Genomic DNA, 103,831 nt, shown 5'->3' on the forward strand with positions numbered 1-103,831 from the left:
CAAAAGATCATTAGATTTAAGTGATCTTGATGGCGGTTGTAAGAAGTGGGAAAGATATAAAGGAACAAGCCCATTAAGTGCTCAGTAAGCCAATAATAAAACATTAAAATCTATCCTAAAATGTAGTGGGAGCCAGTGAAGGCAAACAAATAAGGGGGAAATATCCTTACATCTTCTGTTCATGTAAAAAGATTAGCTGTAGTATTCTGTATCAACTGGCGTGATAGGGGGGCCTGGCTACACTACAATAGTCCACAAGATAAACTTCAAACAATACAAAGAGACAGTTTCTGTTGAATTTAAGCAGCGACAGACAGATAAATGCTTCAGTAGAGGGTGGAAACCAAAAACAAAACTTAAAGGTGAGTGAATATTAGAATGATAAATAAAATATCCAAATGAATGCTATTTCTCTTCTGAATGCACAAAACATTAGATTGAAAGCTTTTCTTTCGTCATTATTAACAAAAAAAAAAGATGTTACTCAAAGTCACAAACCCACAGAATGATGTGGATGCTAACAGCAATGAGACAGATTCAGCAGGGCACAGTTGCCATGGCAATTTGATCAAATTCCAGCTTCTCTCAGTAGTCAAATTATTATTTTTTTGTTTTATGGACCTGAGAAGGGTTACCGAGAGGAGGCACTGTTGTAAGGACTCGGTACACACAAATGGGATGGGTGACATTGGCATTGATTGGCCATCCTTTTAGAATTTTTAAAATAAATCAGCATTACAACAATAACCAGTGCTAGGAACAGGAAATCTTCATCTCAATGTCCATCACCAGCAATTCGATGGTAAAACATATCCAATGGATTTCCAGATTAGACTGACAGTCAAAGACAAATCTAAAAAATATATAATGTTCATCTGATAGCTATGTGGCACTTGATCTGAAGACCATGCTAATTTTAATGGACAATGAAAAAAAAAGTCTTGTAAGTAAATTTTTTGGCTTTAGGACTTCACACAGAGGGCACGAGACAAGGCACCAGAGAGGTGTTTTAAAAAAATGCGTCCATAAAACGCTTTGGGTTATACGGTATTTTACTCATTAAAGGAATGGGGATCTATGAATATGCTAATCTGGCCCCACCCACATCTCCAGCTGACGACACTGCCGACCCTGTCTCCATTACTGAATGCAAATACCAGATATCATGATAATTCAGCCATGCGTGTTTGGATCAGAAGATGATTCTCATGAGGAGGACGCTAAATAATACAAGGCTGCATCTGAAGTTTTCCGAATGATAATGTATTCACATTCATTCAACACCATTCGTCTGAGGTGTTTTTGATGGGATGCTGTAATGTCTCCAAATGCACAGAATCCACTTCTGTTGTAGTTCAAAATCTTTGGGTAAGACATGAATTTTTACAGAATCTGATTTCACAGCCATAACAAAACTTATGTCAACTTCTCCTCCTTGCTTGCTTCTAATTCCATTGGGTCATCACAGTAAATCCTCTGTATAGTCCGATCCAGCAGGTAGATTTGTTTCTCCAGTGTATCATGTGATTTCAGCCTTCTGAAACTGCAGGTGGTGCTGTGCACATTCACTGCATACGTCCACAGCCATCGCATTGATGACTGAACACAATAAAAACCTCCTATGGACGTATTCACAAGGTTAAAAACTTGATTTGAGGTAAAGGGCAAATGTTTTAAGGCCAAACGGTCGTTAAGAAAAGAACATCTTTTTTACTTATTGCAGCACTCCCTTATGGTGTAATATCACATATTTTGTTCATCTGTCTGACTCTTGAGTGCCTGAACGAAGCTGGTTTTTGGAAGATCTAAGTTAAGCTGAAATGTGTCCTTACTCTCTGTCCAATATGGACTGACTGTGACAGAAAAATACTTTCACAACTGAGAAAAACATCCGATAACTTTTGAGGCTTGGCCTAAGGATTTTATGTGCCAATTTTAATGAAGATTTGAAAACATTTGTGGCCTGTCAAAGATCCTCCACGGTTCTTATTGACATCAAATGGTTTTTGAATTCCAGTTGTATCTTACTTTATGCTTACAATTTAAAAGTGACATGCATGAATTAACCCCCAAATCCAACCTATTAGTGGCACATGTGTGCTAGAGGAAGATGAAAAGTATGTTTGTAATTAGTATGCCTGCAGAGGCGGCCATAGTTCTAGAGTTGAAACATTATGGGTGACTACTGTTCTACTTGGCATTAACTTTGTAGTTCAGCTCAGAGCCACAGAATGTCTCGGTGTCACTCAGCTCATCGTTGTGGTGTGACGGACCACAACCTTCCTGGTGTAGTTCACCCCCTCATCAGCCTCATTTCCTGCCCCAGCAGGCAGTGAAAAAACTCCGTTAATGCAGCTGCCGTCTGGTGCCAGGCAGGCAGCACACAGGGAGCAGAGGTGTGAAATTGCTGGACAGGGTTTTAAATTTGTCTCTCCAGCTCTCTTTTCACTCTCTACATAACCACTTTTTGTGTGCAACACCATGAAAGCCTTCAAGAGGAGACTGTGAATGCACATCATGCTTATTTCCGTATGGTTCATCACACCAAGACTACAAAGGCACACAGAGAGACGCTGAAGTCTTGAAAAGAGATCGGGGAGGATGCAGGAAGAGGTCACAACGCCAAGAGTTAAAAATATTTTTGCTTTGGATGTGACTGGATGACTTAATCTATTTGAAGAGTCTATCTACACCTTTGGTGCAGTTTTCCTTTATCATTTTCAGGTCACTTTGTCCTAGACAGTTGAGCGGACCTGCATGAATATTAGAATAAGTGCTCTCCATTTAAGAGTCCTCAAACATATGCCATGCTTTAAACTGTACATGAATAGTTGCATAAATCTTTCAGTGTGCACTCATCTAGGATGAGTTCATCATCCAGGGACCCTCAATCCTTCTAAAGCCATTCATTTTTCATGGAGCCCTTCTGGTGATGGAGCATGTCCACATGTAGGACCAGGAAATTACTGTGAGAATCCCAGACACTTTTTGGCTCAAATACTAAAAAAAATGTTCCATTATCTAATTAGATGTTTCTCTTTGATCTTATCTCTTATTACTGCTCGCCTCCAGAAAAATTGACATAGATTTATTTATCACAGGCTGCCTAAATTCCAATCTGAGTTAAATGTATGACTTTTTGAAAGGCCGGAGTCATGACTCCAAACGGATAATAGCTCTGTATCTGTTAAATGGGTAAACGGTTAACATTTGTTCATTTTAAGCATGATACAGTTGCTTTGTGCAGGTGATGAACAAAGTGAGGATATTTTCAAAATGCTGATAGTCGATGTTAAAAAAACAGAAACAACAAGTTGGTGTTGAATATAATTTGGAGTTTTGCAGAATCACTAAATATTGACTTTCTTCTCTGATGACAGGACTGATCATTTGGTTGTGGTCAGTGTTGTGCTACACTGCAGTGTGCTGTGGCAGCAGACTCAGAGCAGCTGACACCAACAGGATCGACAAGAATCAACATGATTGAGGTTGCATTTGTCCCCATCCTCTGGTGGAAGTGTCACAGAGGAGAGAGCTGCTCAATGGGGTCAACGGATGAACACATGACTTATAGACCAACACCACTGAATTCGGCAAGAACTTCATGGGTTGCCATTAAATTAGAAACTGAACTTCCCCAGAGGTATGAGTCTTCATAAAAGTCTTGTTAAAAAATGTTATTTGAGCCAGTCCAGTCGCATGTTGCTGTGTGCATGCCAATATAATATTCAAAAAGAGACTTGTACTACAGCTTAGGCTACTCCAAATACTGTAAGTTTACTGTTTAGACTGAACAACAACAGTTTCAAATAGAATTCCTGTAGATATTTTGCTAATGATTTCTCAAGTCCTTTGTCTCAGATATTAAAGAGACTAACCACCCTATGGTCGAGACATCTGAGATGTCTCATTAGTCTACGGTCATAAAATGAAAATATTGAACATTAGCCATAGCTAAAGAGAGAACAGTGCATGATGCACATTCCTGAGCCTCTTTCACTGCATAATTTTACAGTTTATACGCAATATTGTGTAATGATAAGCAGTGTCACACCTCACAGCAATGAGGTTCCCTCCCTTCCTTCTGTGAGGTGATGAGCACATGATTAGTGCCTTCAAAACCCTGAAACAGGAGAAATTTTAAACCACAAATGAACAAAAAAAAAAGACTAAAAATTACCATCAGCAAGTGCAAAACAATTCACAAAACTCGGACTAAAATTTGTTTTAATGTTGTCTTGCTGTGCATGGCCTCCACTTTCTGTGCCCACTGCATTATAGGAGAATAACGTCCATCAACAGCACATTCAAAACCTAAGCACTCAATTTGCATATTGTAGAGTAAAACATAAAACTAAGACATAAGAATGCAAAAAATGTACTGCATGTCACTCTTTGTATGAAACTGAATATAGGTTTTCACAATGCATTGAAGCCTCAGTAGGTCGAGGTGTGGCCTCATTGTGGAAGCACTGTATTTTCCCTCACCCACACATCTATATTTGGAGTACGTGTCACACCACCAGGAGCAGTCAGGGAGGAGCGGAGTTAAACTCAGTGAAGGTCTAAGTGAGGGGCTTCTTCTGTTAACTCCTTTCTAATTATTTTCTTCACATATTTTCTTCCCGCCCCCTTTCTGTCTTCTCTTTCCCATCTACTCTTTTAGAAATGTATCCTTCCACGATAACTTTTATATTGGTCGCTGGTCTCAGAAAACGGGTTACATTGGCCCTGAAATAAATAATCCTCTCAAGCCTTGAGGGGACGTGAGCAGATTCCAGGTCTGCTGTCCAAGTGGTGGAATGGAAGGTGACTTCCAATTGCAAAAAATAACCCCTCCAGCAATGAATGTGGCAAGATCCATTGCCCCTGCCTGAGTGTCAGTGGGGGGAGATACTATTGGTTAAACACCCTGCAAAGCACGGCAAGGTGGAACAGTGAAGTTGTAATATCCTGTATATAAGAAGGTCATTCAAATATAATGTCACAAAATCTTGCCACCAGGAGATGGACCCAGAATTGATAATATGAAGAAAGCAGGTACAGTTTCACATGGCTACAGAAGATGAAAATATCCAGTCCATTGACTTCCCCGCCAAAGCTCCAGTGGACTTTCTGATGGGAACTTCTGATGGACTTCAGAAAGACTGCAATAAATCTTGGTTTCACAGTTTGTAGTTATTTCCATCCTTCAAATAAATTGGAAAAAGCGTGTCAATGCACTCCTACCTTTATCACACCTGAAATCTATAAAAGTAAAACCAGGGATTTTCTATGAGGCACCAATAATTAGAGAGTATTTAGGTCCCACCAGTCGAATTTAAACTTCTGACACGACGGGTCTGATGTTCTAGTAGCAGCTGAGGTGCTTGTTGGTGAGCCAAAATCTGAAGGGATTTCTAAAACTTTCAGAGAAAAGGCTGTGATTGAGTCAGGTAAGACATTCTTTTTTTTAAAAAGATGCATTTTAATGAAAAGAGATTAATGTAGAAGAGGGTTAGGTTTTTAAACATCTGCCAGTTTGCAGATGTATGACCACCACAGCAGAATAAGAGTGTTTAATGCAAGAAGAACCCCAAAGTCAAATATATTAACTGTTAGTGTCATGGTGCTGTCTGCAGTCAGAGAGATTCCACCAGTTTGACCTGCATGGGAGACACAAGTAAAACAGCTTTGCTGTCCTAAAAGGACCTCAGAACATACCCAAAGTTTTCCGTAAACAGATAAATCTTTCTAGAATGATGCACTCTGAACAGAGAAATCAAACAGACGAATTAAAGAGTAAAAGAAAGCAGTTGGCATGTCTTCAGACCAGAAGAAGAGTCAGTGGTGGAAATGTTATGGTTTGGGATTGTATTGCTTCCTTGGGGACAGGACATCTTGTATTCGTTGATTGCTCCATGAATCATATCAAAGAGTGCTTGAAGATGTAAGAGCATCTGTCCAAAAGCTGTATTTTAAACTATGCTGTCGTTTTTTGTTTGTTTGTTTTTTTAACAGCCAAATTATGCTCAGCACCTAAAATGAATGTGTCAGAACCAGACAGAGGAGGACCACAAATGCGTCACGTTTAAACAGTTTATTTGAGTTACAGGGGAAAGGGAGTTGGGACCGACTCTGGTATCAAACCCAGGTCGCTGGCTTGGCAGGCTGGTGTGCTATCCACTGTGCTATGGTCCAGGTGCCTGTGTGTGTGTGTGTCCCAGTGGTAGTGGTAGGTGGTGGTAGGTCCGAGCTCACTCGCCACGGGGCTGGGAGTCCAGGGCAGGAGATCAGGGAGGGTTTCAGGCAGAAGGCAGATCGGGTTTTCAAGGACTGGAGATCAGGCAGGGTTACAGAGCAGGTCCGGGTTTGTCAACAGGAGTCAGAGTTCTTTTGCCAGGGAACAGGAATCAGGAGCGTGTACGGAGACGGTCTGACAGGGTGGAACTGAAAACCAGAGCTTTATATACAGGGGTTAACGGCAGATTGAATGCAGGTGTAGCAATTAAGCAGAGCAGAGTGAGAGTAATTGAAAGCACCAGTGCTTGTTACCAGGAGCCAGGAGAGAGACCATGACAGAATGGCTCAAAATAAGGAGCTGGGATGGCTGGTTATCAGAGCCTAAATTGAAGTCTCACTAAAATTAGGGTGGTCAAGACAGATATTATATGTGGAAAAAAACTTCCTGTCTCTGAAGGAATATTCATTATTCCTTCTAAAAAAGAGTTCTCAAAAAAATGTTCTCCATAAATACATTTTTTCAACATGATGGTTGTTGTAATAAATACATGGTATATGAGATGTTTGAACATAGAAACAAGTGCTTAAAAAGTTTCCTCGTCCTCACTTTAAGTGTTGTCCTTGGAATAGTTCCTTAAATCAGACATGTGAACATTAGGTTATTTGAGTAGTAACAAAGGTACCTGCAGTGCATTTGATTTGAGTTTTTCATTCACCACCACTGTGCCAGAAAATCCAAGTTCTCTCATGTAAGACAATCTGGGTGGAGATGAGGAAGGATCAGACACCACAAACATATTAAGAAATTTAAATTTTTTGACGTCGATGGCTACTTTGGACTGGCATAAATTACATTCGTGTGAACATCTGTTCTATGACGTGCAAGAACCAGCCACCAAAGTTCCCCGCACTGCCGTGCGCCTCTCAATTATGCTGGGCTTATTTAAATAAATGTTCAATTTTCAGCTGTAGATCTGTCATAAATATACTCTGATGTTCACAGCTCGTTCCTTTTAACCTACAGAGAAATCTGTAGACTGTAGAAATATATCAACTTTCCCTTTCTAAATGCTCATAATGACACGTACTATTTCCATCCTTCATAATGAGGCTTAAGCCTTAAAATCATGTAGGTTTGCAGCATTTTACTGACCGCACCCTCAGGAATGTCAGTATATACAGATCGGGGTCTGAAACTGTATTGTTATTTACCCTTCTGGTCATTGATTGATTTATAGGGTCTGTTTTGCATCGCGTTTAGTCGGAAACACAAGCGCTTCAGTGTTTTACAAAGACTACATCTCACGGGGGAGAGACAAAAACACCCCTGCCAGCTGACTGGTAGGCTACACGGGACCTTTAATGCAGCTGCAGCTCTTCATTCAGATGCTGTGTGGAGCAGCAAATGACCGGAGGAGGGACGCTTTTCAGGGAAAACCAGACACAGCCCTGTTCTAATCGCGTTTTTCGCCCCCACCAAAAACCCACTTTGATGCATAGTAAGGGGTTTGCCGGCTACCTGTAATATTTAGGTGGGGAAGTGCTTTCCTAGATGCTGACTGGGCGGATTGCGGCAATCAAAGAACCCTAAATGATCGGAGCTCAGCAGCAGCATCTCATTGTATGAAATGCGTCACCGCGCTCCGGTTTACACACATCGGCTCTCCGCTCACGGACTGTTTCCTGCACTGACTGTTTCATCAGGTAAGAATACAGCGTTTTCCCCTTTTCCGTTTTTTTTTAACACCCTGGCATGTGGTTGAGATAATTCAGATATTATGCTCTGCGTGAAGATGACTTTCTCGTGCTGAGACGCTGCTGCGTGCAGGACAGGGTGGCTTATGTTAGGCTGATTCCAGTAGGCCTACTCATTACAATAGGTTATGTATTGTCCCGACTTCTTCTCTATCTTACATTCAAAGCAACATCTGTTTTTCAAAGCGGGACTTATGGGCTATTCTCTTTTACAGTTCTATCAAACATTGTGATTTATAGTCCAATTATTCGCACTTTTCACATTAATTGCCTGATGTTGGACCAATTAATGTAGCGTGGACCGGCTAATGAGTGAGGGCTGTTTTTTTATATCTCATGTGTCTTGTTTTCGGTGCAGGTAACCACATGCGCGGGCCGGTGTCACCGCGCTGAGCCCGGAGAGCACGAAGGGTACAGGGGTCAGACAGACAAGAGTGGTCGGGAAAGGTGGACCGGATGACAGCCAGAACCGCCGAGGCCTTGGGGCTGTCGGTGCCGCCGCACCGCTGTCACGGAGGGTTCCAGGCCAACAACGGCACCTGCGCGGAGCAGCTCAGCCTCTTTCCGCCGTTCTCCTCCACCCTCGCGCTCCTCGTGCTGGTGGCCGTGCTCGTGGGGATCATCCTCGTTTCCGTGGCAACGTTCCACTTCCACAAGAGGAAGCTTCGGAACAGGAAGATCCAGCGCGCGCAAGAGGAATACGAGCGCGACAGTCGCAGCCCCTCGCGCGCCGGGGCGACCGGGGAGCCCGCGCGGCCGTGCGTCATCGTCCGGCCGGTGAGACGCGAGGAGAAGCTCTCGTGCCAGAGCACCGAGAGTGCGGACGTGGAGACGGAGGACAAACAGGCGCCGCACGAGGCGGTTCCTCTGGACTGTTAACTTGGTGCAACTTCAGGGAATGAGACTGTGGAATAAACAGGAACAGCAATAAGGCACAAAGAGCTCCCACACCCAGCCCCGCTGCTTGTAGATGACTTAGAAATCGTAGAAAAAATGCAGAATACTGAGCAGAATAGTAGGTCTAGCGGTAAGTCTAATACTACAGTGACACGCAGGTTAGCTGTGGCCACACACCTTCCTAACAGTATTTAGCCAGACGGTGATTCCTTATGGGACTGTGTAAAGTATTTGCCTGCTTTGACTTTGGACCTCTTCCTCTTCCCCTGCCTTGTTTAAGCCACCGAGATGTTTAACTTGAAATCCTCCCTGGGATGTGACACTTGGTTGTGTTGAATTATTAAGAGCTGGTGACACAACTCGGATCTTAATGGCTCGCTGATCTTCCTTGGCATGTCCTCTGACACACTACTAGTATGTAGTTTGACTATAATGGATGTTGTGGTGCTGTTAGGCAGTGCAAAGCTGCGTATACGCTGTAGAAGCGGCTTATTTGTTTGCGTAGTATTTTTTCCTTCAATTAAGTGACTTAGCATATTTGCATAAAGTACTGTCCTCCAATGTCTGTTAGACATCTGTAGGTAGCTTTAGATAGTTTGACAGGGTGCAAGACCTTTTGGTGTAGTTATGCACACAGACTTTTTTTGTTTGAAGTGTCAGATGGTAAATTTTAGCGATTGTACAGCATTTTCCTTTTTGAGTATTTCTAATGTATTCTCTGACATGTAATAAACTGAGAGTTCTTCCAACAGAGGCTTTCAGTTGAAGCCAGTCCCTTTTTTGATCCTTCACATTGTATCATAGTGGGCCTAATAGAAATACTGTGTCATTTATTACATGAATTCATTGTAAATGTATGGCATTATGCGAGCTGGAATGTTTTGCAGTAACATAATCTTTCTGGAGTTCATATAATCTGCCTTATCAACGGGAAATATGTAATACTGAAACTTTATAAATAAATGCATAATACCTAAATGCTTTGTTAATCTTTTGTTTTGCGTCAGTGTTCTTTCTACTATTCAAGTAAATGTGCGACTACATAGGAGACCGAATTGAAGGGTAAAGATAATCAACATTAACCAAATGTCTTATAGCTGATATTATATAACTGATCTGTAATATGCAAATGTCTGAGTAGATTTCAATTACATCAACCGACCCTCTTGGTGACTAAAAATGACCTTCTCAAGGATAGTTGAACAGTGGATTGTGCACGAGGATCCTCGAACTGTCAACTACATATACTGAAAACTTTGTCTGTTGCATAATCAGGCCAACCGCATACAGAGTCAAAGTCACCTGTACCGGCCCCATCAATCCTTATATGTGATTTACTGGCATGAAGGTTAGATGTCCATCTCCAAAGCTCAACATCTCCCTGTAATGAAGCCACATAATGTCCTATTGGAGTGTCAGACAAAGTGAGTCTGCAAGTGTCAGTATGTTGGCTGACTGCCAGGACATCGTGTTCTTAATTGTCCCCAACAAAAACTGGCCTGAGAATATGAAGCAATCTTTGGCAAACCTCCCACCCAAGGAGATGCACTGACAGAGTGCCCATCTATCTTATTTTATTGGCATAAGTACAACAAAATGAAACCATTTTTCCCTGCAGGGAAACTGGAGGAAAGTCAATGAAAGATGACTAATGCATTCTCTGTTTAAACATATGTTTCTTCAGAGCAATCTGGATTAGAATTACAAGGATCACATATGTTTTCAGCATAATGAATTAGAAAAACAAGACCAATGTTTAATTAGTTAACATGCGTTAATGTAGTAAATGTTGTTACAGTATCATACTTAGAAGTAGTCATAAATCTAGCTGTAATTACGTGGAAACACGCATCTTTATTTGAGCTGCCAGTGAAACACTTCTCTCTAATAAAGCTGGAGTTCAGTGTTATTTATCTATGGCGGGATGTATATCTTGCCAGGAGATGGGATGAGATATTAAAACTGGCTGCCTGTCAGTGGCAAAGAAAGGATATGAGTGACCACAGATGGTTGGAGCTCAATGGTGACTTTATAAATACTGGCAGCTACAGATGACAGAATGGTGAGAAGTCAGTGGCTATGAGAGAGGGACGTTGAATTGTTAGGAAAGGTGGTCATTGTTGCTCCTTGTTTCCACCGATGAAAGGAAGTCCGTGTCCAGGAATGAACAGAGGAATGGTGGGAGATTAGGAATAAATGTGGATAGACATGACGTAGGTCAGATGTCAGTAGTTGGGAATTGATGGACGTAAGTGGCCACAAATTAATGGAGATCATTGGATAGGAACTGATTTAAATCAGTGTCAAGGAATGAATAGTTGTCATAAAACAGTGGCTTGGAATCAATGAACATCAGTAAAGAAGGCTCAGAATGAATGGGGCTCAGTGGTTTGTAATCGATGGAGGTAAACGGTTAAGACTGGATTGCAGCAAGAAACATATTGAGGTCAGTGGCTGGGAATAAATGAAAGTCATAGGCTAGGTATCAATAGAAACCATTTATTAATAATGAAAGGAGGTCAGCATAGTGGATTAATGCTATGATTAGGAGTAAATGGTGACTAGGAATAGATGGAGGCTAAAAGCTGGAAATAAATTCATACAGTGGTCAGGGAGAAATGGAGGTCAATGATTTGTGAATGTTGGAGCTCAATGACTAGGATTAATTCAATAATCAATAAGATTAGATGGTTTTTGGGAATGAATGGTGGTCTATAGTTGGGAATTAATGGAGGTCAATGTTAAGGATAAATTGAGGTCAGAGGTTTGGAATTGATAGAAGTAAGGTACTTTGAGGTATTAACAGAGTTCATTGACTAGAAAGTAATGGAGGTTAGAAATCAGACGTCAGAAATGTTGGCAATCCCTTTCAGCCAGTGTTACAAATACAAAGCTGCTTTAAACAGAGAATAGACTGAGAGAGGGGCGTCTCATTTAAGTTTGCTTTGGGAATAGCCTAGTTATTGTCTATAGCCTAATTTAGCAATAATGAGGGCATTTTACAGGGTTTTCTTTTCCCAGGGGATGTGCTTCTCAGTGCTACAGACTTCCCAAGGTGTATTGATATCAAATGATCAGTCAAGGGCCTCCTAAGCTGTTTATTATAATGTTGAGTGGTTGTGTCATCTTCAGTAACAGACCTACATTTAATGCAACTCCTAATTTGAACTTTTTAAAATTCCCTGCAATGGCAAGCGAAATGCTAAATGATCTTACATTTTCCAGTTTTTCCTTTAAGAACAGAAGTAAAGGAGGCCTATTATCGCCCGTTAAAGCCACTGGCCTGAGCAGGCATCGCCCTCCATTCTGCATCTGCTCTGCTGAAATTTGAAATCTAAAAGAGTGTTTTGCAAAACAGATGCAAAATTAATACACGCTAGTAAATTATAAATACTTAGTAGAAGTAGAGCTTAATAAATCCCAGTTTCCCAAAGTGTCAACATTTCAGCAACTCAAGCCAAGTTGAAAAAAAAAACAAAAGAGGAAATCTATCACTTCCAGACGTTTCTAAACTTGTGAATCGATGAATGAATTGTCTATTCCTATTCGAGGAAGGGATTTGAATGTTTTAGTTAAAGAAAACCCTAACGTTTTGACACAATAACTGTTTCCCAGTCATTGAATGTTTAAAACTGAACTTGCATATACGTGGCATGTGTCACCATCTGTCCTGGAAGCCGTGCAGTGATAAACACATCTCAGTCCATTGCATCATATATTGGGAAAATTTAGTCTGAGCTGTACGGGATGTATCCATGAAAATGAAAACATTCCTCAAGGTTAAGGGATGAATTAGACCAGCATTCAGTTGCATCTTTCTCATTCTGATAACGCTTTGCCCCCGGCTTTGTGACTCACTGAAATTATTCCGCTGGGCTGCATTAGCAGATTGGTTCTGTGCTCCGTATCTCGGCTCGCAGCAATGAAGAGTGTCAGTTCACTGTCAGGAGGAGACAACACCCCTGCTCCCATTCTCACCCCTGCTGTCAGGGTTCAGGGAGAGTGATTTGTCATCACAAGAGCCACTTTGTATGCTTCATTAGTGCAGTTCAAGCTGTGACTGCAAAGGCACAATACCAAAAACTTGTGAAATTACCGTCACTGATCCGTAAACCAAAAAAGAAATAACTAATAAGTGGTGTGTTTTTATGGTGACAGCCAGCTTTATAATAATTATATCTATCATTCACAGCGACCTTTTTTCAATAACCATTACAGTAAACCATTACTGTATCAGCTAATCTAATACATCCCTCATACATAACAGTGACAGGGTCACTAAATGTGTCAAAAATAAAACATTGCTTTGTTTCCTGATTTTTCCTGCCATGGCTCAAGAAATGGAAATGTCACTTGGTCTGCCACTTAATTACAGTAAAGTCTGTTAAGAAGGTATTTTGACACAATCTTAGCTTTTCACCCAAAACATATTCAGGTTATATGTGGGACCCATAATAATGTTGGTCATGTTGAGACATTGAAGAGAGTACACCCCCCAATATAATGCATTTAATGTTCTACTTTATTAACTGAATTTAATTCATTTGTTCCTGAGTTTATTTTTGTAATATTTTATTTAATTCACATTAGCAGCTAGATTTGGTCAGGTACATTTGGGGTGTCTATAAATGACATTTGTACAGGCACTGTGGACAGCACAGGGGTCCAGGAGAAGAGACAGGAAGACCGTGCGTGTCGAGTGAAAAATGTAAACAGTGAGCAGTATGCTAATGTGCTTGTGTGTACGTGAAGAACGAACCCAAGTAAAAGTTTAATTTTGAACTTATGCACGCCTGGCATCCCTTTTTTTGGTGTCCAAGTGTGCAACAAATATTGGAGGCACCGCTGGGATGATTAACGTCGTGCTCAGTGTGACAAACGAGGACGGAATTGCCTAAATTGATGACGACGGGAGCGCGCAGTGTCGGGGCTGCAACACACACGATGGATCTGGAAGAGTTTGCAGAAACGGTATCACAGAGATTGTGGCTTTTGCAACTTGATCAGCTCAAAGAGGTGTGTGTGGAAGTTAAAATCCCGAGTGGAGATGTCACAAGCAGGCGAGCGTTAATCCGACAAATAACAAAATACATTGACGATGTAATTAATGACGAAGAGAAGGATGTTTCAACGGGTTTTCTAAAGAGGATGCTGAAACTTGTTGAACAATTGATTGGAAATCCTGGAAACACAGAATGTGAAGAAAATACAGAGAATACAACAGAGACAACACAGATCAGCCAGGAAACAGAGGAAGAAATGAGCTTAGCAGAAAAATACAGACAGCTTCAGATCAACAGTCAAGCTCTGCAGGATGAAGTTAGGAGGCTGAGTGAAAAAGTGAGCAGTGCATCAGCAAGTAAAGCTTCAGCTCCTCAAAACGTGTTGCCTACTGCTGTGAACAGACTCCCTGAAGTGACAATAAGGAGAGAATTCAAGATTTGTGGTCAGATTGGGGAAAAGGGGCAGAAGGACAGACTGTCATACACGAACCTGATGCATCAGATCGACAGAGGCCTGAGTAAAGGACACAGTGAGGCTGAGGTCATGGAGGCCGTGATCAAGTCAATCAGTCCAGGTTTGAGTATTCGTGATATGCTTGAGATAAAGAGTGGCCTTACCCTTCCCCAGCTGAAAGGCATATTAAAGGGACATTTCAAAGAGGACAGTTCTACAGACTTGTACCACAGACTAATAAACATTACACAAGATAGTCGTGAGTCCCCTCAAAACTTCCTCTTCAGAGCTATTGAGTTGAAGGAAAGGCTGTTACTTGCTTCAAGAGAAGTGGAATCAGATGAACAGTACAGTGCCGAGCTCATCCAGAAGAAATTCCTGAGGTCAGTGAGTACTGGACTGTTAAGTGACCATATCAAGTTTCAGCTAAAGCCTTATCTTGATGATCAGAGGGTGACAGATGAAGTACTCATCGACAGAATGAATGAAGCTGCTAGTGTTGAATTAGAAAGACAGTCCAAGCAACGAAAATACACAAGCAGCAAGGCTCCAAAAGTAACTGAACTACAGACGGAAATGCAATTTAGTCAGCCATCTCAAGGTGCAGCTGAAGACAGAGTTGGGATCCAAGAGCAGTCAGCTGAGGTTGTGAAGCCCAAGAGCCGAAAAACACCGACAGTCACCAACTCAAGAGACTCGGAGCTCTATGAAACAGTCAGACAACTGAGAGAAGAAATGGCTGAAATACGGAAAAGCATGATGACCCGGCAAGTCAGGACAAGCGCTCGGAGAGGATGTAAAGTCTGTCAGGAGCAGGGAACAGGTGACCAGTGTGAACACTGTTTCAAGTGTGGACAATCAGGGCACTTCTCCAGGGGCTGTAGAGGACAAACGAGGCCGGCAGGCAAACCTGATGGCAAGCAAGTGACAATTCAAACAGTCACTCCACCAAAAATGTTGACTCCAAGCCAACCTGAACCAGACAACAAGGTGCACGAGCTTCTGTGTGAGAGAATCAGGCAGCTAGAGGCAGAGTTAGAGAAAAGTGGGAGCGCTGAACAGACTGTGGGTGACACCTACGCCAGCCACCTCTCATTACGTCGCCAAGCCAAGCTGAAAGCCCTCATCGGAAAGAAGTGCATGGTCGATTGTTTCTTTGAGGGAGTACCAACGCGAGCGCTGTGGGATACAGGCTCACAGGTAACAATCATAAATGAAAACTGGAGAAAATCCTGCCTCCCACACATACAGTTACGGAGCATGGATGAACTTCTGAGTGAAGATGAGACTCTTGTTGGCAAAGCAGCAAATCAGACACCAATACCGTTTGCTGGCTGGGTCGAGTTAAAGTTCAAGCTGAGATCAAGTAAGCACCTGCAGCCAGAGCTACTGGTACCTGTGTTAGTCTCTAATGAGCCAGAAGTAGCAGAGCCACCGATCATCGGCTACAATGTGATCGAGCAGCTGGTTATGAATGGAATGGAGCAACATCCAGAAGTTACGCCTGCTGTGGTAGGAGAAGCCTTTTCCATTGACTGTAAAAAAGCAAATGTGTTGGTCCACATCGTGAAGAGCTGTGATCAGGATGACAAGGAGGGTGTGGTGAAGGTTGGAAGAGTGAAGACAGTGATTCCAGCTGGCCAAACTAGGGAAGTTAAGTGTACTGTGAGGACAGGTCCACTCTCCACAAAACAGGATGTCCTCTTTGAACCAGCTGAGATCCCAAAATGGCCAGAGGGCGTGAACATCACAGAAACTGTACTCTGTTTGCAGAAAGGAAACTGGTCTAGGGTGGCTATCCCCGTCACCAACTACAGCAACCACGACATTACTCTGACCCCTCGCACAGTGCTGGGACAGCTACAGCAGGTCAAGGCTATTTACCCAGTGGATGTAAGACCTGTAGCCAGTTCCAGTGAGAGCACAGCCAGTGCTAGTGAAAACAAAGTTAGCATAGACAACACACCTGAAAATCAAAAAGAGGAACATGGACAGTTGGAAACATGCAAACATGACTCGTGGGACCCTCCAGTGTCAGTGGATCACCTCACTCCAGACCAGCAGAAAAAGGTGAAACAGTTGTTACGTGAAGAATGTGCTGCATTTTCAAAAGACGAGAGTGATGTAGGTTGCATTCCATCTCTGCAGTTAAAGATCAGATTGCATGACACAACTCCAGTAAAGCGCACCTACACCTCAGTACCCAAACCGCTTCACAAGGAAGTGAAGGAGTATTTGGAGGACCTACTGAACAGAGGATGGATTCAAAAGTCCAGGTCCCCGTATTCCTCACCAATAGTCTGTGTCCGAAAGAAGGATGGGAGTTTACGTCTGTGCGTGGATTATCGAGAGTTGAACCAGAAATCCATCCCTGACCGTCATCCCATCCCTCGAGTGCAAGATATGCTGAACAGCCTGAGTGGGAGTGCATGGTTCTCGGTGCTGGACCAGGGCAAGGCGTACCATCAGGGTTTCCTCGAGGAGAGCAGCAGACCACTTACCGCCTTCATAACACCGTGGGGCTTATATGAGTGGGTAAGGATCCCCTTTGGCCTGTCCTCAGCTCCAGCAGAGTTTCAGCGCAGTATGGAAGAATGTCTGACAGGTTTAAGAGATGAATCATCGCAGCCATATCTGGATGACAATCTTGTCCACAGCAAGTCTTTTGAGGACCATCTGCGTGATACGAGAGACGTGCTACGCCGTTATCAAGCACATGGAGTAAAGCTGACAGCTAAAAAGTGTGAAGTGTTCAAAGACAAAGTGAAGTTCCTGGGAAAGATTGTGTCCAAGGATGGTTACTCTATGGATCCTGCTGAGTTAGCGCCAGTCCAAGCACTCAAAGACCGAAAACCTGAGACTGTGGGAGACCTGAGAAAGATGCTAGGGTTCCTCTCCTACTACCGCCCTTACATTGCAAACTTCTCACGCATTGCAAAGCCACTGTACAATCTACTGTCTACTGAGAAGACTCCAGGTAGTAAAGTTAAAGGAACAAGTGTAAATAAAAGCAAAGGGAAACGCAAGAAGTCGGACCAGCTACACTCGAGCCAGCCAATCACCTGGATGGAAGAACACCAGAAAGTACTCTGCCAGCTTATAGAGTACCTGCTGAGTCCACCACTTCTAGGTTATCCAGACTTTGAGAAGCCATTTGTGCTGCATTGTGACGCCTCTCAGGAAGGGCTTGGTGCAGTACTGTACCAGAGACAACAAGGCAAGCTGGTTGTTATCGGTTATGGGTCCAGAACACTAACTGCTCCAGAAACCAACTACCACCTCCATTCTGGAAAGTTAGAGTTTCTAGCGATGAAGTGGGCCATCTGTGAAAGATTTAGGGAGTATTTGTATTATGCACCCTCATTCACTGTCTACACCGACAATAACCCTTTAACCTATGTTTTGACCACAGCGAAGCTGAATGCCACAACACACCGCTGGATTGCTGAGCTAGCGGACTTTAACTTTTCAATCAAGTATCGCCCTGGAAAAGAAAATGGTGATGCTGATGGCTTGTCACGTATGCCACTGGATATGGAGCAGTACATCGGCACATGTTCACAGGAGATGGAGCCAGAGGTAATCACAACTGTCACACAGGCACTTCAGCTTGAATCCCATGAACGTCAGCCCTGGATGTGTCCAGCCACCATCAGCACAGCGTGTGATGTTGAACAGGAGAGGATAACATCCCCGGTGGCAGAACTCTCCACAGAGAAGTTAAAGAAAGCACAAGAGGATGACCCAGTCATTGGCAAAGTGCGAGAATATGTCATCACAGGACAGTGGCCTAATCTGAGAGAGAGAGACCGGCGTGATGACACCTCTATTCTGATGAGAGAGAGAAACAAGTTGTATGTCAACGAAGATGGCATCCTGTATCGAAAGTCAGTGGGTCGAGCTCAACTGGTCCTGCCTACAACATTCCATCAACTGATCTATAAAGAGCTACATGAGGAGATGGGACACCTCGGAGTGGAGCGGACACTCAGCTTGATCCGTGACCGATTCTATTGGCCTCACATGCAGAGAGATGTCGACCATTATGTGACCAAGGTGTGCAGCTGTCTGAAACGGAAGCGTCCAAACAAGCCAACTAGAGCCCCGCTGGTGAATGTTGTAACGACATATCCGTTTGAGATGGTCTCAATAGACTACCTGCACTTGGAAAGCTGTAAAGGAGGGTATGAGTACATCCTGGTCGTCGTAGATCACTTCACTCGCTTTGCTCAGGCATACGCGTGCACCAACAAGTCTGCAAAAACGGCTGCTGAAAAGATCTTTGGAGACTTCGTGCTCAAATTTGGATTTCCTGCAAAGTTGCACCATGACCAGGGAAAGGAGTTTGAGAACAAGCTGTTTTCTAAGCTGGAAGAATACTGTGGCATCCAAGGCTCACGCACAACACCTTACCACCCAGCTGGAAACGGTCAAGCTGAGAGATTCAATCGAACACTCCTTTCCATGCTCAGAAACTTGACAGAGGAAGCCAAGTCAGATTGGAAGAGCTCTTTAGCCAAAGTAGTACATGCGTATAACTGTACGCGCAGCGAAGCAACAGGATATGCCCCGTACTATCTTCTCTATGGCAGAAACCCTCGGCTACCAGTGGACATTATGTTTGGCCTGATGCCAAGTGATCAGAGCACCTCACACAGTGAGTATGCCAGTAAGTGGAGAAAGAGGATGCAAGAGGCATACAGGCTGGCATCAAAGACAGCTCAGAAGGAGCAAACCAGAGCGAAGAAGCACTATGACCGTAAAACTTACGGTGTGGAACTACAGCCAGGATGTCGTGTATTAGTGCGGAACTTCAGAGACAGAGGGGGACCTGGGAAGCTCAGATCTTACTGGGAGGAGCAAGTCTATGTTGTAACTGAGAGGAAACATAAAGACAGTCCTGTCTATGCAGTACAACCAGAGAAGGGCCCAGGAAAGACTAGAGTCCTGCACAGGAACCTGTTGCTGCCCTGTGCCTTCCTGCCCGTGGAAGAAGAGGAAGAGCAGAGGAAAAAGGAAAAGAAAAGGAACAAGCCAAACACAGAGAAGAAGAGCAGAAGGCAGCAGGAGCAGAAAGAAAGAGGTCCTGACAGTAGTTCAGAGGATGAGAGTAACTGGAGGTTCATCACCACACCGCCAGCAGAACTATTACACCAGTCCAGGAGTCAGCTGAGAGTGGACGCAGAGGAATTCCAGCCACAAAGAGCTGACACAGAACCAGAGCAGCATGGTGAGGAAGATGAGTGTCCAGACATGGGTGAAGAAAACAGGATGCAACCAGAGATGGAGAATGGAGAAACGGAAGAGGACAGGTCCGAGCAGATGTCATCATCTGATGAAGCAGACGAGAGGGGTCCTGAGCCGCAGGCAGCTCCACCACGAAAATATCCTTTGCGAAAAAGAAATCCACCCAGGACATTCACATACAACACATTAGGTCAACCATCAGTAACACTTAGACATAAGTAAAGGTTGCAGCTAAAAGTAATAGCCATGTTCAGAGTCACATGTTGTGTTTATTATAGTGACAGTTTGAGAAGACAAGAGTTCAAAGTAGCATTTGAAGCTAAAGGATAATGTTAAATTCATGCAGAATAGTACAGTTAGTTAATGAGTAGAGCACCAGAATCCAGACCGCAGACACATAGGAGAAGACTGTGACATATGTGAAGCATACAGTAGTATATGTGGGTCTGTGTAATGGGTTATGGGGTAGAAAAGTGGTTAAAACCTTTCAGTCTGAGATACATTATCTGCTTCAGCGGCAGAGGAGCACGTCGGATATCACCTGGCCAGTGATGTCTGCGGCTGACACGTGGCATGAAGAGGGAGATACATGTCATGTCAAAGACTGTGGTTCTACAGACAGTATCCCAAAAGACTGGCTCCCATATAACCTACCGCTATGACTCAACAGTTTAAGACTTGAGAATTCTGGGAAATTGATAATGTCGGGACGACATTCATTTTGGAGGGGAGAGTGTGGGACCCATAATAATGTTGGTCATGTTGAGACATTGAAGAGAGTACACCCCCCAATATAATGCATTTAATGTTCTACTTTATTAACTGAATTTAATTCATTTGTTCCTGAGTTTATTTTTGTAATATTTTATTTAATTCACATTAGCAGCTAGATTTGGTCAGGTACATTTGGGGTGTCTATAAATGACATTTGTACAGGCACTGTGGACAGCACAGGGGTCCAGGAGAAGAGACAGGAAGACCGTGCGTGTCGAGTGAAAAATGTAAACAGTGAGCAGTATGCTAATGTGCTTGTGTGTACGTGAAGAACGAACCCAAGTAAAAGTTTAATTTTGAACTTATGCACGCCTGGCATCCCTTTTTTTGGTGTCCAAGTGTGCAACAAATAGTTATATAATGAATAAGGATTTAAAGTGGAGTTTCTCAGCTTTAATCTGTGAGTATTCACATTCACATGGGTTTAGAAAATGTAGCCCTTTGATATGTAGAACTTTTTTAAGGTGGCCAAATGTAACAGGACAAATTGTTTATTCTTGTGTATTTTTTTCATTTTTTTAAATCTAGAACTTTGTGCAGGCAGTGACTGTATGAATGGATACCACAGACATCACCAAAGAAAGTATTTCCTCCTTTTTTATGCTCTGTCAGTATTTTAATGCAGCTTCTGTCAGCAGGTGGTTCTTCATTGGTCTTTTTGCTCTCAGTTTTGTCTCCAGCAAGTGAAATGCTGTCATGGTTATGAGTTTTGGTTTGTTCACTTCCAGTTTCATTTTGACATATACTGTCTTTGGTCAGCTTTTGCCTCTAGCCTTTATTTGGAATCAACTCCAGATCCTATAAGTGGTCAGCTGATGAGGAAAAAGCAAAGGAATAGTCCTACCTGTGCAGAAAACAGCTCTTGAATTAATTGTTGAATTGCAGCTGAATATCTGTAGAAAGGGGCTCTACATGTTAAAAGAGACGTGTTTTCTATATCTTTCTTTCACTTTGAATGTGAATATCTAGAATCGGGAGAATGCACTTGTGGTCCATTTTTTCATATCAATCAAACTTATATAAACTTTAAATAAGATGTGAGAGATAGCAAAACCATCTTCACTGCCTCTGATGTAAAGAACTGCTGGTTTCCTTGCAGCTGCCACAGAGGACAGATAAGACAAAGACAGCAGGAAAGCTTCATATTGCTTATTTACGCACAGACAATCTGAGGCTTTATTTCTATTCATGTTGGTTCATGTTTTTATTCAGAGCAGCTCCTACCAAAGCACTTATCTGCTGCCGGAAACAAGGATGAAGAGAGCAGCCACTCTCAGCGTACTTGAGTCCTTAAGCATGTTACAGAGAACTTAACAGACAGCACAGTGAGTACAGGACCAAACAACAAGCACAAGCTTTCTTGAATATAAGCTGGCTCCTGCTTGACACCCTCCACTGGCAGCGCCTGCAGTGCAGAGGGGCTTTAAAATGAGATTACTGATGGATGGGGCAGCTGCCTGCTAACAGATTTATAGTTGCATGGCTTCATGTCCTGTATAGTAATCCATTTGGGGGACACTGCATCATTTTTCTGACAGCAGAATTAGGGTTCTGTGTGATTGCTTACCTTTACAGCACAAAAGCTTGCAACATCCAATCCTGCTCTAAGGCCAGTGACATTTCTCCTGGTAAGAAAGTTATGTAATGTGGTTACAGTTCATTTAGTCTGCACATGTGGAACAGACAGGTGACTGAAAAACTCCATTCCACAGGGGAAAGGAAACCTTTGTAACAATCCTGTTTCATTATCATTTAAAGAGGAAGTCTAGGTATATTTTGCATTTTTTATAAAAATACTAAAACCCACAATGAATTGATGCGACAGCTGAAATCACACAACTCAAACCATGGGTTAGACAAAAGCAGAAAACAAGAGCAAACACTGGTGTGGTTTTTCCCAGATGGAAATCACTGACAAAAGCCGAAGAGCAAAAGAGTTGCAGAGAAGTCATTCAGCTTTACCAACATATATGCAGTTGATAGATAGTGGGTGGCTAATCAGATACATTTGACATGTTATGTTGGCCTCGCCTACAGGAAACAACGGTAGTGTCTCTAAAGTGTTGACTGTACATGCTGTTTTTGCCATGAATTTCCATTTCTGTTGGATCCTGCTCCAAATCAGCAATAAAGTGTAACAAATAGCCTCTTTGCTCACTGTCTCACTTTCACTGCCATTTTTATTATTCATACTCTTTGTCTGTGGTTCATGTGTAAATCTGGATTACCCTGAACATAGAGAAGGTTCAGTTCTGGTGGGTCAGGGTAGAAAAAAAATACTGAATTAGCATAAATAAAGTCCACAGCACAGAGGAAAAACATGTTTAGAGCTGTCCTTTCTGCTTCCAGGTCTGAGAGTTCCGTTCATTCATTTGCTTCCCTTAGCCCCCTCTAAGGGAAGCAAATGAATGATTAGGTAAACATGAGCAGCATGAGACATAAGGCCGAAGAAGTGATGCAGCGCTCAAGATGCTGTTTATCACACATGACAGCTGATTTTTGTCACAAAGCAATGCACAGCAAAAACAGTGTATTGTTAATATTTTAGAGACCCCTAAAAAAAAGTCATTGTTATTCGAGGACTTCATGTGTTATTCAAACTGCTTGATGGCAATGGGGTCAATGGCTGTCTGCTGTCTGCTGCTCAGTATACACATACCATGTTTCAATGAAAATACCCCAAACATCCATATGAATTACATTATGTACAGTGTAAAAAATCTTTTTCCAAAATCATTTTTTCCCCTCCAAGCCTACTCTCGAACTCAGGACTTTTAGATAGCTTATGTTTTTGAAAGTAACAGAAACGCCAAAGACCCAATACATGAGCATAAAGCACTGAATGTTGCAGCAGAGCTGCAGAAGCTCATTTAAAAACAAAAAGAACCAAAATCTAAAGTGAAAGCTTTTCTTTTGTTTTCTAAAGATGCCCATGAAGGCTCTGTGCTAAAAGGGCATTTTTACTATGATATGAGCCCAATAAACATGTTAAATTTAAGTGCTTTTGAGACCACCTTATTTTGGAAACTCAGATATGCTAACCCTTTCATGTGCAAAAAAATATTTTAAGAGCATAAATGTTGGATTTTGGGCATAGCAATTCCCTGAAGATTTTTATTGATTTGATTTTCAGCTTTGTTGCTGTTGTTTTTTTCTGCCAACAAAAACCAAACAGACCACGCTGTCTTGACGGAATAAAATTCTTTGTTAATATGCAAGTGAAATATGTCCAACATTTGTTTGGAAGGGCTCAAGTGGGGACTCACAAGATCATCGTTTGATTTGCTAATACCTCTGTCCAGCTTACAAAGGAAATTAAAAAAAAATCCTCAAAGAATGAAAATACGGTACTTTTAAGAGCTGGTTGTGATGCATTACATGTCCCCGTGACACAGCTAACACAGTGCTTCCCACACACTTTACCACATCTGCATTGCTTTAGTCATCATTCCACTGAGTTTACTGTACATACAGCAGGTTTTCCTTTATTCTGCTCGATCCTTTTTATGCTTCCATTGTGTGTCTTAGTGACATGTCAAGGTTAGTTTTGTTCCTACCACATTTTTCTTTGGAATTATGTTTCTGGACCTCCTACCATTGCAGCACCTTTTTTGTGTGTGTGTGTCTGTGTGTGTGTGTGTATGTAATTTTCTTGTAACACCTGCCTCCTGAGTTTGAGTCTGTGTTTAGTTCCTCCCCCTCGCCCACACAGTGACATCAGTAGAAGAAATGGAGAATAACGGGGAGTTCAACTGAAAACATACCTAATGTAAATGAAGTTTCAAGAAATGTGTCTAAAAAACAAATGATAATTAGTTCAACAGATCATTCTGTCGCCTCCAGATTGAAAAAAGGTGCACAGTCTTTACACTCGAGTGAATCCTTTTGCATTAATTTGCAATCTTCTAACAAAAATAATGAAACCTAAATGAGGTTCCCAAAATGTTATGACTAAATTTTAGGTCCCCCCTTGAGGAAGGTAACCAGGTAACCAGTACCAATGAGTTTTAAGTTTAGCCCACAGTGGAGTTTGTAGATTTCAGCAGTTTTTTAATATTTCAGCACAATTCCATTAATCATCCATTTTCTGTACCCGCTTAATCCAACTCAGGGTCGCGAGTTGGGGCTGGAGCCTATCCCAGCTGTCACTGGGTGAGAGGCAGGGTACACGCTGAAGTGGGGCTGCCAGTCCATCACAGTGCCACATTGAGACAAACAACTCACACTCACTCCTGGGGACAATTTAGTGTCACGAGTTAACCTAACATGCACGTTTTTCGGGTAATGGGAGGAAGCCGGAGTACCCGGAGAGAACCCACGCATACACAGGGAGAACCTGCAGACTCCACACAGGAAGGCCCCAGCCGGGATTCAAACCAGGAAGCCTCTTGCTGTGAGGTGACGGTGATAACTACACCACCGTGCAGCACGTCAGTACAATTACACCGTATATATCACTGTATGCCAGTGGGGGAAAACATATAGAAATAGAATCAGGACATGAAGCTCAGAGTAAAACCCTGACAGATTTTTTCAACAGGTGTTTCTGGTCTTTGGCATTTACTCATCGAGACTCCCTGAACCTTTTCACATTAAGCCTCGTTAATGTTTGTAAGTTCTTTGCAGTTTTTCATTGAGAAATATTCTATCTATAACTCCCTGATGATTCTCTGAGTTCGGCACATAGTGCTGAACCACAACCCATTCATGCTTGAAAAGACCAAGACTTTGGTGGACGCTCCTTTTATACCCAATCCTGACACCAATTAATCTGCTGATATCAGAATCTTAAAACTTAAATTTCAAGAGTTCAACTGTTTTAAATACTATGAAGCCGGTCTGTGAACACAATGAATTTCTAGCCCTTTAACTAGTCAGTTACATAAATCTTCATAACTAGATTGTAAGTGACACAGGACTAGCGAGAAAAGAAAAAAATCCTGCAGCTGAAAGGGATATGGATTTGGGAGTACTTCGACAAGGCCGAGGACACATTAGCATTCACACTGCTCTATGAATGTGACCAAATTTGCCCCGACCACTTGTACATGTGGTCTAAGTGAGAATGTTCTTTATTCATGCTGCACTGAAAAGCTGAGAGAAACTTTGTGAAGTGTGGGCAGAGCTGATGGATTTTCAGGCAGAGAAATTCATTTATTGTTGAAGACATTTTTCTAATCAACAGCAGTCACATAGAAAAATAATCTCTCAATTCACTTCCCACACAACAAAGCTTTTCAATATGTATGTGTATCTCGTACTGAAGCCAATGTCAGGCCTGAACTGGCAAACAAGACGGTAGAAAAATTAACAGACAAAAACAGCCTTTTTAAAAAGGACATTCCAAAAGCTTCTTTGTGTCCATTTAAATAGCAGAGTCCTCTTTACATTTGCCCTTCTCCTCCCTTCTTCTTCTTCTGCTTGGGTTTCTTCTTCTTCTTCTTGGCCGGCTTGCTGTCAGACTGTGTTTTGCTCTTCTTGGCTGGGTTGGGCTGTGATGCTGATGTGCCGTTAGCTGGTCTCTTCTGTTTAGCCTTCTTGTCTTGTTTCTTTTTTCCTTGTCCTTTCTCTGCCCCCGGTTGGTTTGCGGAGCTCGACTGGTCTGCCGCTGGCTCCAGAACAGGTATATTGCGTTTTTTACGCTTTTTTGTTTCTGGCAGAAAGCCTTTCTTCTTCTTGGTTGCTGGCTCTTGGCCGGTCTCCTCGTCAGGCTTTGTCTTAGCAACTTTGGGCTTCCTGGTCATGTGAACATGAACACACAAAAGGTCAATGCGAATGCTTTAAAAACACACATGATTAAAAGAAAACATCTTATGGCTGAGGCTAGTATCAGTGATGCAAAAAGAGAAGATTTATTCTATTAATCAGCTAATACATTCCTGGTCGGGTTTCTTCAAGAACATCATGTTAATAAAGAAAAGTTTATGTCGACACCGCAGTAACTCACTAGCCTGGGTGCCAGCCGAACTTAGCCCCGCCCATAAAAGTTTTGGTCGGGAAGTTCGGTCTGGCTCTGCTCAGTTGGGAAATCTCTATGCTCGACATGGAAACAGTCGACCCAATCAGATTGCCAGGGCGGGCTTTATACGATGATGGACAGATGATCAACAGGGACATTATCGACTACGTCACTAAAGAGCGCTTGGTTTGACTTCGTTTGAAACAAACATGGCTGCCGCTGGAGAGCTAGGGTGTGTAGATTCTAGGGGTGGAACGGTACAAAAAACTCACGGTTCGGTACGTACCTCGGTACGGACCCTACGGTTCGGTACATTTTCGGTACAGTGCCGAAGGAGGCGTGTAGCGAGGTTCGAGCACATGTAATAGATATCTGAATCCTGCCTCTTCTACAGTGGAATATGGGCGCATAGCAGATAAGATGTAAATTCCAATTGCTTCGGTAATTTTTTTTGCTCTGCATGTATTCTATCCAGGGGTTGTTGTAATACATTTGGGAGACGTAATTGGTCGGGTCTTTTCATGTTTCTATAGAACGCATCTTGACGGAGGTGTTTGGTGGTCGGTAGCTCCGCCTCTTGTCATGCTATCACGGCTGAAATGTTTCCTCATAGACACAGACACAACCGGCACGTGTTTAATAAGTTAAACTTACACTGGTCTCCTTTCTCTACAGCGCTCTGCTCTCCTTTCTTCCTTCGTGAAACGAAGAAGTATCGCCTGCGCTTGATCCTGACTCTCTGTGAGCTCTTCCAGCCTCCATGTTAGACGCCTGATGTGATTGTCCATGATTAATATCACCATCATGCAGACTATGAACACGGTGGCCTCCCCGCTCTCCATATTAGCTTCTTGGTGGTGTTTTTTCTACTTTTACCGGTTTTGTTTTGTTTTTGAATGTGGCGCTAAACGGCTAACGGCTAACACGTCACTGAAGCAGACGGTTGCGCGCGCCGCATCAGTCCCTATCAGGTCCCGACTCATGTGCGAATGCAGACTGAAACAGCTCCGCTGGGGAAGGACAGTTATCAGAACGAAATTCGAGTAGGACAGTTCTGATAACTGCGTTCTTATAACTACTCTGTCCGAAAGCGTATATCTCTACGGACCAATCAGAGCTTGCATGTGGCAGTGTTTAAATGGGTCCTGAAGGAAACTCTTGCAAAATAACAGTTCCGCGTTCAGAAAACTTCCGTACCGTGTGTATTCTGCGTGGAAATGCGCGTACCGAACCGTGACCCCCGTACCGTGACGGTTCGGTACGAATACATATACCGTGCCAGCCCTAGTAGATTCTGCCATCGAGTCTGTTCTACAGGATCTCCACATTGCATTCATTTTGAAAGACGAACAGAGGAACGCGATAAAGGCTTTTATCGATAGAAAAGATGTTTTTGCCATCCTTCCTACAACAAGTGTGTGTCGCTTAATCTACGTCACATACTACGTTGCTCTGATTGGTTGTAGGTCTATCCAATTGAGCAAAGAGGCATTTTTTCTCCTGGTTCGGTTGAAACACGCCCCATACTCAAATCTCTATTGAGCGGTATCAGACTCACATTCTGACTAGAATCGTGAGTATGACGTAGTCAGGCTAGTAACTCACATCACTCCGAAGTGTTTCATGACAGCCCAGTAGGTGTCCTCCAGTTGGCCGGTCTTCTTGAAAGTGACGATGCTGGTCAGGGACTGCAGGACGTTGTGGATGCGCTCCAGGTCCACAGACAGCTTCTGCACAGGCAGCAGAGGGAGAAACTGAGCCTGGACTGTTCTCTCTTACGTTTTCATCCCCGCACTTTGAGCCCACATACCTGCTTGCGAACGTGTTTGACCAGGAACTGACAGAGCTCCAGGATTTTCACCAACTTCTCTTTCACCAACTTGTTCTCAGCTTGATCGATCCTTTGGAGACTCTGAAAGAAGACGACGGTGACGTTATATTGTCAGCTGTTCCTCTGATACGTAAAATGTCAGAAATCCGAGGCCAGTTGAGCTCTGCTTTGTTCTGTTTTTGTCAGCGAAGGCATTTTGAAATACTGTTTCCAAGAGAAAAATCACAGAAATTAAAAATAAAGAAAGAGTTAAAAAAACAAAACAGGAATTGTGTTATACTGTAGTTTAGTTTTGTTGCTTTTTCATTTCAGTTTGGGGAGGAAAAAGACAAGAAGAGGAGCTGTTCGGAGAGGATGTGCAGAAACATCTAATTAGGCCCGTCTTCGCCCTCGGCTCTCTGGAGGACACACAGAGGACAGCGAGTGGAGCGGTCGCTCTAATCATCATTTATCACAGCACCATGTAATCTCATAAACTTTCTAGATTAATATAATTAAAATGCAAACAGGCTTAAAGCGTGCTCATGTGTGAACGTCTCTGCTTACACTGAAGTGAACCTACAGCCTCATGCACACAGAGAAATATGGCTTTCCATTAGTTCCACCATGAGAGGTTTGCAGAATTCAAACTGGGGAAATGAGAGCTGGAGCGTACAGTGTGTATGGGGGCTGGAAGTGGAGGAAGTGGAAGTGGATAACCTGAAAAAAGTATGTGACTTAAGATTTTCTTTACACTTGTACCAAATGTTAAATGGAAGCAGCGCAGTTTCACTATCATGTAATCGTCTCCTGCGCTTCTGTACACGTTTAAAAACAGCCAGAGTGACTGTACACCAGTTGTGTTAACACGCCGTTTAGTTGCGCACCTTTTTTCAGAATAATCAGATGTGAAAGTAATAGCATCTCTCGACTCCTTGTTCACTTACCGTTGCCAGCTGCCCTGAAACCTTCTCACAGAGCTCCGTCCACTGAGCACCACTCAGAAGCTGCTGGACCTCTCTGCTCTGCATCGCCCGCAACACCAACACACACGCCTGACCCTAAACACACACAAAATAACGAGAGCTTCAACACAGTGACTTCAGTTTCATTTAACTGGAACCAGAGACCAACATAAACAGATTCCACGCAGCACTTTAACCAAAAGTAAGGCAACCGGGTGCGGCGGGATGCAAGCTGTAGTTCCAGATGTTAGCTGTGTGACTAACTCTTTCAAGGAGAAGACTGGTGATCTTGTAGGATACAAACTGACCCTCCCTAAGCCCTGACCACTAAAACATGTGGACTGTATCTAAAAGTCAAATCTGTGTAAGGAAACCAACAACTTTCATTTTTACAAATTCTGCAGTTTGTTAACCCATTTAGGCCTAAAACGCCTGGAAAAGAATGCCTGTAAAACCTACGGGCGATTTCAGAAAGACCCTAAAACCTGAAGTTTTTCTGGAAATTCAGCAATTGTGTCAACGCCTACTAAATGATTGATTTCTCAGCCTCTGTAGCAGATAGAAACAAAATTCAAAAAGTATTTGAGAGCTTACACCTGTGGCTTTCTTTGGAAATGGAGTTTATTTACATACACCTTCACGAAAATAAAAAATGTAAAAAGTAAAGTGCAGGAACAGCACTATTTTCAATTAAAAAAACAGTAATAAAATAAAATAAAAAGTCAAGTGCAGGAACAGCGCTATTTTCAATTAGAAAACAGTACTGTAATAAAATAAATTAAAATTTAATTTTATATTTAAATTATTTATTTATCTATTTATTTTATCGCCAGTAATCTCTTCGTACTGGCAGCACAAGGAGCCCATACACATTCCAATAAACGTTTTCATCTCCGGCACAGTTACGTGGGACCCCCTTGCCATCTTTGCTCGAGCTGGAGTCTGATGTACCTGGTCACTGTATCTATTCGTCTCGGAAACGAGATGCGCCCAAAGCTCCTCAGTAAAAATATCATTAAATGCCTGCAACGGTGTGGCATCTGCAGGTAAACCGACTTTCCCCCCTGGTGTGCGGTTGAACTCTCTCCCTCGATTACGGTGGTAATTGTCAGTCTTCCACTCACATTCAAACCCTTCAAAATCATCATCAAACATATGTGCTAGCCATAAATCTCCATCAGTTGGGTCAGCACTTTCTTCAGCATCATCAAAGCCAAGAAACTCCTCACAATCGCTCCTGTCTGAAATGTCTTCCCACTGAAAGTCCTCCATGCTTGGTTCGATGAAACTTAACTTTTTTTTTTTTTCCCTCGATGTAACTTAACTTCAAAACAATGACACGAGGAACATGACGACACTCTCACGTGTCTATTATAATGCATTTCATTGGCGCAGAGGTCAATAATTGGTGCAAAACAACCGTATACATGAAAAAAGACGTGTACGCTTTCCCGACCTTAAAGGTAGAATAACGCAACAGCGCCCCCGGCTTTAAAGGTAGAAATGCGGCAATGCTTTCCCGGCCTCAATGGGTTAAAGGACATTCAACCAAAAACTTAATCTGCCGTCTTCGTATTTTCAAGCCTCTGTATTGCTTTTAATCCCCGTTCAATAAAGCGCAGTTAAATGGTTGTTTGGTTTTTTTTGGTTAAATGTATGTTGAACACTGATTCAGCTCCAAGAAGAAGAACAGGAAGTGTTTAAAAGCTCAATATTACCACGACGTTCATGACACTGTGACTAACTGAAAAAAAAAAAAAAAAAGAACACAGCTGTTTTGGGAAATTACAGAGATTTATCAAAATTTGTAACAAGCATTTGTGAGCCTTTTTTTTTTAGAGATAAGCATCCCTAAAAGGATATGAAAGTCAGAGAGCCCCCCCCAAAAAATTACTTTCTTATCTTTCATGGGATTTGTTGACAATGCAATAAACAAATAACATTATTATCAGAGTAAAAAGCCAAATGGCACAATAACTCAAGAGCTTTAAAATCCAATTTTATGAACTTATGTACTTCCAGCAGAGACCAATGCGTTGTAACCAAATTGGTTTCATGAATCTACCCCTGAGAAATTGTGCCGTTCAGATTGAATACAACCTTATGGAGCCTGTAAGCTGTATTCATCTTGAATCAGTTAAGAGATAATATCAGATTTAAGTTTTATTTCCTCCTTTTTTTCTTTTTTTTCCGCTCATGTTTTCCACATTGGCTGCAGTAAAAGAAAAGAAAAAAGGTTTTCACCTGCTGATGTTCTCGGACCCCAGATGTTATGTGCTGCACAGCTGTATCCAGAAGGTTCACACAAAAAACCTGGACAAAAATCACACAAGTGTTATTTACTGTTTCAGCAGGACTTGAACCTCAGTCTGCAGTTTGAGACGTGTGGTTGGACTCACGGGGAATCTGGTGAACAAGTCGGTGAACATCTGCGTGGTCAGAGGGCTCTTCCTCCTGCTCATGAAGGACTTCAGAGCGTCTCTGAAGATGCTGGATACCCGATCCACATCCACATTCCCCATGAACTTCAGCTGCACAAAAAATTTAAACTTCAGACAGACATCACATTAGGAAACGCACAGGTGTAAATGATAGAGTCATAGCTAAACTCCATTTAGCTATGTCAAGTGTTCAAAGTTTTGGAATTGCTCGTGCTGGTTCATGGTCACAAAAAAGAGCTTCTCAATCCAAATTATTGAAGATAGATTTCCCATTTTCTGGTTGTCAACAGGTTTTTTTTTTCTCCTTAACAGTATATAAGTCGTAGAGACCTGCAGATCTGCTACATTGGGCTCAGAAAGATACTTCAAAACCTGGATAAATAGGATCTGTCAGCTTTGACTGATACTGAACAAAAGGAATTAAAGAAACTAGGCCAATATTTTAGCACTACGCAGACGTAGCTTTCTTTGTCTTTTTTGATGAATTCAATAGAAAAAAAAAAGTTTTAAAAAGAAGTAATGAAATCATCTGACAACAGCTTCCTCCTGCAGCACTGAAGTAACTGTGGAAATGAGTACAAATCTGTTGAAATGTAGCATGTTACCTACAATACTGCAGTGTATGTAATTGCTGCAATATGTAAAAAAAAGTGAGTAAAGGCTGGCTGCAGGGATGCAGCAGAGCAGAACCCGGCTGCAGAACCCGGCTGCAGCAGAGCAGAACCCGGCTGCAGAACCCGGCTGCAGCAGAGCAGAACCCGGCTGCAGAACCCGGCTGCAGAACCCGGCTGCAGCAGAGCAGAACCCGGCTGCAGAACCCGGCTGCAGCTGAGCAGAACCCGGCTGCAGCTGAGCAGAACCCGGCTGCAGAACCCGGCTGCAGCAGAGCAGAACCCGGCTGCAGAACCCGGCTGCAGCTGAGCAGAACCCGGCTGCAGCAGAGCAGAACCCGGCTGCAGAACCCGGCTGCAGCAGAGCAGAACCCGGCTGCAGCTGAGCAGAACCCGGCTGCAGCAGAGCAGAACCCGGCTGCAGAACCCGGCTGCAGCAGAGCAGAACCCGGCTGCAGCTGAGCAGAACCCGGCTGCAGAACCCGGCTGCAGCTGAGCAGAACCCGGCTGCAGAACCCGGCTGCAGCAGAGCAGAACCCGGCTGCAGCTGAGCAGAACCCGGCTGCAGAACCCGGCTGCAGCAGAGTAGAACCCGGCTGCAGAACCCGGCTGCAGAACCCGGCTGCAGCTGAGCAGAACCCGGCTGCAGAACCCGGCTGCAGCTGAGCAGAACCCGGCTGCAGCAGAGCAGAACCCGGCTGCAGCTGAGCAGAACCCGGCTGCAGCAGAGCAGAACCCGGCTGCAGAACCCGGCTGCAGCTGAGCAGAACCCGGCTGCAGCAGAGCAGAACCCGGCTGCAGAACCCGGCTGCAGCTGAGCAGAACCCGGCTGCAGAACCCGGCTGCAGAACCCGGCTGCAGCTGAGCAGAACCCGGCTGCAGCAGAGCAGAACCCGGCTGCAGCTGAGCAGAACCCGGCTGCAGAACCCGGCTGCAGAACCCGGCTGCAGCTGAGCAGAACCCGGCTGCAGCAGAGCAGAACCCGGCTGCAGCAGAGCAGAACCCGGCTGCAGAACCCGGCTGCAGCAGAGCAGAACCCGGCTGCAGCTGAGCAGAACCCGGCTGCAGAACCCGGCTGCAGCAGAGCAGAACCCGGCTGCAGAACCCGGCTGCAGCTGAGCAGAACCCGGCTGCAGAACCCGGCTGCAGAACCCGGCTGCAGCAGAGCAGAACCCGGCTGCAGAATCCGGCTGCAGCAGAGCAGAACCCGGCTGCAGCTGAGCAGAACCCGGCTGCAGCTGAGCAGAACCCGGCTGCAGCAGAGCAGAACCCGGCTGCAGAACCCGGCTGCAGCTGAGCAGAACCCGGCTGCAGCAGAGCAGAACCCGGCTGCAGAACCCGGCTGCAGCTGAGCAGAACCCGGCTGCAGCTGAGCAGAACCCGGCTGCAGCTGAGCAGAACCCGGCTGCAGAACCCGGCTGCAGAACCCGGCTGCAGCAGAGCAGAACCCGGCTGCAGCAGAGCAGAACCCGGCTGCAGAACCCGGCTGCAGAACCCGGCTGCAGCTGAGCAGAACCCGGCTGCAGCAGAGCAGAACCCGGCTGCAGAACCCGGCTGCAGCTGAGCAGAACCCGGCTGCAGCTGAGCAGAACCCGGCTGCAGAACCCGGCTGCAGAACCCGGCTGCAGCTGAGCAGAACCCGGCTGCAGCAGAGCAGAACCCGGCTGCAGAACCCGGCTGCAGCAGAGCAGAACCCGGCTGCAGCTGAGCAGAACCCGGCTGCAGAACCCGGCTGCAGCAGAGCAGAACCCGGCTGCAGAACCCGGCTGCAGCAGAGCAGAACCCGGCTGCAGAACCCGGCTGCAGCTGAGCAGAACCCGGCTGCAGAACCCGGCTGCAGAACCCGGCTGCAGCAGAGCAGAACCCGGCTGCAGCTGAGCAGAACCGGGCTGCAGAACCCGGCTGCAGCAGAGCAGAACCCGGCTGCAGCAGAGCAGAACCCGGCTGCAGAATCCGGCTGCAGCAGAGCAGAACCCGGCTGCAGCTGAGCAGAACCCGGCTGCAGCAGAGCAGAACCCGGCTGCAGAACCCGGCTGCAGCTGAGCAGAACCCGGCTGCAGCAGAGCAGAACCCGGCTGCAGAACCCGGCTGCAGCTGAGCAGAACCCGGCTGCAGCTGAGCAGAACCCGGCTGCAGCAGAGCAGAACCCGGCTGCAGAACCCGGCTGCAGCTGAGCAGAACCCGGCTGCAGCAGAGCAGAACCCGGCTGCAGAACCCGGCTGCAGCTGAGCAGAAACCGGCTGCAGCTGAGCAGAACCTGGCTGCAGCAGAGCAGAACCCGGCTGCAGCAGAGCAGAACCCGGCTGCAGAACCCGGCTGCAGCAGAGCAGAAACCGGCTGCAGCTGAGCAGAACCCGGCTGCAGCAGAGCAGAACCCGGCTGCAGAACCCGGCTGCAGCTGAGCAGAACCCGGCTGCAGCTGAGAAAACTTTCCACACATTTCCAGGATTAACAGTTGTCTGCGCTAGTTTCATGTTTGGCCTGCATGATACTGTGGGCTGGATGTACTCCAAAAAAGTCACTGATGCAGAAACTATGGAGCCATTTCATCTTTCTGATGTGTATGGTTGTTGGCAAATGACAAGTTATCCAGGGCTCTTCCTGACCCAATTAAACACAGGGACAGACCTGGAATCAGTCTGCTGCAAAGCTGGACACAATATCAGAACTGAATAATAAAAGAATAAATACAACAGTTAAACATGCTACCATGTTGATATTTAATAACCATCTGTGTACTTGGCAGACATGTTCATAAATCATTTTTCCCAAGTCCAAGAAAGTCTCAAGTCTCAAATGACTGAAATGAAGGTTCTATCATTAGACACATGCCATTTGGTCGAGATAAGACTGCATTGCTGTATGTTATGGCATGAAAGCATGTACTGTATTATCAGTATATGTAATATCATTATACAGTGCAGGATCAAAATTGATCAGAGCATGGTAACCTAAGAGGGCTTTTTGAATCCAATGTGATGAAATGCCATGAAAGCTTGTTTTTAGTATTTAAATGTATTTGGAAATATGTGTGCTTGCTCTGCACCACAGGGTACATTAACAGACATATTAATAACTGGCTGTGTAGTCTGTACTTCTCATGCAGGACATTTTTTCAGCGCGATTTCAGTGCATTTTTCAGCTTTTTTGACAGTGTTAACCTGGAATTTTAGCAGGTGTCCCATAAACTGTAAAAGTAGGCCATTTTAAAACAGCAATTAGATTAACATTAAGCTACATCCACGTAGACATGGCTTAGCAATTAATTTGGTAACTGTTAACCTAGGCTAGTTAACCAAAGTCCTTCCCAAATTTCACAGGCTGCTGCAGATAAATCAGCAATGCTGTGTAGTGAAACATGAAGCTATAATCTGCATATAGTTTACAACACTGTTAGCGGTACCTGCCGATAAGCGCCGAGTTTCCCTTTGAACATTACAAAGAGACTGACCTGTCCCTGTGCGTTTTCAGGTGCCTGATGAAGTTGGACGTAGTTGAGCCGGCATCATTTATCCTGATACCACACACTTTGCAATGTGGCCGTTCGCTTGTTTGCTGTCTGCGTGAACACTTTAAGGCTGATTTATGGTCGTCCGGGAAGGCCACAGAGAGCCCTCTCCGTTGTCGGAGACCCTCCCGGAGACGCTCTCCGTCGCTTGCATGCGTCGGTCAAAATTCCTATCTATCCGTCGAGGAACTCGAGACTCGCAGAAACCCCAAGGGTTGCGATTGGTCGGCTAACAACATCATTTCCGGAATCACTTTTCCGGTTTAGCTCCTTCCTCTCAGAACAACAACACCGCCATTTTTGAAAGAGTTTACTGTGTGCCGGTCAACATTTGGTCAAAATGATTTGAATTTCAATATCAATAAGCTCCAACCCCAACAACAGTCTTTCTCTCTCGGCCGCCATCGTTCACTGTGAGGAGTGGAACGGAGCCGGAAGGTGAACAATCAATCAACCACTTTAACGATAGACGTCGCGAGATTGGGTCATTTAACGTAGCGACGCCTACTGATCGGGAGGTGAACTGCCTTGCGTATCCGACATCCCGACGGAGAGCTTCGAAAGGTTTAAAGCCTCTGTGTGACTACGGAGTCGGATTGACGGATAGCGACGAAGTATTCTTTATAATCAAACGTGACAACATATGGCACAGTTCCAGATGAGCGTGACGTTGCCATGGTTACAGTAGTTTTGATATCAGTGGCTGCACGCATGCGCGAGGCTATGTTGCGCTCAAGCCTGCCATCAGCCTTGTTATACATCGGAATTAATGAAATAAAGATCAGAAACAATAATTTCATGAAATGAAGATTGTTTACGAGTCCCAAACCTCGAGTCCAAGTCAAGTCTTCGTTTGTGCGACTTAAGTGCGACTCGAGTCCCCATCTCTGGTACTTAGCAACCTTGTGACCTAACAGCAAAGGAAAAGCCTGACCTGACCGGTGTGACTTGTTTTGGGTGAAAAAGGTGAAAAAAGAACTCGTACACATCTTGTTAAGTCTACTTTGTGACTGATTTCCTCTTTGCGCTCTCCTGACTCTTGCTGTCCAACAATCTAAACACAGTAGCCCCCACAGCGAGGTGGTTAAGACAAATGATATCAAGCAGCGAATGAATTCAGACTGAGTAAACATACGTCGTTTGCTGCGGCTCCGTCAGCTGTCTGCGCCTCTTTGGTCTCAGCAGGAAGAGCACCTCGCAGCACTTTCACCACATACAGAGATGCACTAAAGGAAAGTCCAACATCAGCAACACACAATGAATTCACACATTCGAGTAGAATTTCTACTTTCTGTCTGCATCAGCGCCCTGCTTTCTCAGCAGGGAGTCTTTAGTCTGTTCAGCATCATTTTCTCTTCAGCTCTATCATCAAACACTGAGGCTGTACCTGAAGTAGTAGAGACACACTGAGGAGTCGGACAGCTTCTGAGTTTTAGTCATCAGTTTGTTCAGCAGGTCATGCAGCTCCCCCTGTCTGTCACCAGCGGTCCTGCAGTAAACCTTGGATCGACACAGCTGATTCCTGAGAGACAAAGAACATCACACCACAAGACATCAGCTTGGGCTGATAAAAGATTTTGAGCTGGTAAAATTTCATGAAAAAACACTACTACTTGGAAGGGAAATTACATGTTAAAGCTGACTGAGGTGTCCAACCACCAGTGTTTCCCGCAGGAAATTGCTTAGTCAAGGTGGTGAGTCGTCGGCCGGGGGGGGGGGGGGGGGGGTACTTGGAATGGGACGGGGGCTGTTAGAGCAATAACAAAGCTGTTTAAGAGCTGTAACACTTTTTTATTTACATTATTAACTATTTACATTAACAACCAGTAGGTGTCGCAATTCAATGTTATCAATGCTGTCTTTTCAAGCTGCGGTCGGCAACTTTTTTTTAGTCATATTAGCTTGAACTGTCATGGGATTCTGGAAGTAGAGTATTAAATAGGCTGTTTAGAAAAAATAACGAATTCTGTAGCTCCCTCTGAAGCCTGTAATCATGCTTGCAAAAACCGAGCGCTCCCGGCTGTTTTTAACCAATCAAGTTAGGGTGGAGGAATCCTACCTGTCAATCACAGCTTGTGCACACGCTGCTGAGCGTGAATCTGCCCCAGCTTGTGTGCGCTCACACTGGTGTGAACTCACGTGCACAACCTCGTCCACAGAGGGGGAGGGGTTTGGGGGGCGATTCGGAGCTTGTTAGAGGTTGGGGGAGGGACCTGAAAGTTGTATCAGTTCGAATTTTCCGACTTTAGACTCGCAATTTTGAAAACCTGCCGACGGCAGCTTTAGGTGCTGTATACACATACCTGGGTATTTTGATAAACGAAGACCTTTCCCTTCGTTTGTGCCTTTCGTTTATACACAAACAGAGTTTTTTCCTCCGGCAAAAGTGGAGATTTTTTTAAAACTCCGTTTAGCATTTGTGTGTAAACTGGATGAAAGAGACAAAAACGGAGTTTTGGGAATGGAATGAGGAGTTGTCGTCATAGTACAGAGCCCCGCCCCTATCCGCCATGTTGGCAGGATGCTAGCGTGATAATGCCATTCTCTCCGTCCATTGTTTATCTGGCAAGCATGGAGGTACTAGCAGCATTTCTGTTGTTGAGAGCTATGCTCGCTTGTGTGATTTTGAAAATTACAGTCATACAATGTATTGAACAACAAAGACATTTTTCACGGTTTTAGCAGTTTTATAGTCCAGCGCAACGTTTAAAAGTAGCTCAGTCTCGCTATCAGTCCACACACATGAGCCTGGCGCCATATTTTCTTCTTGAAAAGGATCCGGAAGTTCTTCCTGTCAGCGGTTCTCTATTAGGCTTCTGATTGGCTTGTGTGGAATTCTCATTGTTCTAACACTGCCACGGTCAGGCTTGGCGTAATTTAACAGCTCTTGATAGCGTATTTATGTGGATCAATGTAGACGTGTTTTTTTTTTAAAACGGGGCTGTGTGCACCTAGTTTTTTTTGCAAACGAAGGTTAGAAAATATGCGTTTCTCAAAATACCCGGGTATGTGTAAACAGCACCTTAATGTCTGAGCCTGGCAAAGCATTATTACTTCGGTTTAAAAAAAAAAAATAAAAATTTTTTTTATTTTTTTTTTTTTTTTGGGAACGTTGGCAAGGCGGCAGTGCGAGTTTGCTAAGGCGGCCGCCTTGACTATAATGCACTGCGGGAAACACTGCAACCACAGAGGGAAAAAGTCATAGCAGCCGTTCCAAAGCAGCACACTGGAAGAGTGAATGAAAAGCTTGGAGTCACTGACAAGGGGGAAATGTGGTGTGATTTATATGTAAGGATTAAGGTACAAAAAACACCACATGTGAAAATACTGCTGCATTTTCAGGTGGAACTATACTGGCTGAGGCTGGAGAACCCAGACGACATCAGGACTTTATTATAGCAGGGCTGGAGAAGCTTTAAGCTGGATTTACAGTTGACGCGTCTGTCACGGCGCAGCCGACCCGTGACGTCAAAATGACGTATCAGGCATGGCACTTGCCTTGAAAAGACGGCGCAGCGCGTTGTCGTGCACCGGTCGATTTTTGTAACTAGGCTGCGCCAAGAATGACAAACCGGATGGACCAATGTGAGACCAGGCTCAGTCAGGAGGTGCGTTTGTACAGCAGCTGTACGAAACTGCAGTGAAAGAGGGAGAGTTCTGTAAGAATGTGTGGAAGAAGCTACGGGACAGATACGTGAAGGCAAAGAAGAGGGCAGAGACTGGAAGTGGTGATGCCAGGGGCGTCAGACCTTCACCTCTATTAACTGAATTGTCTTGGCTCACGAACTTGGTGAAACACAGAAACACACGAAGCATTTCATCTCCCAGATACTGCAGCAGTATCATTGATGACAGTGTTCCTGCTCTTCATTGTTTTCTTCTCCACTTTCGTGGTTGTAGAGTAGCGGTAACCTTCACGTAGCAGCGACACCTCTGTGACGGAGAAAACTGCAACTACTACCGCATCGACTTGCACCACCGTATATAACTGGCACGAAATCGTGACGTCATCAAAATCGCTCGCGCTAGCAGACGCCTAGCCTTAAAGTGGCCATGAGTTGACATAAAGTCTTAATGGGCTGATTTTCAGTCCCAGTTTCTGACGCGTTAGCCGCCTGATGAAACAGAAGAATATGGGAATGAGAGCAGCTTTATTGGAAATTCAGCTGGATTAACACACCAACATGCAGCCCGAACCCCGGCTTCTAAATTGAAAATTTGATGTATGTGTAAAAAAAATAAAAAAATTAATTAATTAATCAGGCAGGTGATGTGTGTTGAACCAAGTGTTTGGTGACAAAATGTTTTAAATGTTGAGCCACAGCATTTTTACCTGAAGATATCTGCTGCCCGGCGGAGGAAGTCCTGCTCCTGCTGGCCACTGCCGGGGCTCATTCCTCTGTCGATGATGGTGAGCAGAGGCTCCACTAAACCGAGCACAAGGGGGCTGCCAGCCTGCCGGGCCACAAACACTTCAACCAGGTCCAACACCTACAACAGCCGAGCAGAGGGAGAACACAGGTTTACAACTGCTCAGCAGCATCCTCCTTCCCATCCTCTCTGTGCTGTGAGGCCGAAAACATCCTGGACAGCACAAACAATTTCAAAATTGTTACCTGTACGAGACGGAGGTTAAGGTACCTTGATCTTAAAGTCTCGGACAAGCGCCCTCTCTCTCTGTAGTTTTGTCTTCTCGTCTTTCTTGGCCTGGGCCTTTTTCTTCTGCTCTGAGAACAGTGCTGCCAGACCCTTATCCAGCTGCATCATAGCGTCATCATCCAGATCTTCATCACTGCTGCCGTCCTCCTCAGTGGCCTGAATATGAAGCACAACAAAGGGACTTGTTACCTTGATGACGTAACACTTCATGTCTTCTGAATGGGGGGCATGCTGATGTTGTGCTGTTAAGCTCATCTTGAACATTATTTCTTGATAGCCTTGAATCCCTATATGCCTTTAAAATCACATAAGACTTTAACTCTACACATTAACCACATTTAGTGATCTGAGATCTGCAGCAGGTCTTTAAACTGTGTTTCCATTTAAAATGATCAAATCTAACAAGGGGGAGCTTAAAGGGACAGTTCGCCTCTTTTGACATGAAGCTGTGTAACATCCCATATCAGCAATATCATTTATGAACATCTTCTTACCCCCTGCTGCGTCCTGTGAGCAGAGTTCCAGCCTCGTTTTGGTGTTGATGAAGGTAGTCCGGCTAGTTGGCTGGGGTTTAAAAAATAAAGCGTCTTGCTTCTCAAAACAATATGCGTTCAACAGAGTAATACATTTGCTTCACAAAATCGTTCATCCAGAAAAAGTCAGACCTCACAATCGCTTGGCGCTATTTTCTCTCCCTTCGTATCACTGCGTGCTGTGTAAACTGTGCAGACCGAAGTGCAGAGCGAGCAGTCCGCTGCTTCCAAGCAGCAAACACCGTAACAGGCGTGGCTGTCGGCAGGCGGCTGAATGCAGTGATACGAAGGGAGAGAAAATAGCGCCAAGCGATTGTGAGGTCTGACTTTTTCTGGATGAACGATTTTGTGACGCAAATGTATTACTCTTTTGAACGCATATTGTTTTGAGAAGCAAGACGCTTTATTTTCGGGACCCCAGCAAACTAGCCGGACTACCTTCATCAACGCCAAAACTCGGCTGGAACTCGGCTCACAGGACGCAGCAGGGGGTAAGAAAATGTTCATAAATGATGTTGCTGATATGGGATGTCATACAGCTTCATGTCAAAAGAGGCGAACTGTCCCTTTAAAGCCAGAAAACCCACCAGAGCATTCTGCTGCTGGAGGACCTTCATCAGCTTCAAGCGGAAATTTTGGTCCACTTCTTCTGCTCCCAGCCCTCCTCCTCCTCCTTCTTCTTCTTCTTCTTCTTCTTCTTCGTCGTCTTCTTCATCCTCATCCTCCTCCATTGCTTCCTCTTCCTCATCAGAGTCTTCATCCGATCCGTCCGACTCGTCATCCTGCCAGCCAAATGTTTTAGAAAATGAGCATAAAAGGTTTTGTGTAAAGCAGAAAACAGAGAGGAAGGTAGGGTGGTGACAGATGGAAAAGGACTGACCTCCATTTCTTCATCTTGTTCCTCATCATCGTCCTCCTTCTGTTTCTTCTGCGAGTTGTTTGTGTCATCAGTGACAACCACTGCACTGTCCTCCTCGTCGTCCTCATCTGGGTCCAAGACCTACACATGGTCCAAAACGCCAACATTACAATCATTTAAGAGGCTTGTACAGTCAATATATGACCCAGATGACTGGCAGTGCACTGTGATAGAAATAAAAGGTCTATCAGCTTATATGGGCAGAAGCTCTGTTTTAAAGGCCAACTTCCATCGTCATTTCATTAATACTGCTGTGTTCACCATTGTTATTGAATGCATTAGGTGTTGGTTCTGTTTAAAAAAACGTTATGGTTGCTTTGTTTCAAGCTGTTTTTGTGGGCAGGAAGAATGGCTTGATGAGATACGACAGGGTTTTCCGGTCCTTCTCATGCATATCCGTGACGCGATAATGAGGCGTCTCTGATTGGCTCCCTCCCATGAATGAATGAATGAATGAACCCTTCTCCTCCCCGCTCTGTGTGTATCCGAGAGCCTGCAAGTTTTTTTTCCAACTCAAAACCTGCCGAAGATCAAACTTAAACACAACCCATGCGTTAATAATTTAATCAAGCGTTTTCCTTTCCTTTTTCCAATATTTTTCACGTCACACGTCAATGTTGCAAAATGTAGGCCTATACAGCGCAGCACTGAAAATCGTGCGGCAGAAGTAGTGATTGTGGTAGACTGCAGATTGTTCGTGGCGTGGAATATACAACCAAAATGAAAAGGCACAAACCCATTTTTGAATATTTCAAAGCAAAAGAAGTAAAAAGCACAGCATCATCTGATGGGACAGCTGTGCCCCAACCTTCAACTGTGGACCAACCAAGCAACAGTAGTATGGAGTAAAATAGCTGTCAAAAATGTTCGTGTGCATAAACTAGAAATGCATGCATATGTTTTGATGTTCGTGTGCATAAACTAGAAATGTGTGCATAAACTAGAAATGCATGCATATGTTTTGATGTTCGTGTGCATAAACTAGAAATGTGTGCATAAACTAGAAATGCATGCATATGTTTTGATGTTCGTGTACATAAACTAGAAATGCATGCATAAATGAGTCCAAAAGTTTTGACATCAAGAATTACGAGTTACGAATTACGCATGCAAGTTTTTTTGTTTGTTTTTTTTTAAACTTTATTAGTAATTCAACAAAATAACAGTTTACAAATGTGAGCATAACGCCATAAAGAAGATAGCCAGGGGGAGCATAGGAATAATAATAAAAAGAAGAAGATGACCTTCATGATGCACTTACAACAAGAAAGCTAATGAACACAAAGACATGTGTGCCAAGGAATGTCTTGTAACAAAAAAATAAAATAAAAAAATGAGGAATTATGACAACAGTTCCTCCAAAATCCCAAGTTGGGATCTCTCTCTCTCTCATATATATATATATATATATATATATATATATATAAAAAAAACATCAAGCATATTCCCATACATTCCCCTGACCAAGCAGCACAGAACGTGCACTTCTCTGGGTTCAGTGTTTCTCATAGTGCTTTAGTACTGGTAAAAGCAAGCAGCTTCAGTTGCGTTGCCACCGACCACCGATGTACCTTTCTTGTGCATTTTATTCTGCGCTGTTCTGTGCTGGCTGACATGACTGATGGCATTACGTGCGTGTCAGTGTATACTGTGCATAGCCTCGGCTATGCATCATGTCCCACCTAAAATTTTGGTGACCCCCTCTTGCGATTGTGGCTCCCCCTTGTTCAAACACGTTCCGCGGTCTATGTAATTTGCCATGGTGGCTATGAAGTCTCCGTGTGCAGCGTTACCATTTTAGTATTAGGTTAGCCAAGGAAAGGTTAAGCTAGTTATTTGCTGGTTTTTTTTAGCAAAACCGGTTTTTAGTGAAAGTTGGCCTTTAAGAATTTGGTGCCTAAACATCGACATATTTTTTTTTGTTTTTCTTAACGTACAACATGCACACAAAATAACTTCACAGGCCAGAACGTGCAACTCTACATTTCTAAAAGGAAATTTAGACAAAGATTTTGTGTTGCTTACGTCCAAGATGGCGGTGAGGGCTGCTGCAGTAACATGGGGGCAGATGGAGGAGAAGACCATCTTGCAGACCTGTCTGATATGTCGGCTCTGCTGGGACAGCAGCGACAACAAGATGTCCACCATCACCTCCACCCACTCCGGCTCCTCCTCCTGATCTGTGGCTGCGTCAGAGAACACACAAGACATTCATGTCTCAGAATAATCAGAACTTGTGGGTGGGGCCTGATCAGACCATAAAAAGTTGACCAATCAGAACACCCTGGGCTTTTTGGAAAGGCTTCTGATTAAAACAGGAAATGTGGATTTTGCACATGAAACTAGCTCTTCTTCTGCTGTTTGACAGGAACTTTAATCTTCTGTTATAGATGGGGCAACTCATCCATGTAAGCAACTCCAGGCAAACTCCAGGTTTTTCCAGGCAAAGAAGAGACAATCTGAGGCAATTTCACAGGCAGATCCTCATCTGAAAGCAATTCTTGGCATTTTTAACAACCACAGAACGGGCTGGTTTCTGAACAGCACCAACTCTTTGTGGAATAACCACAGAGATCAGAGGCTGGGAGCAGGATGATGGTAACCAAAAAAGCAGAGCAAAGCAGCTGTGCAAGCCAAGATCTCATTTATAAACGTGGCTTGCGGAAAAAAAGGTTTTTAGCCTCTAACCAAGTGTTTCTCAATTCCGGTCCTGGGGACCCACTGCCCTGCATTTTTTCAATGTTTCCCTCCTCCAGCACTGATTCAAATGACCAACTCGTCATCAAGCTCTGCAGTGGCCGGATCAGGAGCCGTTCATTTGAATCAGGTGTGCTGGAGGAGGGAAACATCGAAAACATGCAGGGCTAACCTTAAGGGCTTTTCAATCAAGGAATATATGTAAAATTAAAATTTTGGAAAAACAGCATGACTGCTGTCATTATCATGATGCATCACCCCTCACCTTGTTTCTTCTTCTTCTTCTTGGCCTTCTTTTGCTGAGCTTTGTCCACACAGCTCTGCAGGTCTTTCATGATGTCCAGCAGCTCCTCAGGGGCCTTCAGAAGACAAAACAATCGGACAAATATTTGCTTACTTTTTGGTTATTTTTTTCTGTCATTATACTATAACATTTGTTAAGAATATTAAGGCTACTGTCAGTCTCTACCAACAGTGAGGTAGTACGTTGTACCTTGAAGAAATGCATGCCGACCAGCAGGAAGAGCTGCTGGAACGCGCCGCTCTCGACTGTCACGCTTTTATTTGCCGCCTTCTTTAGGTTTGCCACCGACTCCAGCATACTGGAAGGAAACAATGGAGAAAAGTTTCTCACTTTTACATAAGTTCTGCATAGAAAAAGCTGGTGTAGCAGAACATTCAAAAAATCTGTCTCAAATACATCTACCTTCTCTCTTGGGAGAAATGTAAAGATTACAGATGACACAAATGAGGTGAACAATGATAGAAGCTGAGCTTGATCCTACCTGTCCCAGGCCTGGCGCTGCTCAGGGCTGAAGGGCCGGCTGCTCTGGGCGTATTTCGGCTGGTTCAGCAGGACATGTGCGTACTGGACCAGGTGGTAGATCCACATGGTGCCGTCGGCTGTCACACCCAGCACCCGCTTCTTATTGACAGCCGCGCCGTCGTCCCCGAGCGGCATGTTGTGCATGGACATGAGAAGCCTGGATGGTGGTCAGACAGGACACAGCAGAGGTAAGAAAAAACACCCGAGTGGCTCCTTTGGTCTTTTTGAGAACACAGGTTCTGCTCTGGCTGCAAAGACGACTGATTTGTAATTCACAAGTTTCAATTCTGAACAGTCATTACCGCTTTTCCTTCCCAACCTTTTTGATGCTGCTGAAGGAAACTAAAGTCTGTTTACCCAGTTTGTGTGGTCTCTCAGGCTGGTTTGATTAATTGCACTGTATGCTTGTGAAGTCTTTGGAATAACCAGTATTATAGCACTCATTATACATAAAAACTATTCTGATCTTCATCCAAAACACATAAAATAAAATAAAAGTAATCTGACTAAATTAGGAGCAAACACAGTTGCATTTTTTACCTCTTTCTTGTACACATCGAGTAATCACTGACAATACACCCTGGACAGTAAAGGAGCTTCTTTATCTACTCAGAACCTCCAACAGATGTTTGCTGTACACGCTTTCAATAGATCTGGAATGTTAGAACTAAACAGCTCTGCTCTGATCATACCACAGCTTCTCAGATGGTTCAATGACAGGACAAACATGGCCACTCCAAAACATGAATTTCTCACTCCTGAGCTTTCTGCAGTCTGAACTCTAACTGAACTCTCTTTAGCAAAGCCATGAAAACAATTTATTTTTGTGTTAATATCTTAGGAGGCATCATAATGCGCCCATTCAAAGAAAGAGATTGAGATTTGATTAATTCCACAATTGATGAATTGTTGGTTTCTTCATATAACTTGCCTTGAGATGAATTTTTGATGTTAATTGGCAAATATAAATGTCTGACATCAACATAAGATATAAAATGTGACACACAGGGTGACACAGGCTGTAGCTCAGGAGAAAGAGCAGTCTTTATTTCTCTCTTACTTATGTTATCCACCAAGGCATTCTCTAATAACATGTTCAGTTTCTAATAAAGACTGAGAGGAATATAACACACTGGCTTTTATTAGAGGGGAACAAAAGAGTAGATTCAATCTCACCCAAAGAAAGAGTTGATGAGCACTCCTCTGGTGTTATCATCCAGTGGAACAGAAAGCTTCGCATTTGTCTCTGCAATATCAGAAGATGCCTTCTTGGTGCTGAAGAAAGCGTGGAAAAAGATAAACCTGGAAAAGAAACAACACAATGTTGGCTCATGGCTGTTCTCCTCATCAAACACTTCAGCCTGCGTGCTGCTCAACAGGAGACTGCCCTCACCTGGCCGCATCCATGACGAGTTTCTCCGGCTTCTTCAACTGATAGTTGTCAATAATTGAGGAGAGTCGGGGAACAATCCATTTCCTCAGGCGGAATACCAAATTCTCCTTCCTGAAGAAGGAATATCAGCAATTATATCCATCCTGTTTCCATACCCGTGTCTGCCTGTTCGGCATCACTACACCTGACAGGAGCAGGGCTGAGACTCTCAATCAGATTTACATGCAGCTGCACAAACGGGTGGAAACACTCACTGCTCTCGCCCCTCCTGCTTAATGTCCTTCTGCTTGCGAGTGCTGAAGTCCAGCAGCTTGTCCATCTGAGGCTGCAGGAACATGCTCTTCAGCCATTCCACGTAGCTCTGCAGGGCTGCAGGCTGCAGGTGCTGCACCACCCTCCACACCGACGGCACCACGGGGTAGCCATGGTTGGTCAGTGAGGAGAAGCCCACCATGACTGCCAGCTGCTTGTCTGAGTCCTGACAGCCCTGCAGGAAGTCGGACACGTAGATCTCCATCTCTGGGGCCAATTTGAAGCGGTCTGGTTTCTGACAGAGAAAAACGATGGATCATAGTAGCGGTTTGTCAGAATGATCACTGATTCAACAGAATTAAAGGTTTCCTCTCCCAAACAGACCAGGCGAAACTCATCCATGCATTCATCTCCAGTAGACTCCATTACTGTAATGCTCTTTTAACTGGACTTCCCAAAAAGAGCATTAAACATCTGCAGCTCATCCAGAACGCTGCTGCTGGAGTTTTAACCCGGACTAAGAGATCTGAACACATCACAGCAGCTTTAAAATCTTTACTCTGGCTTCCAGTCAGTCACAGAATAGATTTTAAAAGCTTGCTGATGGTTTACAAATCCCAGAACGGTTTAGACCCAAAATACATCTGTGATATGTTCAGAGAATATAAAGCCAGCAGAGCTCTTAGATCCAAGGACTCAGGTCAGCTGGTCCAGTCCAGAGTCCAGACTAAACATGGAGAAGCAGCATTTAGCTGTTATGCTGCAAACAAGTGGAACAAACTGCCAGTGGAGATTAAACTTTCACCAAATGGAGACATTTTTAAATCCAGGTTAAAAACATTTCTGTTCTCATGTGTCTATGCATGAAATCTGCACGACATCTTTGAATTTATCTGGACTGTTGCTTGTTTTTAAATTAATTTAAATTATTGGGGGTCCTAGCAGCGAAGCTGCAGGAACCCATTGGATTAGTAGCTTTTCCTATTATTGGGGGTCCTAGCAGCAAAGCTGCAGGAACCCATTGTGTTAGTAGTTGGGGGTCCTAGCAGCGAAGCTGCAGGAACCCATTGTGTTAGTAGCTTTTCCTATTATTGGGGGTCCTAGCAGCGAAGCTGCAGGAACCCATTGTGTTAGTAGCTTTTCCTATTATTATTGGGGGTCCTAGCAGCGAAGCTGCAGGAACCCATTGGATTAGTAGCTTTTCTTATTGGGGGTCCTAGCAGCGAAGCTGCAGGAACCCATTGAGTTAGTAGCTTTTCCTATTATTATTGGGGGTCCTAGCAGCGAAGCTGCAGGAACCCATTGGATTAGTAGCTTTTCTTATTGGGGGTCCTAGCAGCGAAGCTGCAGGAACCCATTGAGTTAGTAGCTTTTCCTATTATTGGGGGTCCTAGCAGCGAAGCTGCAGGAACCCATTGAGTTAGTAGCTTTTCCTATTATTATTATTATTATTATTAAAGGATAAGACCGGTTTTTTGACATTGGGCCCTTGATTTCACATTATAACATGATGTTCTACTCACCCCTGCTTGTTGTTGGTCATTTGGAGCTGTTCCGAAGATATTCGCGAGGCGTCTGGCTGCTCTCTTGAGATATTCGGCCATGAAACGGTTTCCTATGGGCAAGCTTATACAGGCACAAACTATGCTGTTTATAATTTATTAATTACTCTACACTAGCACTGATAACGTGGAGGTGCGTCGCTTACTTAAAAAAATCCGGGTTACTAATTTTGAATTTTAGCCGAATGAATAAATAGGCAGCAGGTCTGTGGGCTGTCTGTGGCAGTTGCACGACGATGAAGAGAGTAACACCCACTTTACGACAAAAAAATCAAAATTACAATAACCCGGATTTTTTTAAGTAAGCGACGCACCTCCACGTTATCAGTGCTAATGTACAGTAATTAATAAATTATAAACAGCATAGTTTGTGCCTGTATAAGCTTGCCCATATGAAACCGTTTCATGGCCGAATATCTCAAGAGAGCAGCCAGACTCTCGAATATCTTCGGAACAGCTCCAAATGTTCAACAACAAGCAGAGGTGAGTAGAACATCATGTTATAATGTGAAATCAAGGGCCCAATGTAAAAAAAACGGTCTTATCCTTTAATCCGTTTCTGCTGCAATTAAAGTCTATGGCAGCCCCATGAACGCTATGGTAAAAAGTTGTGAAATTTGGCACACGTAATCAGCCAAGTGCCAAAGCCAAAGTCAAGAATTTTCATGCCCCGAGAGCTTACTCTCTAGCGCCACCAACATGTCAAAGTCGAAAGTGTATTTAGCTTAATAACTTTGGACTACTTGGTCCAAATTTCACAAATGAGGCATCGTTGGAATCCTTGGATCATGACGAGTCCAACGCACCCTATGACGTCAATTTGCGTATACTTAGATTTTCCGCCATTTTGAATTTTATGAAAAAGCTTAAAAAAGCATTTCAGGTCACAGAGATTGTCCAATTATCACGAAACTTGGCACATAGACTCTTAAGACCAAGCCGCACAAAAGTTATCCAAGGGAATTTTTAATTAGGCTTCCATTTTTCCATAAAAGCCAATCAAACTCGAGGTTGACGCCCCCAAACCGGAAGTGAGGTCATATCTTGGCAACCATTTGATATCATGACGTCAAACTTATCACACAGACTCAACACTGCTAAGGTAAGAGGCCCAAGAAGTTTGGTGACGTTTGGCCTATAGGTGGCGCTATATGTAGCAAAAATGCATTTTTGCTCAAATCTTTGGACCCCTTGGTCCACATTTCACAAATGAGGTACCAGTAGAATCCCTGGATAAGGACGAGGTCAACACACTTAATGACGTCATTTGCGCCATCTTGGATTGGCCGCCATTTTGAATTTAATCGAAAACCTTCAAAAAGCATTTCAGGCCACTAAGATTGTCCAATCTCCACGAGACTTGGCACATAGAATCTTCAGACCAAGCCGCACATATGTTATTATGTGGATTTTTTTATTTAACTTCCGTGTAACCGCGGCAGCCAATCAAACTCCATGCCGACGCGCAAATGGGACATTTGGCCGTATCTCTGCGATGCATTGATGTATCGATGCCAAACTTGGTGCATGGACTCACGACGCCTTCCTGAGCAGCCCAAGCCTTCCCTATTGTGCCATTCTACTAGGACCCCCACATCGCTGCTTGCAGCTATATTTATTAATATGATATGATATGGCCAAATGTTCCGTTTGCGTGTCGGCGTAGAGTTTGATTGGCTGCCGCGGTTAAACGGAATTGTAATAAAAAAATCTACGTAAGAACTTATGTGCGGCTTGGTCTGAAGATTCTATGTGCCGAGTCCTGTGATGATTAGGCAATCTGCGTGGCCTGAAATGCTTTTGTAAGGTTTTCGATTCAGTTCAAAATGGCGGACAATCCAAGATGGCGCAGATGACGTCATGAGGTGCGTTGACCTCGTCTATATCAAGGGATTCCAATGATACCTCATTTGTGACATTTGGACCAAGGGGTCCAAATATATGAGAAAAAATACATTTTTGCTACTTATAGCGCCACCTATTGGCCAAACGTCATCAAACTTCTTGGGCCACTTCCCTTAGCGGTCTTGAGTATGTGTTAGAAGTCTGACGTCATAACATCAAATAGTTGCCAAGATATGGCCTCACTTCCGGTTTGGCGGCGTCAACCTCGAGTTTGATTGACTTTTATGGAGAAACGGAAGCCTAATTAAAAATTCCCTTGGATAACTTTTGTGCGGCTTGGTCTTAAGAGTCTATGTGCCAAGTTTCGTGATAATTGGACAATCTCTGTGACCTGAAATGCTTTTTTAAGCTTTTTCATAAAATTCAAAATGGCGGAAAATCTAGGCATACGCAAATTGACGTCATAGTGTGCGTTGGACTCGTCATGATCCAAGGATTCCAAACATGCCTCATTTGTGAAATTTGGACCAAGTAGTCAAAAGTTATTAGGCTAAATACACTTTGAACTTTGGCGTGTTGGTGGCGCTAGAGAGTAAGGTCTTGGGGCATGAAATTTCTTGACTTTGGCTTTGGCACTTGGCTGATTACGTGTGCCAAATTTCACAACTTTTTACCATAGCGTTCATGGGGCTGCCATAGACTTCAATTGCAGCAGAAAGTAGATCAAATATAGCTGCAAGCAGCGATGTGGGGGTCCTAGCAGAATGGCACAATAGGCAAGGCTTGGGCCGCTCAGGAAGGCGTCGTGAGTCCATGCACCAAGTTTGGCATCGATACATCAATGCATCGCAGAGATACGGCCAAATGTCCCATTTGCTCGTTGGCATGGAGTTTGATTGGCTGCCGCGGTTACACGGAAGTGAAATAAAAAAATCCACATAATAACTTATGTGCGGCTTGGTCTGAAGATTCTATGTGCCAAGTCCCGTGAAGATTGGACAATCTTAGTGGCCTGAAATGCGTTTTGAAGGTTTTTGATTAAATTCAAAATGGCGGACAATCCAAGATGGCACAAATGACATCATTAAGTGTGTTGACCTCTTCTATATCCAGGGATTCTAGGGATACTTCATTTGTGAAATGTGGACCAAGGGGTCCAAAGATATGAGCAAAAATGCATTTTTGCTACATATAGCGCCACCTATAGGTCGAACGTCACCAAACTTCTTGGGCCTCTTACCTTAGCAGTTTTGAGTCTGTGTTATAAGTTTGACGTCATGATATCAAATGGTTGCCAAGATATGACCTCACTTCCGGTTTGGGGGCGTCAACCTCGAGTTTGATTGGCTTTTATGGAAAAATGGAAGCCTAATTAAAAATTCCACACGATAACTTTTGTGCGGCTTGGTCTTAAGAGTCTATGTGCCAAGTTTCGTGATAATTGGACAATCTCTGTGACCTGAAATGCTTTTTTAAGCTTTTTGATAAAATTCAAAATGGCGGAAAATCTAAGTATACGCAAATTGACGTCATAGGGTGCGTTGGGCTCGTCATGATCCAAAGATTCCAACGATGCCTCATTTGTGAAATTTGGACCAAGTAGTCCAATGTTATTAGGCTGAATGCACTTTGAACTTTGGTGTGTTGGTGGCGCTAGAGAGTAAGATCTTGGGGGCATGAAAATTCTTGATATTGGCTTTGGCACTTAGCTGATTACGTGTGCCAAATTTCACAACTTTTTACCATAGCATTCATGGGGCTGCCATAGACTTCAATTGCAGCAGAAACGGATTAATAATAATAGGAAAAGCTACTAACTCAATGGGTTCCTGCAGCTTCGCTGCTAGGACCCCCAATAATAGGAAAAGCTACTAACACAATGGGTGCCTTCGCAGCTTCGCTGCTAGGCCCCCAATTATTGGGGGTCCTAGCAGCGAAGCTGCAGGAACCCATTGAGTTAGTAGCTTTTCCTATTATTATTGGGGGTCCTAGCAGCGAAGCTGCAGGAACCCATTGTGTTAGTAGCTTTTCCTATTATTGGGGGTCCTAGCAGCGAAGCTGCAGGAACCCATTGTGTTAGTAGCTTTTCTTATTATTGATCTACTTTCTTCTGCAATTGAAGTCTATGGCAGCCCCATGAACGCTATGGTAAAAAGTTGTGAAATTTGGCACACGTAATCAGCCAAGTGCCAAAACCAAAGTCAAGAAATTTCATGCCCCAAGAGCTTACTCTCTAGCGCCACCAACACGTCAAAGTTCAAAGTACATTAAGCCTAATAACTTTGGACTACTTGGTTCAAATTTCAAAAATGAGGTATCGTTGGAATCCTTGGATCATGACGAGTCCAACGCACCCTATGACGTCAATTTGCGTATGCTTAGATTTTCCGCCATTTTGAATTTTATCAAAAAGCTTAAAAAAGCATTTCAGGTCACAGAGATTGTCCAATTTTCACGAAACTTGGCACATAGAGTCTTAAGACCAAGCCGCACAAAAGTTATCGTGTGGAATTTTTAATTAGGCTTCCAATTTTCCATAAAAGCCAATCAAACTCGAGGTTGACGCCCCCAAACCGGAAGTGAGGCCATATCTTGGCAACCATTTGATATCATGACGTCAAACTTATAACACAGACTCAAGACTGCTAAGGTAAGAGGTCCAAGAAGTTTGGTGACGTTCGGCCTATAGGTGGCGCTATATGTAGCCAAAACGCATTTTTGCCCATATCTTTGGACCACTTAGTCTAAATGTCACAAATGAGGTACCAATGGAATCCCTGGATAAGGTCGAGGTCAATGCATATCATGACGTCATCAGCGCCATCTTGGATTGTCCGCCATTTTGAATTTAATCGAAAACCTTCAAAAAGCATTTCAGGCCTCTGAGAGTGTCCAATCTCGACGGAACTTGGCAAATAGAATCTTCAGACCAAGCCGCACATAAGTTATCATGTGGATTTTTTTATTTCACTTCCGTGTAACCGCGGCAGCCAATCAAACTCCACGCCGACGCGCAAATGGGACATTTGGCCGTATCTCTGCGATGCATTGATGTATCGATGCCAAACTTGGTGCATGGACTCACGACGCCTTCCTGAGCAGCCCAAGCCTTGCCTATTGTGCCATTCTGCTAGGACCCCCACATCGCTGCTTGCAGCTATATTTGGGGGTCCTAGCAGCGAAGCTGCAGGAACCCATTGAGTTAGTAGCTTTTCCTATTATTATTAATCCGTTTCTGCTGCAATTGAAGTCTATGGCAGCCCCATGAACGCAATGGTAAAAAGTTGTGAAATTTGGCACACGTAATCAGCTAAGTGCCAAAGCCAATATCAAGAATTTTCATGCCCCAAGAGCTTACTCTCTAGCGCCACCAACACGCCAAAGTTCAAAGTGCATTCAGCCTAATAACTTTGGACTACTTGGTCCAAATTTCACAAATGAGGCATCGTTGGAATCCTTGGATCATGACGAGTCCAACGCACCCTATGACGTCAATTTGCGTATACTTAGATTTTCCGCCATTTTGAATTTTATCAAAAAGCTTAAAAAAGCATTTCAGGTCACAGAGATTGTCCAAGTATCACGAAACTTGGCACATAGACTCTTAAGACCAAGCCGCACAAAAGTTATCGTGTGGAATTTTTAATTAGGCTTCCATTTTTCCTTAAAAGCCAATCAAACTTGAGGTTGACGCCCCCAAACCGGAAGTGAGGTCATATCTTGGCAACCATTTGATATCATGACGTCAAACTTATCACACAGACTCAAGACTGCTAAGGTAAGAGGCCCAAGAAGTTTGGTGACGTTCGGCCTATAGGTGGCGCTATATGTAGCAGAAATGCATTTTTGCTCATATCTTTGGACCCCTTGGTCCAAATTTCACAAATGAGGTATCAATAGAATCCCTGGATAAGGTCGAGGTCAACACACTTAATGACGTCATTTGCGCCATCTTGGATTGTCCGCCATTTTGAATTTAATCAAAAACCTTCAAAACGCATTTCAGGCCACTAAGATTGTCCAATCTCCACGAGACTTGGCACATAGAATCTTCAGACCAAGCCGCACATAAGTTATTATGTGGATTTTTTTATTTAACTTCCGTGTAACCGCGGCAGCCAATCAAACTCCATGCCGACGCGCAAATGGGACATTTGGCCGTATCTCTGCGATGCATTGATGTATCGATGCCAAACTTGGTGCATGGACTCACGACGCCTTCCTGAGCAGCCCAAGCCTTGCCTATTGGGCCATTCTGCTAGGACCCCCACATTGCTGCTTGCAGCTATATTTATTGATCTACTTTCTTCTGCAATTGAAGTCTATGGCAGCCCCATGAACGCTATGGTAAAAAGTTGTGAAATTTGGCACACGTAATCAGCCAAGTGCCAAAGCCAAAGTCAAGAAATTTCATGCCCCAAGAGCTTACTCTCTAGCGCCACCAACACGCCAAAGTTCAAAGTGCATTCAGCCTAATAACTTTGGACTACTTGGTCCAAATTTCACAAATGAGGCATCGTTGGAATCCTTGGATCATGACGAGTCCAACGCACCCTATGACGTCAATTTGCGTATACTTAGATTTTCCGCCATTTTGAATTTTATCAAAAAGCTTAAAAAAACATTTCGGGTCACAGAGATTGTCCAATTATCACGAAACTTGGCACATAGACTCTTATTACCAAGCCGCACAAAAGTTATTGTGTGGAATTTTTAATTAGGCTTCCATTTTTCCATAAAAGCCAATCAAACTCGAGGTTGACGCCCCCAAACCGGAAGTGAGGTCATATCTTGGCAACCATTTGATATCATGACGTCAATCTTATAACACAGACTCAAAACTGCTAAGGTAAGAGGCCCAAGAAGTTTGGTGACGTTCGGCCTATAGGTGGCGCTATATGTAGCACAAATGCATTTTTGCTCATATCTTTGGACCCCTTGGTCCACATTTCACAAATGAGGTACCAATAGAATCCCTGGATAAGGACGAGGTCAACACACTTAATGACGTCATTTGCGCCATCTTGGATTGTCCGCCATTTTGAATTTAATCAAAAACCTTCAAAACGCATTTCAGGCCACTAAGATTGTCCAATCTCCACGAGACTTGGCACATAGAATCTTCAGACCAAGCCGCACATAAGTTATCATGTGGATTTTTTTATTTCACTTCCGTGTAACCGCGGCAGCCAATCAAACTCCATGCCGACGAGCAAATGGGACATTTGGCCGTATCTCTGCGATGCATTGATGTATCGATGCCAAACTTGGTGCATGGACTCACGACGCCTTCCTGAGCGGCCCAAGCCTTCCCTAATGTGCCATTCTGCTAGGACCCCCACATCGCTGCTTGCAGCTATATTTGGGGGTCCTAGCAGCGAAGCTGCAGGAACCCATTGTGTTACTAGCTTTTCTTATTATTGGGGGCCTAGCAGCGAAGCTGCGAAGGCACCCATTGTGTTAGTAGCTTTTCTTATTGGGGGTCCTAGCAGCGAAGCTGCAGGAACCCATTGTGTTACTAGCTTTTCTTATTATTATTCCTCTACTTTCCGCTGCAATTGAAGTCTATGGCAGCCCCATGAACGCTATGGTAAAAAGTTGTGAAATTTGGCACACGTAATCAGCCAAGTGCCAAAGCCAAAGTCAAGAATTTTCATGCCCCAAGAGCTTACTCTCTAGCGCCACCAACACGCCAAAGTTCAAAGTGCATTCAGCCTAATAACTTTGGACTGCTTGGTCCAAATTTCACAAATGAGGCATCGTTGGAATCCTTGGATCATGACGAGTCCAACGCACCCTATGACGTCAATTTGCGTATACTTAGATTTTCCGCCATTTTGAATTTTATCAAAAAGCTTAAAAAAGCATTTCAGGTCACAGAGATTGTCCAATTATCACGAAACTTGGCACATAGACTCTTAAGACCAAGCCGCACAAAAGTTATCGTGTGGAATTTTTAATTAGGCTTCAATTTTTCCATAAAAGCCAATCAAACTTGAGGTTGACGCCCCCAAACCGGAAGTGAGGTCATATCTTGGCAACCATTTGATATCATGACGTCAAACTTATAACACAGACTCAAGACTGCTAAGGTAAGATGCCCAAGAAGTTTGGTGACGTTCGGCCTATAGGTGGCGCTATATGTAGCAAAAATGCATTTTTGCTCATATCTTTTGACCCGTTGGTCCACATTTCACAAATGAGGTACCAGTAGAATCCCTGGATACAGACGAGGTCAACACACTTAATGACGTCATTTGCGCCATCTTGGATTTTCCGCCATTTTGAATTTAATCAAAAACCTTCAAAAAGCATTTCAAGCCACTTTTATTGTCCAATCTCCACGGATCTTGGCACATAGAATATTCAGACCAAGCCGCACATAAGTTATTATGTGGATTTTTTATTTCACTTCCGTTTAACCGTGGCAGCCAATCAACGTCTACGCCGACACGCAAATGAGACATTTGGCCGTATCTCTGCGATGCATTGATGTATCAATGCCAAACTTGGTGCATGGACTCATGACACCTTCCTGAGCAGCCCAAGCCTTGCCTATTGTGCCATTCTGCTAGGACCCCCACATCGCTGCTTGCAGCTATATTTATTATTGATCTACTTTCTTCTGCAATTGAAGTCTATGGCAGCCCCATGAACGCTATGGTAAAAAGTTGTGAAATTTGGCACACTTAATCAGCCAAGTGCCAATCACAAACTCAAGAATTTTCATGGCCCAAGAGCTTACTCTCTAGCGCCACCAACACGTCAAAGTTCAAAGTGCATTCAGCCTAATAACTTTTGAATACTTGGCCCAAATTTCACAAACAAGACATCATTGGAATCCTTGGATCATGACGAGTCCAACGCACCCTATGACGTCAATTTGCGTATACTTAGATTTTCCGCCATTTTGAATTTTATCAAAAAGCTTAAAAAAGCATTTCAGGTCACAGAGATTGTCCAATTTTCACGAAACTTGGCACATAGACTCTTAAGACCAAGCCGCACAAAAGTTATCGTGTGGAATTTTTAATTAGGCTTCCATTTTTCCATAAAAGCCAATCAAACTCGAGGTTGACGCCCCCAAACCGGAAGTGAGGTCATATCTTGGCAACCATTTGATATCATGACGTCAAACTTATAACACAGACTCAAGACTGGTAACGTAAGAGGCCCAAGAAGTTTGGTGACGTTCGGCCTATAGGTGGCACTATATGTAGCAAAAATGCATTTTGGCTCATATCTTTGGACCTCTTGGTCCACATTTCACAAATGAGGTACCAGTAGAATCCCTGGATAAGGACGAGGTCAACACACTTAATGACGTCATTTGCGCCATCTTGGATTGTCCGCCATTTTGAATTTAATCAAAAACCTTCAAAACGCATTTCAGGCCACTAAGATTGTCCAATCTCCACGAGACTTGGCACATAGAATCTTCAGACCAAGCCGCACATAAGTTATCATGTGGATTTTTTTATTTCACTTCCGTGTAACCGCGGCAGCCAATCAAACTCCATGCCGACGCGCAAATGGGACATTTGGCCGTATCTCTGTGATGCATTGATGTATTGATGCCAAACTTGGTGCATGGACTCACGACCCCTTCCTGAGCAGCCCAAGCCTTGCCTATTGTGCCATTCTGCTAGGACCCCCACATCGCTGCTTGCAGCTATATTTGGGGGTCCTAGCAGCGAAGCTGCAGGAACCCATTGTGTTAGTAGCTTTTCCTATTATTATTCCTCTACTTTCTGCTGCAATTGAAGTCTATGGCAGCCCCATGAACGCTATGGTAAAAAGTTGTGAAATTTGGCACACTTAATCAGCCAAGTGCCAAAAGCAAACTCAAGAAATTTCATGGCCCAAGACCTTACTCTCTAGCGCCACCAACACGTCAAAGTTCAAATTGCATTCAGCCTAATAACTTTTGAATACTTGGCCCAAATTTCACAAACAAGACATCATTGGAATCCTTGGATCATGACGAGTCCAACGCACCCTATGACGTCAATTTGCGTATGCTTAGATTTTCCGCCATTTTGAATTTTATCAAAAAGCTTAAAAAAGCATTTCAGGTCACAGAGATTGTCCAATTTTCACGAAACTTGGCACATAGACTCTTAAGACCAAGCCGCACAAAAGTTATCCAAGGGAATTTTTAATTAGGCTTCCATTTTTCCATAAAAGCCAATCAAACTTGAGGTTGACGCCCCCAAACCGGAAGTGAGGTCATATCTTGGCAACCATTTGATATCATGACGTCAAACTTATAACACAGACTCAAGACTGCTATGGGAAGAGGCCCAAGAAGTTTGATGACGTTCGGCCTATAGGTGGCGCTATATGTAGCAAAAATGCATTTTTGCTCATATCTTTGGACCCCTTGGTCCACATTTCACAAATGAGGTACCAGTAGAATCCCTGGATAAGGACGAGGTCAACAAATTTAATGACGTCATTTGCGCCATCTTGGATTGTCCGCCATTTTGAATTTAATCAAAAACCTTCAAAACGCATTTCAGGCCACTAAGATTGTCCAATCTCCACGAGACTTGGCACATAGAATCTTCAGACAAAGCCACACATAAGTTATTATGTTGATTTTTTTTATTTAACTTCCGTGTAACCGCGGCAGCCAATCAAACTCCATGCCGACGCGCAAATGGGACATTTGGCCGTATCTCTGCGATGCATTGATGTATCGATGCCAAACTTGGTGCATGGACTCACGACGCCTTCCTGAGCAGCCCAAGCCTTCCCTATTGTGCCATTCTGCTAGGACCCCCACATCGCTGCTTGCAGCTATATTTGGGGGTCCTAGCAGCGAAGCTGCAGGAACCCATTGTGTTAGTAGCTTTTCCTATTATTATTGGGGGTCCTAGCAGCGAAGCTGCAGGAACCCATTGTGTTAGTAGCTTTTCCTATTATTATTATTGGGGGTCCTAGCAGCGAAGCTGCAGGAACCCATTGTGTTAGTAGCTTTTCCTATTATTCTTCTACTTTCCGCTGCAATTGAAGTCTATGGCAGCCCCATGAACGGTATGGTAAAAAGTTGTGAAATTTGGCACACCTAATCAGCCAAGTGCCAAAACCAAAGTCAAGAAATTTCATGCCCCAAGAGCTTACTCTCTAGCGCCACCAACACGCCAAAGTTCAAAGTGCATTCAGCCTAATAACTTTGGACTACTTGGTCCAAATTTCACAAATGAGGCGTCGTTGGAATCCTTGGATCATGACGAGTCCAACGCACCCTATGACGTCAATTTGCGTATACCTAGATTTTCCGCCATTTTGAATTTTATCAAAAAGCTTAAAAAAGCATTTCAGGTCACAGAGATTGTCCAATTTTCACGAAACTTGGCACATAGACTCTTAAGACCAAGCCGCACAAAAGTTATCCAAGGGAATTTTTAATTAGGCTTCCATTTTTCCATAAAAGCCAATCAAACTCGAGGTTGACGCCCCCAAACTGGAAGTGAGGTCATATCTTGGCAACCATTTGATATCATGACGTCAAACTTATAACACAGACTCAAGACTGCTAAGGTAAGAGGCCCAAGAAGTTTGGTGACGTTCGGCGTATAGGTGGCGCTATATGTATCAAAAATGCATTTTTGCTCATATCTTTGGACCCGTTGGTCCACATTTCACAAATGAGGTACCAGTAGAATCCCTGGATACAGACGAGGTCAACACACTTAATGACGTCATTTGCGCCATCTTGGATTGTCCGCCATTTTGAATTTAATCAAAAACCTTCAAAACGCATTTCAGGCCACTAAGATTGTCCAATCTCCACGAGACTTGGCACATAGAGTCTTCAGACCAAGCCGCACATAAGTTATTATGTGGATTTTTTTAGTTAAATTCCGTGTAACCGCGGCAGCCAATCAAACTCGATGCCGACGCGCAAATGTGACATTTGGCCGTATCTCTGCGATGCATTGGTGTATCGATGCCAAACTTGGTGCATGGACTCACGATGCCTTCCTGAGCAGCCCAAGCCTTCCCTATTGTGCCATTCTGCTAGGACCCCCACATTGCTGCTTGCAGCTATATTTATTATTGATCTACTTTCTGCTGCAATTGAAGTCTATGGCAGCCCCATGAACGCAATGGTAAAAAGTTGTGAAATTTGGCAAACGTAATTAGCCAAGTGCCAATCACAAACTCAAGAATTTTCATGGCCCAAGAGCTTACTCTCTAGCGCCACCAACACGCCAAAGTTCAAAGTGCATTCAGCCTAATAACTTTTGAATACTTGGCCCAAATTTCACAAACAAGACATCATTGGAATCCTTGGATCATGACGAGTCCAACGCACCCTATTACGTCAATTTGCGTATGCCTAGATTTTCCGCCATTTTGAATTTTATCAAAAAGCTTAAAAAAGCATTTCAGGTCACAGAGATTGTCCAATTATCACGAAACTTGGCATATAGACTCTTAAGACCAAGCCGCACAAAAGTTATTGTGTGGAATTTTTAATTAGGCTTCCATTTTTCCATAAAAACCAATCAAACTCGAGGTTGACGCCCCCAAACCGGAAGTGAGGTCATATCTTGGCAACCATTTGATGTTATGACGTCATACTTATAACACAGACTCAAGACTGCAAAGGTAAGAGGCCCAAGAAGTTTGGTGACGTTCGGCCTATAGGTGGCGCTATATGTAGCCAAAATGCATTTTTGCCCATATCTTTGGACCACTTGGTCTAAATGTCACAAATGAGGTACCAATGGAATCCCTGGATGAAGCCAAGGTCAATGCATATCATGACATCATCAGCGCCATCTTGGAATGTCCGCCATTTTGAATTTAATCGAAAACCTTCAAAAAGCATTTCAGGCCTCTGAGAGTGTCCAATCTCCACGAGACTTGGCACATAGACTCTTAAGACCAAGCCCCACAAAAGTTATCATGTGGATTTTTTTATTTAACTTCCGTGTAACCGCGGCAGCCAATCAAACTCCATGCCGACGCGCAAATGGGACATTTGGCCGTATCTCTGCGATGCATTGATGTATCGATGCCAAACTTGGTGCATGGACTCACGACGCCTTCCTGAGCAGCCCAAGCCTTGCCTATTGGGCCATTCTGCTAGGACCCCCACATTGCTGCTTGCAGCTATATTTATTGATCTACTTTCTTCTGCAATTGAAGTCTATGGCAGCCCCATGAACGCTATGGTAAAAAGTTGTGAAATTTGGCACACGTAATCAGCCAAGTGCCAAAGCCAAAGTCAAGAAATTTCATGCCCCAAGAGCTTACTCTCTAGCGCCACCAACACGCCAAAGTTCAAAGTGCATTCAGCCTAATAACTTTGGACTACTTGGTCCAAATTTCACAAATGAGGCATCGTTGGAATCCTTGGATCATGACGAGTCCAACGCACCCTATGACGTCAATTTGCGTATACTTAGATTTTCCGCCATTTTGAATTTTATCAAAAAGCTTAAAAAAACATTTCGGGTCACAGAGATTGTCCAATTATCACGAAACTTGGCACATAGACTCTTATTACCAAGCCGCACAAAAGTTATTGTGTGGAATTTTTAATTAGGCTTCCATTTTTCCATAAAAGCCAATCAAACTCGAGGTTGACGCCCCCAAACCGGAAGTGAGGTCATATCTTGGCAACCATTTGATATCATGACGTCAATCTTATAACACAGACTCAAAACTGCTAAGGTAAGAGGCCCAAGAAGTTTGGTGACGTTCGGCCTATAGGTGGCGCTATATGTAGCACAAATGCATTTTTGCTCATATCTTTGGACCCCTTGGTCCACATTTCACAAATGAGGTACCAATAGAATCCCTGGATAAGGACGAGGTCAACACACTTAATGACGTCATTTGCGCCATCTTGGATTGTCCGCCATTTTGAATTTAATCAAAAACCTTCAAAACGCATTTCAGGCCACTAAGATTGTCCAATCTCCACGAGACTTGGCACATAGAATCTTCAGACCAAGCCGCACATAAGTTATCATGTGGATTTTTTTATTTCACTTCCGTGTAACCGCGGCAGCCAATCAAACTCCATGCCGACGAGCAAATGGGACATTTGGCCGTATCTCTGCGATGCATTGATGTATCGATGCCAAACTTGGTGCATGGACTCACGACGCCTTCCTGAGCGGCCCAAGCCTTCCCTAATGTGCCATTCTGCTAGGACCCCCACATCGCTGCTTGCAGCTATATTTGGGGGTCCTAGCAGCGAAGCTGCAGGAACCCATTGTGTTACTAGCTTTTCTTATTATTGGGGGCCTAGCAGCGAAGCTGCGAAGGCACCCATTGTGTTAGTAGCTTTTCTTATTGGGGGTCCTAGCAGCGAAGCTGCAGGAACCCATTGTGTTACTAGCTTTTCTTATTATTATTCCTCTACTTTCCGCTGCAATTGAAGTCTATGGCAGCCCCATGAACGCTATGGTAAAAAGTTGTGAAATTTGGCACACGTAATCAGCCAAGTGCCAAAGCCAAAGTCAAGAATTTTCATGCCCCAAGAGCTTACTCTCTAGCGCCACCAACACGCCAAAGTTCAAAGTGCATTCAGCCTAATAACTTTGGACTGCTTGGTCCAAATTTCACAAATGAGGCATCGTTGGAATCCTTGGATCATGACGAGTCCAACGCACCCTATGACGTCAATTTGCGTATACTTAGATTTTCCGCCATTTTGAATTTTATCAAAAAGCTTAAAAAAGCATTTCAGGTCACAGAGATTGTCCAATTATCACGAAACTTGGCACATAGACTCTTAAGACCAAGCCGCACAAAAGTTATCGTGTGGAATTTTTAATTAGGCTTCAATTTTTCCATAAAAGCCAATCAAACTTGAGGTTGACGCCCCCAAACCGGAAGTGAGGTCATATCTTGGCAACCATTTGATATCATGACGTCAAACTTATAACACAGACTCAAGACTGCTAAGGTAAGATGCCCAAGAAGTTTGGTGACGTTCGGCCTATAGGTGGCGCTATATGTAGCAAAAATGCATTTTTGCTCATATCTTTTGACCCGTTGGTCCACATTTCACAAATGAGGTACCAGTAGAATCCCTGGATACAGACGAGGTCAACACACTTAATGACGTCATTTGCGCCATCTTGGATTTTCCGCCATTTTGAATTTAATCAAAAACCTTCAAAAAGCATTTCAAGCCACTTTTATTGTCCAATCTCCACGGATCTTGGCACATAGAATATTCAGACCAAGCCGCACATAAGTTATTATGTGGATTTTTTATTTCACTTCCGTTTAACCGTGGCAGCCAATCAACGTCTACGCCGACACGCAAATGAGACATTTGGCCGTATCTCTGCGATGCATTGATGTATCAATGCCAAACTTGGTGCATGGACTCATGACACCTTCCTGAGCAGCCCAAGCCTTGCCTATTGTGCCATTCTGCTAGGACCCCCACATCGCTGCTTGCAGCTATATTTGGGGGTCCTAGCAGCGAAGCTGCAGGAACCCATTGAGTTAGTAGCTTTTCCTATTATTATTAATCCGTTTCTGCTGCAATTGAAGTCTATGGCAGCCCCATGAACGCTATGGTAAAAAGTTGTGAAATTTGGCACACGTAATCAGCTAAGTGCCAAAGCCAATATCAAGAATTTTCATGCCCCAAGAGCTTACTCTCTAGCGCCACCAACACGCCAAAGTTCAAAGTGCATTCAGCCTAATAACTTTGGACTACTTGGTCCAAATTTCACAAATGAGGCATCGTTGGAATCCTTGGATCATGACAAGTCCAACGCATCCTATGACGTCAATTTGCGTATGCCTAGATTTTCCGCCATTTTGAATTTTATCAAAAAGCTTAAAAAAGCATTTCAGGTCACAGAGATTGTCCAATTATCACGAAACTTGGCACATAGACTCTTAAGACCAAGCCGCACAAAAGTTATCGTGTGGAATTTTTAATTAGGCTTCCATTTTTCCTTAAAAGCCAATCAAACTCGAGGTTGATGCCCCCAAACCGGAAGTGAGGTCATATCTTGGCAACCATTTGATATCATGACGTCAAACTTATAACACAGACTCAAGACTGCTATGGTAAGAGGCCCAAGAAGTTTGGTGACGTTCGGCCTATAGGTGGCGCTATATGTAGCAAAAATGCATTTTTGCTCATATCTTTGGACCCCTTGGTCCACATTTCACAAATGAGGTACCAGTAGAATCCCTGGATAAGGACGAGGTCAACACACTTAATGACGTCATTTGCGCCATCTTGGATTGTCCGCCATTTTGAATTTAATCAAAAACCTTCAAAACGCATTTCAGGCCACTAAGATTGTCCAATCTCCACGAGACTTGGCACATAGAATCTTCAGACCAAGCCGCACAAAAGTTATTATGTGGATTTTTTTATTTAACTTCCGTGTAACCGCGACAGCCAATCAAACTCCATGCCGACGCGCAAATGGGACATTTGGCCGTATCTCTGCGATGCATTGATGTATCGATGCCAAACTTGGTGCATGGACTCACGATGCCTTCCTGAGCAGCCCAAGCCTTCCCTATTGTGCCATTCTGCTAGGACCCCCACATTGCTGCTTGCAGCTATATTTATTATTGATCTACTTTCTTCTGCAATTGAAGTCTATGGCAGCCCCATGAACGCTATGGTAAAAAGTTGTGAAATTTGGCACACTTAATCAGCCAAGTGCCAATCACAAACTCAAGAATTTTCATGGCCCAAGAGCTTACTCTCTAGCGCCACCAACACGTCAAAGTTCAAAGTGCATTCAGCCTAATAACTTTTGAATACTTGGCCCAAATTTCACAAACAAGACATCATTGGAATCCTTGGATCATGACGAGTCCAACGCACCCTATGACGTCAATTTGCGTATACTTAGATTTTCCGCCATTTTGAATTTTATCAAAAAGCTTAAAAAAGCATTTCAGGTCACAGAGATTGTCCAATTTTCACGAAACTTGGCACATAGACTCTTAAGACCAAGCCGCACAAAAGTTATCGTGTGGAATTTTTAATTAGGCTTCCATTTTTCCATAAAAGCCAATCAAACTCGAGGTTGACGCCCCCAAACCGGAAGTGAGGTCATATCTTGGCAACCATTTGATATCATGACGTCAAACTTATAACACAGACTCAAGACTGGTAACGTAAGAGGCCCAAGAAGTTTGGTGACGTTCGGCCTATAGGTGGCACTATATGTAGCAAAAATGCATTTTGGCTCATATCTTTGGACCTCTTGGTCCACATTTCACAAATGAGGTACCAGTAGAATCCCTGGATAAGGACGAGGTCAACACACTTAATGACGTCATTTGCGCCATCTTGGATTGTCCGCCATTTTGAATTTAATCAAAAACCTTCAAAACGCATTTCAGGCCACTAAGATTGTCCAATCTCCACGAGACTTGGCACATAGAATCTTCAGACCAAGCCGCACATAAGTTATCATGTGGATTTTTTTATTTCACTTCCGTGTAACCGCGGCAGCCAATCAAACTCCATGCCGACGCGCAAATGGGACATTTGGCCGTATCTCTGTGATGCATTGATGTATTGATGCCAAACTTGGTGCATGGACTCACGACCCCTTCCTGAGCAGCCCAAGCCTTGCCTATTGTGCCATTCTGCTAGGACCCCCACATCGCTGCTTGCAGCTATATTTGGGGGTCCTAGCAGCGAAGCTGCAGGAACCCATTGTGTTAGTAGCTTTTCCTATTATTATTCCTCTACTTTCTGCTGCAATTGAAGTCTATGGCAGCCCCATGAACGCTATGGTAAAAAGTTGTGAAATTTGGCACACTTAATCAGCCAAGTGCCAAAAGCAAACTCAAGAAATTTCATGGCCCAAGACCTTACTCTCTAGCGCCACCAACACGTCAAAGTTCAAATTGCATTCAGCCTAATAACTTTTGAATACTTGGCCCAAATTTCACAAACAAGACATCATTGGAATCCTTGGATCATGACGAGTCCAACGCACCCTATGACGTCAATTTGCGTATGCTTAGATTTTCCGCCATTTTGAATTTTATCAAAAAGCTTAAAAAAGCATTTCAGGTCACAGAGATTGTCCAATTTTCACGAAACTTGGCACATAGACTCTTAAGACCAAGCCGCACAAAAGTTATCCAAGGGAATTTTTAATTAGGCTTCCATTTTTCCATAAAAGCCAATCAAACTTGAGGTTGACGCCCCCAAACCGGAAGTGAGGTCATATCTTGGCAACCATTTGATATCATGACGTCAAACTTATAACACAGACTCAAGACTGCTATGGGAAGAGGCCCAAGAAGTTTGATGACGTTCGGCCTATAGGTGGCGCTATATGTAGCAAAAATGCATTTTTGCTCATATCTTTGGACCCCTTGGTCCACATTTCACAAATGAGGTACCAGTAGAATCCCTGGATAAGGACGAGGTCAACAAATTTAATGACGTCATTTGCGCCATCTTGGATTGTCCGCCATTTTGAATTTAATCAAAAACCTTCAAAACGCATTTCAGGCCACTAAGATTGTCCAATCTCCACGAGACTTGGCACATAGAATCTTCAGACAAAGCCACACATAAGTTATTATGTTGATTTTTTTTATTTAACTTCCGTGTAACCGCGGCAGCCAATCAAACTCCATGCCGACGCGCAAATGGGACATTTGGCCGTATCTCTGCGATGCATTGATGTATCGATGCCAAACTTGGTGCATGGACTCACGACGCCTTCCTGAGCAGCCCAAGCCTTCCCTATTGTGCCATTCTGCTAGGACCCCCACATCGCTGCTTGCAGCTATATTTGGGGGTCCTAGCAGCGAAGCTGCAGGAACCCATTGTGTTAGTAGCTTTTCCTATTATTATTGGGGGTCCTAGCAGCGAAGCTGCAGGAACCCATTGTGTTAGTAGCTTTTCCTATTATTATTATTGGGGGTCCTAGCAGCGAAGCTGCAGGAACCCATTGTGTTAGTAGCTTTTCCTATTATTCTTCTACTTTCCGCTGCAATTGAAGTCTATGGCAGCCCCATGAACGGTATGGTAAAAAGTTGTGAAATTTGGCACACCTAATCAGCCAAGTGCCAAAACCAAAGTCAAGAAATTTCATGCCCCAAGAGCTTACTCTCTAGCGCCACCAACACGCCAAAGTTCAAAGTGCATTCAGCCTAATAACTTTGGACTACTTGGTCCAAATTTCACAAATGAGGCGTCGTTGGAATCCTTGGATCATGACGAGTCCAACGCACCCTATGACGTCAATTTGCGTATACCTAGATTTTCCGCCATTTTGAATTTTATCAAAAAGCTTAAAAAAGCATTTCAGGTCACAGAGATTGTCCAATTTTCACGAAACTTGGCACATAGACTCTTAAGACCAAGCCGCACAAAAGTTATCCAAGGGAATTTTTAATTAGGCTTCCATTTTTCCATAAAAGCCAATCAAACTCGAGGTTGACGCCCCCAAACTGGAAGTGAGGTCATATCTTGGCAACCATTTGATATCATGACGTCAAACTTATAACACAGACTCAAGACTGCTAAGGTAAGAGGCCCAAGAAGTTTGGTGACGTTCGGCGTATAGGTGGCGCTATATGTATCAAAAATGCATTTTTGCTCATATCTTTGGACCCGTTGGTCCACATTTCACAAATGAGGTACCAGTAGAATCCCTGGATACAGACGAGGTCAACACACTTAATGACGTCATTTGCGCCATCTTGGATTGTCCGCCATTTTGAATTTAATCAAAAACCTTCAAAACGCATTTCAGGCCACTAAGATTGTCCAATCTCCACGAGACTTGGCACATAGAGTCTTCAGACCAAGCCGCACATAAGTTATTATGTGGATTTTTTTAGTTAAATTCCGTGTAACCGCGGCAGCCAATCAAACTCGATGCCGACGCGCAAATGTGACATTTGGCCGTATCTCTGCGATGCATTGGTGTATCGATGCCAAACTTGGTGCATGGACTCACGATGCCTTCCTGAGCAGCCCAAGCCTTCCCTATTGTGCCATTCTGCTAGGACCCCCACATTGCTGCTTGCAGCTATATTTATTATTGATCTACTTTCTGCTGCAATTGAAGTCTATGGCAGCCCCATGAACGCAATGGTAAAAAGTTGTGAAATTTGGCAAACGTAATTAGCCAAGTGCCAATCACAAACTCAAGAATTTTCATGGCCCAAGAGCTTACTCTCTAGCGCCACCAACACGCCAAAGTTCAAAGTGCATTCAGCCTAATAACTTTTGAATACTTGGCCCAAATTTCACAAACAAGACATCATTGGAATCCTTGGATCATGACGAGTCCAACGCACCCTATTACGTCAATTTGCGTATGCCTAGATTTTCCGCCATTTTGAATTTTATCAAAAAGCTTAAAAAAGCATTTCAGGTCACAGAGATTGTCCAATTATCACGAAACTTGGCATATAGACTCTTAAGACCAAGCCGCACAAAAGTTATTGTGTGGAATTTTTAATTAGGCTTCCATTTTTCCATAAAAACCAATCAAACTCGAGGTTGACGCCCCCAAACCGGAAGTGAGGTCATATCTTGGCAACCATTTGATGTTATGACGTCATACTTATAACACAGACTCAAGACTGCAAAGGTAAGAGGCCCAAGAAGTTTGGTGACGTTCGGCCTATAGGTGGCGCTATATGTAGCCAAAATGCATTTTTGCCCATATCTTTGGACCACTTGGTCTAAATGTCACAAATGAGGTACCAATGGAATCCCTGGATGAAGCCAAGGTCAATGCATATCATGACATCATCAGCGCCATCTTGGAATGTCCGCCATTTTGAATTTAATCGAAAACCTTCAAAAAGCATTTCAGGCCTCTGAGAGTGTCCAATCTCCACGAGACTTGGCACATAGACTCTTAAGACCAAGCCCCACAAAAGTTATCATGTGGATTTTTTTATTTAACTTCCGTGTAACCGCGGCAGCCAATCAAACTCCATGCCGACGCGCAAATGTGACATTTGGCCGTATCTCTGCGATGCATTGATGTATTGATGCTAAACTTGGTGCATGGACTCAAGACGCCTTCCTGAGCAGCCCAAGCCTTGCTTATTACTCCATTCTGCTAGGACCCCCACATCGCTGCTTGCAGCTATATTTGGGGGTCCTAGCAGCGAAGCTGCAGGAACCCATTGAGTTAGTAGCTTTTCTTATTGGGGGTCCTAGCAGCGAAGCTGCAGGAACCCATTGTGTTACTAGCTTTTCTTATTATTATTCCTCTACTTTCCGCTGCAATTGAAGTCTATGGCAGCCCCATGAACGCTATGGTAAAAAGTTGTGAAATTTGGCACACATAATCAGCCAAGTGCCAAAGCCAAAGTCAAGAATTTTCATGCCCCAAGAGCTTACTCTCTAGCGCCACCAACACGCCAAAGTTCAAAGTGCATTCAGCCTAATAACTTTGGACTGCTTGGTCCAAATTTCAAAAATGAGGCATCGTTGGAATCCTTGGATCATGACGAGTCCAACGCACCCTATGAGGTCAATTTGCGTATACTTAGATTTTCCGCCATTTTGAATTTTATCAAAAAGCTTAAAAAAGCATTTCAGGTCCCAGAGATTGTCCAATTATCACGAAACTTGGCACATAGACTCTTAAGACCAAGCCGCACAAAAGTTATCGTGTGGAATTTTTAATTAGGCTTCAATTTTTCCATAAAAGCCAATCAAACTTGAGGTTGACGCCCCCAAACCGGAAGTGAGGTCATATCTTGGCAACCATTTGATATCATGACGTCAAACTTATAACACAGACTCAAGACTGCTAAGGTAAGATGCCCAAGAAGTTTGGTGACGTTCGGCCTATAGGTGGCGCTATATGTAGCAAAAATGCATTTTTGCTCATATCTTTTGACCCGTTGGTCCAAATTTCACAAATGAGGTACCAGTAGAATCCCTGGATACAGACGAGGTCAACACACTTAATGACGTCATTTGCGCCATCTTGGATTTTCCGCCATTTTGAATTTAATCAAAAACCTTCAAAACGCATTTCAGGCCACTAAGATTGTCCAATCTCCACGAGACTTGGCACATAGAATCTTCAGACCAAGCCGCACATAAGTTATTAGGTGGATTTTTTTATTTCACTTCCGTGTAACCGCGGCAGCCAATCAAACTCCATGCCGACGCGCAAATGGGACATTTGGCCGTATCTCTGCGATGCATTGGTGTATCGATGCCAAACTTGGTGCATGGACTCACGACGCCTTCCTGAGCGGCCCAAGCCTTCCCTATTGTGCCATTCTGCTAGGACCCCCACATCGCTGCTTGCAGCTATATTTATTATTATTATTCATCCGTTTCCGCTGCAATTGAAGTCTATGGCAGCCCCATGAACGCAATGCGAGAAAGTTGTGAAATTTGGCACACGTAATCAGCCAAGTGCCAATAAAAAACTCAAGAATTTTCATGCCCCAAGAGCTTACTCTCTAGCGCCACCAACACGCCAAATTTCAAAGTGCATTCAGCTTAATAACTTTTGAATACTTGGCCCAAATTTCATAAACAAGACATCATTGGAATCATTGGATCATGACGAGTCCAACGCACCCTATGACGTCAATTTGCGTATGCTTAGATTTTCCGCCATTTTGAATTTTATCAAAAAGCTTAAAAAAGCATTTCAGGTCACACAGATTGTCCAATTATCACGAAACTTGGCACATAGACTCTTAAGACCAAGCCGCACAAAAGTTATTGTGTGGAATTTTTAATTAGGCTTCCATTTTTCCATAAAAGCCAATCAAACTCGAGGTTGACGCCCCCAAACCGGAAGTGAGGTCATATCTTGGCGACCATTTGATGTTATGACGTAAAAACTTATAACACAGACTCAAGACTGCTAAGGTAAGAGGCCCAAGAAGTTTGGTGACGTTCGGCCTATAGATGGCGCTATATGTAGCCAAAATGCATTTTTGCCCATATCTTTGGACCCCTTGGTCTAAATTTCATAAATGAGGTACCAATGGAATCCCTGGATAAGGTCGAGGTCAACACACTCAATGACGTTATTTGCGCCATCTCGGATTGTCCGCCATTTTGAATTTAATCGAAAACCTTCAAAACACATTTAAGGCCACGCCTATTGTCCAATCTCGACGGGACTTGGCACATAGAATCTTCAGAACAAGCCACACATAAGTTATTAGGTGGATTTTCTCATTTCGCTTCCGTTTGCCTGTGACAGCCAATCAAACTCTACGCCGACGCGCAAACGGGACATTTGGCCAAATCTCTACGATCCATTGATGTATCGAGGCCAAACTTGCTGCATGGACTCAAGACGCATTCCTGAGCAGCCCAAGCCTTCCCTATTGTGCCAATCTGCTAGGCCCCCACATTGCTGCTTGCAGCTATATTTGGGGGTCCTAGCAGCGAAGCTGCAGGAACCCATTGAGTTAGTAGCTTTTCCTATTATTATTATTATTATTATTATCATTATTGGGGGTCCTAGCAGCGAAGCTGCAGGAACCCATTGTGTTAGTAGCTTTTCCTATTATTGGGGGTCCTAGCAGCGAAGCTGCAGGAACCCATTGTGTTAGTAGCTTTTCTTATTATTGGGGGTCCTAGCAGCGAAGCTGCAGGAACCCATTGAGTTAGTAGCTTTTCCTATTATTATTGGGGGTCCTAGCAGCGAAGCTGCAGGAACCCATTGTGTTAGTAGCTTTTCTTATTATTATTGATCCGTTTCTGCTGCAATTGAAGTCTATGGCAGCCCCATGAACGCTATGCGAGAAAGTTGTGAAATTTGGCACACGTAATCAGCCAAGTGCCAAAGCCAAAGTCAAGAATTTTCATGCCCCAAGAGCTTACTCTCTAGCGCCACCAACACGTCAAAGTTCAAAGTGCATTAAGCCTAATAACTTTGGACTACTTGGTCCAAATTTCACAAATGAGGCATCGTTGGAATCCTTGGATCATGACGAGTCCAACGCACCCTATGACGTCAATTTGCGTATACTTAGATTTTCCGCCATTTTGAATTTTATCAAAAAGCTTAAAAAAGCATTTCAGGTCACAGAGATTGTCCAATTATCACGAAACTTGGCACATAGACTCTTAAGACCAAGCCGCACAAAAGTTATCGTGTGAAATTTTTAATTAGGCTTCCATTTTACCATAAAAGCCAATCAAACTCGAGGTTGACGCCCCCAAACCGGAAGTGAGGTCATATCTTGGCAACCATTTGATATCATGACGTCAAACTAATAACACACACTCAAGACTGCTAAAGTAAGAGGCCCAAGAAGTTTGGTGACGTTTGGCCTATAGGTGGCGCTATATGTAGCAAAAATGCATTTTTGCTCATATCTTTGGACCCCTTGGTCCACATTTCACAAATGAGGTACCAATGGAATCCCTGGATCAGGACGAGGTCAACACACTTAATGACGTCATCTGCGCCATCTTGGATTGTCCGCCATTTTGAATTTAATCAAAAACCTTCAAAACGCATTTCAGGCCACTAAGATTGTCCAATCTCCACGGGACTTGGCACATATAATCTTCAGACCATGCCGCACATAAGTTATTATATGGATTTTTTTATTTCACTTCCCTGTAACTGCGGCAGCCAATCAAACTCCATGCCGATGCACAAATGGGACATTTGGCCGTATCTATGTGATGCATTGATGTATCGATGCCAAACTTGGTGCATGGACTCACGACGCCTTCCTGAGCGTTCCAAGCCTTCCCTATTGTGCCATTCTGCTAGGACCCCCACATTGCTGCTTGCAGCTATATTTATTATTATTATTATTAATCCGTTTCCGCTGCAATTGAAGTCTATGGCAGCCCCATGAACGCTATGGTAAAAAGTTGTGAAATTTGGCACACCTAATCAGCCAAGTGCCAAAACCAAAGTCAAGAATTTTCATGCCCCAAGAGCTTACTCTCTAGCGCCACCAACACGTCAAAGTTCAAAGTGCATTAAGCCTAATAACTTTGGACTACTTGGTCCAAATTTCACAAATGAGGCATCGTTGGAATCCTTGGATCATGACGAGTCCAACGCACCCTACGACGTCAATTTGCGTATGCCTAGATTTTCCGCCATTTTGAATTTTATCAAAAAGCTTAAAAAAGCATTTCAGGTCACAGAGATTGTCCAATTTACACGAAACTTGGCACATAGACTCTTAAGACCAAGCCGCACAAAAGTTATCGTGTGGAATTTTTAATTAGGCTTCCATTTTTCCATAAAAGCCAATCAAATTCGACGTTGACGCCCCCAAACCGGAAGTGAGGCCATATCTTGGTAACCATTTGATGTTATGATGTCAAACTTATAACACAGACTTACGACCAAGATGGTAAGAGGCCCAAGAAGTTTGGTGACGTTCGGCCTATAGGTGGCGCTATATGTAGCCAAAATGCATTTTTGCTCATAACTTTGGACCCCTTGGTCCAAATGTCACAAATGAGGTACCAATGGAATCCCTGGATGCAGCCGAGGTCAATGCACGTTATGACGTCATGAGCGCCATCTTGGATTGTCCGCCATTTTGAATTTAATCGAAAACCTTCAAAAAGCATTTCAGGCCACTGAGATTGTCCAATCTCGACGGAACTTGGCAAATACAATCTTCAGACCAAGCCGCACATAAGTTATCATGTGGATTTTTTTACTTCACTTCCGTGTAACCGCGACAGCCAATCAAACTCTACGCCGATGCGTAAACGGGACATTTGGCCGTATCTCTGCGATGCATTGATGTATCGATGCCAAACTTGTTGCATGGACTCAAGACGCCTTCCTGAGCAGCCCAAGCCTTGCCTATTGGGCCATTCTGCTAGGACCCCCACATTGCTGCTTGCAGCTATATTTATTCTTCTACTTTCCGCTGCAATTGAAGTCTATGGCAGCCCCATTAAAGCTATGGTAAAAAGTTGTGAAATTTGGCACACGTAATCAGCCAAGTGCCAAAGCCAAAGTCAAGAAATTTCATGCCCCAAGACCTTACTCTCTAGCGCCACCAACACGTCAAAGTTCAAAGTGCATTCAGCCTAATAACTTTGGACTACTTTGTCCAAATTTCACAAGTGAGGCATCGTTGGAATCCTTGGATCATGACGAGTCCAACGCACCCTATGACGTCAATTTGCGTATGCTTAGATTTTCCGCCATTTTGAATTTTATCAAAAAGCTTAAAAAAGCATTTCAGGTCACACAGATTGTCCAAGTATCACGAAACTTGGCACATAGACTCTTAAGACCAAGCCGCACAAAAGTTATCGTGTGGAATTTTTAATTAGGCTTCCATTTTTCCATAAAAGCCAATCAAACTCGAGGTTGACGCCCCCAAACCGGAAGTGAGGTCATATCTTGGCGACCATTTGATGTTATGACGTCAAACTTATAACACAGACTCAAGACTGCTAAGGTAAGAGGCCCAAGAAGTTTGGTGACGTTCGGCCTATAGATGGCGCTATATGTAGCCAAAATGCATTTTTGCCCATATCTTTGGACCCCTTGGTCTAAATTTCATAAATGAGGTACCAATGGAATCCCTGGATAAGGTCGAGGTCAACACACTCAATGACGTTATTTGCGCCATCTTGGATTGTCCGCCATTTTGAATTTAATTAAAAACCTTCAAAACGCATTTCAGGCAACTAAGATTGTCCAATCTCCACGAAACTTGGCACATAGAATCTTCAGACCAAGCCGCACATAAGTTATTAGGTGGATTTTTTTATTTAACTTCCGTGTAACCGCGGCAGCCAATCAAACTCCATGCCGACGCGCAAATGGGACATTTGGCCGTATCTCTGCGATGCATTGATGTATCGATGCCAAACTTGGTGCATGGACTCACGACGCCTTCCTGAGTGGCCCAAGCCTTCCCTATTGGGCCATTCTGCTAGGACCCCCACATCGCTGCTTGCAGCTATATTTATTATTGATCTACTTTCCGCTGCAATTGAAGTCTATGGCAGCCCCATGAACGCTATGGTAAAAAGTTGTGAAATTTGGCACACGTAATCAGCCAAGTGCCAAAGCCAAAGTCAAGAAATTTCATGCCCCAAGAGCTTACTCTCTAGCGCCACCAACACGCCAAAGTTCAAAGTGCATTCAGCCTAATAACTTTGGACTACTTGGTCCAAATTTCACAAATGAGGCATCGTTGGAATCCTTGGATCATGACGAGTCCAACGCACCCTATGACGTCAATTTGCGTATACTTAGATTTTCCGCCATTTTGAATTTTATCAAAAAGCTTAAAAAAGCATTTCAGGTCACAGAGATTGTCCAAGTATCACGAAACTTGGCACATAGACTCTTAAGACCAAGCCGCACAAAAGTTATCGTGTGGAATTTTTAATTAGGCTTCCATTTTTCCTTAAAAGCCAATCAAACTTGAGGTTGACGCCCCCAAACCGGAAGTGAGGTCATATCTTGGCAACCATTTGATATCATGACGTCAAACTTATCACACAGACTCAAGACTGCTAAGGTAAGAGGCCCAAGAAGTTTGGTGACGTTCGGCCTATAGGTGGCGCTATATGTAGCAGAAATGCATTTTTGCTCATATCTTTGGACCCCTTGGTCCAAATTTCACAAATGAGGTATCAATAGAATCCCTGGATAAGGTCGAGGTCAACACACTTAATGACGTCATCTGCGCCATCTTGGATTGTCCGCCATTTTGAATTTAATCAAAAACCTTCAAAACGCATTTCAGGCCACTAAGATTGTCCAATCTCCACGAGACTTGGCACATAGAATCTTCAGACCAAGCCGCACATAAGTTATTATGTGGATTTTTTTATTTAACTTCCGTGTAACCGCGGCAGCCAATCAAACTCCATGCCGACGCGCAAATGGGACATTTGGCCGTATCTCTGCGATGCATTGATGTATCGATGCCAAACTTGGTGCATGGACTCACGACGCCTTCCTGAGCAGCCCAAGCCTTGCCTATTGGGCCATTCTGCTAGGACCCCCACATCGCTGCTTGCAGCTATATTTGGGGGTCCTAGCAGCGAAGCTGCAGGAACCCATTGTGTTAGTAGCTTTTCTTATTATTATTGATCCGTTTCTGCTGCAATTGAAGTCTATGGCAGCCCCATGAACGCTATGCGAGAAAGTTGTGAAATTTGGCACACGTAATCAGCCAAGTGCCAAAGCCAAAGTCAAGAATATTCATGCCCCAAGAGCTTACTCTCTAGCGCCACCAACACGTCAAAGTTCAACGTGCATTAAGCCTAATAACTTTGGACTACTTGGTCCAAATTTCACAAATGAGGCATCGTTGGAATCCTTGGATCATGACGAGTCCAACGCACCCTATGACGTCAATTTGCGTATACTTAGATTTTCCGCCATTTTGAATTTTATCAAAAAGCTTAAAAAAGCATTTCAGGTCACAGAGATTGTCCAATTATCACGAAACTTGGCACATAGACTCTTAAGACCAAGCCGCACAAAAGTTATCGTGTGAAATTTTTAATTAGGCTTCCATTTTTCCATAAAAGCCAATCAAACTCGAGGTTGACGCCCCCAAACCGGAAGTGAGGTCATATCTTGGCAACCATTTGATATCATGACGTCAAACTAATAACACACACTCAAGACTGCTAAAGTAAGAGGCCCAAGAAGTTTGGTGACGTTTGGCCTATAGGTGGCGCTATATGTAGCAAAAATGCATTTTTGCTCATATCTTTGGACCCCTTGGTCCACATTTCACAAATGAGGTACCAGTGGAATCCCTGGATCAGGACGAGGTCAACACACTTAATGACGTCATCTGCGCCATCTTGGATTGTCCGCCATTTTGAATTTAATCAAAAACCTTCAAAACGCATTTCAGGCCACTAAGATTGTCCAATCTCCACGGGACTTGGCACATATAATCTTCAGACCATGCCGCACATAAGTTATTATATGGATTTTTTTATTTAACTTCCCTGTAACTGCGGCAGCCAATCAAACTCCATGCCGATGCACAAATGGGACATTTGGCCGTATCTATGTGATGCATTGATGTATCGATGCCAAACTTGGTGCATGGACTCACGACGCCTTCCTGAGCGTTCCAAGCCTTCCCTATTGTGCCATTCTGCTAGGACCCCCACATTGCTGCTTGCAGCTATATTTATTATTATTATTATTCCTCTACTTTCTGCTGCAATTGAAGTCTATGGCAGCCCCATGAACGCTATGGTAAAAAGTTGTGAAATTTGGCACACGTAATTAGCCAAGTGCCAATCACAAACTCAAGAATTTTCATGGCCCAAGAGTCTACTCTCTAGCGCCACCAACACACCAAAGTTCAAAGTGCATTCAGCCTAATAACTTTTGAATTCTTGGCCCAAATTTCACAAACAAGACATCATTGGAATCCTTGGATCATGACGAGTCCAACGCACCCTATGACGTCAATTTGCGTATACTTAGATTTTCCGCCATTTTGAATTTTATCAAAAAGCTTAAAAAAGCATTTCAGGTCACAGAGATTGTCCAATTATCACGAAACTTGGCACATAGACTCTTAAGTCCAAGCCGCACAAAAGTTATCATGTGGAATTTTTAATTAGGCTTCCATTTTTCCCTAAAAGCCAATCAAACTCGAGGTTGACGCTCCCAAACCGGAAGTGAGGTCATATCTTGGCAACCATTTGATGTTATGACGTCAAACTTATAACACAGACTCAAGACTGCAAAGATAAGAGGCCCAAGAAGTTTGGTGACGTTCGGCCTATAGGTGGCGCTATATGTAGCCAAAATGCATTTTTGCCCATATCTTTGGACCACTTGGTCCACATTTCACAAATGAGGTACCAGTAGAATCCCTGGATAAGGACGAGGTCAACACACTTAATGACGTCATTTGCGCCATCTTGGATTGTCCGCCATTTTGAATTTAATCAAAAACCTTCAAAACGCATTTCAGGCCACTAAAATTGTCCAATCTCCAAGAGACTTGGCACATAGAATCTTCAGACCAAGCCGCACATAAGTTATTATGTGGATTTTTTTATTTCACTTCCGTGTAACCGCGGCAGCCAATCAAACTCCATGCCGACGCGCAAATGGGACATTTGGCCGTATCTCTGCGATGCATTGATATATAGATGCTAAACTTGGTGCATGGACTCACGACGCCTTCCTGAGCGGCACAAGCCTTCCCTATTGTGCCATTCTGCTAGGACCCCCACATTGCTGCTTGCAGCTATATTTATTCCTCTACTTTCTTCTGCAATTGAAGTCTATGGCAGCCCCATTAACGCTATGGTAAAAAGTTGTGAAATTTGGCACACGTAATCAGCCAAGTGCCAAAACCAAAGTCAAGAAATTTCATGGCCCAAGAGCTTACTCTCTAGCGCCACCAACACGCCAAAGTTCAAAGTGCATTCAGCCTAATAACTTTGGACTACTTGGTCCAAATTTCACAAATGAGTCACCGTTGGAATCCTTGGATCATGACGAGTCCAACGCACCCTATGACGTCAATTTGCGTATGCCTAGATTTTCCGCCATTTTGAATTTTATCAAAAAGCTTAAAAAAACATTTCAGGTCACAGAGATTGTCCAATTATCACGAAACTTGGCACAAAGACTCTTAAGACCAAGCCGCACAAAAGTTATCGTGTGGAATTTTTAATTAGGCTTCAATTTTTCCATAAAAGCCAATCAAACTCGAGGTTGACGCCCCCAAACCGGAAGTGAGGTCATATCTTGGCAACCATTTGATATCATGACGTCAAACTTATAACACAGACTCAAGACTGCTAAGGTAAGAGGCCCATGAAGTTTGGTGACGTTTGGCCTATAGGTGGCGCTATATGTAGCAAAAATGCATTTTTGCTCATATCTTTAGACCCCTTGGTCCACATTTCACAAATGAGGTACCAGTAGAATCCCTGGATAAGGACGAGGTCAACACACTTAATGACGTCATTTGCGCCATCTTGGATTGTCCGCCATTTTGCATTTAATCAAAAACCTTAAAAACGCATTTCAGGCCACTAAGATTGTCCAATCTCCACGAGACTTGGCACATAGAATCTTCAGACCAAGCCGCACATAAGATATTAGGTGGATTTTTTTATTTCACTTCCGTGTAACCGCGGCAGCCAATCAAACTCCATGCCGACGCGCAAATGGGACATTTGGCCGTATCTCTGCGATGCATTGATGTATCGATGCCAAACTTGGTGCATGGACTCACGACGCCTTCCTGAGCGGCCCAAGCCTTCCCTATTGTGCCATTCTGCTAGGACCCCCACATCGCTGCTTGCAGCTATATTTATTCTTCAATTTCTGCTGCAATGTAAGTCTATGGCAGCCCCATGAACGCTATGGTAAAAAGTTGTGAAATTTGGCACACGTAATTAGCCAAGTGCCAATCACAAACTCAAGAATTTTCATGGCCCAAGAGCTTACTCTCTAGCGCCACCAACACGCCAAAGTTCAAAGTGCATTCAGTCTAATAACGTTTGACTACTTGGTCCAAATTTCACAAATGAGGCATCGTTGGAATCCTAGGATCATGACGAGTCCAACGCACCTTATGACGTCATTTTGCGTATGCCTAGATTTTCCGCCATTTTGAATTTAATCAAAAAGCTTAAAAAAGCATTTAAGGTCACACAGATTGTCAAATCTTCACGAAACTTGGCATATAGACTCTTCAGACCAAGCCGCACAAAAGTTATCGTGTGGAATTTTTAATTAGGCTTCCGATTTTCCATAAAACCCAATCAAACTCGAGGTTGACGCCCCCAAACCGGAAGTGAGGCCATATCTTGGCAACCATTTGATGTTATGACGTCAAACTTATAACACAGACTCAAGACCAAGATGGTAAGAGGCCAACGAAGTTTGGTGATGTTTGGCCTATAGGTGGCGCTATATGTAGCCAAAATGCATTTTTGCCCATTACTTTGGACCACTTGGTCCAAATGTCACAAATGAGGTACCAATGGAATCCCTGGATGCAGCCAAGGTCAATGCACATCATGACGTCATGAGCGCCATCTTGGATTGTCCGCCATTTTGAATTTAATCGAAAACCTTCAAAAAGCATTTCAGGCCACTGAGATTGTCCAATCTCAACGGAACTTGGCAAATAGAATCTTCAGACCAAGCCGCACATAAGTTATCATGTGAATTTTTTTATTTCACTTCCGTTTAACCGCGACAGCCAATCAAACTCTATGCCAATGCGCAAACGAGACATTTGGCCGTATCTCTGCGATGCATTGATGTATCAATGCCAAACTTGTTGCATGGACTCACAACGCATTCCTGAGTAGCCCAAGCCTTGCCTATTGTGCCATTCTGCTAGGACCCCCACATTAATGCTTGCAGCTATATTTGGGGGTCCTAGCAGCGAAGCTGCAGGAACCCATTGGATTAGTAGCTTTTCCTATTATTATTATTTTTCCGTTTCCGCTGCAATTGAAGTCTATGGCAGCCCCCTGAACGCTATGGTAAAAAGTTGTGAAATTTGGCACACGCAATCAGCCAAGTGCCAAATTAAAACTCAAGAAATTTCATGGCCCAAGTGCGTACTCTCTAGCGCCACCAACACGCCAAAGTTCAAAGTACATTCAGCCTAATAACTTTGGACTACATGGTCCAAATTTCACAAATGAGGCATCCCTGGAATCCTTGGATCATGACGAGTCCAACGCACCCTATGACGTCAATTTGCGTGTGCCTAGATTTTCCGCCATTTTGAATTTTATCAAAAAGCTTAAAAAAGCATTTCAGGTCACAGAGTTTGTACAATTTTCACGAAACTTGGCACATACATTCTTAAGACCAAGCCGCACAAAAGTTATCCAAGGGAATTTTTAATTAGGCTTCCATTTTTCCATAAAAGCCAATCAAACTTGAGGTTGACGCCCCCAAACCGGAAGTGAGGCCATATCTTGGCAACCATTTGATGTTATGATGTCAAACTTATAACACAGATTTAAGACCAAGATGGTAAGAGGCCCAACAAGTTTGGTGACGTTCGGCCTATAGGTGGCGCTATATGTAGCCAAAATGCATTTTTGCTCATATCTTTGGACCCCTTGGTCCACATTTCACAAATGAGGTACCAGTAGAATCCCTGGATAAGGTCGAGGTCAACACACTTAATGACGTCATTTGCGCCATCTTGGATTGTCCGCCATTTTGAATTTAATCAAAAACCTTCAAAAAGCATTTAAGGCCACTGAGATTGTCTAATCTCCACGGGACTTGGCCCATAGAATCTTCAGACCAAGCCGCACATAAGTTATCATGTGGATTTTTTTATTACACTTCCGTTTAACCGCGGCAGCCAATCAAACTCTACGCCGACGCGCAAACGGGACATTTGGCCAAATCTCTGCGATGCATTGTTGTATCAATGCCAAACTTGGTGCATGGACTCACGACCCCTTCCTAAGAAGCCCAAGCCTTGCCTATTGGGCCGTTCTGCTAGGACCCCCACATCGCTGCTTGCAGCTATATTTATTATTGATCCGTTTCCGCTGCAATTGAAGTCTATGGCAGCCCCATGAACGCTATGGTAAAAAGTTGTGAAATTTGGCACACGTAATCAGCCAAGTGCCAAAGCCAAAGTCAAGAAATTTCATGGCCCAAGTGCTTACTCACTAGCGCCACCAACACGTCAAAGTTCAAAGTGCATCCAAATGCATAACTTTGGACTACTTGGTCCAAATATCACAAATGAGGTGTTGCTGGAATCCTTGGATCATGACGAGTCCAACGCACCAATGACGTCATTGGCCTATGCCTACAATGTCCGCCATTTTGAATTTAAATCAAAAAGCTTAAAAAAGCATTTCAGGCCACGCAGATTGTCCGATCTCCACGAAACTTGGCACATAGAATCTTCAGACCAAGCCGCACAAAAGTTATCACGTGGAATTTTTAATTAGGCTTTCGATTTAGCATAAAAGCCAATCAAACTCGAGGTTGACGCCGCCAAAGCGGAAGTGAGGCCATATCTTGGCAACCGTTTGATGTTATGACGTCAAACTTCAAACACACACTCAAGACCACTACGGTAAGTGGCCCAAGAAGTTTGGTGACGTCTGGCCTATAGGTGGCGCTATATGCAGCAGAAATACATTTTTGCTCATATCTTTGGACTACTTGGTCCAAATTTCACAAATGAGACATCATTGGAATCCTTCGATCATGACAAGTCTAACGCACCCTATGACATCATTGGCCTATTCCTACAATTTCCGCCATTTTGAATTTAAACAAAAAGCATAAAAAAGCATTTCAGGCCACGCAGATTGTCCGATCTCCACGAAACTTGGCACATAGAATCTTCAGATCAAGCCTCACAAAAGTTATTGTGTGGAATTTCTTAATTAGTATTCCAATTTTCCATAAAAGCCAATCAAATTCGAGTTTGATGCCGCCAAAGCGGAAGTGAGGCCTTATCTTGGCAACCATTTAGTGTTATGACGTCAAACTTCTAACACAGACTCAAGACCCCAACTGTAAGAGGCACAAGAAGTTTGGTGATGTTTGGCCTATAGGTGGCGCTATCTATGGCAGCCCATTAACGCAATGCTAGAAAGTTGTGAAATTTGGCACACGTAATCAGCCAAGTGCCAAAGCCAAAGTCAAGAAATTTCATGCCCCAAGAGCTTACTCTCTAGCGCCACCAACACGTCAAAGTTCAAAGTGCATCCAAATGCATAACTTTGGATTACTTGGTCCAAATTTCACAAATGAGGTATTGCTGGAATCCTTGGATCATGATGAGTCCAACGCACCCTATGACGTCATTGGCCTATGCCTACAATGTCCGCCATTTTGAATTTAATCATAAAGCTTAAAAAAGCATTTCAGGCCACGCAGATTGTCCAATCTCCACGAAACTTGGCACATAGAATCTTCAGTCCAAGCCTCAAAAAAGTTATCATGTGGAATTTTTAATTAGGCTTCCGATTTTCCATAAAACCCAATCAAACTCGAGGTTGACGCCGCCAAAGCGGAAGTGAGGCCATATCTTGGCAACCATTTGATGTTATGACGTCAAACTTCTAACACACACTCAAGACCCCTACTGTAAGAGGCACAAGAAGTTTGGTGACGTCTGGCCTATAGGTGGCGCTATCTATAGCAGCCCCATTAACGCAATGCGAGAAAGTTGTGAAATTTAGCACACGTAATCAGCCAAGTGCCAAAGCCAAAGTCAAGAAATTTCATGGCCCAAGACCTTACTCTCTAGCGCCACCAACACGCCAAATTTCAAAGTGCATTCAGCCTAATAACTTTGGACTACTTGGTCCAAATTTCACAAATGAGGCATCATTGGAATCCTTGGATCATGTCAAGTCCAACGCACCCTATGACGTCATTTACCTATGCCTACATGTTCCGCCATTTTGAATTTAATCAAAAAGCTTAAAAAAGCATTTCAGGCCACGCAGATTGTCCGATCTCCACGAAACTTGGCACATAGAATCTTCAGACCAAGCCGCACAAAAGTTATCATGTGGAATTTGTAATTAGGCTTCCGATTTTCCATAAAATCCAATCAAACTCGAGGTTGACGCCGCCAAAGCAGAAGTGAGGCCATATCTTGGCAACCATTTGGTGTTACAACGTCAAACTTCTAACACAGACTCAAGACCCCTACTGTAAGAGGGACAAGAAGTTTGGTGACGTCTGGCCTATAGGTGGCGCTATATGCAGCAGAAATGCATTTTTGCTCATATCTTTGGACCCCTTGGGCCAAATTTCAGAAATGAGGTACCAGTTGAATCCCTGGATGCAGACGAGGTCAACGAGGTTACTAATCAGTCCCAGACCCAAGATTAGTTTGAGCTCTTTTGAATCTCTGATTCTCAGTTTTTCCCACGCAAAGTGGAAATCCCAGAAACCTCTTGTGTTTGTTGTTGTGTATCGTCCACTTGGCCCTTATTCTGAGTTTCTGTCTGAATTCTCAGAGTTTTTATCCCAGTTAGTGCTGAGTACAGATAAAGTCATTGTAGTGGGTGACTTTAATATTCATGTAGATGTTGAAAATGACAGCCTGAATATGAACTTTAATTCTATATTGGACTCTATTGGATTTTCTCAGAGTGTTCACGGACCGACTCACTGCCTTAATCACACCCTTGATCTTGTGCTGACTTATGGCATTGAGAGTGAACAGTTAACAGTGTTCCCTCATAACCCTGTCTTATCTGACCATTTTCTGATAACCTTTGAGTTTACATTACTTGACTATACAGTTTCTGAGAAGAAATTTACATATAGAAGGTGTCTATCAGAGGATGCTGTAACCAGATTTAAAGAATTAATTCCATCATCCTTTTCTTCACTGCCATGTGCAGATAAGACAGAGGACGACTACCTAAACTTTACTCCAGCAGCACTTGACTCTCTTGTTGACAGCACTATAGTTTCAATGCGTACAGCACTGGACAATGTTGCCCCTCTGAAAAGGAAGGTAATCAGTCAGAAGAGGTTGGCTCCTTGGTATAATTCACAGCTGCGTTCTTTAAAGCAGACTGCAAGAAAGCTGGAGAGACAGTGGCGTTCCTCTAATTTAGAAGAGTCTCAGTTAGTCCGGAAAGATAGTTTAATAACGTATAAGAAAGCCCTTCGTAAAGCTAGAACTGCTTATTATTCATCATTGATAGAAGAGAATAAGAATAATCCCAGGTTTCTTTTCAGCACTGTAGCCAGTCTGACTAAGAGTCCGAGCTCTGCTGAGCCAGTTATTCCTTTAACTCTCAGCAGTGATGATTTCATGAGCTTCTTTATTAATAAAATTGTTTCTATCAGAGAGAAGATTGATGGAGTCCTTCGCACTATTATCAGTGATGTATCATCAAGTACAGCAGCTTTAGAAGCATCTTTAGAACCTGATTTATATTTAGATGGCTTCTGCCCAGTCGATCTCTCTGAACTAACAACAGCAATAGTCTCTTCTAAACCATCAACTTGTGTTTTAGACCAAATCCCAACCAGACTGTTCAAGGAGGTTTTCCCATTAATTGACACTTCCATATTGGATTTGATCAATCTGTCTTTGTTGACAGGATATGTACCTCAGACTTTTAAGGTTGCTGTAATTAAACCTTTACTTAAAAAACCTACTCTTGATTCAGAAGTGTTGGCTCATTATAGACCTATATCCAATCTCCCTTTTATGTCTAAAGTTCTTGAAAAAATAGTTGCAGCTCAGCTTTGTGATCACTTACACAGAAATAATCTGTTTGAAGAGTTTCAGAGTGCATCATAGCACAGAAACTGCACTGCTGAAAGTTACCAATGATCTCCTCTTAGCCTCTGATAGCGGACTTGTGTCTGTGCTTGTCCTGTTGGATCTCAGTGCTGCATTTGATACGGTCGATCACAGTATCTTATTAAAGAGACTTGAACATGTTATTGGGATTAAAGGAACTGCATTAGGCTGGTTTAAGTCATATTTATCTGATAGATTTCAGTGTGTTCTTGTAAATGAAGAATCTTCCTCACACACCAGAGTAAGTCATGGAGTTCCCCAGGGTTCTGTGCTTGGACCGATTCTTTTCACTTTATACATGCTTCCATTAGGTAACATTATTAGACAGCATGGCATAAATTTCCATTGCTATGCTGATGATACTCAGCTGTACTTATCTATAAAACCAGATGAACCCAATAGGTTGGTCAGACTACAAGCATGTCTTAAAGACATAAAGACCTGGATGACTCAGAACTGTCTGCTTCTAAATTCAGACAAAACTGAAGTCGTTATCTTTGGACCTGAGCGTTTCAGGGAGAAATTGTCTAGCTATATAGTTACTCTAGATGGTATTTCCTTGGCTTCTAGTTCTACAGTGAGGAACCTTGGAGTTATTTTTGACCAGAACTTATCATTTGACTCGCATATAAAACAGGTTTCTAGGACTGCCTTCTTTCATCTTCGTAATATTGTTAAAATCAGGAACATCTTGTCTCAGAGTGATGCAGAAAAACTAGTCCATGCATTTGTTACTTCAAGATTGGATTACTGTAATTCTTTATTATTGGGCTGTCCCACATATTCTCTGAAAAGCCTTCAGTTGATCCAAAATGCTGCAGCCAGAGTTCTGATGAGAACTAACAGGAGAGATCATATTTCTCCAGTTTTAGCTTCTCTTCATTGGCTCCCTGTTAAATTCAGAATAGAATTTAAGATTCTTCTCCTTACATATAAAGCTCTTAATGACCGAGCTCCATCATATTTTAAAGATCTCATTGTAAGATATTTTCCTAACAGAGCACTTCGTTCCCAAACTGCAGGTTTACTTGAGGTTCCCAGAGTTTCTAAAAGTAGAATGGGAGGCAGAGCCTTCAGTTACCAGGCCCCTCTCTTGTGGAATAAGCTGCCAGTAAATGTCCAGGAAGCAGACACCCTTTCCACTTTTAAGACCAGGCTTAAAACTTTCCTTTTTTATAAAGCTTATAGTTAGGTCTGTTGAATCTGCTAGTGTGTCTGCTAGTGTGTCTTGTCCTGCCTCCACCTCTGGCACCCTCTATACTTTCATTACCCCCTACCCGAATCAGGGTTTGAATCCCATTCCCGCCTATCTTACCTCTTTTATTTCTCCCCCTACCCGAACCAGGGTTTGCATCCCCACCCCGCTGTGACTGGTGTGCAGTTGGTGAGAGTGAGTTGAATGGCTTTGTTTTTGCTGGTATTTTTAGTGATTATAGGACTGTTTAGGTGAATTTGTCTGCTGAATCTGCTAGTGTGTCTTGTCCTGCCTCCACCTCTGGCACCCTCTATACTTTCATTACCCCCTACCCGAACCAGGGTTTGAATCCCATTCCCGCTTATCTTACCTCTTTTATTTCTCCCCCTACCCGAACCAGGGTTTGCATCCCCACCCCGCTGTGACTGGTGTGCAGTTGGTGAGAGGCTGAGGTAGCTTGTGGCTGTAAAAAGATGGTTGTTGTGGTGTGAGGAGCAGATCTCTATAGGGAGTATAGGGAATTACTCACTGAGTCTGGTCCTTTATTTTATTATTTATTTATTTTTTCGTTAGCACAAGTTTCTTGTGTTTACCTTGAATAGGGATGGCTCAGGTAATCCTGAAACATCCCATAGTTAAGCTGCTATAGGCCTAGACTGCTGGGGGGCCTCATCTGTCACACCTTTCCTCACTTTACTCTCTTTGTGTATATGTGATATTATTGTGGTCATTAACTTGTGTTTCCCTGTTCCAACAGATATCTTTTGAATGGTGTTACAGTGCCGCCGATGTAAGTGTATCGAATCGTATCGTTGGCTGAATACAGACCTGCAAACTCGTCAGAGAAAAAAAGGTGACAGTCTACCGTGACCTACCGTGACCTACCGACCTTCTGGTCCCTGCGTCTCCGGAACAGCATTTTCAGGACGACTACAAATACTTCTTGTTGTCAATATGGTAAACACCTTTTCTTGGTGTTTGGCTGAGGCACAGTGGGAAGTTAGGGCATGCACCCCCTTCTTGGCATAATTTATTTCTTTGGTACATAAAGTACATCTGGCATGTCCTCCCTTATCTATTTTCTTGAAGTATAGTGACAATGGCAGTTTATGCACAACTCCCTGCACTACCTGCTGAACTTCAACCTTGAGCCATCCCCAGCTCCACTTGAACCTCCCTGCTGAATCTAGATCTGCTATGTATAAGGAGTCCTCCTCATTAAGCTCCCTCATTCTGAAATGGGAAATAACAATAAGTTAGCCCATCTCAGCAGACCAAGGACTGTTTGATGTTTTGAGATATAAGGCTACTCTAATTCTGGGCTGTCGTGGCGTCATTACGAGGTTGTCGCGAAAAATGCAATGAAATTATTTCAAACGACAGAACTTGACTGCAAAATGTAGCCTAGAATGTCTGGGAGATATTAATGCACGAATTGACACGACAACCTCCATAGTGAGGCGGATGCGTCATTTACGTGGACCTGGGGATGTGTAAAAACACATAGCCTATTTAAGTACGTTTAAAACGGTCTCACAAATACCCAAACGAAGAGTAGCCATATCTCGGAACATCAGGACAGAACTGATGGTTAACGTTAGGGCTATAGCATAGGTCCTACGTAGGGTTGGCTACCGTCCTAGAAATACGGAATCGACCCGTAGCCCATTTTTATAAACAAAACTACGGTTCCGTATTGAACTGAAGCGGGACACAATTTGGTTAAAGTGTAGGAAATTGCACCAAAGACAGTGTTATAGTATAGACCCCACAACAATTAAGTGTCCTGTATTTCCCCCAGACAGTTAGCAACCCTACGTCTACCTGAAATAAGCTTACGCAGTTAGCCAAATGGTAAAATAACCTTAACTTTAGGTAAGGTGAACATGCCTTGGTTTCAACGCATTGGGCATACTGACGCCTGTACTTTTTTTTTTTTGTTTACTGTGCTTGACACTCAAGACAATGCTTAAGACATTACAACTAGTTAATATTAGATGACAAGAAACTGCCATCTGCCTGAGTCTGACAGATAATGTAGCATCGACTCTGTGTGTATTTCTCAGCTTATAATATTAGCCCTTTTGCTCTAGGCTTAACAAGCGGTAGATAACGTTACAGTGACTGACCGAGGTGTAAAAAAAAAAAGAAAAGAAAGAAAGAATAGGAAGAATAAGTCACTCCATATGCTACAGATTGACTTACCTCGGTTTTTCGAAGATTCTACCTCACAATCCCATATCGTTGTCGTTAAACTTTCTCTGAATCAGACTCGCTCTCGACGAAAGGCAGGTAGTGTTGCCAGATCTTGAACAACAAATAAGCGATTGGCGTCCAGAAACAAGCCCAAAAGATGCGACCAAAATCGCTTATAATAAGCGGATTTGGCAAGTTCAGCTGACCGAGTCTTTCAAGATTCTGAAGCCAGTGCGGACGGAGACTCCGATTGGTTCATACAATATGTCAGTTATAAGAATGATCCATAGTGCATTCACAAGCCTTCCATTTCGTTTGCGCGAGAAAAAGAAAACTTGTCTTCCACCCAGACCCCCCCCCCCCAAAAAAAAAAAAAAAAACTCCTCGGATCTACACGATTCACTTAAGTGACCTAATTGGTCGGGAAAAAAGCGATTGTCGCTAAAAGGTGACGAGTTTGCAGGTCTGTGAATATCATGTATCGTATTGTATCGCGAGATTAGTGTATCGCTACAGTCCTGCTCAGGACGGTGCATTGAATCAGATCTGAAGATTTGATCTGTTGGTTTCCTGAGATGGACAACCTTATATGACCTGGCATTTCATATATTCTATTACACTGACCTGAAACGGATACTGAACGATACTTTCTCTGTAATTGCCCTGAGATGATTTATTGCAAACTGCCACTATATAAATAAAGTGAATGGAATTGAATTCGCCTAACATGGAGAAAATAATATTGACAAGTGAGGGATGACACAGAAGCCTCCATAATTGTAAATATTACATATTCATAATAATAATAATTTGCAAATCAAACACCGGCCTCAACAAATCAAATTAGAGCAACTTAATTGTTTTTAGGTAGGCTTTTAGGTTTTTGGTACTACTTTCTAATAAGTAACATTTTACGAATAAGCTGTTTTACTATCATAAAAATGTATTAATGCTTTATAAGCCACTACAGAAGTGGAATATGCTCCGCTGGGTTTAAAACATATGGTGCTCACCGTTGTGAAAATGTAGAATTACTTACTTTTTATTCATTTAGGTGCAGTAAGCATTACTGCACGTAAACGCAACCACTTTATATGAAAAATAGCTTTAACGTTACCTTTAAATGTCTGTTTGAGCTTCCTGTTAATGCACATGCTGCAATTAAAACGTTCTTGAAATTCACAATAACAAGAATCCATCATGCCAGGCTCAAAGCTTTCAGCTTAGGGCTAAAACATTTTCATTTGGATCAGTCTTCACCGCATACTGCCACAGCTCCCCGACCAATGACAAACATTTAGAGTTTCTGTCCGCTACAGTTCAATGGTATCCATTTATACAGTTCTCATATTGGCTTAAACTTCCCGTCATGTCAGATTAGCAAAGCTGAGACCTCTGTGTTAGCGCAGACCGGTGTGTTCAGGGGGAAAATTAAATAGCTAACACTTTGCAGTGACAGTGTTCTCCACTGTTGAATGGGGTGCAAATGTTACATTGACACAATTTTATCACAGTAAAGATTTACTGTTTCTGATGAATGCAACAGGACTGTTGCACCACTCGCATTTGATTGGAAAATCAATAAAACTCTTTGGTTGTAGCCATTTAGTTTCACAGTAAACTCCCTCTTCCATAAGATGCACCAATTCTTGTTCTGCTGCAGCTCGACAAATTAACAGGACTGAAAAAACATGACTATGGCCAGGTTGTCGTTCACTCACCCGCTACATAGTTCCCCCTATAGAGGACTGACAAGGGTTTAGACCGCTGCCAACACATCTCAGATACTACTTGAATGCAGTGGTTCCTCATAATTATGCTGCATATATTTACAGTAATGTGTAACTTTAAAAAAAATATGTGTAAATATAAAAAGGAAACTGCCAATCTCAATCATTTTGCAATAGAAAAAATATGAGGGAAGATTGAGAAAAACTGTTTTACAACCCTGCTTTCAAAAAAAAAGCTGTGACACTGTGTAAGATGTACATAAAAACATGCAGTTTTTTTTTTAAATCACATAAACCAATATTCTATCTAAAAAAGAACATAGAAAAACTTTGGTGTTGAAAGTGAGACATCTCACATTTTGATGAAAAATAATGTCATCTTGAACACATCGGATCACATCATCCAACTCTCAGCCTTGCACACAGAAATGACGCCAAATTCTCTAAATCTTTTAATATAAAGTACTGTAGATGACTAAATATCAGTCTTCACTATTTTACTTTGAGGAATGTTATTCTGAAACTGCTTCACAACTTGTAGACAGTTTTTTGCTGACTACGGAACTTTTGTCCATCTTTACTTCTGAGAGACTCTGCCTCTCAAAGGTGCTCTTTTTATACCCAGTTATGCTTCTGTCCAGTTGCCAATTCTCCTAACTAGTTGCAACATGTTCCTCTTGCTGTTTCTTTTTAGTACAGTTCACTTTTCCAACCTTTTTGAGACGTATCATCAAATTCAAGATGAGCTGATATTCTAATTACTTTAGCAGACAAATTTCCATTAGGAAGACATTTTAGGTTTAGATTTCACTGGCATACAGGGATCCGAAATACAGGCCATTATAAGAGAACTGATAGCATCATCCTCTCTGCAGTTATCACATGAGGGTTGTACATTCACCTAACTTATCCAAAAGAACAGCTGAAGCTGCTCTTTGTAGTCAACAACACTGAATCACTGACCTGAGCGGACACCACGTGTTCTCCGTAGTGCATCATCACCTCTCCAGACAAAACCTCTTTCAGCTGGGATAACGACAGCAGAGGCAGGGCACAGCCCAGCAGACGGAAGCTCAGGTAACTGGACAAAGACAGGACGACAGCAGGAAAACATGTTAGCTGAATGGAATTCACTGGCATGAAGAAAGGACAGGATGACGGGATGTAAAGAAACAGAAATGAAATGCTAATCGAAGGGGAAAAAAAGTCACGCTTCATGAAAGGCAGACCCTTTGAAGTGACAGTGTTCTCCACTGTTCAATATACTAATAAATACTGTTCAAAACAATTGTTTGCCAACAACAGGTTTTAGAGCCACTGAGGCCCCAAAGCTAGCTCCATTACAGCTTACCCCTAACATGTTATCTGTTTAGACTCAACAACTTGAGTTTCAATTATGGCTCCTGTACATATTTTACTAAGAATTTCTCAGGGCCTGCATCTCAGGCAGAAAAAGCAACAAATCACTACATGATTAAGAAGTCTTAGGAGTAATATTTTCTCATTAGGCATTTTCAACGGGTAAGAAAACTACAATAACGAGCTATAAACTGTAGTGTTAGCTAGTAGTAGCTAGAGTTAGCATGCTCCATTAGCTCCTGGCTACAGGCATGATGGTACATGTCAAACATTGAGTGTACAGCTTCTTAATACTACTTTTGTTTTACTACATGACAAGTTTTTAGCGCATTACATAGTGACCAAAAAGTTTGAGTTGACACTTCTAACACCGCTACAAAATGGCTGACTCTCTACATAGTGGATAATATAATGAGAAGAAATGGATCATTCAAATACAGCCACTGTCACAAAGACTGATGTTTCAAAGTGTGCAGAATCTGGTCGACATGATTTTTCATGTCTATGGTCTGGAATCACATCTCTTAGCCTTTTTCCTTCCATGTAAGGACTCACTGAGTTGGCCCTGACGGCTCCTTAAACATGCCCTCCACGATGGCTTTGTTCCAGAAGAGCTGGAAGCTGTCTTCTTTCAGAGAGAGCTTCAGGAGGTCCAGGGCCACTGGCGGAAGAACTAACTCCTTCTTGACCGAGCAGGCCGCCATTTTCAACACCTCTGTCAACCTGCCAGACAATGGATTACATTTTTCACACAGAAGATGCTAATAAGCAAACACAGCAGGGAAGGGTGCTGTACAGATTGTCTGTAATTTTAGCGTGCACATGCAGAGCAGATAAAGAGTAACCAGTGTGTGTGTGTCTGTGTAACAGCTAGCAGAGCTGATCACAGCGCTCTTACTTGGGGATGTTGTCAGCGTTGATGATGGTGGAGGACCCCAGCAGCTTCTTGAGTTTCTTGGGTTTGAGAGTTTGTGGGAAGCGCTGCAGCGCCACCAGCAGCAGCTGCAGCTGCTCTGGAGTGCTGAAGGCTGATGCCAGGTCAGCTTGCAGGGCGCTCAGCAGGACCTCCTCAAACACCTCCTCTGGGATCTGATGGGCGAGATGACATGGAGTTACCACCTGAATGGTCATAGGAACGTATAATCAGAGGTGTGACCGGGCAGCACTCGTCACCTCAGTGAGGATGTCCCTCATGGTCTTACTGGGCAGGTCCTTCAGGTGTTGTTTGTGCTGGGTGAGACTCTGGAGGAGCTGCACACATCCCAACACCACCTGCGGCTCCTGCAGACACATAAGAATGAGCTCAGACCTAAACAATTGCACACAAATGATGGACAACCACCTGGGGCAGATTGTAGTCTGCTCAATTCCCAGATTGTAAATGAGGTCACAATCTAATGCCCTTAGTCATAATCCTTATATATTTAAATGATTTTGCTCTTGCATCACAAATGCTTTATTGTTAATGTGATATCTGGTTCTTCTATACGATTGTGTGGTGTATGCCTGTCAATTCAATTCAAAATGTATTTATATAGCACATTAAAACAACCTCAGCTGACCAAAGTGCTTCACAATAGCAACTGCATCACATATTAAGAGAGTCATCAATAAAATAGCAATAAGAATAACTTCATCACAGATAAAAAAAAAAAAATTTGAGATAAAATTAGCAATAAAATAACAATAACAGTAACAATAAAAGTAGCAAGCCAAGGTAAACTCCATTTCAGCTAGTGGAAGGCCGGGGAAAAGAGATATGTAGTTGCTCCCATTTCTTCCCTCTGAAATTCTTTCCTTGGGGTTAGTTTTTTTCTGTTAGGTTAGGGCCGAGCTACAGAGGGAGCCATCAGTCTGTATCAACATTTCAACTGAAACCAAATAGTCCTTACAAGGACACTGTCAATCCTGCCGGGGAACATGTGGATGAAATGAGCTTCTGGACCCTAAAGAACGCCAACTTGGATGTTGGATCAAAACTGCACTTAAATGAGCCAAGAAATTACAACCACTGGCATGTAAAGTGAATGATATTGGTCATCGTTGTTTACATGCAACAATTCTTTCCTGCTGTTACATGCAAGCATGACAAAAACCCATTTCACTCGTGCTGGGTCTGCCATCATAAGATGTGTGCTGCTTCACGAGCTTGTTCGAAAATCATGTAGGAGTGTGTTTATCCAGCAAACAATCTGAGGGCATCCTGTGAATCAGATGAATGGTGGTCAGCCTTCTTACTTTACTGATGCGGCCGGACTGATGAAGGGCGAGGACACCAAACAGGTTTCCAAACATAGCATTTCTGGCAAGTTTCTGAAAGGCAAAAAAAAAAAAGAGACAACCTTTGATGTTTAAAAATTCCATTCAGAAAGATTTTGCTGCTGAATGAGACCAGAACAGCAGAACTCGCCTTTTTCACTGCCTGCAAGTTGTGCTTTTCTTTGATTCTGTCGAGTACACTCTGCAGGGAGACATCTTCAAAGGCACTCAATACCTGAAAAAGAAAAGAAAAGAAAAGCTTGCGTCATGCTTCAGCCAACACGAGCTTAAAGACTCTCGTTGTCTTATTAAAAGCTTTCACATTATACACAAAACGCATTCTGAAAGTTTCCAGAAGTTGTCGTCATTTTTCTAAGACATCTGGAAATTAGTTCACCTCTTTTTTCTCATCAGTTAATCAGATGCTATTCTTGTTGTATAACAGCAGCTCCAGTTTTTTCATCAGAGAAAAATTATAGAGGAAACACAAACAGAGCGTGCTGAGACTGTTTAAGATGTTTAAGTTTGTTCCACACTGACAAAGCTAAGTTGGGGCTTCTGAATGTAAATTTTCTTTTTTTCTTATAGTAAAATACTAAGAAAGAAGGTGTGAATACTCTCCATATGAACTGTATAGATACACTGATCAGCAATGACGTGATGACCGCTGAAAGCTGTAATTATCTCATTACAATGGCACCTGGCAGTGCAGGGCTCTAGACCAACTTTTTGCACTGGTGCGCCCAACTTTTTTTATTAGGTGCACCTGCACAAAAGTTAGATGCACCCAAATTTTCAAATGCATTGTATTTAACACCGCAGTTTTACAGGTTCACTTTATTTATTTATTTTTAAATCACTATCCATAAAGACAATATTGACTAGTAAACGATTAACTAGCAATCTGGTCAAAATAAAGTTCTTTATTTGAAGCACAATTCTACAAACTTACTGAACTTAACTTACTCACTACTTACTGAAACTTACTGAAAAAGTGTTGGTGCTTAAAGTGCTTCACTGGTCTGATCACGGGCCAATCAGAGGGGGGTGCAACCCTTCACTATCTCTGATTGTAGATCAAATTTGCTGGAAAACTTCATGCTGGTTCTGACAGGACGTAGTTAGAACACAAGAGTGTGTCACGGTTTACTGTGTATGGAGCTGCATGTCCACCGTCAGGTCAGGGTGTCCGTGCTGTCCCACGTCTACTGAAAGCGCCTACACTCGGCTCACAAGCTTGAGAACTGGACCAGGGACCAATGGAAGAAAGTGGGCTGGTTGGAAGAATCACATTTTCTTTTACGCCACACAGGTGGCTGGTTTTGTGAGCCTTGCATTCGAGTGAAGTATGTGCCTTGACTACTCGGGGCCATTGTAACAGCAACAGAGGGACTTACGTAAAATCAGGTGTGTGATCACATTTATTCTTATTTTCTGACCACGTCCCACTCACCTGCCCCAGGGCCAGGCTGAATCCAGGTCTCGCTGTCTCCCGTGTGTGTGCCAGTCCATCCACCAGCCTCTTAAAGGTGTATTCCAACTCATCAGCCTGCAGCACCGAGAGCAAGCAGTTTATCATGACACGCAGTCGCCACAGCCTCTTTTCTCTTAAAGAAACTTACTGCTATATTACACATCCTGTTACCACTGCTGGAAGGAAGTTAGGGTATACTTACTTTTAATCTTTTTTATTTACATTCAAAATATAATTATCTAAAATCTTAGGAATTGGTACAACACTTGCTATACCAAATGTTTCTGAAGTTATTACATCATTATCACCAAATGTTGTGCACTGTTGCTGATGATTGTACTGGCAGTAAATGCCAGAGGTGGGAGAAAGTCCCTATGTTGCAAGTCCAAGTAGAGTCTCAAGTCTTTGGTCTCAAGTAGAGTCTCAAGTCTTTGGTCTCAAGTCCAAGTCAAGTCCAAGTCCTATGATTTTTGTTTCGAGTCCCAACCAAGTCCTAAGATTTTTTTTTTCGAGTCCCAACCAAGTCCTAACAAATCGATTATAAATAATACGGATCATGACCACGCCTCAATTAAGTTATTTATATTTTATTGTTAATGTTCTGCCACTTATTCATTTGTTTATTTTTATTAATATTGTTTAGATGTTTCGTCAATATAACCACTGCCTTCTTGTGCCAATAAAGCTATTTGAAATTGAAAAAAATTGGGCGATATCTTTAGTATCTTTTTTGTGTGTATTAGCATTAATTATCCAGCCAAGACTGATAACAGGAGTGCATTTGTAAATCAATAGACAATAGACTTTGGGAGGTATTTCTCCTTTTATTTCTACACAAACTTGCTGAAACTTGCACATAAAAAAATCATTAAAAAAAAACACCATTCAAAACCAGCTGCACCCAGATGTGACCAAATAAAGTTTTTGAATTTGCGACATACGGTAATTCACCAAATTCAGAGGGAATTTTAAACGTCTGTAGGGGGCGCTATTTCGGCATTTTGCGTCGAACGTGTGCTAGCAACCAAAAATATCGAATTTTGGATCCGGCCGCACCACTTGCCAAAGTTTGTGGAGTTTTTGAGCACGGGAAAGGGCCGAAATTGGGGCACGAAAAAGGTAAAGAATAATAATAATAAAAAACATTACAATTTCAATTGGGTCCTTGTCGGACGAGCCTTAATAAAAACGTGTGCTTACTGTAAGACGTTGGACCCCCCCACTCCCTCCCGCCTATGGTTCAGGGTGTTTGGTTTGGAAATTATTTATTAAAAGGCGCGTTTTCACCATAAACCATAATAAAATTTTTCACCATGTTACTTACATTTCTTTGTGTCCCCTCTCCAAACGCCGATTGAAGTTCGACGTAGTTTTGGTGCCATCCGTGATTTTCACGCCACATACGTTGCATATGGCTTTCCGCCCTTTGCTGTCCTGTTCGTATTACTTTAACCCAAACGCAATTATCGCTGGAACAGACATGGTCCATGCTCTCGTAGCCTCTGGTCTGTTAGCTGTGCGTAAGGTGACGTGACGTAGTGACGTGACGTAGTGACGTGACGTAGTGACGTGACGTAGTGACGTGACGTAGTGACGTGACGTGGCGGGCGGCGTGAAGTTCAGGCGGCGTTCAGGTGTCACTGACGGCTGGGATTTCTGGTTGGTTGCTACAGTATTGATGCGACACTTTTAAAAAATATTTTAATATTTGTGCTTGCTGCATGTGACTTGACTCGAGTCCAGAGGGTTAAGTCCAAGTAGAGTCTCAAGTCTTTGCTCTCAAGTACAAGTAGAGTCTCAAGTCTTTGCTCTCAAGTACAAGTAGTCTCAAGTCTTTTTTTGATTTAGTCAAGCAAGTCTCAAGTCATCAAAATCGGGACTCGAGTCCAAGTCAAGTCTCAAGTCTCGAGTCCAAGTCCCCACCTCTGGTAAATGCAACTTGAACTATACAATAAACTAATAACAATGTTATATTAATACCGACAGCACATGTAGGACTTCAGGAATAGATTATGTTTAAGTATTTCTTCCACGACTGTATGTTCTTTATACACCAATATTTATAGTAATAATGTAATATCACAGATAGCAGGCCCAAATTTCTTGCTAGTCGTGATCCTTAGGTTTATTAGGGTGTCAACACTATTTATGTTTTTTCACTTAAATAAAACCCAGAGAATAACAATTACTACTACAGGAAGATCTCTAAGAACACATCCAGCAGGACCGTGCCGGTGGCCGCTGTCCGTCCCACCTTGTGTTCTGTTTTCAGGTACTGAATGAGGTTCTCCACCGCCCTCAGCCGGGCCTCCTGGTCCGGTTTGGCCAAATCCCAGAAGATGTCGAGGAAAACGCGGTTCTGTTGCAGCATCCCGGCGGGCCGGAGCGGCTCCGCTGATTTCACCGAGACCTCCACCATGTCTACAGACATCTCCTCTCACATCGACCTCCGCTGCGCATGCTGATGCCACACGAGGAAAACGTGCGTCGCGAACGCGAAGTACTTCCGGGTCAATTCAGATAGTGTTTTTTTCCCCCTTAAGCTTCAATAAACTTTATTTAGACACCAATAACAACAACCTGCTACTACAAATATTGAAATAGTTTTCATGATGCAGATTCTACATAGCATTTGAAACATGTATGATATTAATAAATGCCTGTTCATGCACGTGCACACATATTTTGGGCACACATATATAATAGATGCAATGTAAGTAGGTGTAAAAGAGTAAGTCTCTTAATTTTTTCCTCTCCAAAAGTGTATTTAAACTTTTAACAAAACAAACATCCCACCATGCCAACGTAAAACACAATAAAGATAAACATTTAATAAATACTTAAAAGTGGCGTTTTGTATTTTGCATATGACTGTGGTCTTAACCAGTGTTGTATAAAGTACTGAAATCTCACACTCAAGTAAAAGTATAGGTACCCCTCCAAAATATGACTTTGGTAAAAGTCCAAGTCACTGACTGAAATGTTACTTGAGTTAAAGTCTTAAAGTATCCGAAACGTCTTGTACTTAAGTATGAGAATTACTGTAAAAATAGATGTACTTAAGTAATGTCATGAAAAGTATAAGTAAAAAGTAAACAAGGCAAATGCAGTTTGAATGACATTTTTTATATTTTGGTAAACTTTGAAGGTCAAATACACTTAAAATCTACACACAACCAAGTGCAGGCAAAATTTAGACCAGTTTTAGACAGAAAATACAAACTTTGTGAACCTTTAAAGCTGCCGTCGGCAACTTTTTTTTAGTCATATTACCTTGAACGGTCATGGGATTCTGGAAGTAGAATATTACATAGGCTGTTTAGGAAAAATCCCGAATTCTGTAGCTCCCTCTAAAGCCTAGCCTGGCTGACGTTGGCTCGATGAGATGGTGGTCTGGGAACTAGGTGTGCATTTTCTCGTATTTGAGGCGTGGTTTACGAATGCCTAGAGCCGTTTATTGGGCGCTACGAATGTCTATCAAATGGCGTCTGGTTCTTCCCATGCTGCTTTGTGCGCGATTCATAGCCAATTGTATCACTTATACCAGATAACGACAGAAATTCGACGAGGAAGAAGAAGAAAAAAAAGTAAAATAAAAGTAAACTTGCGCTCTAAGCTACTTAAAGTGATGGTTCGGAGTTTTTTCACCCTAGGGTCATTTGAACCGTGACATCCAGCCAAGTTTTTCCGATATTGGCTGAACATCAGCCGAGTTACTGAGGTGCTGTTTACACATACCCGGGTATTTTGATATACGCATATTTTCTAACCTTCGTTTGCAAAAAAAACTAGGTGCACACAGCCCCGTTTTTTAAAAAAAACTTGTCTACATTGATCAGCATAAATACGCTATCAAGAGCTATTAAATTACGCCAAGCCTGACGGTGGCAGTGTTAGAACAATAGAATTCCACACAAGCCAATCAGAAGCCTAATAGAGAACCGCTGACAGGAAGAACTTCCGGATCCTTTTCAAGATGAAAATATGGCGCCAGGCTCATGTGTGTGGACTGATAGCGAGACTGAGCTACTTTTAAACGTTGCGCTGGACTATAAAACTGCTAAAGCCGTGAAAAATGTCTTTGTTGTTCAATACATTGTATGACTGTAATTTTCAAAATCACACAAGCGAGTACAGCTCTCAACAACAGAAATGCTGCTAGTACCTCCATGCTTGCCAGATAAACAATGGACGGAGAGAATGGCGTTTTCACGCTAGCATCTTGCCAACATGGCGGATAGGGGCGGGGCTCTGTACTATGACGACAACTCCTCATTCCATTCCCAAAACTCCGTTTTTGTCTCTTTCAACCAGTTTACACACAAATGCTAAACGGAGTTTTAAAAAAATCTCCACTTTTGCCGGAGTTTTTTTTTAGCTTTGTTTTCGGAGGAAAAAACTCCGTTTGTGTATAAACGAAAGGCACAAACGAAGGGAAAGGTCTTCGTTTATCAAAATACCCGGGTATGTGTAAACAGCACCTGAGTTATCCCGAATAGTTTAGTACAAGCGCTAATGGATCCTGGCAGTATCTCCAAAATTACCACACTAAAATCACATGCCATGACACCAAACTTCTACAGTAGTACAAATATGGTCTGTACTCACAAAACGATGCATTTGGAAGTTTGAAAATAGTCCAGGAGTTTATTATTATCAACACAAGCCTAATAGCTTCTCTGCTGCTAAAGCTGCGTCAACGTCACTTCCTTGATCTGGGAGCTTCAAAGTAAGATGAGGGTTGATCTACTACTGTAGACAACAAAGTATATGCTATATTCTACATGAATTTTTATGTTGTAGAGTTGTGAATTTATTTTAATAATGGAGAAATTGAGCAGCCTTGCTTTGTTGTCTACAGTAGTAGATCAACCCTCATCTTACTTCGAAGCTCCCAGATCAAGGAAGTGACGTCGACGCAGCAGAAAAGCTATCAGGCTTGTGTTGATAATAATAAACTCCTGGACTATGTACAAACTTCCAAATGCATCATTTTGTGAGTACAGACCATATTTGTACTACTGTAGAAGTTTGGTGTCATGGCATGTGATTTTAGTGTGGTAATTTTGGAGATACTGCCAGGGTCCATTAGCGCTTGTACTAAGCTATTCGGGATAACTCAGTAACTCAGCTGATGTTCAGCCAATATCGGAAAAACTTCGGGTGGGCTACTTGGCTGGATGTCACGGTTCAAATGACCCTAGGGTGAATCTACTCCGAAACACTTTCTAAGGCTGCATCGAACGGTAACGTTGTGTCCGCTGCCATGTTGGATTAACACTCTATAAGCTTAGACGTCGTCATCGTCTTGCTGCCCCCCCGTTCTGTGATTGGTTCCCAAACTCAGGCAAAAATAAGGGCGGTGGTTTCCAGGCTGACTTTGCAGTGAGAATGAAATCGAGCGCAAAGCAGCATGGGAATTCCCAGGCTATCTCTGTAATCGTGCTTGCAAAAATCGAGCGCTCCCGGCTGTTTTTAACCAATCACGTTAGGTTTATTATTTATCTATTATCTGAGCAGAACAGTCACCAACCACGGGCCCGTTGCACAAAAGTAGGATTTAGACATCCAGGATGAATTACTTAACCAGGTTCAAGGAATCCAAAACATGGGCGCCCAGGCTTAGTTGGTTGCACAAAGGCCAAGCCAGGATGAGCAGACACGGATTCATTAAGCCAGGTGAAACCGATCCCGGATAAGTGCTGCACATGGCTTGCTTAAATAGACCCCACGATCGATCATAGATTCACTGATTCACCATGGCAACAAGGGCGGCGTATTTCTCCCCAGCGGAGCAAGAATTATTAATGGAAACCTATGAAGAGGTGAAGGAGAAAATAAAACAAAAAGGAAATACTGCCACAGTCAAAAAACAAAGGGAGCAAGCGTGGCAAACCATTGCTGACCGCCTGAATGCTAAGTCAGTAGCCCCTTTCACACTGCCGAATAACCCGCGTTTAATCCGTGAATTTAGCGTGTCCGCTGTTGCGTTCACACTGCCGACCCGGGCTGCCGCGTCAACTCGACTCGCCTTTCGACCCGCGTCGGACCCTTGTCTTTTTGCCGAGCCGAGTTTGGTGTGAACGCAATCGACGCGGGTCGGACGTGGGCGTGGCGTGACGTGAGGAGTTTAAAAGACAGAATGGACAGCTGATTCAGAACAACAGCGACAGGTGAGGACAAGTTTTACTCTGTTTTAGCCTACATCAAGTTCGAGACATTTTTTTAATATGGCCAACTGGGGAGACAAGGAGGTCCGCGAGCTCCTCAGCCTCCGAGCAGAGGACGTTATTTACCGCCACATTTCGGGGACTATAGTGCTCTTGTATTCTCCGCATATGTTCTTTGGTGGCATCCCACGTTGTAACCATCCACACCCTGTAAAATAACATCTCCATGAACATATACAATTGCAAAAACGAGTCCTCAAGGTGTATTTAACCCTACCTCCGACGCATGGCTTGTGCCTACGTCATTGTACACGCCCAGCATTTTATGTGTTTCGTGTGACACTCTCCCACTAGGCAACGCCCCCTGAACTCGGCTTCAGGCGACACGGGTCACCAACACGCCAAGCGTTCACATTGCTCGATGCGGGTCGAAGGTGCAATTTGGACCCGCTAAGGTAGCGGGTCGCAGTGTGAAAGGGGCTACAGTTTCCCAACCGGGGGTACGCGTACCCCTAGTGGTACACGGAGGTACTGAATGGGGTACGTGGCGAACGGGGAGTTTTTTATTTATTTATTAAGGCGTCACACTTTTATGGAGGACTACAGGAGTTAGGCCTGTTAATATATTCTTAAAAAGAGAGAGAAATGAGTTATGTTCATGTATTCTTAAAAAAAGAGAAATGTTACTTGTTTAAGTTAGATAACAAAGGAAGATTATTTTGATTTAGTATTTATACTATTTTGGTTAATTATTTATATTTCATGAAAATGTTTTTTATTCTTATGTTGAATTCAACTGAGGTTAAAAAAAAGAGACAAAAACCCTGAGAATTTAATGTTCAAGTTAAGGATATTAAATAAAATTATTTTCATGTAATAACCACTGTGTTGCTCTACTTTTGGAGAATCATCACACGCGTTGTATGTGTGAGGGGGTACTCATGGTGTGACAAGAAGGCTCAGAGGGTACTCAGGCCGAAAAAGGTTGGGAAACACTGGCGTAAGTAGTGCACAAATACACACTCACCACTCCACTGAAACCATCACAATTAGGCTACAATCCAAATAAAATGTTAATTAACATATCGTCACCTTCCTAAAATAATCGCCCAAGTCATTTTTTGGCATCAAAGGTGTGGTCCAAAAAATGCCTAAGTCATTTATTTAATCTTAGTTTTTATGAAAAACAATAAGTGTTGTTATGTCAAGCATCCTTTGATACATACTTACTGACTGAAATTATTATTTTATGCTATAATTTAACTTTTGGGGGGAGTTTTTTGTGTTTCCTGAAAAACCTGAAAAAATGACTTAAGCGATTATTTTAGGAAGGTGACGATATTTGAAAAGATATTTGTAGCCTACTTTGATTATGAATAAGTTGAAATTGACTGCATGTGAGTGAAACTATCTAAATGTAACTCCATGCTCCTCCACTGTTTCATTGTGTGTGTGCGTGTGTTTTTGTGTGTGTAGATTTAACATGACTGGGCCAAAACGGACATGGCAGCAAGTCAAAGTGAAATATAAGAACATCCTGCAGAATGGTAAGTCCCCTGACAAATACTTAACAAGTGTACTTTTTATTAAGAATGTGCCTGCCCACACATTGCCTGTGATGTGCATTAATTGGTTTAACATCTTATCATTTCAGATGGTCTGCAATGCTAACTATTTGATCAGTAATGTTGTGGCAAAGTGGCCCGGCTCGGTCCACGACTCCCGTGTTTCGGAACTCGGAGATCTATCGGCGCCTATCACAAGGTGAGCCACAGAACCTCTATTGATAACCACTTTTAACATCATGGCTGTGTTAAGAATGTCACTACTTATGAGGTTGTGATGGTAACATTTTGTATTCACAGGTGAATTCCTGGGTGT

The 103,831-nt window shown here is 43.2% G+C and overlaps 2 protein-coding genes across 2 annotated transcripts; one reads left to right on the top strand and one right to left on the bottom strand.

Moving 5' to 3' along the window:
- The first annotated feature begins 7,391 nt into the window (after positions 1–7,391).
- Positions 7,392–9,852, top strand: LOC142402026 (uncharacterized protein C11orf87 homolog). The gene is made up of 2 exons (XM_075487478.1): positions 7,392–7,926; positions 8,336–9,852. Exon 2 carries the CDS (start codon positions 8,434–8,436, stop codon positions 8,854–8,856), a length of 423 nt encoding a protein of 140 aa, XP_075343593.1. The 5' UTR covers positions 7,392–7,926; positions 8,336–8,433; the 3' UTR covers positions 8,857–9,852.
- Positions 9,853–25,485: 15,633 nt separating this feature from the next.
- Positions 25,486–98,275, bottom strand: mybbp1a (MYB binding protein (P160) 1a). Its single transcript, XM_075486972.1, has 27 exons — positions 98,035–98,275; positions 95,760–95,855; positions 94,458–94,541; positions 94,286–94,360; positions 93,221–93,328; positions 92,946–93,136; positions 92,603–92,770; positions 91,652–91,769; positions 46,928–47,220; positions 46,674–46,784; positions 46,457–46,582; positions 45,240–45,437; positions 44,948–45,056; positions 44,720–44,813; positions 43,783–43,943; positions 41,719–41,838; positions 41,426–41,620; positions 40,288–40,461; positions 39,980–40,137; positions 37,034–37,168; positions 36,782–36,872; positions 31,486–31,617; positions 31,331–31,399; positions 29,069–29,182; positions 28,122–28,223; positions 27,917–28,041; positions 25,486–26,088 (listed from the first exon to the last, which is right to left on the bottom strand). Exons 1-27 carry the CDS (start codon positions 98,209–98,211, stop codon positions 25,737–25,739), a joined length of 3,876 nt encoding a protein of 1,291 aa, XP_075343087.1. The 5' UTR covers positions 98,212–98,275; the 3' UTR covers positions 25,486–25,736.
- Between the last annotated feature and the right edge of the window lie 5,556 nt (positions 98,276–103,831).

This window comes from Odontesthes bonariensis, chromosome 16 (genome assembly GCF_027942865.1).
Source record: "Odontesthes bonariensis isolate fOdoBon6 chromosome 16, fOdoBon6.hap1, whole genome shotgun sequence".
NCBI lineage: Eukaryota > Metazoa > Chordata > Actinopteri > Atheriniformes > Atherinopsidae > Odontesthes > Odontesthes bonariensis.

What these genes read in the sequence shown, in the direction of transcription:
- LOC142402026 (XM_075487478.1), top strand. Translation starts at nt 8,434, where the DNA reads ATGACAGCCAGAACCGCCGAGGCCTTGGGGCTGTCGGTGCCGCCGCAC.
- mybbp1a (XM_075486972.1), bottom strand. Translation starts at nt 98,211, where the DNA reads ATGTCTGTAGACATGGTGGAGGTCTCGGTGAAATCAGCGGAGCCGCTC. An exon ending in CCCTCACCGCCATCTTGGAC is followed by an intron (nt 41,839 to 43,782) that starts GTAAGCAACACA and finishes GACCATGTGTAG; the next exon opens with GTCTTGGACCCAGATGAGGA. An exon ending in CGGGCAGCAGATATCTTCAG is followed by an intron (nt 37,169 to 39,979) that starts GTAAAAATGCTG and finishes TTTGTCTCTCAG; the next exon opens with GAATCAGCTGTGTCGATCCA.